The sequence below is a fragment of the Pipra filicauda genome, unplaced genomic scaffold, assembly GCF_003945595.2.
Source record: "Pipra filicauda isolate LSUMZ 115617 unplaced genomic scaffold, ASM394559v2 scaffold58_size5111680_pilon, whole genome shotgun sequence".
NCBI classification, from domain to species: domain Eukaryota; kingdom Metazoa; phylum Chordata; class Aves; order Passeriformes; family Pipridae; genus Pipra; species Pipra filicauda.
In genome coordinates this window covers 2,912,995-3,021,980 of record NW_024104742.1, presented here as the reverse complement: position 1 = coordinate 3,021,980, position 108,986 = coordinate 2,912,995, and the positions used below count along the sequence as shown (strand labels likewise).

The 108,986-nt window shown below is 40.8% G+C and overlaps 1 protein-coding gene across 3 annotated transcripts; it reads right to left on the bottom strand.

Annotated features, from left to right (window-relative positions):
- Window positions 1–34,218: 34,218 nt before the first annotated feature.
- Window positions 34,219–108,130, bottom strand: STAG2 (stromal antigen 2). 3 transcript variants are annotated; one of them, XM_027716413.2, is made up of 34 exons: window positions 107,973–108,130; window positions 72,355–72,499; window positions 70,656–70,734; window positions 69,371–69,532; window positions 67,594–67,690; window positions 66,201–66,277; window positions 64,506–64,710; window positions 62,227–62,378; window positions 60,894–60,967; window positions 60,656–60,779; window positions 59,447–59,545; window positions 59,270–59,349; window positions 58,635–58,742; window positions 57,679–57,790; window positions 56,957–57,074; window positions 56,154–56,257; window positions 55,177–55,269; window positions 54,901–54,990; window positions 53,647–53,850; window positions 52,078–52,148; window positions 51,712–51,799; window positions 51,526–51,606; window positions 48,446–48,538; window positions 46,336–46,510; window positions 45,798–45,937; window positions 44,668–44,769; window positions 43,749–43,897; window positions 43,094–43,222; window positions 42,577–42,782; window positions 41,952–42,141; window positions 41,753–41,866; window positions 40,152–40,278; window positions 39,832–39,909; window positions 34,219–37,325 (listed from the first exon to the last, which is right to left on the bottom strand). In XM_027716413.2, exons 2-34 carry the CDS (start codon window positions 72,396–72,398, stop codon window positions 37,302–37,304), a joined length of 3,789 nt encoding a protein of 1,262 aa, XP_027572214.1. In that variant the 5' UTR covers window positions 72,399–72,499; window positions 107,973–108,130; the 3' UTR covers window positions 34,219–37,301. The 3 variants fall into 3 exon arrangements, with proteins under 3 accessions (XP_027572214.1, XP_039243716.1, XP_039243715.1); XM_039387782.1 differs by having other exon boundaries at window positions 41,753–41,836; XM_039387781.1 differs by lacking the exon at window positions 34,219–37,325 and adding an exon at window positions 38,962–39,226.
- Window positions 108,131–108,986: the final 856 nt, after the last annotated feature.

Below are 108,986 nucleotides of genomic sequence, written 5' to 3'. Positions count from 1 at the left end.
AGGCTGCAGTGACCTGCCCTCAGAGAGGTCCCAGCCCCCCGGAGACCCCAGCCCTCCAGAGAGACCCCAGCCCACTGGCTTGGAGCAATGCAGTGCCAACAGGACAGTCAGGGACCACACTGGTGCCAGGTAAGGAAACGGTGCCAGCCCTTTGCCACTTGGGCCATGGCAGGCACATCATTCTGTTGCTGCTAAATGTAGGTGTTTGACTTCAATTTCCTGCTCTTGTTCTATGGCTAAAACAGGCAGAAAATCTCTGACCTTTCCCAGCTCAGAGAGCTCATCACCAAATACGAAGGGGTTTTCCCCCCGCCAAGGTTTTGTAGGGCAAACTTTAAAGCAAGATACAGTTCTGATTTTAGTTTAATTTAATTAGTTTTTACACAAATATTTCATTAAATACTTGCCTTCTTGTATTGTTGAAACACCCTTTTTACTGTTCTCCCTGCAGTATTTTCACCTAACATTTCTAATAGACAGTAGAATAATCCTGGCAGGCTTCAGGGCATCATCTTTTTTTTTTTAGAACTTTTCCAAAATTTCCTCAGTTTTTACAAAAATTTTAGAGAAGTAAACCTAACTTCCATTCTCTAAGATAACACATACACACTTTAGCTGAAAAACAACAGAGAAATTACAGAGTGAAAAAAAAAAGAAGAAACAAATAAAAGCTCAAGAAATCAGAGAATTCTAGACAGTATATTGCATTTCACAGAAAAAGGGGACAGTCACTGCAAAAGAAAAGAAAACAAACCAAATGTGCTTTTTCCTTGACTAAGCCATGTCAGACTACAAGCCAGTGGAAATATTTCTCTTAACTTCCTGGCCTTTGATATCAGATAATTTCATGGAATATCACATTTTTAGCCCATTCCTTTTTTATCAGTTTTACCCCCTGGAACAAGTCCTGTCTTTCTTTATTAAGAGCCTAGAAATGCCCCCAATTTGACTAAGGTCCCAGTAGTAACAATATAATCATAGGTGTGTAATCCTGTCCAATTCAGCATCTGTAACACACTCATCTGCCTTTATCTTCAAGAATAAAGGACCAATGCTTTTAAAAAAGTCCCCATGTTCCTAATTTGTCACAGGAAGTTGAAACTTCTATGGAGATATTAGTATGTGCTTTCTTTACATGTGTTTAAAGGTCATGCTTCACTTCCAATGGGAAAGCTAGGTAGGGACAAAGTATTTATAGTAACACCATTAAAAAAAGAAAAATAATCACAATCCATTTGTTCTACCTAGTTGGTGCTCCATTAATGCAGTATATTCACTGCTGCCTTGATTGAGGGAAATCTAATAACATGAAACTAGACCACTAATTTTTCGCCTTCTACTTCTCAGTTTCCTTCAAGGGGTAAGGAGCTGTTTTACTGAAACATTTTTAAATTATATTCACTGAAAATGATACAGTAAAACTAGTTCAGCAGATTATTTCTTCATAGAGAAAGTGTGAAATTACCTAAGCCTGGAGCAGCATCAGGAACAATGCAATGAGTCTTTAGCACTGCAGCCTGCTCACCTGCTAGTAGAGATCACCATTTCTCCAGAAAATAGCACCCACTAGTCTATAATGTGCATCTACCTTTTTATCACCCACAGGCAAGATTTGTTTCCTTCCCTTCAGTGCATTTTCCCTGTTAGTGCAAACTGCTTTTCCTCTGTCTCTCTTCCCCACGCTGAACATTACCTCCCACACCTTCACTGTGCTCTCCTCAGCTTCAAAGGAACAGAAACCTCCCAATAGCTATAAAATAAAGTCAGTCCTCCAGTAATAGCTCCTGGTCTGGCTGAACTGGTGACATTACTGTATTTCCTCACTGTATTTATCTTCCCTGACGCTTCCCCCCTTGACAGGCCACATGTCCCCTTCCACTGTGATAGATGCAGTCAGGCTGAGCAGCCACAGATGCAGGAGAGGTGAGCAGAGCTCAGGCACTGTTATTTTCTCTAGTCCTACCTATTTATCAAAGGACTTTTATGGTTCCTCTCCAAGCTCTGTTTAAGTATTACAGGCAATTAAAGGCTTGGCTACATGGGAGAGGATTTAATTTTGCGAGAGAACAAGTAGAACGGTGATATCTCATAGATTAAAACAACCAACCAAACCAGTGCTGGGCACATGTCCCTCATCTTCCTCAGTATCCTTTGTCCATTTAGACAAAACAGAGTTCAAAATTGCATCCAGGGCAATGGATAAAGATCACTGTGTCACCATGGAGTGCAGAAGGAACACATTTTGGGTAAAACAATTCTGAGAAATTTCGTGTTTGCGAAATAGTTTCAGATCCCTCCATGTAAGATGTGACACATAATCTCGTACATATAGTTCTATATAACTTCTATCTCATGTACAGATTTCAGTCATCACACAGCACTTGTTTCCAGCACGTATTAGTGTACCTGAGCCTATGGCATGTTCAGTTTGCAATAGGTACTCCAGAGTCACAAGGTCAGCCTGAATTTACAGCCTGATCTCTAATGATCACCCTGCAAACCATGTCACTTTATAGGAAGACCAAGAAATCATTTTCACTATCGAACAAATTTATAACCTTGTTTAATCCATTCTTTTGGTTTGTTTCTTCCTCTTTGCCTCAGATAGTCTTTTGTTACTTTTTTTTGGTGCAGGTCTTTTATAAAGATGAAATGAAACACAATGCTGGGGCTCAGTGCTGGGGCTCAAATACTTAATATTCATCTGCCCTGGCTCCTGAGAGGTGTTCATCTACAACATCTTCTTGATTGCTTGGGAAGGATATGGAAGAAGAAAGGACCTCAGGTTCCAGATCAACTACCAAAAAATTAATAGTGGCCCAAGTATTACCCAAAAATTGGAAAGGTCAACAGTCCCACCCTAAATTTTTTCTTGAAGCAGCAGTTTAGGACATAATTTTCTGACTATCATAACCATAATGTTATTTAAATTGAATTCCTTCTGAATGTAATTTACTGCCAAAGTTTATTGAGCTTATTTTAACACCATAGTGGGAGATTAAAAATTAAATTATGATTTTAACTATTTTTATAAAGGTTACATTAGTACTTTTCATTTCTTTACTACCCTACTGAATGTCAGGGTGCAGAGCACTCAGCGAAGCCTGACAGTGGCTAAGAGACATAAAGGTCATGCCATGTACATCTGCTTCAAAAGTTCAACCTTTGCTTTGCCTAGAAAACTATTCACAAAATTACTGCCTACAACAAAAATGAATAAAAGAGGAGGTCATCCACACCCAGAGCACCAGAGACACTACAGGAAACTCTGACCTGGGGAAAGACACCAGCCCTCAGAACTGTCTTTCCATTTTAGTTTCAGCGGTGTTTTAAATTCAGACGCACAGCTCACCTCTGCCTACGTGGAGTGATACGGCCACACAGCACAGAGCTCTGCTGTCACTGTCTCAGTGCCTTCCAGTTGCAGCTGGAGCATGAGAAGTTGCCAGAGCTTCTTTTGATGTCCTGGAATCCTTCTGGGGGCCAGAGTAATAATAAATATTAATATTATGCAAATTGACTAATAACAACAATAAAACACATGACAGGTGATTACATAATAGGTGATTACAGAAACTAATTCACATTGAAGAGTGTGTCTGCCCTAGTGTTGCCCCAAGCACCCACACACTTTTTTTCATTGTCTGTAGCGTATCTTAAGATAATCATTTAAAAATGAATTTAAAATATCCATCATCAGTTGAAAACATTTTTTGTCCACTTAAAAGAGGAAATTTTAGTAGGGTTTAAATTCAATGAAGACATGAAGTATTTGGTTAGCAGGGTACTTGATTTTTATTACAGATTAGTGTAGCACTCTTACTGTTCTTGCAGTGTTCATCTTAGGGTTTTTATTCAGGAGCAGCTCTAAAGCCATTACTACCTGAAGATGCTTATAAATTCAGGATGTGAGCAGAGGCAGGGCAGGGGGGTCATTTCTGATGGAACAGGGAAAGAAGAGTTATGGGGTAAACCCATTCTCCAAGCCCCAAGAGCAGAGAGGCCATCGCCACCACCCAGCCACCCTTGGCACAGGGCACCAAGAGCTTGGGGCAGCACCATGAGCACCTTCAGCAACTGCAGCAATAACCTGCCAACAGAGTCCAGCAACAAACCACCCATGCAGAGCTTCCCAGACCCTGGTTTTAAAAAAAAATAAATAAAAAAGGCATTAGTGATAGTGTTCATGCTGTGGAAGGTGTACAGGGGTGAGATGCTGGGGCTCCTGGCTGGATGAGCTTTTCGGTCACTTCTCTTACACCATCAGCACAGACGTAATGGAGAGCAGAAGTCAGAAATGAAGGATGTTCTGCACAACTGCCTGAGCACACAACACAGCAAGATGTAAAACCCACCCAACCACAGGGCCAGGCAGCATTTCAGCTGTGCAGCCCTCCTGCGCACTGCGGCTGCCTGTCCATCTCCGCCGCATGCACTGGGCAGACCTACACCTTCCTCTGTACATGGTAGAGTTTACGTTAGTTTATTTTTAATTCTGTTTCCATGAGGTTTGACACAAACACAAAGGTGATCAACAGAAGAGCAAAGTGTCGCACAGCCCTGCGAAAACCAGGGCACCGCAGCCCTTAGCACGTTCTGCGGAGGCAGCTCAGGAGCTGCACCACGTCGAGCCTCAGCTAAACCAAACTGGTCTGCTCTTGTCACTTCAAACAGGGTTTTTCTCCCTTGGGGAAGGAGTATAATGTTCAATATTTACTATGATGACCTTTTTTGGCTGTTTTCCTTCTATATCTGGCTTGTCTATTTTTCCTGCCTAGTCTTCCACAGGAGCTTTCTAAGACCTTGGACATCTCTGTACACTGCCAGTTACAGTGGCCTGCGGGTCTTGGATGTGTTTAAACTCAAAAAGTTTATTCTTGATTTGACATCCCAAATAAATCAAGACATCCTTTAGACCAAGAAGTCTTTCTTTTTGAATTTCCAATATATAAAAGTCCTATCAATGAAATGCCTGGGCCTGGTAGAAATGCACAAGTCAAAAAGCTACAGTTTTGTAGGTGCTTTATCTCCTGTGCTGTTTGTTCTTCATTACAACAGTGCAAAACACTGGAAATAAAAATGAAGAAGACAAATTAGAGTCTGGTTAGCAAGGGAGATATAACCTAATATCAGTCACTGTTATACTTCCGTATGCTGCTTAATGAATCAAGGCTGGCAGGAAAAAAGATTGCTGGAGCCGGAGGCACTTAGTTACAGCGTGTAACACAACATGAATATCCCTTTAGGTGTCACTCTAAAAAGTTGGTATGGACAATTTCTAGTTCTAATGTAATGAGAGCGGAGGGTGATGCTATCAAGATGAGAAATAATGACAGCACTGCGTGAAGCTGCACACAGGCAGCCAATTCATTGTGCAGCCGGGCAAGATGTGGGGGCAGGATGGGCCCCCCAAGGCTGTGTGCCTGGGATGAGGGTGGGCATGTCTTCCCCATGGTGGAGACCACTGCAGACCCGCCAACACCACCAGCTCCAGAGATGTCGGGCAGGTTTAGAAATGAGCACGTGAGCTGCCCATGCAGGAGGTAACTGAAAGCATGCAAGTGTCAACTGCTCCTCTCAGAGCCTGCACAGCTGGAAACAAAATCAGAATGAACATGAATAAAATTCAGTGCATATAAGTGCCTCCCATTAGCAGAGATGCTGCAGGGGCTGCAATGCACAGCTCACAATTGATAGCATCCACCTGAAAAAAACCTTAATATTTGGTCCCATCTTCATGCCATATCACTTCTCACATATTCCTCCCACCATAGGACTTCAGACTTTTCTTTGGCCTCCACCTGCAGCTTCCCCTTTACAAATTCAGGACACTGTGGGTACTGTGATCACCTCTGAGATGCCATCATTCCTACTCATCTGTGGCTGCTTCCTATATATCCAGGTATGCTCTCCAAAGCATCCTCATTGGTATGTACAACCTGTAATCAGCAGTGAAATATTTTAGGATTCATTTCAGTGAAGGATGTAAGGCTTGAATTGTATTATATTGTCTGATAATTAATACTAAGAAGAGATCCCGCACAGTGTAACAATAGCTATAAAATTGCTTCAACTGCATGGGATGCTGAGAGAAGAAATGGCACAATATGATCATTATTATTATTACTGGCTTTTTCTTTTCTTTTTTTCTTCTTTTTTTTTTTCTTCTGCTAGATCTTATAACATCCTTCCTGAACTTGTTTCCTTTCAAAATAACTTCTTGGCATAAAATGGAATTAAAACTCTAAATGGGACATCACGTCATTTCAAAATGAGTCAAGGTCAGCTAGTTCATTTTTTAAGTTCAAAACTCCACATTGCTCCCTGCCAGCTGGGGAGAGGTTGCCTGCACTGCTTGTCTGCCACATGCCATGCCTGGGCAGCGAGGGAAAACAAACAAGAATGAATGGGAGGGTGTAGCGTGGTACCAGAAATGCCAAGTGACCTAGTGTTGCAGGGGATCAGGGTTAAAGACTAATTCTTATGAGTTGCAGTGAGAGAACCTTAATCATATTGGGATGGCAAAGGAGCATTGCCCTGCCACAAATCACTAGTGCTCTCTCAAATATCAGTTCCACAGTGACAGAAACTGCAGCCACTGGTTTGTGTGCTCTGACTTGAGCCAGTTTATACAATTAATAATGCATCCCTGCCCAATCAACAGAACGATCCGTCCTTGCCCCTAGGTACTAATCATGTGTCAAGACAATTAATTGCAGAGATGTACTATGTGAGGAAGGTTGCCCTCAATGTAAAATGTGGCAATTTTTCTGAAGGGCCCAAGGCAAGGATCATCTGAATATCCTCCCTTACAGTTACACTGCTCTCTCGAAATGAGAGAGGAAAACTTAGTCAACATGAGACCTAAAAACGAACCTCCCTCTGGGTTCAAGCCCACAAGATCCGGAGCACCCAGCCACCTACCACTGAGCAGAATCACGCTCTTCAGCAAAGGTTACAATTTTCCACTCAGATTGGATCAAAAGTCCCTGGATGGCTAAATTTAAAAGCTCATCACAGCAAAGGATTCTGAAGAAGGTAATTTTTTTCATTCCAACAACTTTACTAGTTGACAAGAAGCATTTTCCTCGCAGAGGTCTGATCTGGCATCAGGGAAGGTATGCCATTGATTGTTACAGAAATATGATCAGATCTCCGATCAGTCACTGTCTCTCTGGGCATGTAATTGGGTGCAGATGAGGGGAGCCAGCAGGGAGCCTTAGGACACGGGCTTTGGGCATAGAAATGAGTCAATATGTCAAGGTACTCTTTGCTTCACTTTGTCTACTCTTCCTCTTCTTTCTCAGAGGAAAAGGGGAAAATCAGACCCGGTCTGCACAAGGAGGGCAGAGTAGCCCCCAGTGACCCCCTCCCTGCCTCAGCCTCCTGACATCTGCTCTGGCCCTTCTCCACACTGCACACCTGATGGGGGACAGCCTTCTCAGGAGAGGGGGACAGTTTATATCATGATTAGACAAGGAGCACCCACAACCCCTTTGCCCCATCTGCAACCTGGTTGTTGTCAGGATCCCTGGCAGGAAGAACCATGGTAGAGCCTCGGTGACTGGGAGTCGCTATCTCCCCACTGCCTCACCTTGTCTTCTGATTTTTCACTTTGACTCATTGCTCCCGGTCATCATTGTCATCAATCATAAGATGTGCTGAGGCACATTTTACAAATACGTGTGCTTAATCATCTTGATATCTGAGAGGACGCTTGTAGATAAGAAGGGCTGTTATCTCCATCTCACCGTGGCAATGTGAACACTCCAGGGCTGCACAGGATGACTGCAGCCACACAAGGCTCCAGAAGCAGCATGCAGACATCCCACTGTGCAAAACTGAGGGGAGAAAAGCCCTTCCAGTGCTGCAAGGGGTGGATTTAACCTCAGGCACTGCTTTGGGACCTGGTGAGTCCCACTGAGCCCTTCCACTACTGTAGACCCAAGATAACCTTTTGCCATTTTGACATACCTCTCCTTGGCTCATCCTCAGCAGCAAAGGACACAGCCAGCCTTCCTGGTACTTTGGAACACGCCACTGCAAGTCCACCCTGGAACGTGTGGCTCTCCTCGTCCAGCTGTGAAAGGCCCCATCCCCTACTCATCGTTTTCTTTCATGTACAACAAATTGTACTCAGAACAAGAAAGCCCAGGCAGAATTCCCCTGAGAGTCTGAAATGACATTTTTCAGGATCTGACAATAAAACACCACTTGTGCTCTGCCTCTCATCTGTTCACCCTTTCAGTTAAGCTTTCACCCTGCGCATTAGAGAAATGAGTCATCTTCACCATCTCTCATACACTCACATTCATAGTACCTTGCCTTAATCTTCAGTTTTTCCCCTATCACCTGAAATGTATGCTCCTTAATCTCTAATATTACTTTATGGGGAAAAACCACTAAAAAATAAATCATAATTATAATGAGATGCTTCCAAAGACTCTAATCCTAAAACGCACTCTTATAATAGCACAAGGGAATCTCCATGCTCAGTATTAAAAGGATAATTTTTCAGTGCATCCCCAGTTTCCCAAATACACATGGCTCTTCATTTTCATCTGCAAATGACTCCATAGATTAGCAGAGAGACAGAACTCAATCAAGCATGTCTGTCATTGCGATTATGGCCTGGCTGTAAAGCAATTTCACAGAATGGGAGAGGACCATGATATACCTATCACAACTTAAAAGCCTTCTTCATTGCACCAGATTTACATAACTTTATTCAGTGTTGTAGATTAAAGATTCAGAAAAAAAACTGTATTTGCCCATAGGGATGGGAAATGAGTGACACTGGAGGCAGTTCATCATTTGAATTGGGTTTTGCACCTGCAGAATTCCCCTCTTGCTATTTGGCAACACCTTGTGGCTTGCACAGACCCAATAATTGTGAGGGACTGTTTGTGTATTTGTATCTCCTATCAAATAAGAAATAAAAGTAAGTTGGAAAGGTCCAATGTGTCTTGGTTTTGACTCATGCTCTGTTCAGTGAGGAAAATGAAGCCCTTATCTCTCTTACAAAAATAGATCAAGATCCACGTGCTTTTCTTCACCTGAATATCTTCCAGATTGGCTTTAGCACGCCTGCAAAAAATCCACCCCCAGTGGCAGTTTTAGAGCCATATCTATCAGTGCAGGTTGCCATGTACAGCCACTTGCAAATTCTGACATGCCATCAAATCCTAAATCAGACTTAAAATTTCTTCAAGCAGTTTCTGACAGTTTAAGTAAGAAATGGGGACTTTTTAAATAAAAACTGAAATTCTCATTCTTATGAAAACATTAAGTGAGATGAAAGTTGACACCTCAGTTGTCCTGGCTCTGGAATGAGCGTTCATGCTTATTTTACTAGGAAATGAGCAGGTATGCAAAAGCTCCTGTAAGCACTGCAGAGCCCACACAGCTGCAGGAAGCAAAACTCTCCAGCAGTCACAAGAACCTGCCCCAGTTCTGCTGCAGAGCTGCTGGGTTCAAGCTGCTCTGGCCCAGGCAGAGCACAGTTGGGTGATGCTGCACCATGCTCCTGAAAGAAAAGGGGCACAAATCACAGAGTCATAGAATCATTTAGGCTGGAAAAGACTCAAGGAACATCAAGTCCAACCATTAACCCAGCACTGCCAAGTCCACAGCCAAACCATGTCCCTAAGTCACAGCAGGAGTCTCTCCACACTAGCAAACTGAATGTTCTTCAAAAACTCAAAATAGCCAGCCCTGATTTGGTCAAATCAATGCAACCAAAGGTAGTGTGGAGAATTCCAAAAAGCTGACCACATTTGATATGGAATGGCTAAATCATGCCACTTTCAGAGCGAAAGCCACAATGATTCTTGGCAGTGTACAGCTTGTTCCCATGAGGGCAGGAGGAAAACCCAGGGGTGCATCTTCAGTGTAGCTGCTTAGGGGTGCTGCTTTTTGTTCCTTGTTATGAAAACTCTTTTTTTCCCCGTCTTCAGTACAAGGTAGAAGCCTGATGTCATTCCATTTCACCTTTTTCCCAGGATCCTGATTCTGAAAAGCTAAAACTGAGCTCCCTGGAATGACTCTGATACTGAAACATATACCTAAGTACTTGGCTGAATGAGGCCCTCTTGAAGAATAAGGAGGAAGATATTCAAGCTTTCTAATCCAGCAGCACAGCAGGGAAACTGCTTGTCTCTGTGTGATTGTGTAATTGCTTTTCGAAGAGAGAAGCGAGTTTCTCTATCTGTGTTGCACTGAGAAACCTCAGAAGTCACTTTGGTCTCCCAGTGTAACTTTCAGGATTATTTGTTACGGATAAAAGGAAAGACACTTCTATTTCCATAGCTGACAAGCTTTGCTTCAGGGCATGCATTTATTTTCCATGCTGTTGATCTCTTCCTCCCTGTATCAGGCTAATTCATCAGATTAATAAAGGACGATTTAGCTTCCTGCAGGGTGTTATTGATCTCTTGGGGAACATGGCAGTTGTTTGCTATGCCACCTTTCCCCTGAGCAAAGGGGATGATTTTTAAATATTTCTAATGCTTGAAGGCTACAGCTGGCTCTCACCAAGCAGCAACAGAGGAGCAAAAGGCAGCAGCAAAGGGGAAATGCAAAATTTATCACTTGGATCCCTCTTTTCCTGCCTCTGTACTCATCGGTGTGTCCACAGCATACCCACCTTCAGCTGTCTGTGACAGGATCATCTTCTGACTCCAGCAGTATTTACCAAGCAAAGCTGTGTTTCCATACACCTCTCCCAGAGCACCTCTGGAAGGCACTGGGGGGGTTTCGGCACTAGGAGCCCCATCACAGTCAGGTGGGCTGAGCAAGGGGGGCTGGAACTGGTTGATTTTTAAGGTCCCTTCCAACCCAAACTATTCTAGAATTCATTCTAGGATTGTGTGACCTCCTCTAGGGGCCTTCCACAGCAGCAGTGGTTTTCTTAAGAGACTAGAAGTGCACACGTTTCAGAAATCTTCCAAACACAGAAACAACAGTGTCTCCTTACCAGGAGAAATTCCCCTCTCTATCCCACCAAAATTATTCCTATACCTTCAAGCTACAGTGCTGGACAAAGAGTTTTAATTCTTCATAATCTCTCTGTTGTTCCCTGGCTCCCTGCTTCTCTGGGAAGCAATTCCTGCCCTGCAAACACAGCTTGGCTTCCAGGATGCAGGGCCTGATGCTTGACCTTACTGAAAAACAAACACTGTTTATTTGTGCCAAGCTACAAAGCCCAAATGCTCAGCCTCAGTGACTTACTAACACATTCCTCACCTTCCTTCTGATTTAACGGTGTCTATGGCTGTTCCATTTTCTCCCCAAAACCACTGACAGAAGTGCTAAACTGTGACAGAGCAAGACCTGAGCCCCATCAGAGCTGTGCAGACACAAGTTCTCTTGCTCCCCCATTTGCAGCTCTGTTGTGAGCTTGTAAATCCTTTGCCTTAAAATCCACTCAGTATGTACTATATTAATTTTATATAATTCTAATTCCTTAATCGATAGCTTTGAAGAACAAAACATCTGTGTAAATTACTACAACGTTATTACCTTTACCAGCCTAATTTGCAATCTCATTAAAAAGATATGAGGTTCTTTTCTGCAACCCTACCGTGATGGAATAACTCCTCATCCTTCATTAGTCATCCCCTTGCGTGCGCTGTTCCGTGTTTGTCTAGGACTGGTGTCAAGCTGGGCTCTCCCTCATCTGGTTTCCAAGTTTGCTTTCATTGCTGCCCATCTGTGATGACTCGAGCACCACCAAAAATCAGTACGACAGCTCTGAGAGCTGTGGGGCCAGTACCACGATCGATCCCCTGGACCCACTGGTGCAGAGCATGCAGTGGTGGCCCGTGCTGTGCCTCACGTGCAGGGTCACGGTGGGACACTCCATCCTGCAGTAGGACCACAGCTGAAACTTGTTTACCCCAAACATGGCACATTTATTGAATGGTTTCCGCATGGATTGAGCACCTTTTCTGCATTATCAAAATGTATTTTCTGAGGGGTTCAGCTGGTACCTGACCAAATAAATGCCTTTGCTTCTCAGTATCTTCTGAAGATTGCTGAGCTCTGCTTGTATTGTTTTCCTTCCCATACAAAAGGAAGTCCCATTTTCTCAAATACAGAAAAGTTTTGGAGCCAGAATTAGACAAGGCAATGTCTGAAGATAAGGGGGCAGGGATTGGTTTCTCCCAGTGGTGGTGGCTCTGTGCCATTAAGCCAGGTGATTAAAGACTGTTCCCACCCCAGGAAGCTGCCAGTGTATGACCACTGCCTGCATCTCCCATTCAGGCACATTTCTCATCATTATCCCTTAACCCCCCAGTTTCCAGTACCGCTTAATAAGGTTGTGTTTATTTACCTGTTTTTTGGCATGACAGATAAAACAAAGCTATCCCAAATTTCAGTCCTTAAATCCCAGTAAGTAGATTGGATTGGCCTAGATCATAAAGGAAAATAACCGCAGAGAATTTACTTTGGAAAAAAAAAATGAAGGGTCTTAAAACTGATTTGCTGACATGTCATTTGCTTGATGTCATCCCTCTACAAGTGGGTTATGATTGTTCTCACAAATGCAAAATAATATGCAAATGTATCCATCACGTCCTACTGTTTCCAGTTTTATCTGCCTGTTTCCTAGTCTTTTCTCTGCCTTCCCCTAGAGTCTCCCAGAAGCTGATGAGAAGCATTTGTCCCGCTCGCAAGGACAGGAATAAAGTGAGTGGAAAAGGGAAAAAAACCAGCACTACACCCCTTCTGACAGGTACGTGCTTCGTGGTGGTTTATGTCCCTATCACACGACGTACAGTTTCATTTCTGCCCTTGAAAAACAGCCGTAAGACCATTGCCAGTATACATTCTTCCTTGACAATTTTTCTCTGGTTTGGGAAAACATGGAAAGTTTATAGTCAGCCAATATCCCTCCTACACTGACAACTCTGCTGTCCCAGGTGCTTTGGAGCAAGCAGGACTCACCAGGACTGTCAGAAAGTCGTCCTTAAACACAGAGCAATTTGTAGCACAAAAACAAGCAGTGCTTTCCTGCAGGAAGGGAAATAAGAGTGGGGGGTTTATCTCTTACTCTACTCAGAGCTATATGTGATCTTTAGGGTCCCCAGAACAAGACTGCTCTCAAGCTGAACCCCAGCTCAAACCCCAAGGAGTTTGTGGGTTCCTATGGCAAATGTGTAGCTGGGAGCCCAGGTGAGGGCTGGGAGCCCAGTCCCGGCTGCTCTCTCCACCCAGAGGGGTTCCCTTAACGTGGGTGGCTGTGAGGTGGGGGCCAGGACTGGTCATGCCCTATGGGGTGGCTGGAGCTTGGGCTGCCTCCAGGCCCTGTGCTGGCAGCTCTGTAGGAAATGGCTGCTGCTCCTAATTAAACAGCACAGATCCATTCCCGCTCATCAGTCTGGTGGCCGTAAGCCCTTCTCCTGCCTCGGGGGCTGGAATTAATGCTGCTGCGAGACAACATAAATTGCAGCTTGAAAATGGCAGATCAGGTGTACACTTACTGCCATTAAAAAGCTTTAAAGTGCTTTTGAATTGAAAAAGAAAAAAAAAAAGTCTCCCACAAAAGGGCCAGATACAGCTGAATGCAAGGGCTGAATGCAAATTACAAGGCGAAGTTGATCTCGTCATGAAGTTGCTTTAGGACTTTGCAATGCACACCCAAAATGCTGGTCCTTAGTAAGGGACACAGAGGCTGGCTCTGCTTAGTGGCCAAATTTTAAAGTACTCTCAGACTAAGAAACCTGGCTTTGAAATACTGGATGTCTCTTGAATAACTTTAGGCCTGCTTTTATAATGTAGGATCAAAAGATTTGAAGCCTTAAGACAGAACTGAATTGCAGAAATTCTGGACATTCTCCACTCAGATCTAAGATCTGTGCTGTTAGGAATTATTAATACATGAATAATCTCTTACATGACAGCAAAGTGAATGTACTACATCCATATTTTAATATATAAAAATGTATAAATGTATATATAGAGATATATATATTAGGTCTGTGAGCTACACTCTCATTTTGTAAAGGAGTGACCCAGGAGTGACCTACTTTTCTGCAGTTCCTAAAGTTCACTTCACTGAGAATATTTACATTTCAAACCCACCAAACAGTCATTGGGTAAAAATCTATCAATAATTTTGTCACAGAAGTCAAAACCCAGACTGCCATTCTTCCAGGATATCCTTAGCCCACCAGCCATGGTCCTTCCCTCTCAGCCCAGCAAACGTCCTTCTGCAGTTGCCAGTGGGGGCTGAGATGGGAGAGGGCAAGTGCTTGTGCCCAGGGGAGCCCAGAGCCTGACAGCAAGGGACACCTCCAAAGATGGGAGATGGGAAACCAAATCATCTCAGGCAGGAATAAATAGTCAACTCTGGGTGTCTCCCATCTGTTACAAACAGTGACTCATCATGCAAAGCAGTGATGGACCAGTCCCTTTCCTCAGGCTCTCAGGAGGGCTGTATCCTTCACTGTGTTTTTCCCCTGTCTGCCTGGGAGATCAAAGCTTTTTGACTATTATGTACTTTGTGAACCCTTAACATCTTCCAGCTGAAGAACAGACCCACTCACAGAGAACACAACCAAATGTCCATCGATTTGCTCTCCTACCTACCTTTCATGGAAGGGTGGGAAGAGAAGGCAGTGCAGGGAGCTCACAGCAGGAGGATCAGGGAAGTCTGGAACAAGACGCTGAAGTCACTGACTCTTTCTGCTGTCATGGAGAATCAGGAGAAGGAACTCACAGCCCCTCAGTATTTCAGGTCAGTGCTGGGGACCCACTCAGTGGTAGCCATGGAACACCAGGAAACAAGAATGTTACAGTTCCAGTTCAGCACCACTAGCTGGACACTGGTGTCACAGGGACTGAATGATTCTCACATAAAATTTTCTTCTGAAACATTAGCCACAGACAAATATCTTTCTCTGTATGAATTATGAAGCGTAATTTTGTGTTTAATTGCACTGATTTACACTGAAAGCTTTAAACATCAGCCTAATAATTATCTTAAACCAATTTGTCATCAGGAATACAATAAACCATTATCTGTGCTAGTGCTTACAAGGAGCTGATTCTCCTGCGTCAGAGGAACTGGAAGAAAATATGAAGCAACACTTAAAATGCCAAAGTATCATCCAGGTTGCTGCATTTAGGGGAAAAAATTATGAGAATGATTGTCAGTAAAAGTGGTGGTAGAAAAAAAACTTCAGAGCCAGCAGTGGTGCTTATTTATGGAGAAATGTCCGGATGGTGGTCGGGGGCTGGCACCCACCATCACTGAGCTGCCCTGGTTGGAGTCACAAGTCACCCTGCTGCCCTCACACCTTCCACAGGGCTCTCCTGCAAGACAACCAAAGGGGACTTGTGTCCCAAATGCCCCTCCCCAGAGCTGAAACCGGCCCTGGGAATGGTGATGATGGTTTGTTTTGTCACTGGTGCCTTTCTTCTTTGTCACTCCCTCTTCCCTTGCCCAGCGACCAAGATGACGTTTCTGCTCACAGAGAAAACATCAGCAAACAGCTTTTACAAGGAAACTTCACACCACTCCAACCTCTGCCCTTAGAGAAGGTCTAACTATTTAAAAGCAACACCAAAAAAAACTGGCTAGAGGCATGGAAAATTTTAGACAAAGCAATTACAGCCTCAGCCAGCTCCGAGACACCATGACAAGGAGAGAGCAACGTGAGACACGTTCTAGAGAGAACTGCTGGGCCAGGGCTCCTGAGCAGGGCTCCCCTCCCACTGGGGACAGGTTGTGGATCCCCAGTGAAAATGATGTGTGCTCTGAGCCCCCCGAATTCCTGTGGGAGTGAGAAGGATGCAGCAAAGGAGAGCTGTAACAGGGCTTGAATATTTTGAACTCCTCTGACAGCCAGGTGCTGTAGTGCACTTTATCTGTGTGAGATTTTGCAGCAGTGGAGCACTTCACAGCCCTGTCCTGGAGCAGACATCACACACTGCTCTGCTTGCAGCATCACCCCAAATTTTACTACTGCTGCAAAATTTCAGCCCCGAGACCAGTTTCAGCAGAACGGTCTTTATTTTACAGAGTGATCTTGAAACGTACACAGTGGTTTGTCAGGGCACAAGGAAAGCCTGATGTAAAGGTGATCTCAGGGATGTTCCCTCCCCAGCAGGGAAGGGCATGTCACAGGGCTGCCAGCTGGAGGGGCACCCCATGCCTCCTGCCCCAGGAGCTGCCAGCTCTGCCCACCAGAGGCACAGGGGAGCTCAGTGGGGGCAAGGGGCACGCCGAGGGTGACAGTCCCTGTCCTGGGTGCTGGCATCATTGCCCTGTGCTGCAGGGCTGAGATCTCAGGTGGCGTTCCTTCTCCAGCAGGGAAACCCTTGCATTCCACAAATCCACTGATGCCTCAGGATTTCCATTTGCTTTCCTTGATCCATGCACCTGCCCCAGGTAGCCCAGCAGAAGGCTCCACTCACTGAGTGGTAGCTGGGGACGGGTTGTGATGTGACTTGAGCCGGGTGGAAGCTGCAGCACAGGAACATCTTCCACAGGGTTGGGGCCTCCTGCTTTCACCACAACAGCCATTTCTGCCTCCAGCCCTTTGTATAAAGCATCATCAAATAATTTACAGTAGGTGTCAGCTGCAGGCTAGAGCCAAAAGGAAGGTTTATTTAAGATACCATGTGGATTGTTATACAAGATCCTGATGGATTATTCCTATCTGAGAATTTACAGATACTGCAGGAGCATGGCCAACAATTTGGATTAGTTTAGATTAAACTCAGACTGGGCTGGTTTTCCTCCCTTAGGAAATCTCAGCCCTAGGTCTACAGATTTTTTTTGAAGGCAAGATGTAGATAGAAACAACTTTTACGCTTTTCCAGCAGGCACCTGAAGTACTTTTCCATCAATCACCTTTGATATACAGAGGCAGAAGTGTGAGCTACTTCATTAAGAGCCCTCACACATAACTGGGTACATTTACATATTAATCAGACAGCTGAGCTGCTAATCTTTCTATCTTATGTGCTTCTGTAACCATTAGTCAGAGCTGGGTGCAGTTAAATACTCCAGGTAGCACCAAGAGCTCTAAAATCAAGACGAGTGCAGATGACAGGGAAAGGCTCATATTTACAACTCTCCCGTAGAGGTGAGCACTGTTAGCTCTGCCACGGTAACATAAATACATATATCTAACACCTGGAGCTTGAATCCAGTGGGAGCACTAAGCGAGGCAAGGCACTCCCACTGCCGATCAGTTCAGTGATTCCCGGGATCAAAAAGGCTGGTTCCAGTTCAGCCTTCTCCAGGCTCTTTGCTGGTGTGTGAGTGGCACAGGGCACCAGGCAGTGGGCACCCTGACACAAGACCCTGGGAGATGCTGCACTGGAGGGTCACCAGGGGTGCAAAGAAGTAGCTGATAGGGATTTCAACCAAACACTTGCAGGCACACACGGACTTACCATCGATAAGAAGGTGCCAGTTTAGGTGTGTGTTTCTCTGTTCCCTCCTCCCCTGGCTTTCTGAAATACTGTTCACACTCATTTGTATGTAGTGATGATGAAAGTCACTGCACACCAGGGCTCACTGTCTTCTTCGTCCTCTTTTTTGTTTCTCTTTAATTTTATAAGAGAAAAGTTTTCAGAAAAAAAAAAAGGCAACAAATCAAAAACAAACAAACAAACAAAAGCCACAAAAAAACCCCAAACCTCTAAATCTCTCTGCAAGTAGCTTTAATGCATCAGCTTTAATGAAATTAACATTTCTTTGTCCTGAAAAACAGGAGGCAAGGGAGCCATTCCCCACCAGTGTGAGTCAGAGGGCCAAGCTACCTGGACACTGCACTCCTCTGCCTTTCCTGGGGCCACACAAGATGTTGCACAGCCCCAAGGGACAAGGAGGAAGCAGGGTGAACTTGTGTTTGTTCTACCAAAGTGAATAAAAGAAGACAGAGAAGCCACCTCTCTCCACCTCTGATAGCTCACAGCCCAGCCCTGCCTGTCCTCCAAGGGCAGCAGCTGCCCCACACCTGGGCTCAGTGGGGTAGGAGAGCTCAGCCCCTGTTCTTATCAAAGAATCACAGAATGGTTTGGGTTGGAGAGGACCTTAGAGATCATCTTGTTCCAACCCCCCTGCTGTGGGCAGGGACACCTTCCACCAGGTTACTCAAAGCCCCATCTATCCTGGCCCTTGAACACTTCCAGGGATGGGGCAGCCACAGCTCCTCTAAAAAACCTGTGCCAGGGCCTCACCACTCTCACAGGGAAAAATTAATCTTTTGCAAATTCCAACTGGTTTTCTGGACAAGATTCGGTCCCTGGGTAAATCAGCTGCAGCAAAAGGGGTTGAAGCAATGAGGGATGCGTGGAAACTGCTCCAGAGTCACTGAGGTGAACAACTGACACGGAAGGAGAGAGAGGATACAGTCACTGGATCTACAACTGAGCTGCTGCTTACTGTGGTGCACCCAGCACCTGTCTCAGATACAGCACAGTAGTTGCTTGGTTTTTTGTTTAACCTGTTCATTTGCCATTCCAGGATCTGCAAATTCACATCCTCAGCTCCCCATCTCCCTCCCTCCACCACCTCACACACAGGTCTCCACCTGGCTCCTGCAGTACCAGGCTTTGAGCTGCGGAATTAAATTCTCTCCACCCTCCAAGAGCAGACAACATCACAGGGTTTAACCCTTGGGAGAGAGGGCCCTGCCTGTTCTTGGCAGCACACACTCATTGCTGCCTTCACCCTGAGGTGGGTGCCAGGGTGAGCAGGGCATGGGGCAGCCAGTGCCCAGCAGTCACACACTGACAGCTGCAACCACCACAAAAAATACAGACATGTAATAATCTCCTTTGCCGAGGAAGTGATCTGTGGTACCCACTTCCTCCTTGAAGAACTGTCACAGTTTACATTTCCTGGGCTTTAATTAAATGAAAGAAAAATAACGTGTGTGGCTTCAGCAATCACACAGGCTTTGCAGAGCACACTGATCTTCCCTGCTTTGGGCCTCCAAGGTTTTGTTTGCCACTTCCACCAGATTAAAAGGATGGAAAGGCCAGCCAGACCCCGAGGAACAGCTTTATGCTTTTGCCATGGGACATCATATGGGTTACCTACAGCGCTCAATATGGCATCAGGCTGGCCCTGCTGCCCAGCCCCAGCACAGTAACCCAGCTGCACTGGCACCCCAGTGCCTCTCCCTCATGTCCAAGCAGCCCCTCAGGTCCCCACCAGCTCTGCACTGCCCTACCACCCCCAGCCCACGGCAGCAGGAGGGTGCTCAGGTGCACAGGAATGCTTTGGAGACCACAAGCCTCTGCACAAGCTCTGCCATCATTCTAGACCCACAACCAAGAGGTTTTACCAGTGGATTTAGTTCTCAGAGGAGAGCCTGGATGCCCCACTGATGATATTACAGCCCTACATACCCCATCCCAGCAGCTGAAGATGTTCAACCCTCCTATTCCTCACCCCATGGGAAAGATGGATTTTGGAAACCACCAGCAATTCATGCTCCTTGTCTGGAGAGGCTGCACACAGCAGTGGCATTTTACAACCAATGGATCTCTCCTCCATCTTTCACTGCTTTTTATAACATTTTATTGATTGGTTTTGTCAAACTATTTTATTGATTGGAAGTATTTCCAACCTCTGCAGTCTGGACATAAATATTAAAGAGGAGATGAGGGGGGACAGACTTTATGATGGAGCCCTGGTTCAGCCTTGAGTCTGGCTGAACACCCAGCCCTGGCCCAGTGTCCTTGCTTAACCCGGGCCAAACCTGGGAGAAAGGAGCTGGGACACACTAACATCCATCTCCATATTTCTGCCTTCCAGACAGAGGCACAAGTACAACCCTGTCTGACCGGGCTGAAATAAAGCCTTGGCCATAACTGACCCTGGGTGGGGGTGCTCGAGGGAGAAGGGGGGTCACAGCCACCACAGGTGGAGCACTGGAGCCTGGGACACTCCCAGCGAGGTGGCAGGACGGAGGTGGAGACAGGGTGAGGTTGCTGTCTGAAACACCACCCTGACACATTACTGTCACTGCATATCTCACCCACCACCTCCTGTCTCACCATGAGCCCCTCACACAGCTGCTGCCTCACCACTCCCCTCTCACTTGTCTTGCTGGAGCCTCCCCGTGAGTGCCGAGAGGGACTCGGTGCTCGGTCAGACACAGAGGGTTCAGGTTGGCCCCTCCCTGGGATGCAGCCCAGTAATGCCAGGTTTGCCTGGCTCAAAACCAAGAGGGATGTTCCCAGGGTGAGATGGCACGTAGCTCGCTTTTGGGTCAGGATTATTTATTCATTGTTGTTTATTCATAATTCTTAAATGAGCTTTGCAGTTTGGTTTTGATTTCTGGCACTTGCCTCTCCTACGAGCATGTGAAAGAGAAACACCACAATGAATGCAATGGGGCAAAACCTCCAGCCCCCAAAACACCAAACCACTGAACCATGGTCACATTGACCACATTAACACAAGGCAGAGCATCTCTGCTCCTTCCAGAGCACAGCAGGCATTACCCTGAGGAAGAGCTGGTTAGACCAAATAGGAGCATGCATGATGTGGGGACTCCCATCTCACACACAAACCATCAACAAATAAATAAAACCATAGAAAGCATGACTGCCCCGCTTTCTCATGCAAACCCCCAGTTAGAAGGTTTTACCTTTGCTGTGGTTTACTTGTTTGGTTTAAGCAGTGGAAAGAATATGTCTTAAAATGAGCTGTGCCTTCAGCTGGTGCTTCTTGCTAAGAGCACATATTGGTATTTTCCTATAAAAACCCAAAGTCACACGAGCAAGCCACTGAGGGTTTGCCATAGGGTAAGCTAAGCACAGGCAACCACAGGCAACAGCTGGTCCTTGGTCCTGCTCTCTCATGGGAAAACAATGTTCCACTCAGATCCTACAGTGGGGATTTGGTGGCCTTTTCTACCCCCAGGATCAGATCCGCCTTTCCTGCAGGAAGGCAAAGCTCAGTCCCCACTCTTAATTGAGGAAACTCCAATTTCCATTTATTTTCCTCATCTCTTTGCAGCTGCAGAGAGCAGCAGCGCCCTCCTCCACCTACCTGCGAGCCCCAGCAGTGCTCTGGTGGGAAGAAAATGTCCAACACTCACCTGTGGGAAGGAAACACAGTTATTTTTTTAATCACTGTTGAACACAGTTATTTAACAGCTTCCAAAATCTCTACTGCCCCCCAGTCCTCAAATTACACACATCACATGAAATTTGCACCAGCCACTGCTGGGAAGGGTGGATGAAGCTCTTTTTTTTCCTTCTTATCAGGAAAGAATATACAACCAGAAAACACAGTGGCAAAGCCAGCTGTCCTTAAGACAGTGGATTTCACAGGTAAGTTCCTCCCCAGCTGCGTGCAGCACAGATCTGATCGTGGTCTTGCTCCTACACAGAGCGGTGCCAGTACAGGACAAATCAATGCAATGTTACAGTGAACAAAACTCACCTTAACACTCACGTTTTTCAGTCTCAGTTGAGCCTCTTGAGATCAGGAACCACTTCCTTTGCCATGGGTGTCTGCATCACGCTGATCCATGGGCTTGTGAGGCAGTGCTCCAGTCTCCCCTTAGAGCCCCCCCCAGTATTTAGCAGCACCCAGGGTGGGTCCAAAAGACCCAGTGCTGGGTGTTGCCTCCAGGGGCAGCAGCAGAGCTGCTTTCTTGTCCAGTCCCTCTCTTGCACCTTTTCCATTTATTTATAAATGCTGACAAGTCTCCTGCAGTTCCACCAAGCCACAACCTCATCCATGAGGAAAGCAGACAGTGCTCCTCTTTCCCCTCCAGCACCTGTCAGCATCCACGAGTGACCCAACGCACAGCAGAAGTAGCCCTGTATATGTTCCTGGTGGCTGGAAGGGCCCTGGGACAGGCAGGAGCCTGGGGGTCTGGCAGGTAAATCACAGAATCACAGGATAGTTTGGGTTGGATGGGACCTTAAGGATCACCTAGTTTCAATCCTCTGCCATGGGCAGGGACACCTTCCACTAGACCAGGTTGCTCCAAGCCCCATCCAACATGGCCTTGAACACTTCCAGGGATGGGGCATCCACACCATCTCTGGGCAACCTGTGCCAGGGCCTCACCACCTTCACAGGGAAGAATTTCTTCCTAATATCTCATCAAAACCCACCCTCTGTCAATTTAAAGCCATTCCCCCCTAGTCCTATCACTGCATACCCTTGCCAAAAGTCCCTCTCCAGCTTTCTTGTAGCCCCTTTAGGTACTGGAAGGTACTCTTAGGTCTCCCCAGAGCCTTCTCTTCTCCAGGCTGAACAGCCCCAACTCTCAGCACGTCTCCATAGGTGGTAAGGGGGATTAAGAAGAGTTGAAATGTTTTACTCTCCATCATAGTTGCACTCCAAAAATAAATACGGTAAAGATGCTAATATTAGACTTCAGTGTTTGCAAACACCTTCAGAAAGCAAATGGTTTGGGGGGACAGCACGGCTGGTGTGGGGTTCTGGGCAGAGGGCTCAGGGCTGCTGCTGCTGCTGCTGCCACCGTGCCCAGGCAATTCTTGCTCCTCTGTGCAAGCTCTGATGGTAGCTGATCTTGCTCTGTACCTAAAATATTTCAAATGGTCAAGCCACCCCAAATGTCTTGGCAGGGAACAAGGGTCTTGCAGCACCACAGATGGATCATGCTGCTATTTCTGGACTGTTCTATAAATAACTTTTCTCTGGAAACAGCCCTCAGCTGCGCTGAGGCCAAACCTCTGCCCAGCACTTGACCTCTCCTTTTTGAAGCTGGTCCCTTTTCTTCCCTAGAAAATCCCCTCCTGGATTAAAAGCTGGTTCTCCACAAATGCAGCTCTCGAGGGAGCTGGGATGGCAGGGGCAGGAGCCCAGCCTTGCACCCAGTGAGGTTGTTTGCCCCGTGCCTGCCACAGTCACACGGCGTGAGCTGCAGCGAGGTTTGGGTGTATTTCCCAGGCAGAGGGGCCCATATCACAGGGCTCCTTGGGGTGATTTCAGCACCTTCCCCAGTGCCAGCAAATGAAGTCATTTTAGGGGACTACAAGACCATCCCAGCACCACTGCCTCCACCCCTTCCTTTGGGATTGGTGCTCCCAGGCTCTATACAGGCTCCACTCATTAATCCCTGACATGCTGAAACCTCCCTCTCCACGTGCCAAGAGGACAAGGCACAGCTGGGGAACAGGCAGCATGTCCTGAAGCACCCCAGCAGTGGGATCACCACGGGCTCAGCCACAGTGCAGCAGAAGCCCCCCAGGTGCCAAGTGCTGAAGGTCTCACCTGGGGTGGGGGGTTTGTGTGTTCACTGCTTCCTTCCTCACCCATCAGCTCTGTTCTGCCACAGCCCAGTCAGGCTCCTGCCACCTCCTCCCTCTGGGACACAGGGATTTACCACCAAGCAGCACCTAGTGCAGAGCAGATTTACACAGCCTGAACCCTTATTTACACTTCAATTCTGTCACTGCTCATGCACAAACACAAATCACATGTCTTTCTCAAGGCATTCTTGCCAGCAAAGCTGCACAGGCTTTCCCCCTGGTATTGAAGGGTGGAGTGCAGCCATTCCAGCAGTTAGATATTAAAAATAAATAAATTGGGAAAAAAAACCCAGAAGCCAGCAGCTCTGACTGAAGATGAACAGGTATTTGGATTTTCAAAGAGACAGTGCTTTGACTCAAGCACATCAGTGACCGATCACATTTATGAGATTGTTCATCTGCTTTGTACTTGAATTAGATGATGCACGTTTAAAAACCCATCCCCAGGTGAGTTCTGGGCCTTTCTGGAGGTCGGGCATCAAAGCAGCAGACAGACGGGAGGCACAGGGCAGGCGATGAAACGCCGCAATCGCTCACCGAGTGCCATCGCTCGCGCCTGCTGCTTTGAGCACAGTCTGGAACAGAAATGCAAATATCTATTTTTTATTAGTGACCCAGCTCAAACCACTTCAGTCTGACCACAGAGATGCAGCGTGAGCAGTTCATCAGAACAAACATTTGCTCAGGTGCCTGCAAGGCTGCAGAACTCCAGAGTAAAAAGGAAACCTTTAAAATAAAAAAAACCTTTTTTTCCCCCTCCCCGAACCATCGGAAAAAGCCATGAAACCTTTACAGACTTCTCTAACAAACCCAGAGAACAGGAGGTTTCCTTTCCAGCCAGCAGTGCCCTGTGCCAAGATGGTGGGAGTATTCACATCCAGGCTCTGGGGCACGAAAAGCAGGACAGATGTCTGTGAAGGACCACATGGGATGAACAGACACCCACAGGATGGAGCTCAGCCTGACAAAGTCAGAGTGTCAGATGATACATGGTGGGGACTGATCTGCCTATCCCCACCAAATACCACACCCTGGGGACAGCACCCTCCAGCTGTCCCCACTTGAAGACTTTCTTCCAAAACCTGCAGTCGTTCCTTGGGACAGACCTAAATCCTTTATCCTGCCTCCCACGGGGTGGGTGGGAAATGGAGCACTGCAGCTCAGTGGTGTTCCCCACGTGTCCAGAGAAGGGCCATGGAGCTGGGGAAGTGTCTGAAGCCCAAGTCTTATGGGGAGTCCTGAGGGAGCAGTGAGTGTTTAGTCTGGAGAAAATGAGGCTCAGGGAGGACCTTGTTCTCTACAACTCCCTGAAAGGAGGTTGTAAGTCAGGTGGGGGTTGGCCTCTTCTCCCAGGTAACAAGTGACAGAATGAAGGGAAATGGCCTCAAGTTCTGCCAGGGGAGGTTTAGATTGGATATTAAGGAACATTTCTTCACCTAAAGGATTGCCAAGCACTGGCACAGGCTGCCCAGGGCAGTCATGGAATCACCATTCCTGTAGGGATTTAAAAGATGTGTAGATGTGGCACCTGGGGAAGTGGGTTAGTGGTGGCCTTGGCAGTGCTCTGCTAATGGTTGGATTTGATGATCTTAGAAGTCTTTCCCAACCTAAATGATTCTACTGTTCTATGTTCCCCAGGCACACAGCCCTGGGTCAGCTGCAAGAGCACTCACGGCCCCTCACCCAGCAGAGCAGCCCCTGGGTGCTTCAGGGAACACAGCAAGTTGCTGTCAGGGAGAGAAAACACTATTCTCCCCAAATGAGAGAGACCTAAGATCTGGGCTGCAGGTGTTTGACTAAATCAGTTTTTAGATTATGTCACTTCTTTAAAGAAAAAAGGAAAAAAGAAAGGAGGAAGCAGCAGCAGAGTGGAGTCAAATCCCTCCCCTGCTCCCAGGACAGGGATGAGGAGGGGGCTGAGATGCCTGTATTCTGCAGAACCAACCTGAACTTTGGCTTAGTGCCCCGTGGTACCCAGGAATGTTCTGATTAACCTGTAGGCAGGTATTACATCATGTGCTGGATTACACTTAATCAAGTAGAACAAAACACAAAGGATTTTGTGATGAGAGAGAGACAAAAAGCTGCAAGAGCACAGCCATGAGGAGCATTAGAGCCCCACTGCTGGAGGAAGCTGTCCCACCAAAGGGGCCCATCCTTGTGCAGGCAGGAGCTGCTTTTCCTGCCCTCACCTACCTGAGCAGGGCTCCAGCCAGCTCAGCACCGCTGAGCTTTTCGCCTTCTGTGGCTCCCCGACTTCCTCTTCCTTTCCATTTTAGTGACTTCAGATTTTCCACCCAGCACTAAAGTTTCCTTCAAAGCCCAGGTTCTTAGAGCAGCACCAGCAGTTTCCTCCTCAGTTACATCTCTCTCCACTTGCTGGCAGGTCCATTTTCCTTAATGGCTTCTTCTCCCAGGACATGCACAGGTCCACCTCATGGACAGATAACCACCTTGACTGGTAGTAAGAAATTTCCCTGGTTTTCCCTTTCTTATGGTATTTTTTCATTTCCTAACCTATATTTCATTTGATTCCTATGCCTCCTCTTATCCACTTTCAGTCTGTCCCCCCAAACACAACCACAAGCAGACTCCAGCTCACTGCCACCACACAGGCCAGCCCACAGCTCACCCCAATGACACCACACCTCCTACCACGCTGTTTGTTTAGGTGAATGTCCTTTACAACCTGTAGTGCTCCTCAGCCTCTTTTACAGATGTAAGATGAACACAGAGCTCTGCTGTGTGGCAGACAAACAGCAAAGACTCCACAGCTCACCAGCCACTCCCAGTCCATCTCCAGGAAAACACTGGCTCTCCTCCCCGGCTCCCCAGCTCTGACCCCCTCCTCAGTGCTACCTGGGAGCACAGGGATGCTGAGCCCCCAGCTCAGCTCCCACGGCCTCAGTGCTCCACACAGGGACACTGAGGAGCTGCTGTGAAATGGACCCAGTTACATGAAGTGCAAAATGGAGGCAAAGAAAATCAAGTCATCCAAGGTTCTGTGGTCATTCCTCAGGAAAGAAGAGGGTTTTGCTCCCATTTCCTCTAACATTTATTTTATCACTCTAACAATGCGCCTCACTGATGGGACGAGGAGCCAGCAAAGTTTCAGCCTAGCTTAAAACAAATCCATCTACAGCACCAAGGACACTTCAACTACCACAGAGAGGGCGGAGACAGAAACATTCGTTATTTAATGGAAAGCATATCAAGTTTCATAGATCCTAAATTCCTTCCTAAATGACAGTGATTAGTCCTAATTGGTGCAGGAGTTGGCATTACCTCAGCCCTGACATCAGCTCAGGAGCTGAATGCAAAGTCAAATTCCAGTTTAAAACTATTCAGATTTTAAATAAAAATTGTGCAGGTTTTTTCCCTTTTCTTTCCCTACACCAAGAGCATATTTGACAATTAATTATGCAAATGTCTAATGAGTCAGGAAATTGCAGCAATTTGAGAAGGAAGGTGTAAAGAAGGCAGTAAAAAGTCGAGGACAGCGCTTTGAACAGGCTGCAGATTTCAAACCCAAGGCTGAAAAGAACGGATGAAGGTAACTGCTATTAACGAAATTATATACAGCTATATCTTATAACTATATGGCAGCAGCCACGTCCTTTCTCATGTTACTGCTTTAATGCTTTCCTGGTGTCCACTTCACAGGGTCTGCTGCTCCAAGGGCCAAGGCCAGGGTGGGCACTCCCCAAACCACTGCAAGGCATCTGTCCAACTGCTAGGTCAGGCAGCCACAAAAGGAGGGAAAAATCATCAGTATTTTCCAGGCTGAAAAGCTTTGAAGCCATGACAAATCCATTCACAAGACAGACCTAAAGAAAAAGGAAATCTGGGGAAAACATGTGAAGTTGAATGACTGACTTCCGTGGAACTGCCATCCCAAATTCCTGCTGAACACTCAGACTTCTGATTTTTTCTTTTTAGCCAGACAGCCACTGACAGGATACATCAGTAGAGAAAACACAGTCCAGGAGAGGTTGAGACACATCTTTTTTGATGATGATTCAGAGAGAATCTCCCTCCAAAGCCCTAACTAAAGACCACTCTACATAGTGAGGATCTCTTATTATCTTGAGAGGGGCCCTACAGGAGAAATGGGGAGGAGCGGTCCTTGTGACAGAAATGGAATAACCAGCTTAGACAGCATTTGTCCCCACTGATCCATAATAAAGGGTGTGATAAGGACCCAAAACAAGGCCAGATGCTTCCCCAGAGGCATTAGGGTGAGAATATGGAATTTGTACCAAGTTTTAGGCTCTTAAGGAAGCCCTTTTGGTGGCCATCTACCCTTGAACACCAGCAAGGTGACCACCCCTGCACAGATCACTTTATGCTGTGGAAGCACAGGCGCCTATCAGGCTACTGGAGGATCCACAAGGGGAAGATAAAGAGTATTTGTACAGCATAAGGCACCACAACACAGACTTCTGGGCTATTTTGTGTCCTAGAATAAATTTAGCCACATTTATGTTGCACTCAAGCCCAAACAAAAAGTATTCTCTTCCCCAAACCTCTGGTCAAGAACAATGAAGCCCTTTCCCCAGGAGCCCAACATCACTCACCTGACCCTTCTCCAGCGGGCAGCACAGCCGTCTTCACCACAGCGACGCTCCAGCACTTAAAACCTACTTTCCATTACACATCTAAACCAGAACATCTGTAAATCACATCCCGACAGTGCTGAAAAGTACAATCTGCCCTGAAATTTCTAAGCCACTAAAACCAGGCAAACATCTCTCCCGGTTCACCTTTCTACTATGCCACCTCCTTAATTTTTATCAGAGGCTCCTGTTATTTAATATTTTCCTTACCTATTAATATTTTCATAAGGCACAGAGCTCAGCCCATTTTAATCAATTAATTCCTTTTGATTCCAGAAGTAATTCCATGTTGTTCATTAACACAGAGGTAATCCTCCACCTGCTGAAAGGTCAGAGCCTCTGCCAAGCTGCTCTTGGACAAGAAGAGCCTTCACCACCTCCAACTGGAGAGAGGCTCTGGGGACCAGTCAGGCACCTACACACACACACCCCTTCCCAGTGCTCTGTGACAACCTCTGGGACCCAAGTGACACAGGGGAAGAGATAAAGTCCCCACAGACAGTTTGTAAGACACAGTGGAGACGCCTCAGCCCCGCTCTCACCACAAAACCCCTAAAGTATCCTTTAAGTTAAAGGTTGTTCTCTTCACCACTACTATGAAACATGTTATTAACCAATTTTACCTTTACTCCACAGTGGGTCACCATGACTTTCCCTCCTCTGAAAAAAAGGATTTTTTAGTTTTTGTTACAGCAAAGCAACAAGAGCAATTCTGCTTATTTGTATGTTCTTGTAGAGATTTAGTTTGTGAAGATCTGCAGGGACAAAGTGATAGAGGCAAAAAAAAGAGAAGGGGGAAAACACCCCAAACCCCAAGAGACCTTACCCCAGGGGGGACAGCTGTGAGCCCAGAAGGGCAGTAAGATTGGCATCAAGACATCAGATCAACGCCAGCCCCAAAGAACACCCAGGCTGTGCCCACACCAACCGAAGAAAGGGAGGGAAGGGCCACTCCACACCTTTTGCACTCCGCTACTGTACGGCACTGAATGTGCAATTTAAACACAAATATCAAGAGTTAACTGGAAATAATTAGGAAAAGATATAATTTTAATGTATTCAAGACCACCTGTACTCCTGACAGAATGCCAGCTGCCTGCCAGCAGGGCCAGGGAGGTTCCACACCTCTCCAGAGCAGCTCTGCTTGTTCCAGTGCAGTAAAATCTCTGCTCATGCAGGTCGAGCAACTAAACAGGCATACATGGAATATTTAATACTGTATCCAATAATGATTTTTTAATACAATGCACAGTAAAATATATTTGCCTCATAATTCTGGAAGTGCTTGCTGAGAATCAGCTGAATCTAAAAATGGCTTGATCCTGGCCTGAGTGGATTAGAGAGGATCTTCCCTTTCTCAGGGCAGCCAGGCTGGCAGCACACAGAGGTCTGACAGTCTGTGCTCCAGCAAGGCCATGCCTGGAGCACCACCTTGACTGCAGGGCCCCCAGTCCAAGAGGAGTGTGAGGAATTGGGAAAGCCCCACGAAGGCTTTGCAGGGTTACAGTAAAGGGCACAGGCCCTTCTTGGAGAGGGCAGGGACCAGGATGTGCTGGCTGCCAGACAGGGCAGCCCCCAGCACTGGGGGATCAGCCTCCTCCTGGCTGGGGCAAGCGATGGAGACAGGGAAAGACTTGTGGTGCAGGGTGCTCAGCTGGGACCTGCACAGAACCCCTTCCCCATTCTGTGACTCTACAGTCTTACTACAAATTACATCCAGTTTGGATACAGTAACAAAAATCTTGTTGCTTTAACAACATTTTGGATGTCATAAAAAATTACTTGCAACTTTTCCTCAATCTCATTGGAGACTAGGAGCTGTCATAGAAGTCTCAAGTTGTCTGCCAATATGAAGGTTATCTTCACTCAGTAATGTGTTAGGTGTCAAGAACTATACTGAAATAGCATTAAAAAGCCTCAGTTGTCCAAAAATGATATATATTAAAAACAGACAACAGGGACCAAAGATAACTAGAAAAACTCCCTATATTTTGGAAGAGTGACAGAAAAAAATACCTGAATCTCCACCAGGGATAGTACCATCAGAAATAGGAATAACTGCAAAAACACTCAGTGTTTGAACAAATCTAAGAGGCCAAATTCATTGAATAAGTTACCACAAATTATCTATGCAGAGTTGTCTCTCATACAAAGTCAGGGAAATCTCACCCTTAAATGCTATGGCACTAGAATGAAAACAGAATTAATGCTCTGACTTTGCAAAAGCTACAAGGCCTCACTTTTAAAATCTCATACTGATCTGAGCTGCCTAGTACTAGTAACCTGAGCTTTACTTTGCCAGTAGCAGAACTCCAAATAAGAATTCTTTGGAAGCAGAATTCTCTGTAATCATATGAACCACAAACATCAGTTTATCTAACGATATGTATCTGCCTTGAAAGACAAGGTTCATTCATTCCAAACTCCTATAACACACACCCTCCTTTACACTGAAATTTTACAGTATAAGTCTCTCATTACTAGAAAGAGCCACTGTTCTGAAATTCAGAAAATAATCATCCCGTTCAATGTACACAGGTGAAGGAGGGTCCCCACCCCTCTTCCCCACTAAATCCTATAGGGATAAGAGGCATACTTAATGCTGATTAAGCAGATCTTTTTATTCCTAAAATACAATGCCTTGAAAGCTTTGGCTCAAAATCAAGCTGGTCTATTTCTCTTAATATTTTTCTGAAAAAAAGCAATTCTCTCACTCTCCAAGCAGGCGAGACATGACCACATTAGCCTGGCTCGAGCTGACCACACTAAGCAATTTAAAATGAACTTGCCAGAAAAAGTAACATTTTTGGTATTCTTTCTGGTGAGTCAGAATGTGGCTGACCCAAGGTTACAGGACTGGCAAGGCCACTGGCAGCTTGGTAATATTAGGAATGGTAATTAATAATGATTAATTGCTCTTTGAGAGAAGATGGGCACCCCACACATCCGACACCACGTGGAAGGCAGAGCCTAAGGAGGTAACACATGGTGACCAAGCTGCGGTGACTGGTCAGAGCACCCTGTCCTCCAGATGTGAGTGATGCTGTGCAAACCAGGTCTGGTGCCGTGACCTGTTTGAGTTTTGTTGAACACGAGTCGTTACCACCCACAAGACTCATCCTGCCAAGTTACCACGGTTTTCATTACACTTCACTGAGTGCTGTGGTTTGGCTCTATGGGCCACTCCACACGTGACTCACTTCTGGTAAATGAATGAGAGATGAACAGCAAATCAAACTTAAAAGAAAAAATCTGACTTTCCTTGCGGGAGAGGGATTTAAGAAAAATCTACAAGACATGTCTTTTGAACTTTACTAACGGATCAAGTGACCTAAATCTGTTAACTACAGAAACAGCATGTGATGAGATGATGCTTCTAAACTGTCTAAATCCACAAAATCCGCAGCTCTGTCACAATCTGTGACAAATCAGTAGTGTGCCAGAACAAACACAAACAGCCTATTCTCTCTGGTTAACTCAACACAAATCCCAGGAAAAGGAAACGCAAACAGCTGAAATTGCATCCTTGGCAGTCTCTCTGTTCTACAGGGCACCCTTTCTTTCTGTCAGATCTACAAATCCAACCCAGGAGAGGTGGAGAACTATGCAGCTAAAAGTCAGTCTGAAGCAGACGAAGCATTGCAAGGTTAAAAAAAATAAATAAGAGAATTTGTAACGAAAGCAACTTTAAATAGAACATCTGTTCCTTTTACTTCATAGCACTTCAACAAGCTGCTTTCACCACATACAAGCTATTGATACGAGCAAGAAAAAAAAACAAGGAAAATGACTGATAGTCTGAATCTGTAAGCTTCTCTGATTACAAGCATTTACACAATAAGCCCATAAATTGTAACACCATCAGTCTCTCAAACAGGACAGAACTGACAAGACAGTGTTTTCACTGACAAAGCCACTTCCCTAATCCACACTAGGTTTCACAGAGCACTTTGATTGTTGTCTGTAATGGAAGCCTTCAGTTAAAAAAACACAAAAAAAGAAAAGAAAATCTGCTTTTCAAGATTCAAAAGATTATAAACTGCCAACAGAAATAATGGAAAGACAGGTTTTGTCAGTTGATACGTAGAGAACAGTTGTGTAAAAGACAGTTCACTGCTTTAAGATGAACAATACAAAGAGCAGGCTAAATATAAGATGTGCCACATCTTTAAGTGCTTTTGTGCACGATATGAAAAACAAGTGGATGTGGTTTGCTTTTCTGCTTTTGGTGGAGTTCAGCAGAAGAAAACAGAATACAAGACTGTGAAAAGAGTGTGTTAAAATAATAAGAGATGGGCACGTGCATCGCTCAAGGACTGTGGTTTAACTGCTATTCAAGAAAAAGCAGTAAATCGTGAGGCTTCCTGGCATGGCCACAAGGTGGTAAATCAGAGGCTTCCCGTGGAGCTGCCAGCACAGGACTCAGCAGCACTCCAGAACACAAATACAGCACGGGATCAGGGGCAGAGAGGACACCCTGTCACAGACGCCACAGCTCTGAGCCAACCCAACCCCACCACTGACCCCGCTGACCAGGGCACTGCGCTCACACCAAGGCACGAGGAACTGGGGCCTCACTACTGACAGATGTTACAGGTGATCTGGAGAGAAAGGTACACAGAAAAAAGTTTAAGGTCAAAGGTACTGAATGAGCAGTTTAGAGAAGGGCTAAAGGAGCACAAGGATGTCATCTCTGCTAAATTTCTGAGAAATAAACAATGTACGTACTCTGAAGGAAAAAAAAGGGTGTAGCGGTGTGTGAAAAGAATAAAAATCAAAAGCTTTCTCAAAGGCACTCAAATAATGGAAGTGAAGGGGACACTGGTCACTTATCCAAGAGATCATTCTGGCTATGCCCAAGGCCCACCAGATTTGGAACAACCTGCTGCTGTTTTCACTGATCTCGCCTGTCACTACCCGCCTCAACAAGAACCTGCCTTCAAACTAATTAATCCATTTTTCCAAGCCTTGTTGTATTACTTCAATGCTTTCACAAAGTAACTACCAACTACTACCTTCCTAATTTGAGATGTTCTAGGCCCCCAGAGGTTTTATTATTTTTACATTTTATTGTATTAGGTGCTTTTAAACAGCTTTTCTGAAAGTGCAGAATTCAAGCTGTTATCGGTCGAACACAAATTTCACTTCTACACTGGTAATTGCAGTTTTTTCCTCAGAAAAAAAACAGTTAATATAGACAAAGTATAACGACCTTTCCTCTTAGTTTCCAATCAAAAAAATGCTCAGAAAAGCTCAGCAGAAATTACGCAATCAGGTTTGGGAAGCACGATGACATTAAAGAACTGTTCATATTCTCTGGAAGGATGGGGAAGTTTTTTGTCAGCCTGTCATCCAACCACTTTAACATGCTTTGGATCATTTTTCTGGGCACAGTTATAGCTTCTCACCACTGTACTGCCACTATGATTTACATCCATAAAATCTGGCAGGAGCTACAAAAAAAACCACAACAAAAACCAGCAACTGAATCTCTAGCTGGAGGGCACTCATTTACAAAATCTGTAACGACTCGAAGTCTAGCTGTTAAAACTTTAAAGAAAAATGAAAATTAAGATTTAATCAAAGAAACAGATTCAAGAAAGCTCAGCAACATGAAGAAAGGATATAGGAGAGAAGGACAGCTGAAGAAAGTGACAGGTACAATTCACACCGAATTGTTACCTTTAGAATAGAATTATTATTACAGAAGAGTATTGTCCTACATTACCTTGATTTCTGACCATGTGTCATCATCCACCTCCATCAAAATATGATCCCTTTTGGATGCCAACAAATACACATGAAATTAAACAATCTCAGTACCAGAAATTACTTAGGATTATGAAAAATGAGGCCATGGCATAATTGCCAAACAATTCATTAAAGGGTATTAAAGCACTTAAGTAGGAATGAATATATTTTTAAAGAACCAATCTGTGTTTTTATCAGAAGAATGCTGAAGCACAAACTGACAACTGTGACAAATGTTTCAAAGAATGAACACGCTCTTGATATTCTTTAGGCTATAAAAAAATTAATACATCTACGGGTTAAAAAGCAGCAAAATGTTGTTGTGAATCAAAGCAGTTCAAAAAACTGCTGGGTAGGAAATTAATTGAACTGGTACCCTGAAATCCTGTGGCAGGACAAGTGTATGTGTAAACTATGGGGAAACCAGAGAGGGGCAGATTTTAAAGAGGCACTTTTTCAGTTATACAGAGATGAGAAGAGATGGGGATTTACGAGCTCTAAGAAGCTACAGGAATCAGCAGCACACCAACCAAAGGAGAAAACCCCCAAACAAACAAACAACAGCAATCACTAACTTCTTACATATTGTCTTTGGTTGTTTAATATCAAGAAATACTTTTTACAGAATATGTGAAGACTATTCCTTTGAAATTCATTCTGTGTCAATACCTTCTCTGTGGCCTCTCTGCTAAACCAGAGGAGAGGCTTTACTTTCTCTGAATTGCTTGCTGTTTTCTACATTTTATCACATCTCTCTTCAAACCCCAAATTTCTTTCATTTACAGGCTTTTGTACCAAAATGGTATGACTAGAACAGACTTTACATTGTATAGTGAAGGTACTTTTCTTGCATTATAAACTTAGACCTACTAAAACAATTTTCCACAAGATACTATTGAACTTACAGCAAGATTTAGAGACAAGAATGAACATTTGCAATAATAATAACTTAAAAAAAAAAAGAAAAAAAAAAGCAACCCAAACCATCCAAAGTTACATTAGCAAGGATTAGAAGTATTATCTCGAAGATTTTAAAATTACTGCTTTAAAAAGTCTTGTATCAGAAAGGAGTTTTCAACACCCAGCCAGAGGTGCTCAGTAGTTGAAGAGAAGGGAATGGGGAAGAAGATGTTTAGGGTTTTCCCCTCATTTCCTTGCTGTCTTGCCAATTAAGCTCAGAATGTTTCCCAGGTGTTTGATAAATTTAAGGGATGGGAAGTCACATACACGTTTAGTGGTATTTCAACTGGACTCTGTACAGCATCTCCAGTGTCTGAATCAAAAGCATTCTGAGTAATGTCAGATAAAAGTTAAGAGGAAAAAGAAACCAACAGAAAGGCTATTGATACACCTTTAAAAAATGTAACACAAAAATAATTAACCACTGACTTCTTGGCATGTAAAAGTTCTATACAAATTTTAAAAATTTTATTTGCAGGTACTAACCTCTTGAAAAGCTCACTCTGTATTTACACTAATTCTTTTAACAAGTTTATCTCAAATTAAAGCATATTTAAAACAATCATGATTGCATTAACTTTTCTGCTTTAAATTATTACCCAATTAGTGCTTTATTCACATTTTAAAAACTTGTACAATTTATTACAAATATAAAACAGTGCAGTTTTTCATACATTATCCCAACTCTGAGACAAACACTTAAAAGACATGGAAAAAGATTTTGATTTCTATAAACATAACATTTGCATTACTCATACCCCTTTCTTCACTGTCCTCCCATAACCCCGATTTAAAAAGATCAAACATACAACATACTGTAGGTTTATTTTTATTCAAAAAGTTACTGTCTCAAGACATAAATACAAATCAGAAAACAGTACAATTAGGACAATAGAATGTGGAGGACAACAGGTTAAGGTAAATATATAAAACATTTTTAGCTGGTTGAAAACAAAGCTGTAAGAACTGCTTTCACAAAGAAACACTCCTTCAAGAGTAAGAAAAATCAACTTAGGTTTAAAATCATATATACAGTCCTCTCAGCAGTTCTATTAAATGCAGTGGTGTGAAAAACAATATAGGCAGTACTTTTAGACATGAGAATATTTATTTATGTAAAATGAGTTAGGCAGATCTAGTTTTGAGTTTGTTGTTACCCCATGACTTAGTAAAATAATTATATTTTATCATGATCCTTTAGATAATCTATGGTTTTTGGCTACCACAGCCGAATGTTTAATTTCTGAGTCTAAAAACAGGAAGCCTTTTTGTGTTCACCCATTTGGGGAGATTCTTGTATTGCAAGCGTATTAAGGCATGGAATGATTAAAATAATATACCTCAAGAACTGAGAGACAACTGACAAAAAATATACATATGTAATATAAGTTAATATTTCCTTTAAAATGATGTCTAGCTGCCTAAGCCTTGCAAAATGAGTCGATGTCAAAATGGCATAAATCCACTTTCTGTTTTAGACCAAATTTAATTTATTTGTGAATGGACACAAAACGAAGTTTAAAGCTTAGCTTTCAAAGAATATTATGGGTTGTTTATGAATTTCTATTATCCAATCTAATTTACATACAGAGGAAATGTACTGTAACCTGTTAGAAGTATCTTTAACCTGAAGACTGCTTGCAAAGACAGATAGATAAAACAATATAAAATACAAATTTAAAAATCATTTTTAAAGCATGAATTCTCATGCTCTTCTATTTTTAAACATTGTTAAACTTTCAATATATTTCTGAAACCTCATAATTTTAAGTTGGAATTTAAAAGTAAGAAAAAACTAAACAAACTGCGCAATTATAAAATCAGCACCAATTTATATATATATATAATTTTATTTAAAATTTAGATCCCTATTCCCACACTCTAATAAGCTGTATAATTTTTGTTTAGAATTTTTCTGCAAACATACTACAATAAGCTTCTTTTATTTGGAGACAAAATACAGTGGCACTACTGGAAGGAATTTCACAACATTACATTTTTCTTAAAGGACAAGCAAACTTTCAGGGTTGGTAATGGGCAAGCATGAGTGAGATCTGTTACGTTCTGGTAGCTCATAGTTTATGGACCTTTCTGAGAAGGCTAACATGAAGCTTTTGGAATAAAAGTGTGTTTTAGATTAAAAAGCTGTTAAAGTTCTGCTTTATGTACTTTTTTCCATGATTAATTAATACAAACCTTCTGTTGCTGAAGTTTGCATTTAATTGAAAATACTGACAACTCTTCTGGTTCTATCACTGTAAGAAAACCAATCCATCTACTATTTCAGTTCATGGATGTGAACAGCAATCCAGCAGAGCTTATGATTATTTAGTACAGCCAGCAAATGTATAGAGAGGGGCTCAAATCTGTACCAAACACCTCTCAGACTGTTAGAATAAAACTCAGAGGGAATACTTCTTATGATCCGGAAATAAACTGATAGCACATAAATAAAATATTGATTTGTTTTCCCAACAAAAAGTGTAGCTTATCCTCAAATTGTTTACTTGTCCTTTACATTTCTTTTTTTTTTTTTTTCAGGCAAACAAAACTGCCCCTTCAATGCACTTGATCTTGAAAGCATGTCATTCTCCTTAGAGAAAAATCTGTTCAGAATTTCACTGTATCTACCACAATTTTGTATTGAAAAACTTCCTCTTCCACTTAGAAAATGACTTCACCACTGATTTATTTGCTGTTCTGGTATTAAAACATTGACACCCCAAGAACCTAAAAAAAAAGTTAGAAATGGTGTCAATTTTTAGTCTACTACACATTTAACAAAAAACAAAGAAATTAGTATATGTTTTAAGATTAAGACACTTCAAGATATGTTAAGGCATTATAAGTTTATTTTTCTTCCAAACCAGATTCACCACACTTCTGATTTAGGTAATGATACGAAAAGGGCTCCTCATTAGTTAGAAATATTTTTCTCACACTTCAAATTCATTAGATTCAGTAGGAATATGACAAAGCCTGTGTTTTAATTACTTTAGGTAATAATTGTGAAAGAATTTTTAGTTAGTTGCCTAACTCAGACTTCTCTGACAATGACATTCTGTTGGTCTGAAGCTGAAATCAAGTGTGTCATTTCCAGCAACTAAACCTGGGACAAAAAACACCCCATACCCCAGTTGCTGCTGCATCTGTGACCATGGAAACCACAGGTCACCTCACAGCAGCCAACCAGGAAACAAACTGAACACTCCCTATGAAATGTAGCCACTCTGTCAGGAAGACAGTGGGGAAAAAAAAAAAAAAAAAATCAAGCAATCATCAGGTAAAAATCAAACAACTGTCCTTTGGGACTGTGTGACTAAGGTAAGAAAAAGCTTTCCTGAAACAAAGAATCAGTTTCCACTTCCTTCGTGAAAGCAAGCAGGTATCACCACTGATATGCCAAAAAAAAAAAAGAAACCCAAAAAAAAAAACAACCAGAGGATCCAGATTTTGTGACTGTCCTAGCTTTTACAGGACTTTATAAAATCAGAAAGAGCCACTAGGGACTTAATTTTCCTGAATCTTAACACTGCTGTTCACTTTTATCTGTTTACAAACCAATTTTTACTGGTTTTTTTTCAGTTAAATTCACTTTAGATGCATCATACAATGTAGCACACAGACAGAGCTGCCTCTGGTGCCGGCAATAACCGGGCACATCAAAACATGAGCAGACAGGCTAAAATTTTCATCATATACCACATGCATCTCAACAAATTAAACTGCTTTATTACGCCTGGGTCTATTAAAAACAAGCGCAGCAACTCTGAGAACAGCAGACTTCTGAAATAAGGTATGAGAATAAAGCAAATTAACTTTATTCTGAGAAGATTTTCTATATTTTTTTCCTGCATTTCCGAAATTGGCTCTTTCCCGTCGAGCACGGAGGGGCTCCGGGCGCTGCGCTGCCCTCGGCTGCCCTCGCGCGGCCGCGCCCGGGAAACGCAGCCAGGGACGGGAACCTCGCGGGCACTGAACCTGTTAGAGCGGCTCTTAAGGAACTGAGAAGCTAAAAGGTTTCTGAAAGCAACGAAATGTACCTGTAGAAGGCCAAATATTCAGCACTGTCGGGCTAAAAAACGACTGGCAATTATTTCACAGATCAATCCAGGAAAAAAATGGAGAAGGGGAAGGGAAGAACTATTTTAAATCAGAACAAGTGAGATACTTTCTTGGTGTTACTTGAGGAACAGAACACACGACAGCCAGACGCACGACCTAACTGATTCATTATTACTGAAGCAAAGGCCTACTGGTACAAAATATATGGATTTGCATTTAAAACAGTATTTAGGACTTCTTTCTCCCATAAACAAGAACATGTTCACGCTGCAACAATACTGTAAAAAAATACATAACCGTCTTCCAAATTCCACCAAGCTGTCCAAGATTCCCAGGAAGCATTGTTGTACTGTCCTCTGCTGGCTTGCTGCAGCTTGTTATTTCCAGTGTAATTTTGTACCAGCTACACAAGGTCAAAAATGGCTGCATACATTACAAGTGGTTCAAGACAGAAGGAATCCCTCATGCAGATTTTTAAAAGAGAATAGAGACTGCAGATTTATCAAGTCGGATAAAAGGGCAACTGCAAGCAGAAACTACAGACTTCGGATGTTTTGGACCTAAAACTTTATATGGAAAGAAAAAATACCTCTCATCTCTATAAACAGGAATCTCTATTATCTCCATTTTCTTCATTATCTTACTTATGCACAAAAGTAAATATGCCAATTAAAAAAAATGGAAGAGAAAAAAAAAAAAGAAAAAAACCCAACCGAAAAACCCACAAAACTCAAACCATCCAATGCTGACAATTGGTAATGACAACAGAGTCACTGAACTAAGCTCAGCACAACAGGAAATTTGCCTTTTATATTGTGTGTGCACGATTTTTTATTTTTATTTTTTTAACGCTCTTTGCTATCAACCTCTGCAAGGGTCTTTTCCATACCAGATTTGTTTTCTTCTCAGACTCAAAGGTTTTTAATTTTTACATAGCTACATATAAATATTAAGAACAAAAATCCTATAAACTTGCAAAGAACACTGACTATCTTAGAATTTATGAAGCTGAATTACAGCATAAAATATTTCTCTGACTGTACCAATCTGCCAAAATAAGCTAATAAAGACAACTTGAAGATTAAATTCTTTCCACTTAAAATCTGAAGTAAGAGAGTATGGTAACCTTAAGACTGAGTTTACATTATTTCCCTTACGTAAGTTAACCTACCGATTCATCCATGATTGAAGCGGGGTCAAAGAAATCTGGTTTTAGTTCCGTTCTTTCTCTCCTGTTCTTTGATGGTGGCTTTAGAAAGCAAACAAATAAACAGGTTAACTATAATTTCACAAGAAAACCAGAGGTTTTACAGTGTAGTAAGAATTACTGACAGCGGCACAGAGCTCTTTAGCACAGCCCTCTTTAACAATGCAGAGAGCAACAAGAAGGATTTTTCTGCTTCCCCAGAAGGAAAATCTGATTCAAATATCTTACTTTAAAAGCAGAAATACAAATCCCAAGTCCACTAAAAACATAACTAAATCTCTTACTAGGTCTATGTCCATGGTGTCGAAATCCATGCCTTCATTAAGATCTTCGATCCGCCCTTCTGATGACATCATCACATCTTCAACAATTGGCTCCTCATCATCTTCCATTAGACTTGTGCCACGTCGACTGAAATGAAAAGAAAAACATTCTGTGTAGCACCAAATCAAGTTAAGTTTTATCTGAATATTTAAAAGGTTAATGCTCAATAAGGAACTGTCAACAAATGATCATTTCTGTTTTATCTAATGGAATTAAGTAATTAAAATAATGCACAACTACTATTAAAGAAAGCTGGCATTTAACCAGCTAGAAGACAGTAATTAGAGTGTGGGAGAATGGCTAACAAAGATAACTGAAGTGTGGTACATTGCTAAGTGGGGATTCTGCAAGAATTGTTTCTGTGAGAACTGATAAGCAGATCTAAACCACACCTAATTTTGCACTTAATGCTCAAATGAAAAAGAACCTAAGTTTTACCACTTAAAGTAAAATTTTTTCTGCCTTATGATAAGGCAAGGAAAAATGTCTTTGCAACAAAGTAGATGTGTAAAACCATTACAATATTCCCACACAGTCCTTCATCCTCCTTCCTCACAACTTCTACACACAACATCAAACCTTATGAGAAAAGTAAGGAGTCATTCTAATTTCACTAACTGGTGTCACTGTATTAAAAAAGCCACCATTGAAACTATGTTACATGAATTACTGATAACAGAACAATTAAAAGTTATTAGGGGAAAGATGTAAAGCTCCCCAACATATATGCCCATGGTTTTAGTTTTTTTTCCTGTAGATCCACACAGTCCTTGGGAAAGCAGACAACTTCTAAACCTAGTCTTCCCACCTCAGCTAAACGAGTTCTGGAACATACTTTTATTAACATGCTTGTCAAAATGCACATGTGATGACTCATAATGAAGTAAGTGACACTCCAGTAAAAATGTATGACCTATGAAGGACAACACTTGTTTAAAAACATTAGATTGTGTTCATCTTCATCCACAATACAGAGGACTTCTGGAAGTGTTTTGTGTGTTTGGGTTGGCAAGTTCTACAAAAACTGATACTACAGGTCTCCTCTCAACTTTGGTTCAGTTTAGGTGAGACAAAGTCTGTACCAATCACAGAAATGCTGAAGACAGCAGCTTCTTTTAAAGGCATACTTGTACATTAAAAAGCAACAGAAATAGTAGATTTAAGCTGATCAGAAACTTTCTACTCCACACACTGAACACCTATTTAAAAACTTGTTTGCAGTGTTCTATTTCTAAAAACGATTCTGGAGTTAGGAATACATAAAGATGATGTTTCACATGTATTAATTGCATCTATCTGCTACAGATAACACTGCTCAACAACCAGTTCCCTTTATTACATGGCTCCCTACTATTCAATTTTTCTGGAATCTCAGTTCAAAAATAAGCAAGAAATGCCACGTTCATTTACCACCGCTTTTCTAAGGCAACTTTACATTTCAGGACACAGAAAAAAACAAGGTAAGAACTAGAACATGGATCCCTCTTAAAAGACACAGGTGTAACACTGCATTTAATAAACCCTCCCCAAACCACTGAAGGAACATTTCACTCTCACTCACATGGCGTGTTGCAAGTTGCTTCTCAGCTTGACGTAGTTCATCGCTGCCCTCTCCTGTTGTTGTCGCGCGGCTTCTTCCTGTTGCCTTTGAGCCAACATCCACGTTACTTGCGTGCTTAAAAAGACCATTATTCTATTTTAAACATGTACTGGTTTTGTGTATGAACACTAACACAAAGCAGACCTACTCATCTACGTACTTGTAATCGAGGGGAGCTTGGTGGTGCTCGGGCTGCATAGGATAGACACCCATGTAATTCTCGTCAGGTCGCAATCTCTTGGGCTCCCTCATTATTGTGGAAGTCAGCTGAGGTGTCTGCATCATGACTGGTGTGTGCATCGACTGCTCCCTGTTCAGCCACATACTGTCACTACTGCTGCTTTCTTCAGCTGGAAGGAAACGCAGTAAGAACATCAGTAAAGTTTTTTTCAAGCTACTCTAAAACTGAATGTTTAAACACAAGTTACATGCGTGTCCTTTCTGCTTACTGAGAATAGACTGCTTTACTTTTTACCACAAAGTTTTACATGTGCCTCAGAAGGCCTGGATTTATAATCACTGGCTGTATATTAAATATACTTTTCTATTATGCGACTTAACACAGTGTAGTGCCTTTATTTCCTCTCGTGAATCAAGTGTAATTTTATTCAGAATCTTCAAATGAACAGCTTTTCCACTAAGACACAGACATGTACACAAGTTATCCTGTTTTAAAAAAAATACATTAAAGTATTTCAATACACTTCTGCTAACAAATAGAGAACAACATGTATACTTTATATGAATATCTACACAAGTAAATTTTAAGATGAGCAAAGTTCTACCTTCAGGTACTTTCCGCTTGCCTGTCGCTGGCTTTGTCTTCTTATTTCTTACTGTAGATCCTCGACTACTAATACCACTAATCACTGACATAGTATCATCATCCCCACCAGCTAGTAAAGAGTTTCTGTAGGACATGAGAGGAAGCCACACATCTTCTCTTCGTAGAGACATCTGAAAGGTCATGAACTTCTCCAAGTAAACATACCTTTAAAAGGAAAACATAATTACCAAGATGCAAAATATCTGTAACAAGATGTTAACACATCAAGATCATTAACTACTAAAATTAACACCCAATGCTCCTCATCTAGTTAACAAAAAGGCCTGACAACAGCAAATCCACAATGTGATTTCTGTTCATCCACTATAAAATGAAAACAAGGACAAAAACAATTTACCCTCTGTTATTATATTTGATTCCACCTGAGGTGAATACAATACACATAAATATTTATTCTGATGCATGCCTTTTATGGTTATGATCATAAATATCAAGAATACTTTAAAAATACTTACACTGTTCTTTTGTCTTGTCTGAGAAGCTTGGAGGAGAACTCACTCAGGATATCAAGAAATGCCAAATTTAATGGCGGGTGGCTCTCACCTTGTGGATTAGGCTCCTTAAAAGCAAATTCTATGCCATCCCTAAGAAAAAGTTAAAAATTAAGTCACAAAAAGCACAAACAATAGAAAAAGTTCTAAGCACAGTGAGCTATAAGAACTGAACCCCTCTCCTTTATGTTGAGAAAGCAATAATTTGTTGTTTCCATATTCTGTCAAAAAAAGTGAACAGTGAATCTGGACACACTCTTTCTGTCATGCCACTTCTACTCTGCATTGCAAGTTTTCTGCATGAGACCAATACAACCACCACTGACAGTGAAGTGGATCTGTTCTTACTGTTATAGGTAAGACATTAAAAATACTTTTTCATTATACCATCAACACTGCTATGATTTAGAGGCTTAAACAATGATGCTGGAGAACACCAACAACATTTAACATTTGGGTTTTACTCAGACACAAAACTACAGTCATCTCAATTCATAAACTGGCTGTATCATCTCTAGAGCTGATGCATTTTGTACAACCAAACTCACTTTGAAAGACTGAAAAGATAATTTTCTGTTAGTGTTTACAAAAATGGAAGTAATACAAAGCCCACAATTACTTGTGTAACATAGCAATAGCTTCTCTTGTTTTCAACTGATCCAATCCAAACGTTAAAGCAAAACGTCGAGCAAGTTCCTTTATGCCACTGAATGTCGGTGAAGATCTGTCGAAATTATAACCATTTTCTTGAATCATTTCATTGAAAAGCTGTATGAAATGAGAAGGGAAATTCATGTATTTAAAGACTATGTCAAACTTTGGACCAATACACACAGAGTTAAGCTGTAGTAAAAAACTATGTTTTACAGCTTCCCCCCCCTTAATTTCACAACACCAAGAGACAAACAGGGAAGTTTAGGACAACTAAATCAAGGCTATGCTTAAGAAGTTTGCACTTCAGAGCTAAACTCTGAAATGCACACTGTCCAAGCACAGAGGTCTCCACACAAGGAAGCTCATTTACTGAAGAAAGCATTTAAATCATGTTTTAATATCGAGTATGTGTGAAGCCCCTACCAAACATTGATACTGAATTACTAACACTTTCCATTAACTCTCAGGTTAAAAAAAACAAACCCAAAATCAGAAAAACACACCAAAGCAAAGTAAAATAAAACAAACCCCCCACAAAAAAACCCACAATCCCCCACCATGCACGCAGGAAGTGTTTTCCCTTGGTTATCTGTTCACAAGTAAGTAAACTCTCAGTTAAACTATTGTTTTAGACTTATGAAGGTGTCACAGTTATTGATTTTGTATTTATTGGCCTCTCACATACACTTTTCATAGCACAATATTTGCTAAGCATAAGAAGACTTCTGCAGTCTTTCAAAGAGTTGTAAGAAAATGTGTTTCAGTTTAGACCTATTTATTGCCACCTCCTATAAGAATTCCTTCATCAATACCTCACACCAGTTATTAAACAGGACATGATCTACAGTGTGGAATTAATTCATAAAAATACTGTAAATTCTTACCTGTTGCAAACTAAGAATAAGTGTCTTAGCACACTGGATTTTGTCTATCTGTCTTGTTTTGCTCATCGTTTCTTTAATAATATCACCATAGTCATTGTAATACTACAAAAAAACAACAAAAGAAAAACATTAGCTTTCAATATCAGCTGAAAACATTACAACTACTGAATTCTTCTGAAAATAAAATCTAGGATCTGCTATTAAAAACATTGAAAATTTCTTTTCATTCTTGTTGTTCGTATTACTTTAGAGGCAGAATGACCTATTTATCTTCAAGGCCATGACACATTTGTTAATGACACGTGTTCACCCCTTTAGGGTACAAGATTAAATTCTAATCTTTTTAGTAACTCCTGTAACTCTGGTGGGGAGTTTTCTATTTTCTCTGCTGAAAAGAGGCACCTACAGACAGCATCACAGCTGAAATTTTTCCAATGAAGACAGTTGCCTGTTCAGTTCTTTAAGTATTTCAGGTTTAATAAAGACCCAATTAGTTATTTAGAGATTCAAAATATATGTAGGGCACTCAGACAGATAAGAGCAGGCTGCCCAAATTTTACATTTTTTAAGGTAATCACCAAGGAGCAAAGCTTTATCATGTTCACAGAATGAGAACTCATACTATTGCACAGTTGTGAATCCCAGGAGCCAAAAGGGGTTTTTATATTTAAGAAAGATTGAAACAGATATAAAGGTAACATGGGGAGAGTGGGACTCAAAACTTGTTTCTCTTCTACAAAGTTTAAACTGAAATTATTTGATGAGGCTAGACATTAGAGAGGATCTTTGGGAGAAGATTCTCAAAAGGCCTGCTAAACTAATAACTGGTTTAAAAATATACCATCAATCAGGATAAGAAAATAAATCTATCAAAAACAACACAAAAAATTAATGAGCAAGTTTCTTTCCTCCCTCCCTACCACCCACACACTGGAACTGTGAAACTTATCTCAGTCATTTTTACCCCTGCATACAGAAAAAGAACTTTTAAAGGCCTACAACTCCGGAGTTTTGAATTCTTCACATTTTGAATCAGTTATCTTGTAAGGTAAAAATTAAATAATAGTTTTAAAATCCACAGCTACCATATTCTAGTAGTTTTACTAATGATCACTAAGCTTCAGATTTACCTTCATATATTGCTTGAAAATGTCTGCAGCTGTGTTCATTTCCACCACAGTATATACAATGAGCTTACAGAAAGCTGCAAGTAGATTTCTTCTTTTGTGCAATGCTTCAATTTTGCTTGCTTCATCATCCTGCTGTCCATCTGGAAGAGTTCAGAACATGACAACTGTCAGGTTTAAAGGCTTTATATTTAAGCATTTATAGATAAAAGTGATATGGCTAGTGGTCAGGATTCAGAAAAATCAGATCTCAATTCTGGTGGCATTGTCCACTGTCAAGTCTCTTCCCCGATATCACTGTGCCTATTAAACCAAACCTTTACTGTGATTATCCTACATGTTCCCAAACCAGCAAATGCTTTGATCAGCTGCCGACATTTAAAAGCCAAACCTACCCCTGTGCCCATGCACAACCCTCAGTGACAAAAAGAACACCACAACAAAACACCACAAAATCCCACCCAAAACCCAGAAATGCACAGGCAAATACATATTAATTAGAAGGTCAATAATGTAAAGGGAACATAAGTTTTGTACAAACCTGCACTATTATTATCGTCATCCTGATCAATGAAGACATGATCTAAAATAAAACTGAGTAGTTCAGACTGCAGTGAAGAATCAGGAGTGTAAACAAGTGGCTCCAACATGTCACGTCCTCCTGTCATAATCTGATGACTGAAGATCATCAACACATCACACAGAATTGTGAAAGCCTGTTAAAAAGAAACCTTAGTAAATACTTGCTTAGAAAGTTGATTTTATTTAGAATAATGTATTTGCACTTGACAAAATACTTAGAGCCCAGCAGTGTACATAGGCCAGTGACGTTCTGAACAACTACAGAGGCCTCCTGGAAGTCAAAATGTGCACAGCTTCTTGCAGCAGGTTCCTGTGTCAAGTCTGGGTCTCCAAATAAAAATACTGCACAGATGAAGCCAACTAAATATGAAAACATTGTGAGATTAAAACATGAGGAGCCTGAAACTCCAGAATTCTGCCTCATGGATACTACATTAGGTCACTAGGGACACCAACCATAACAGTCTCCTTTTTGCTTTCTTTTTTTAAAATTGTTTTGATCACATTTGTAGAACATCTAATAGCTGAGGTCATTCAACCCCTTTAAATCATAATGTCTTACTTCCGGAAGTCCAACCACCTCTTTGTTTTGCTGGCTAACTTGTGTATCTGATGTCAGACTTAAATATCTGTACTCCACCTTCCTGGAAAGTTCAAATGTCTCAGTACCTGACACAGACTGACACTCTTCAAACTAAACAGACCAAGGCAACTCTAATCTCTCAAGTACTTCCATGAACAGATCTGTTCTCTAACTCCTCAAAGTGAATATTACTAATTTCCTGGTCACAATTTCCTGCTCCTCTGAAGTCCCTTCTGCCCCTTCATGACATTAGAGAAGAAAAGTGGAACCAAGGCTACTGTACCCTATGTGACAGGTACCCTGTATAACTGGGTAGTTCTAGTTTCTAGAGCATTCACCAGACTGAGAGTTATACAGCTTTTTAAAGAGACCTACTCATAGCCTCAGTAATTTTTGTTACTTGCACTTTCACACCCTACACCTTGTGACTATTATACCAGATAGCTCTTTCACACAGAACACATCTATTAAGTTTCAGGGATATTCTTGTTCTAGCAAGAGTTTCAAAAGCTGCAATTGTGCGACTCAGTGGACCAGATTTTCAACTTCAACCAGGTTATTATTATCTTTAGAAGCAAAGAGGCTCCTGGCTTTCCATTTGTTTAATTAAACAATCTACCTAGCAGATAATTTGGTCTTTCCCTATAGAGAGATACTGCCCTTCTTTTTTTTTCATCTTAGCATTCTCAAGATTGTTAAAGGCATTTACTTAGAATTAACCCTGCTATCAGTAACCTGTTCTCTTCACTGGGACTTCAAACTCCTATGAGTGAAATGACCAAAGAACTATTTGACCACAGACTGGAAGAGACTCAGTCCCTTAAAGTATTTAACCTTTTCCTTTGACCCTGTTATCCTCAGAACAAGTGTTTCCCAATATGATGTCTCAATTCTTTTTGAAACAGGACAAAAAAAATACAGAACAACCCCCAAAAACTTCATGCCAGAATTTCTGAGAGAGAGAGAGAGAGAGAGAGAGAGAGAGAGAGAGTGTATTAATGGTTCTCCAGTGGATAAGCACACAAATATAATTGTATATAATTGACAGAACTAAAAAAATAACTTCTCTCAAATTGCTGTCCTTAGCTCTTCCAGTTTTGAGCCTATGAACCCACAGTCAGCTCCACAGGAGATGTGTGGGCATGAGCACACGGTAAGCAAGAGATTTGAAATGGAACTCTCTCACTTGAACTTAGAAACCAGGTTTCTACAGTGCACCTGCAAAGTCATTATTTAAAGAAACAAAAAGCCCTTTGGAATAAAAGTTTTTGCTGCCTAAAATTACTAGAAAGAATCCAGTTTAAATTGATTCTCAAATCCTACCTACATTACCTGAGGAGGGCAAGCATACAAGTACAGTGTGTATTCACACTCCAAGAGCGTTCAGCCTGAACATGCAGGACATACCACATTCCCACATAAGTACCAAAAATTGCTTTAGAAGCATAATATTAGAAGACTACCAGTATAAACAACAGTCACTAACCTGTTCCTTAACAGCAGTGTTTACATTGGTCAGGTAGTGTTGACAGATTTGACAGAACACTCTCATCTGCTTCTTCAGACGTAGAAGATCCTCCTTCAAAGAGAATGATTTCATGTAACAGTTTAACTTTTTGATTTTATAGTCACATTCAGTACATGAATTTTCACAGAATATTCCACCACAGACCTCCTGTGTAGTGGTAACATTCAAGTCCAGTGCATTATTAAAAAATCACTATTACAAAAAAAAAAAAAAATGGCAAGCAGCAATTTCCTCACTTTGGTCATCCTGTGTGGTGCAAAACAAAATGGCAGTTGGGATGAAAACCACAAAGTTATTTATTAAAAAAGTAGTAACAAAACCCCCTCAAAATCAAACCTAAAAAAACCAAACACCTGCCCCCACCCAAAAAACATTCCAGAGCATAAAGCATTTTCTCTTTAAAATATCTGTATTTTCAACCTAGAGGATAGATTTTAGGCAGCTGCTTATAACTAAAAAAGACCAGGTTACATGGTATTATTTTATTTTTTTAACTCACTCCTTGGGGATAAAGTAGAATATCAGATGAGAGTTGGTGTTTTCTTCCCCCATTCATTGGAAAACAAAACTTCCCAAAAAGCACATTTCTGAGCAAATAAAGTATCAGATTGGTTGAAGTCCCACCCACACTTGGTGTTACTCAATCACCTGAAGATTGTAGGCCCTGTAGAACTGGGGAAGTGATAATACAAAACACCAGCTGTGTAACCAGCAGCAGCCCAAACAAAGATGAACTACTCCTGAAAGAAGTTTAAGAACTCTCCCTGCAATCTAAACTGAAACAAGGCTCTTCCTTCAAGAAAGCAGGTACAACATATGATTTAATCTCAACAGGAATCACAAAAGCAACAGCTGCTTCTTGACAGGAATCTAAGTATAAAATTATTTTAGAACACCTTTCCCACATAAAAACTTTTGTCTCAGATTACTACGCTGTTGTTAAGAGAATTACACATGGGACTATTTTCTTTCTTTCATACAAAATTATTTATTTACATTTTTATTAAAATTGAACTATCTATGTAGTCTTTAATTTAGCAGCCTGTATTATGAAGCTAATTCCTATACTTAGTCAACCTGTTCACAACAGCACACAGTTAACACCCAATATTGTCAGAGAACAAAACACCCCAAACCAACCAACCAAAAAAACAAATAAACCAATCAACCAAGCAAATCTTTAGGCACAGCACATTTCTGTCACTTCTGGTTTTCTGTCTATTTTTTGCTGTTATATTCCACTGTCAGAAGTCAATGAAACTTCTGTAGGTACCTGATATATTTGGCAGCAGTCAAGCAGTTAAATAAAACAAAATAATTGTAGTTCAGAAGTTAAACCTAAAAGCTTTAATTCACAAAAATTTATTATGTAGAAGCAGAAAAAAGTCTTAATAAAGGACAAGTTCTCAAATAAATTATTTTCATTCCTGGTGAAAGTACTGAAAATTACATTTTACTGCAAAACAGCTAAGTTAATCTTTATTTCTAAACTGTACTGTCAGTATTTCACTCAGCTTCTGCCATCAGGCTTGTGATAAAGCTTTACTCACTATTACAAAAACCTCAAGACTGTTTACCCTGTAAAGAATAAGCTAACAAAGCCTCCAAATCTTTCACACAGGTAAACGCTTCACAACAATCTGTCTCCACTTCATATCTGATATTTGGGGTTGGAAATGTGTAAAGCCATTAAAACACAGATGGGTAAACTAGCCAGCCAGTGTTCAAGTTCACAAGTAGTTAACACACCTTCAGACTGTAATAACTCACTGGACTAATGAAGTCTCAACATGATAGGGGAAAACCACCATAATCTGGCACAGGTGTTCTGTTATAAAATCATTAGTTACAGAGCATGATTTTCCACTCCTGCATCTACCAGGAGCTCCAACTACCACACCCTAAAATGAAAATAATTTTAAAAGAAAAAATGTATACATCCTCACATTAAAATGGATTATTAATTAATCTTATATTATTAATGCCATGAGTTCTCTTTGTTATCTCCCTGGTAAACTGTGGCAGTCATGTACATTAATTACAAGTATGGCAAACAAAGTGTTTAAAAAACTTGAATTCACTTATCTCCTCTCTGACATAAAGAAAGATGGGTTAACAGTAACTCTAATAACAAAGTGCAACTCAGCATAAATTTCCAGTAAAAGAGCACTCTTCTTTCAGGACTGTGGAGAGCTTCCAGTATGTTTGATTATAGTGGGTTTTTTTCAAATTTAAAGAAATCATCAAAATGTTTCAGCACTTACAAACTCCACCCTAAACAATCTCGCCTTTCAAAAAACTTTTTTTTCCATGAGGCAGTTCACACAACCTGATCACCCCCTTCAAGCAATGCTGCCCAGTGGATACAGGAAACCTTAATCCTTCCTCCAAGATTTTTCAAGAAGTGAAATTAGAAAGATGACATTTGCAAGAGCTTTGCCCTTCAAGATTACTATACATAGAACCAGAACAGGCCTTCTCATCACTCCCTCAGAAAATCTCAAATTTAACTTCATCTTCTTGTGCCTTTATTTAACAACATATTTAAAAGACTGATGAAGAGCAAAGTGGAATTGCAGCGTAGTGACCAATAAGAATACTGTGACAGTGTGCAAATTCTTAGATCTCACTGACTTGTCACAGGTAGTTCAGTTTGTAAACAAATTCAAACTCACTACTTGAGAGTAGTAAAACTGACCACACTGTGTTTTATAATTTGCAGTCTACCCCTCCTTAGCATTGTTATTATGCCTGATATCACATTTATTTACAATTACTTTAAAATTCTGTCAAATTAAACATAATGCTGTCATTCAAATAATATAAACGTAACAACTGAGGTAAACACCAGGTTTGTAAGTCAAGCATTTAACTGCTAAAACTATGAATTTGAATGAACTTATCAGAAAAGCAGAATTAGGCAGATACCACTATAAAGAAAATTCTTAGTCTCAATTAATTCCATCACAGCTCTCACTTGATGACACTGCAGCTATGTACAAATGTTTATTTACTAATACAACAGGAACAAGGCATACCTTTGTGGAACTGCTTTCAGTAACTTTTGCTAGCTGCCAAAGGATTACATAATGAGTACACTGCAGTGCATGAATAACAATCTGAAATCAAAAGGGGAAAATGCATTAGATGACAAAGGCCAAAAAAAAAGACAGCAACAAAAGCTATTTGTTGTTGTGCCTGAAGAACACATTTTAACTACAGACCTGTTCTGGCATGTCTCCATTTTCAATGCCAGTTTTCAATAACTTGTAGTTGCAGCCAAACAAGTCCCATCTTGATAGGTCATGAGCACTGGAAGCATCAGAAATGAAGTAAAATGTAATTTAACTAATACCATTTCTGCAATTAGAGGTTAACAACTACTAAAAGCTTAACTGGCCTAAAAAAAATAAATTAGTGGAATAAAGACCCCAACCATAAATACCTCCCTCCCAACCACCACCAACACACACAAAAAAAAGTAAAGCAAAAAATGCCCATGAAGTTGCATTGAAAAGAGATATCAAATTAAAAACAAACAAAAATAATGCCCTACACCACAAACCCCAACAGGTGTGTGCAGAACTTACTTGTGAAAAGCAGTGATTCTCTTCAGTGTTGACAAGACTTGATATGCATCATCTTCATCAGGTTCCTCCCCCTATTTAATAATCACACAGTGAGGTATCTCAAACATTCTAAGCAAACTGGGGAGCTTACTAAAACCAAACACAAACTGGAGGGTGTGATGGGGTGGGGACCTGATTCTAAATTATTTATTAATGTCATATTTGCTTTCAGAAGAGTTAGAAAGATAAGGCATCAGTTCAGGTCTAGAGATGGACTCAATGACCATAAAAGGTCTTTTCCTACCTAAACGGTTCTGTGATTCTATAAAATAGAAGCAGAAGGAGAAAGAGAGGAGGGGGAAGGGAGAAGGGGGGGGGAAAGGGAAGTCTAGGATAGCAGAATACAATGTATAATGTAGGTGCTTCTATTTTCTCTGAAGAATCCAGCAGAGGCCACTGTCAGACAAAAGACACTGGACTAGATGGGCCACAGGTCAGTACTTCAATCTTACTTTAATCACAGAAAAAGGTCTTTGACAGAGGTAAGAGAAGTAGTTTGTTCTAATCTTCCCACAAGTTCTGACAAACTTGCATTTAGTGAAAGAAAAGGAGTAAAAAGGAAAGGGTCCAAAAAGTATCTATTCATACATAGGATAAACTATCTGAGGTCAAGAAACTCCTCCTCAGTCGAGCAGAGATAATGCAAGTTTTACTGTTCTGTAGTTGCACAACCCTGTCAAAGAACTATGGATTTCAACACTTCCACCAGAGTATTTGCCATTTTCCTTCAAGCCAACTGACATCTCATTTCCTTGCTTTACACTCATTCTTTCTTTTCCTCACAAAGGGAAACAAAAGGATAACAATTCTTGTCTAGGGTTTCTAGACTGGAGTCCTAGTTCAGGACAAAGAGCAAGAGAAGAAAAGAAGCAGAGCCTGATAAACTACGTGCACTTAAGAAGTGTGGAGAATGAAGTTGTCAAAAAGACACTTCCTATGCTCCTTACCACCAATGAGGAGGAGAAACAAGTTTTGTCTGAATGTCAGAGATGCCATATAGTGAAGTTAAATACTCCAACAGAAAATTCTCACTTTTCAGATCAGTACAGTGTGGGAACAGTTATTTTTAAGCTACTAAACTGCATCTGCTTGCATTCAGGAAGGGAGGGGGAGTGTTTTCTAGAGATTTTGATATTTAACAACAGCAACATGCAATCACAGGCAAGACTAGCAACAGTAGTACATCTGAGGAGAATCCTAGTGGAATTACAATACTACAACTCTAAAAAACATAAACCTAAGAATAAAAAGTTTATGTAATTTCATTGTTCATCTGAAACTTATCTCAAATTTCCAAAAGACATTTGTCAAAAGGAGATCAAACATAAGACTACTGCTCTAATATACAAGAATAGCCTGTGTTTACATAATCACAGCAATGATACAGTTGTGTTATTGCACTTGACTTAACAGTTCTGAAAGTCAGAGGGAAGCTCCCATCCCTTACTCATTGACTCACAGAGGAAGGCAGAAAAACATACTGGAAACATTTACAAGGGCAGGAAAAGTTGATCTTGCACATTAAAATACCTCTTGCAGGAAGTCCTCAAGAAGTCGATTAAACTTGTCTGCCAATTCATCTATTAACTGACTTCTTGCAATGTCAACCCTGTTAAAGATTGTGAATTCTTCATTACAGAGAGCGTGGTAGGTTTTGGAACAGGCTTCCAAAACATCTATATCTGTGTGTTTCTCCACAATATCCCGGATTTGTCGCAGTAAGGCATCCAAATGCTACAAGGAAGATGAGCCATAGGAAAAAAATATGTAGTCATATATATACACACACAAGACTTTTAATAAACCTTAAGTAATTTTAAAAGGTAAATTCAATTTATTACTTTTGTAACTATGATACAGAACACAAAACACAGAAAGCCAGTGAAGCTTCTGAGAAATTAAAAGTCTACTTATCAAAAAATAAGTAGGAGTTTGTCAAAGACCTAAGATTCACAGCATTTTAAAAAGTCATTAAAAATTTGCAAGTGTCTGCATGGTTTTATCTAATTTGAATTTCCACTGACAACTGAACAATACAGAAGAATTTACCTCCTACTCACACAAACATTTATACATGGTCTTAAAAGCTGTATAACTGAAGATTTAGTTTCACAGCATTCTAGTGTTGGCACTGGAGCCAACTTCAGTCGTTCTTTATGGGCCTTCCCTCAACCTGAGCTGCTCTCTAGTGCTCCATCACTGCTGGCTATGCTGTCAACTACACAGTTTATCACTTTTTGACTCTAATGATTTCCAATTGCTTCACAATGCAATAGCACATCTGAGGAGGAGAAAAGAGAGATGAGAAGAGCTTCACCAACTTCATCATCACAGCACTTACAATGAAAGCAGTAACTACATAATTTGGGATATGGTAGTTTTCCCCTTTTTCACGCAATGAAGATGGTGGTTTACTAGTTTCAGTGATCAGAAAAAGAAATAACTTATAAGCTATTTCTACAAACTTTTATCTGCCAGGTAGCATACCTCAAACATGATCATAACCCAACAATACATGTTCTCAAATAAAGTTCATCTAAGTGGCAAGATTTTCTGTTAAAACCTGCCAGACAGGCCTTAGAAAACTCAAACTTTCAGTATCTCTGACAACAGCAGCCAGTCACAGCTCTGAAGTCCAAGTCTCATTCTCAATAAAGGTTACAATAAATAAAAGTCTCGTTTACACAAAAAAACACATCTAGAATGGTGACAGAAATTCCAGTGACTAAGTCTAAATTCTGGGATTTTTCCTTTTGTCTTAAGTGTTACTGAATGTTACCTTACCTTTTCTAATCGTCCTGTTGTATAAATTTCCAAATCAAAGTACTGTGGCAACTGCAGTAAGTTGGTGACTTTTTCTGCATCTACAGAATACTGTAAAATTGGCAGGGAAATGAATTTAGTTGAAAAAGTCTTGGACAAAATAATTCATTACAGAACGAGCAAAAGACTAGTAAGAAAAAAAATAATACTTGTGGCAAGCCATACCATTAATTACAGAAACTATACTTGTAAACATTTCAGCAACAGTCCATCAGCAAGAAATGGAATTAAACCCACCTTTGCTAGCAACTGAGGGAGTGCCACTGCAAAAAGTTCAGTAATTTTTGTCCTGTCATCCAGTTGGGTTTTCTTTTCCTTTGCTGTCAGCACCTAAAATATTGGTATTGTGAGGATTTTACAGCTAAAAGTTCTGGAGCAAAGTTTCATTATCATCAATGAAATGATGATTAGGTACACAGACCTCTAATATCACTGTAAAATACCAATGAAAAGCAAGAGAGGGGGGCATGCAAATTAAAAAAAAAAAAAGAAAAAAAAATTCAGCATTCAAAAACGCAATTCAAAGTTAGACTTCATGCTATGATTAAGATTATAGTGAAAACAGAAGTGATAATCTAGAATGATTTTTTAAAGGTATTTTCCTGCAACAAAATACCATGACTGGAATGATAATGAAAGAACAGCAAACCCTTCTTTTTAACGGTATTTACCCAATTCATATGCCAATCTAATCTTCATACAAGGTTTCAATCTGTACCTAAATGGGTTCCTTACCAAAAAAAGCACCAGTCTTGAGAGCAGTTCTCTTCCCTGTTTAATGCCTCAGTAAAAGAGGGCTGCCTAAACTCTACAAAGTCATAAAAAAGCCAGTTGGTGGACTGTCCTCCTTCCAAGACACTGTGGAGTGTATTTTTCTTTCCCTCATTTTGCTCTTGCTCACTGAAAATAGTTTTAACTTTTTCCAAACATTGATTTTTGTCTTCCTTTCCAAGCAATACTGCTTTGAAAATCAATTTTATATTACCTTTAATAGTACAAACAAATGCAGTAGTTCAAACAGCATTAAGCAAATGCCAAAGTCCAGAAAAAGTGAACTAGCCAGGGCAGTTGGATACTGGAGGCTGTGGAGACCAAAGCTGAACTTCCAAACTCACTCCCTTCAGCAGAAACAGCCTACAATCTTTTCCTTCTTCCTGCAGTGTCCCCACAGAGCCATTCCCACATCTCTAGATGAGTAGTTTTTTGCTTCCTACCCTTTTTCCTGTTCCTCTTCCCACAGGAGGATGACATTCAGCCGCTTGCCGAATTGTACAAAGCATTATTTCAATCAGTGCACTTTCCTGTCTATCCGTTAAAGCTGAAATTTAAGAAACAGATGTTAACACACAGCTTGATTTTTCATCTTCCACAAGGATCAAAATATGTTTGGGTTTTTTAAAGGAAGACAGACAAGACATTTAGGCCAACAGCTCATTTCCAGAGGTGGGGATGGCAGAGGGGATAGAGAAAGTAAGCACCTTATAAAACAACAGCAGGAAATATTTAAAATTGAGAGAATATCCCTGGATGAGTCACAGGACAGGATGAAACAGATACCAAGTTTTATAATCATTTAGTTTCTTTTCATTTTTTCAGAGGTCCATTTACTGGGACCTATGAATTACAAAATTATGCCAGGGGTTTTGTTTGGGTTTACTGTCATTAAAGAAATTACAGTATTTCTCTATGGTAGTTGTAACACTCAATAAATGAACCAGTTCCACAAGCAACTTAGTTTCTCTGATGTCGAAAGTGCAGCCTGAACTTGTGGAACAACAACGCTTATTCCTTCTCTTTTCTTCCCACCATTATTCTTTTGTCTCACTCCCATACCAGAAGTGATCTCTTTCTACTCTTCCCTACATTTTACAATTGGTATTACTGATTGATTTCTCATAGTCATGGAAACACAGAGAATATATGGAGACTCATAAATGTGAACATCTTATTTCCCTATACATCAAGAGTAACAGAAACTGCACAGGAACATAAACAAAGATCTAGAAAAATCTCTTACGTTCTTCTCCATTGAGAGGCTCCTCCAGCAGAAGACTGTTCATACATTCCCAGTCCTTCAAGAGGTCTGTTGCACAGTCCCACATGCTGTCCACAAGATAAGCAGCATGTTCATGCAACTAAAATCAGAACAGATTAAGTATTTGATCAGCAATAAAGTTCATTACAGAGCTATAATACAGGGTATTTCTCGCACTTGGCTCCTGCCTGTGGCAAAAACACAAAGCAAGTTTTGTGAGCTCTCTGGTTAAACAAAGACTTTCTTCCCCAATTAAGTTTAAAAGATGAATCCAGACCAACTGCTACAAAGAGCAGGGCTACAACATCTGTCAGAACCTGTGAGATAGGTGGGTAAGGATTGTGGTTGTGGGGTTTTTTTGTTCTGTTTCACCACCCCCCCCTTTTAAATCTCCTAAATCACAATTTCTTTACATCTATACATCAGTATGTAGAATGACGGAATATTTGTCAGAGTAGAACTCACAACCTGTCTCAACACTGTACTGACAGATCCTTCAAATAAAAACAGCCACGCAAAACAGTCTTTTAACTCCCAGGTTGCTCAAATAACAGGAAAACCCGGAGAGATTCATGGTTATTAATCAATGAGTGGGGAAGAGAAAAACAAGAAAATGAAATTTAAAAAAATTAAAATGAACCACAACAACAATACAAAAACCACACACACCACAAAAACAAGGATATCCCTGGAGCACAACTTACTTCACTTTCCAAAAAGAAAAACACTAATGTCTTCACGAGATTAGCATTCGGACTTTGTCTTCCCCTCCTTTTAAGTATTCCATCATCTTCAGCATCTCTGCGGCTGAAAAGCCTAAAAGAAAAATTATTTTTTGACAAGTTTCTTCTTCATTGCCTTTGCCACAGTCAATTCACATCAAGATACTATTTTTTACACACTTAATACCTCGTTGCTCAGCTCCACGTTCTATTTTGAAAGGAATTAATTTGGGACAAGTATCATTTGAACAATTTCATATATGCTGAGTGGATATTTCGCTGACTGTTTCCGGTGGAATGTATAATTATAACAACATGCTTTACAAACATCAGTGATAATTGCAGGTGCTTGAGGTCCTATGCTCCTCTTTAGCAAACTATGTTTTCTCAATCTCCCCACATGAGACTTTAAAGCAGCAAAGAAATACTGGAAGAAGGTCTGAAAAGTATTAGATGAAAAGTCTATTTTGTTCTCCTACACACCTGAAATATGCTGGAATTTTTTATTTTTTTTTTAAACAGGAAAATATTTTCTGAAATGGTCAAATGAGTCAATGGGGAGAGGGGGGTGCAAGGGAGGAACCACAAATGGGAGAACACTCGTTATGATGCAAGCCCAAGTTTAGGCACCAAACCACATGAGCATTTTAAGATGCTTCACAGGAAGAATGGGAAAGGAAAAGACAGACGAACATTTTTATTACATTCCCTGAAGGTACAAGCTTTTCAAGTGCAGCCTTCAAAACTGCTCTCTATTTCCATTCAGAAAAACTACAACAGTTCAGAAACTACAGTAATGTTACAGTCTCTCTTCTCTCTTAAAGCCACTTCATGATTCAGTTTTTTCCTTTTCCTAATTAAAACTAACGAGAATCATAGTGTTAACACACACGGAATTCTACAGGAAGAAGTTGTTAACTATAATTTCTCCATCTTACTTTTTGTAAAGAAATTCCCCTGCAGCAACTGCTACTGGCCGGTGAGCTGAATAAACCAGGTGGTAGACATTTTCACAGTCTTCTGCAGTCAGAACTTCTTCACTACTCCTGGGGTAGGGATGGGACGAAAGAAAGAAGAAAAAGAGGCTGAGTTAACAGATTATGAACTCTAATGAGAAAGATGAAAATGAAGGAGAATCGAAACGTTTTCCTTCAATTTGTCATGCTAAAACCCAAAGTCTTGGTTCCAAAGTCTTCCTGAACAAAATATACTGATCAAGTATAAGCTTTTGCTAGAAGGTTATGCTCCACAGTTCAACTACTGCATAATGTTCAGTAGATTCCATGTTCTTCATTTCAAACATTCTGTGATCACTTCAAACTAGGGAGGCTGAATCCCAAATTCCATACACCTACTTAACTGTGGGACATAAGTAACAGCACTGTTCTAGTCAGATTACTACTACTTTTGAAATTCCCATTTGTCTGAGTGTAAGATGCACAGATATTTCTATAGACTTCAAATGATCTGAAGTGTCATGCTGCTGGCCTAACCCACAGGGTTAGGGATTAGAAACATTTTTTAAGTTTCAATATCTGTTGTAAGTCAGATAAGAAAATATACATGTACTTACTGTAAAACAAGAGTGAGTAATTTTATTGCTTGGACTGCAACATCATATTCTTTGTCAAGAGTCATAGACACAATTCTATCCTAAGAACACAAAAGAAAATATTTTTCAAGAGGAAAGAAGTGTAATCCAACTTTAAAAATAATAATACAGTACCTAAAAATAAGAAGTTACACTAACCTTGAACCGACTGGTGAAGAGTTCCAATTTGGAATTAAGCTCTTTATTATAGTAAAGCCCTTGCAAAGCAGTTAGGCATTTGAGTCTTACTTCCCCTTGCTAAAATAAAAAAAAAAGAACTGAATTAAAAGTCAACTATAGGATACAGATCTTCACATCATACAAGATAAGTTTCTTTTACAGTCTGAATTAATTCAAATATTAAATGCTGCCCCAATATACTACCAACGATCATTGTTTGTAACAAGCTAATGAAAGAAAAAAGCCAAACAAAACCCCAATATCTTACTGCAGTTAGCATCTCTAAGTCAAAATACACTAGTTTCATTCTTTCTAAATGCTCAAGATATTTCTAAGTAGAACTCTATATGTTTCATTTCTATTAAATTAAAACTGACAACGTCTGTATTTCTATCACCAACTACCATCTCTTGTTTGATCAGAATTAGTAAGTAGATAATGAGAGAAATACTCCTGAAATACAAGATGTACTTAAAGCAGAGGACATGTTTTAAGGTACAGACACAGAATGACTTTTCCAAAGTCTAGGACAACTGACTCCACGCAGTTCCTATCACCCCACTGCCAGAGGTTCTTGGTTTTTTATATCAAACCCACAAAGAGCACAGCACGAGTGAGCATCCCTTCATTTGTGCCACTTCACAGTCAACAGCTTGAAGTCTCCAATGCAAGGACTGGGACAATGTGCTGACTCAATAAAATCAGGAGTATTTGTAAACTCTGTCTATTGACCCCTCCAAGCAGAGAATAAGCTCTAGGTGGTAGTTATGAAGTAACAGCTGGAGGCACCCGCCAGCACAAAAGGGGACTTCATGCTTTTTTACAGCTGGAGGAGAATGCTAGAAAGTTTCTTAACTTGGCAAAACAGGCTACAGGACTGCATTATTCCATATGACATGCACTGATTTTAAATAAGTATTCTAAAGTAGAAGTTTGGATCAGTAATAAATACAAAAGACTATTTCTTTACAAATAACAGTTCCTTAAAAAAAATCTATATATACACTCTCTAAAAACAAGATTCAAGTCTAGTTTATATATATGTTGAAATGCCAGTGCTTTTGAGTGGTAAGAAAAGCAGTGACAGATTCAAATAGTCAGGAGATCTGAACCCAGTCCGACAAGATAACAACCAAAAGCCTGGAGTTATGCTTCCTGGCTCTGCTCCTTTTCCCCAGTGCAGTTTACCTTATCATGCATAGTCCACCCCACATATTTTAAGTAGCTGTCATTGAGAAAGGCATCACTGTACATCTTCATCCATATTCCAATCTCTTCAATGCAGATGGCTCTGATTTCAGCAATTGCATCTCTGTGGAGAGAAGTGGGGCAGAAAGTTCAAACAGATCAATAATTAGAAATAACCTGTCACCGGCTTCCAAAATAAATTAATGAAGCTACAAATTACTTACTACGAGAAACTTACCGGTATCTGTGCACAAAAACACCTTTAAATATTGCATTCATCATGTTTTCTATTTCATCCTGATTTTCTTGAAGCTGAAAGAGTGTACAGAGTACATAAACAGTGAGGAGCACTTTTACAGACAGATGAGACAGTGCTGATGCTACACAAACTAAATTAATGTTTGAAGTATGACCAACAAATCCTTTCCTGAAATATTCACAAATCTGTTTCACAGTACAAGATACTATTATTTAAGGAATTGTATCTATCACAGCATACAAACTTTAGTTAATTGTGACACTGCAAAACTGTTCTTCAAGTGTAACAAAGACATCTTAGGTTTCTGAAAGGTCCTTCTAAGCTTATTTATAAGAAAATTTGATTTCATTTTCTTGTAACATCCCTGCCTTTCTCATTTATCTATGTATTAATCATATGAGGACTGGTCCTGTACACACATCTAGCACAACTATACTGAATGGGTGTTTAAGGGATCAGTCTCAAACTGCAAGATCTTTGCAAGACAAACAGAAGACAAAGTTGTTAAGTTTGTCTAAACTGTCAAGAAAACAAAAACCTTAACAGGTAACAGCACAAACATTGAAGAGTAGAGGTCAGATGTTTCCTTTGATCATGAGAAGATTATTTCTAATGTCTAAAAAAAACCAAAAAAAAAACCCCAAAAAACCCCAACCACAAAACAAAACCAAAAAAACAATCCAAAACAAAACTAACCCCTCAAGAAGCCCCTACATAAAACAAACCACCAATTCCCCCCCAAAAAATACTGAAACCTGAATGAATTAGGGCTTTCAACAAGACAGCACTGTCAGCAGTGAATCAGCAAGTCGCTTTTACACAAAAGAAAATAGAAGTAGGCTGCATTTTCAGTTTTGACAGTGCTTTCTGTAGATCAAAAAAGCCTTATCTAAAGCCTTTAAACACACTTTCTGCTGAGATCGATATTGACATTATAAAAGCAGTACTTTGCTCCAAGAACCCAGAGATCATCTCTAGAAGCCAAAAATCAGTCAATGTATAGCAAATTTTGTTATGTATTCCAGCTTGGTTTAGGAAACTAGTCAAGAAATACAACAAAAAAATTAGCTTTTACTAATTGCCATCTCTCTTACTAACTTTCCTATGACACTACTATTTTTAAGTCTACATTTATCTCAGAAAATCAGACAGTAAGAAGCACCTTTTGAAGTTTTTTAAACATTAAACGTGAACAACTTTGAAGAATTAAACAGAGACTAACAACTACCAAAACATATTACAGACCAAGATTAATTATGAGTTGTCAGCTATGAACACTCATCACGTGCACACCAGTTAGAGCTGCACCAACCTCCTTTCTTTTCTGTAGTAAGAGTTCCAGCCTATCATTAGCTCGTTTCCCAATTATTTTATTTCGTTCTGCTTCATACTGTCGCTGTGTGTTGTCCATGTTAATACTAAGATTTAATGCCACATTCACTAAAGCAGTCATCAGCTTCATGGCTACAAAAAAAAAAAAGTGACAAGAATAAGGATTATTTAAAAGGTTCTGATCTAAGAAAATTTATAAACAAAAATCTTGACACCTCCTCCTGCCAACTCTTTCCGTATTTATGAAAATATATTCACTATAAATTTCTTGGTATACAAACTCTAGAAGTGTTTTATCAAGTACTGCATAATGACTAATCATCACAATAGATAATACTTATTCTGTTCTTTTCTGTCAATTTTACAATGTTATAAGCATTATTCTTGACTGAGATATAGGATATGCTTCCTCCCCATAATGAAGGTAAAATGTAAGATTTACAAACAGCCCAGGAAATATTAAAAGGATTCCATTATCAGAGTCTGTAAGACTGACACCATTCAACCTTAAATACACAACAAGTTTCTTTCTTCAAAAGGAAATGTCTCAGAAAACCAACACCACCATATCACACCAGTCTTTTCTCCTCAATTTAATTTTAACAAGGGGCAGGTTTTTTTAAAGATTCTTTTATTAGCAGAGAAAGCACATTAGCCAGAGAACTGACCAAAATATGAAACACATTTGCATGGGCTTTTTGCTGTCTTTTTATTTGTAAATAAAAAGAAACTTGCACATAAAGCAACCCTTTTTAAAAGGGTGCAGACAAATATCCTTCTCAGAGAAATGAGGAGGAGGTCAATAGTGTACTTGCCTTTCTTGTGAACTTCTGTAACAAGGCATGAAAAGGCTTGCACTGGCAGAGCACACATGGAACATTCTTGTGAGTGTATCACCAGCATAAAGCTGATGAGCAAGACTTAAAGACAAGCAGTTATACTGAAATATCATCTCACACTGTGATCTCCAAGGAAATCAAGATTAAAGAACAAGTCTGAGCTCATCACAGAAGCCAAAATTACCACAAATAACAGTAAATATGGATACAGGGATTTTGTTGGCTTTCTATTCCATATAAAACACAACCTTCAAGAATACAAACTGTAAACTCAGATCAAACACACAAGCAATTACACAAAATCAACAGAATTGACTACTGATGTGAACAAATGCAAACAGAACTGCTGAAAAAAACATTCTGTATGACATAAATTAACATGCAACAGGGCAACTTCTGCAGCTTTTACTGAGGCACAACTCAAATAAATATTAAAAAAGGGGGTAAAAACTTGCTTTTTAAGACCTAAAATTTGTATTAGTCATATGTTACAATAGTCAGAATTGATGATACAGCAGCATCTGTAAATGTGTTCCTCTCTCCATAAGACATGCCCAGGCTGGTGGGAGTCTCACAGCATGTGCAGTGTGCTAATGTAAACTCAAGAGAGTTATCAACGATACAGAACAGCTGATAGGACAGTCAGCACTGAAGCAGCAGTAAACCAGACAGGTCCAGGGAAGGTAACAAGAACTATTTCCAGTGTGGCAAAAACTCAGTTCCACATACAGCTTAAATTCACCTTGTTCAAAGTAAAATTGCTACAATAACCTCACATAAGCTGAGGCTACACAATGCCATTCACAACCCTTCTTCAGGAATCAGTGCACATTTAGGACTTCCTTATCCAAGAAGCTTATCCTTGTCCATATAAAGACATATTTCTTTAAAACACTCTATACTTAATTCATAAGGGATTTCTTCATAATTTAACAGATTGGAAAAAAAAAAATCACATGAAAAGGTCAATTACTTAAAACCATAACAGTACTTAGTAATGTATCACTGATGAAACATGCTTTAAAATTATTTTTAATGCAAAGACTGGAAATGCTACTTTACATGGTACCACAGCCTCAATATGCAGCACAATTTAATGTGTAGGAAAAATTGCATCCAACATAAACAACAACTTTAGACTTAAAGTCTCCTTCTATTTACTTTTTCTACCAGACTTAAAGGTAATAAAAATTAAGTACCAGACAGCTGGTGAAGAATGCTTTAAAATAATGCTGTGCTTTTCAGTAACAAAAAACCAATGAAAAGCTGTCCCAAACCAAGTTGCATTAGATGAAAACTGTATCACGCAATGAAACTCTGTTGAATGTCGCGTATCAAGAAGTCTATCCAGAAGAATCCTTCCCTGTGCAGCACAAAACATGAGATGTAGGCAATACACAAATAAATCCAATCCACTGACCTGCCAGTGTGCTCGTGTGCCGAAATGCTCTGACTTGGGAGTCTGACAGCCCCGTGAGCAGTGAAATGACAGTGTCCATCATATACTCATCATATATGATGCTATATTGACATTGTCGGACGAGTACTCCAATGAACTCGCAAAAACTGGATTTGAACTTCTTCCACTGGGGGCCAGCCATAGTTAGTGGATAATCTCCACTATCCTATTAAAAAACAGAAAAGGAAACTCTTTCAAATGTCTTAAAAATTATTTCATGAAATAAAGATTAAAAAGAGATGGGTACAACTTTAAAGTCAAAACCTCCAAGGCGCTAAAAATGATACATCAGAAGAATGTGATTCCATAAATATGCATCCACTTTGCAGCTCAGGCTTGTTGTAGCACAAAGACAACATTTTAACTACTAATTTCTTTCTTGTTCTGACTCCCAGAAAAGAAGAAAAAAAAATAAAAATCATATGCCTTACAAATCTGCTTCAGGTTCCACCAGAACCATCACACGAACAGCTGGGTGGCTGGCTTAGGAACAGTCAATCCAGGACCATAATAAAGTTTAGAGGGAGATGTTTACACATCAGACTGAAATTTCCTGATGTCACAAAATGACCAACTACAACACCTTGAATACAACTAACGTGTGTTCCTCTCCTGATCTGGGAGCCTTTACAAATCATGGTAAAATGACAAGGAGAAAAAAAAAAATTATTTGTGTCAGTGCTTCTGTGAAGAGTTTCTTTAAGAGGCTGAACAACAATACAGGCTGAAAAATTAAAAAAGGACCCATGAAAAGGGATCAGAAATCAGAGTTGTTCGTTAGAATTCTATTACAAGAAAAAGTGAGCTTGACAATGATTAAAAAAAAACATGAGCAAACAGTCCCAGCTGTGGTTTTATAAATTTCATACAATATTGCCTTAGAGTAATCAAATCTATTTATGCATTCAGATATTTCTAAGGAACACTAAAATCCTTTTTTAAAAAAGGGTACTACATTTTCCCCTCAGTTAAAGTTCAGGATTTTTTTTAATGTGGGGGCAGGGGGATTATTTCTGTACTGGACAAATGTGGGGAGGAGGTTTTAAAGCTACCTTTATGCTCTTTGGTACACAGGGTGAAATGAATATCACTCAAACCCACCAAAAAAAAAAAAAAAAAAAACCAACCAAAAAAACCTCACCATCAAAAAATCCCCAACATATCTCATTTACCCCAATGCTCAGTGGACAGAAAGGGACAATTTAAAGGAAAAACAGTTATAATCCCCATGAAAGGAAAAGCATTAGTCTTTAACTGGAGAATAATCAAACTCAAAACCCCACAATTTATAGATTAATGAATGCATAGAAATAAATTTAGCAGCCATTTTAAGAGAGAATTTAAGGTCTTACATACACAGCAAGAATGGGAAGTCATCCCACACAGACCCACAGTAGTAGGAGTTCCCACTACTTAAAAACTCAGTTGATACTGATTTTTTAAACCATTAATAAAACAAGTTACACACATGCAGAGCTTTACTTCCTTGTCTTACAAATTCAGTGAAATAAGGCAATTTAATATTTTCATTCATAAACGTCATTTCTGTAGATGAACTCATCCTTGAAACAAACTTCTAACAGCATGATCCAGCAACATTAGGACAGGTAAAAATAAAACTAATATCAATATGTAATCAATACTTCATTAAATTACCTCATCAAATTCTTCGGTCATTTTTCGGATTATTTCAGAATTCTGCATATGTCGGAACATCTCTGCTGTAACAACTCCTACAATTTAGATATTTGACCGTTAGCACTTTTAATATGAAAGTGGGTAGGTGGTAGATGACATGACTCCTGCTACAATGCAAAAATGATCGATTTTCAGCTAACCTACAGTTTACACATGTATTTTTTAAATAATTTCCACATTTTTTCTTTTAGCATCCATGTATAACAAGCACTTGACACCATACATTTATATGTATATATAGGGTTTTATTATTCTATTTAAGAAGTGTGTTTATGTGCATGTACACACATATCTAGAATTTACTCATTCACTCATATTCAGAAGTCAAAGATACTTGTGCCAGAGCTCTTTATCAACAAGAGATTACACCATCTGAAGTGACCTTTTAGGACTCAAGATTCTAGATGGTGTAAGACAATTTTGAAGAGCTGTATGGCTACTTATTATCTTCTGCACTCCAATAAACAGAGTGATTTCATGCAATTTCTATTTGCCTTGGCCTCAAATTGTTAGAGTGTAAATAGTGATATAAAAACCAAATAGATCTCCCGAAGTTTACTGCAAAATTCATGACAAGGATCACCACAGAAAGCATTAAGAGATTCTGCAGCTTTATCTTGTAACAATAATCAAAAGGTCACTGCTCCTGAAAGCACGGATAACCTCTGAGGAACGCTGCTGGCTTTCTGGAGATTTACGCATGTTAAAAGTTTATCAGGACAGAGAAACGCTTGAGCAGAACAAATTACATCCAGTCCTACGCTATCAAGCTCAGTGACGCTGCAGGATAAGTTACCTCCTCTTCAAAAAGAAGTGAAAGACGAAAAAGAATGAAGGATGTGGAAATGAGGAAAGAAAAATCAGAAAAAAGAGAAGAAAATAAAATATAGAAATACCACCTTACTGTAGACAGGCTACCATGAAGTTGTCCATTGCATCTTTTAAATCGAGCACGTCTACAAAAGCTATGAAGCAATCTTAAAACACTCAATGATAAGAACAGATAAATCCAATCTAGAATGCCAAGACTGAACAAGCTAAACTATCAGTGTTAAGAGAGATGGTTTCTGAAATAATAGCAGGAACAGAGGAAGATGAAGCAAGTGTTAAGTACCAGTACTGCAATCTATCTGCTGTAAATACAAAAGGCTTAATCTACGTTTTAAACTGCAGTATAATATCTCTAAACCTCCTGCTCACACCTTCAGAAATCCTAGTTTAACTCCAAGAACCTGATAATGTAAACTAGCTGCAGGGATGGAGCATTTCTACAGCATCTGCAGTATAAAAGCAAAATGTTATCATACTATAATATTACTTAAATGGATGAGTAAACATTTCAGTATCTTACCTTTGCAGCCTGAACACTGAATAAAGAAGTTAATGAGATCAAGAAGTGCTATATCTCTGTCATGTTTGTATGACTCTATCCAGTCATCCACTACAGACTGAAAGGAAACAAATAAAAAAGGCACTGTTCAGTTTTCATAAATTGAAGACAGAGTTATTTAACTGCTTTCCATAAATGATTCTTCTTCATTCCTTCAGTAACTTGAACTCTGTCTTTTTTGATTACAGAATTAAATGTCTGAATAATCCTCTACTGCCATATTAGTCCTCAAAATAAAGAACTCATTCTATAAACATACATACACAAGTATAAAACCAACACCTTAACATAAAGCACAAGAATACCACATCCTCCTACTGTAACTTTTTTGGAGGAAGAATGCAAAAATAGTTGGTATATTTTACAGAATCGGGTATTTTATTTACAATCACCCCACCTCACCAAGCTAGTGACACTTCTCTAAATCTACTCTTTGGGTGTTCAGTTCCAACAGCTACAGCTCCCTGTATTCTTTCAAAAACGTGCTCCTTTGATGAAATGTGTCCCATGCACATTTGCCAAAACAGGATGAACAGCACTGCCCTACACTGCATGGACAGTAATTACTCTGTAGTCACTAACCTAAAGAGGAACAAGAGCATTTTATTAACAAACCTTAATGTGGAGCAAATTAATAGGAAACCTGTGATAATGGTTTTGAGAAAACAGAATTTACATGCAATTATGTTGCAACCATCCACGTGTATGGTACCGTCTACTGCCGAGGTCATAAAAACATCAAATCCCACAATTTTATTAACTGATTCTTCTTCCCAGCCCCAGTGCAGGAGCCTGCAAACCTCGAGAGCCCTGCAGAGCGACCCAGCCTTCTGCGTGCGTCCCACAGAAGCTGTGAACTCTACGTTTCCAGTCCCAAAGATAGACTTTCTTCCAGGCAGCCGAGGAGTCACATGAGTGAGTCAGCAGGAAGGCTTCATGGCTGACAGGCTCACGCTTTAACCCTCTCTCCACTGGAAGACTCACAGTCAAGTAAACACTTTAGAGAGTTAATTGAATTAAAAAAAAAAAATGCTGCATTTCTTACTAGTGTGACTTCAGCCCCGCTAGTAAATGCAGCGGGGAGAGTGCCTAATGCACAGCTTAAACTTCCTCTAAGCTGACTTGGCTAATGTATGTTGTTACACTGGAATTGGCTAGAATTTGGGTCAGGAAATTTTAAAGAGGAGCTCTGAAATTGTAGCTTGGGATTTTACTTTGGGTGAGAGAAGAGAAGCAACTATTTATTTTCAGATAATCTAAGCTCTGGAAGCATCTACAAACTACAGGCTTCTTGTTAAGTTCTATGACAGCTGTAGGTCTAAACCACAGTTACAGTCACAAAAAAAGGACTTTAAAGTCATGTAATCTAAAATAAACTTTCTTCATTCAGGATACTGAAAATTTACTTTGAATCACAGTATGAATTTCTTCATTATATATGTGATTATTCATAGAATCATAGAATCAGCTGGGTTGGAAAGGACCTCCAAGATCATCAAGTCCAACCCTTGATCCACTACCATTCATGCCTAACATTTAGAAATGAAAAATTAGTTCATTCAAATTCAAACCTTGACAATGAAAAACCACTTTATTTTGATCCTTGTCTGCAACTAAAACCAACAAATTTAAGAAAAATATTATTTTAGGCTTCATTTGATTACATTGCATGTAGAGGACAGTATTGTTCTATTTAAACTATATATAATTCAAGTCACAGAGATAACCCAGATCTTACCTGCATAGCACTCTTGCCCATTTTAACTACCTCAAACAGCATCATGTTTTCCACACCATTCTGTTGGTGATGTCCATTCATCCGATTTGGACCACCAGGTTTCCCTCCTCCGTTTCCACTTTTCCCCTTCTCTGTTGGTCCTTTTTTTCCTTTTTTACAGGTCTGCAATCACACACACACCCCCCAAGTATTAACTGGGTTTTATGTAATATTAGAAAACAAAAAGCCAAACAAATCACTATCTATACCATGACAAATATACACAAGGCCTTTGATTTTCAGCAACCAGATTTTAATTCTATATATAAAAAACATTCAGAATAACAGCAGATCTTGACTGATATGAAGACCAGCGAGAATTCTACAGGTTCCACTTTCTCCTTCCCTCATTTAAAATCTTGTAGCAAATAAAAATGTGATTAGTGACTGTGTATTACACATAGATTTTTCTCATGTTTAAACTGTAAAACACATTACACATATTTTCTTGAAAACAGCTAAGGCAATTCCCTAAACACATCACAAAGTCTCCTCTGCAATTCACTAACCTTTTGGTTTTTTAATTTGAACACATATTAGCAAGTGGGGGTAAGGAAAAGCAGACTGGTGTCTTTGTATTTGATTTCCCAAATCAAGTATGACTTACAGAAAGAAGAAAAAATTACTTTAAACACAAATTAAACCACCATTTTATAAAACTTATCACCAATTCTCAATAGCTGGGCCCTCTCCCCAGGTGCAGGCACAGGGGGTGGCCACTGAGGTGGTCACAGCCCAGCACAGCCTCGTCAGGGAAGGAGCCACATGTAGTGGGTGCAAGGCCAGTGAGAGGCAGGTGGGGAGGAGAGGAGAGAAGGGCTGGTAACTGAGTTTAGACCTCCCCACTCCAGCAGTGTAGCCTCCTGCCTGTGACCTATTTAAAAAACCCTTTTAACTGAGTTACTGGTTTCTGTTCACTTTTCAAATTAAAAGAGACAGTATTCATGACACCAACCAGAAGAGACTGTATTGCCCAAATTTATGTATAGGATGAAACACATGTAGAGGGACTAATCAAATCAAAGATTATCCTCTTCTCCCCTACCTCCCTTATGCCTTCATAGCACTAAGAAAATATCATGGAAACAGTCAAGATGAAGCATTTCCATGCAAGCACAAATATGAACTCTCTTCACAAAACGCTTGTGTTTTCAGAAAATATTTCTAGCTCAACTTCAAAGCAAGTATTACACTCTTCATTTCTTAACAGTGGAAATGTTTCAGTATCCCTAAAGATAGAACATACTTTGCCTTTGCCTTGTTTTTGGTTTTTTCCTTCAATATCCTCAAAGTCTGTATCAGAAGAGAAGTGTGTTTCAGACTCCCTGCAAGGATAAAAAGACAAACCATTTACGCATTTCATCAGAAATGGTCTTAAATATACTACGTAAGATGACAGTATGCTCTCAGCCCAGTAAGTCAACACCAACAGTGAAACTGCTTTTGTTTTCAAGTCTACTGTTGAGGAACAGAGCACATCCCCACGCTCACACCCTATCCAGCCTCCTCCAAACAATGTACCAGTGAAGAAAGCCATACAGTAAGATTAAAAGATGTGAAGGCAGGGAGAAAATAGCAACAGGCTGGGAACCTTGCTCTTGGCACGTGACAAGCGTTACAGCATCTCAAAAAGCAAAGAGCACAATAAATTCTGTGCCACAAGCATTTAAACAAAATGAGAAGGGGAGAAATCCCAAAATCCCAACAGCAAAAAAAACCCTCTGACACTTTCCCAGACAATCAAAGCGTCTCAACAGATTCCTTCCTGCTGTTAGAAACCTAGGAAATAGTTTAGAGGTTTGCACTTATGTTGAAAGGTACAAAATAAAAGTTTAGGTGAGATTTCTTCAAAAAGATTACCTGTAGTCCTGTTTAGACTTATAAGGTAAAAACACACTAAATATACAGTCATTTGTTTCATTTCCTGCACATTAAAATATGCTGCATCAATATACAAATCCTTTAATGCCAATATTGATGAGGGGATGGTGTCTGAAATCAACTGAATTATTAACAGAGAATGTTTGGCTTATATATTCTCTACTTCTACATTTCCTGTAGAATTTAACTGAAATGATGCTACTAGATCTCCTTTTAACACATTTCTGTGCACACTTCCTGATTCAATTAACAACACAATCAGAAAGATAACTAGGGGGCACAGAAGACTCATTCCTATGGATTTCTTTGTAACATTCTAAAACACTCCAGAAACTTATGGTCTCTCACTAGTTCAAGTATCTGATAAGAGGTTTCTGCCTTTTAACATGCATCTTGCCATTTCTGGTTTTGCTGGCTGGGTACACTCAGACAGACTGGAAAAGCCTCCAACGGGGGGTTAAGGGGAAGACTGAAAGAAAGAAAAAGGTAGGAAAAAAAAAAATCTCTTCTTCAACGACTCCTAGATGCTTCTAATTTTCACAGGAAAGAACTAAATACAACTTCCAAACATTTCACCACACAATGAACTCTACCAATGGAGTACAAACCCATTATAAGCAGTTGTAGAAACACTACTTCATATTAAACCATCTTCCAGTTTATTTCCAATTTTTATTTCTCATTGGAAAAGAAAAAACACCCAAGCAAATAACCTCACTGACACAAAACTACATCTTGGCATCTTTTTAGATTTCATAACCAAGTTAATCCATTTCAACAGTGCACAGAAATATATTTATGTCAATCCCTTTACCATAAAAAGGTAAATCTTGGAAATTCAAATGTCCATTTCTTAAAAAATGATTTTAAAACACTTATTTTTATTTCTGCTGAAATAATACTCAAGAAAAAAATTAAAACAATGCTTTATCAACATCTCAATAGAAAAAAATCTCGAACTCTATCTGTCATTTTGTTTCCTTGTTTCCAAAAGAAAGCAAACAATAACATTAAAAAGACACAGTAGATTTACAAAAGAAACCGCAAATTCTTAAAACACTTACTGAAGGAGAGTAAAATCAGTTGGTATTTCTGGAGCTGCTATCATTTCTTTATCATCTTCTGGAACACCACTGTATTAGAAAGATATTCAAAAAGCAGTCTGAAGTGCAAGCTTACTTTTCTTTCTTCCTTTGTAGTGGGCAACTTCTAGAATAAAATTCAAAAAAATACAGTGAAAATTACTCCAAATATGAAGGCATAAAAAAGCTGGAAACACAGAAAATGTAGATCACACCATCCTCTGTTTCCAACCAAGCTTCTTCCCGTTTACAGATTTTTTGACTCCTCCCATGATCCCACTACAAAGTACCCCCACAAATGGTAAAAGCATCACAGTAAAAACAGAAACATTTGTAAAATGAACAAACCCAACAACAACAACTATTTTCTGAATAGGATGAGCAAACTAGAATGGGTTTCACTAACACCTTTCAAGTAACAGCTCTACTTTCTAAATCTATACTAGACTTAAGTTTGACCTGTAACACCATGCACAGCAGAGCCCAGATTTCAGAACACTATGGTATTTCTGGCTGACCAAACCAAAACCAGTGTGTGTACATTTAAGGACACTATAGGTACCAACTTCGTATCTCCAATTTGCAAACTTCTATGTCACTTTCCATAAATATAAGCTCATAAAACAAGTTCTTATAAACAGATGTTTCACAACTCCATGCCTTTCAAAGCTGATAAACCAGCCTTAACAACAGTTTTAACAATTAAAGCAATTTGCCAAGATTTTAGAACATCAAGGAAGATAATACTATTCACATGGTATAAAGGAAAACATCTGAAACACCCATGGTGTTTTAACTAAAGATTGTGAAATACTTGCTTTAAACTTAATAATAGTATTGTCACCTATTCACAAATTTTGTTATTTCTATTATTTCCCTATTTTTTAAAGGGGAAAAAAGCTCCCTAGATACTTTAAATGCAACAATCCAGGCTGAAGTTTTCTGTGTCACTTGGCTACCCCAGGCTAACTTTAACACAGTGAAATTAAGAAAACATGATGTTCAGGTATTTTAAAGACAGAATACTAAGGAGGAAAACCCTCAGAGTCAGTCTGCTGACTCTACAGCTTGCTGGAGTGATTAGGTATTTGAGGGAATGATTTAATTTTGGCATGCTAAGCACATGTTGCTCAATGTCTGGTAGCTGTGCTTCAGAGGCTGCATTTCAATCGTGTGTACACAGAGGCCGGATGGCTTCTTCCTGCAAGTGCTGATTCCGAATGCTAGGGGCCACTGTAGCTTCCAGAATTTAGAGCTGAGAGAAACCATAACCCTGAACTTAGCAGGTTGTCTTTCTTCACATTTCCCACAATTACATAAAAGCAGAGAACCAGAGTGGAAATAAATAGTGGCAAAAAGAGGGAAGGTTCAAGAAAGGCTGATGAATCTCAAGGTAGTCTGCAACTACCAAAGTATGTTCCATCCAAAACATCACTATTGCTGAAGGGCAGCAACCCTTGCCATTCCATTCCTCCCTTCCCTAAAACCACATGGGCATATGACCAGTGCATTCCATTTACACTCCCTGTAGCAAACCATCAGTCCCAGGCAGGGTGACAGCCCTGCCCAGCCATTACCTCTGCCATTGGGTATCACCCAATTCAATCCCCACTAAAATGGGCAAAATACACCTCAAGTATTTTTCCCCTTGATTCTCAAGTTAAACTGGTTCAACAGCAGATATCCAGAGCCAAGGCACAGGAAACACCAGACTGCATAGCCACAAGCAAGGGAGGGAAGGGTAAAACTCCCTTCTTTGGTGGCGAGGAGCTATATTGTACCATCCAGGCTGCCTGTGAAACTATACACTCAGACAGTAACATATCAAAATGCTCTAAACCTTGGAGTTATAAAATTTATTTTTAATATTTTTTTTTAATATTTACTTTGATTCCAGTCAGCAACTCAAACTTGGAAAAAAGGCACACTTTAGTGCCTTGGTTACCAGGGTGGCATCTGCTCAGGTGTATAGGGAGGGGGAAACAAAAAAGAAAAATGAAAAAAAAAAGGATACAGCCACACAACCACACCAGTCCTTTTTGAAGCAAGCTTGTGATTCAGTCCCAGTGCAAAGCAAGGATGCAAACTTCAAAAACCACACTGCCCAGTTTCAAGTTCAACCTATCAATGTGTTGTTGTTTGATTTTTTTCTGGTTTACGTTCTTCAATGTTGAGAAGCAACACATCTACCAAAGCGACAATCAGGATGCTTACATGCAAATTGGCTCCCTTTATGAAAGTCAAACCTCCTATTTTACCAAATTTTGCAAACATCTCAATATTCTTACAACCACAGAAAGACCTTAAAGAAAAAAAATGAAACAAAACTATGAAAAAGAATGAGTACACAATTAAAGTACATATTCTCTACATCAAACAAGCCAAATAAATCCCTTAACAAAACAAGCTGGCTGCCCTTCACACCAACTTGAACTTCTTGTAAGAACTGTTCTTCTAAGTACAGACCACAAAACATGGGAGAAAACGTGGCAGTTTGGTCAGAATCACCTCATAAAACTGAAAAGAAATAGGAAGTTCTTGCTAGATGCTGAAGTGTTAAACTACTGAGATTCACATTTCAAGAACTGTTTTTCTTGAAGAAGAAACTTGGCCCTGGTGAGTGCAACTATATAGTGTGGTATTATGGAAAACAGCTACAGATGAACACCTGCAACTGTGTATGAGGTAAGACTGAAAGGGATCTCCAGCGTCCAGCTCAAGCTCCAGCAATGATTAAAAAAAAAAAAAACAACAACTTGCATTTGTCCTAGAAAAGGATAATTTTACAAGATTTACACACATCCAGAATGAGACATGGATTTTCAGTGCTCAACCAGCAGTGCCCTCAGGAGCAGTGGCCAAAAGAAGCTGCCCAAGGAAGAACACATTTGCTTTGTTCGTATCAGCAAAGTTTCCCTCAATACTTCCTGGCATCCAGAAATAACTCAGGGATTTTTTCAGCCACAGTGTTTGTCCCTATACTTCATAACACCTTCTTTTTTTCCATTATTATTTCCAATTACTTTTTGAGCTCAATATTCAGCAGGGATCATCTTCCACACAAGAACTCCCACAGCCAAACTCCATACTATGAGAAGAGTCATGTTCTTTGCCTTGAATTTATCACTTTCCAATTTTATTTCATGGTCTCCTGGTATGAGAAAAGAGTGACATTGGTCATTCTCCATTATCCTTCATGCCGCTATCATTCATTCATTCATTCCAGCCTTCTGGAAATCCAAGATTACTGCCAGCCATGTCTTCCTCATGCACACACTGGATGACTCATTCCAAGCACCTGGTGGTTCCGGAAGCCAGTAAGAAAGGAAAACAGTCCATGCAACCATCCTATCAGAACTTTTAAAATATATCAAGTTCATCACAGTGAAGTCTGAAAAAGTGAGATTCTTGCAGATGCCGTTTCATACCGTGGAAGTCTGCATTATCCATTAAATACGCTCTAATAAGCAGATTACTTTAAGAACTTAAATCTAAACTGAAGTGCATCGTAAAAATCAGCTCTTCAGTTTCTTTTCTTTTTTGGCACGTTCACAGAATTCCAACTTTAATTTTCCCAAGGAGATACTCTCAAGCCTGCGAAAACTTTCTGAAGTCACTCAACTTTGTGAAATCATAATTAAATTATTAACTATAAAAAGAAAATGTATCCTGCTGAAGGATCACAAGGTGGAGCTCTAGCCTAAAGCTAACTGAAGAAACTCAAAAAGACAGGTCATCCAGAGGTTGACCTAGTTATTTCTCTGCAATAAACTTTATAACATATTGCTAAAACTGCAATAATATTGTAGCATATTTGCTTTACCTTTATATTTAGATTACATTAAGACACCGGATGATTCCTGCATGTTTTCTGAAATAAAGGCATATACATGTTTGATTCCAGTTACTCTTCCAAAGATGGAAATACACACACAGCTGCTGTAGTATGACTAGTCTCAGTATTTAGCTTTCAAAACAAGTAGAACAATTATAATAGCAGAAATAGTGTCTCCCTTTATTATACCTTGATATTTAAAACTGCTAACAAAACATTAATGAACTCAAAAAACAACTAGAAAAACAGGAGTAGTCCAGTCACACTAATCATACACAATGCTTCCAACTGTAAATGTAGGAGGGGTTTCTATTTAAAATAATTTGACTGTTAAAAGCAAGAGCTAAGCATGACACAATATCAAGGCCCTAAATGTATCTTCACTGAAAAAAGATTTACACCTTAAAGGTTATTAATCCCTATCACATGAATAATTAATTTAGGTATGGTTGTGATTAACTGAAATGCACTGGCCAAATGTTGAGTCTGCCAAAAGCTGACAGAATTCACCAGCACAATTCACACAACAACACATGTGCTGTGATCAGCAGTTGCTGAGGGCTACCTGTCCTCTCACAATTCCTGCTACATGCACAGACAGCCTAAACATATATTAATATAGTTCATTGAGCAGCCTTTTTTAAAAGAATATACCTAAATACATTTATACACACATACAAAAAATATAAAGAATCACAGGATCAGTCCCAGATGCCTGTGTTTCATCCACTTGTGTAAATGCAGGACCTCCAGTGTTATTTAACAAGCTCACAGTGAGGTTTCACGTAGGTGGGGTTTGATTTGGGGGCGTTCCCTACACAGGAATTTTTTTTTTGTTGCTGTTGCTTGGCATCTGTTATCTGGAAGTTTTATAAGAAAAATCAGTAAAGCAGTTACCATTTTTTGTGAGGGCAGAAATGCAAAGCTAAAAAGAATGGCTACATGGCCAGAACAAAGATTTTGGTAATGCAGGATTGGCTGTTCAGAGATGTATTGATTTTTTCCCTGTAACTCAATTAATCACCTGTAAAATCAAGGACCTCACTTGATTCAGAATATTAGAACTTCTAAAACTATGATGCTGAAGCGTGTGGCTAAAGTTCACCTCTGAATTATTTATCTATCCATGAATGAGAGATGCTGATGCTTCAGGACCAACTATGCAGCAGCAACAGTTAAAATGCAAGTCTAATAAAATAAAGGATCAGAAATATGTCCAATATTTTCCCTTAACTATTTTAGAAGAGAAAGCTATTATGAGCTACATCATGCCCCTCACTCCTTTTCTGAGAGACCAGAATATTTGGTTGATAAAATAAAGTTCGGTTGTCTGGGGTTTTTTCCCCAAAACAAGTCTGCTTCTTCATTTGCCTTTTGCATCCATCTTTATAAATGGATTTTTAAGCGAGATTTTGAGCAACTGCATGACATGCAAATTTCCATGCAGGCCTGAGAGAGTGTGTTATTTCTACTAGTATTACACAACCTAATATTTCAGCTGCTAACCAGCTTTAAAGCAATTTGCAATTTGAGAAAAAATACAGAAACCATACTTCAAGCAGAAATCTAATGTAACTCTACTTTAACCATATCAGCAGTTCTGATCACATTAAGATAGTGTAATCAAGACTAAACTGAACAATAATGCAATTAATACCTTTAGGTCTGACTATTTTTGTACTGTTTGCTTAACAAATGAGACTTGTAATTCCTTTACAGGAAGACCTGAACTAGACACCATCAATCTACATTCTTCCCTGCCTACCAACACAGACATGGTTGATACACACAATAACAGCCCATGGTGCCAAAGCCGCTGAACAGTTAACATGCCAAAGAACCTACATGACCAAATTCATACAGCTCTTAATATTTTCAGTCTCTTTCTTCACTTTTTTTCCTTTAAATTTCCAGCTCCTACACTCCCTCCACACCACCATCTCTCCATCCTTCAAAAAAATAAAAAAAGCCATGTTATGGTGGTTGTTTACTTTATGCCATCACTACCATTTTTCCCTTGGCTGCTCTTTATTCATTTTTTTATAATGTTTGTTCTTTAGTTCCTGCAACAAGTCTGCTGAATAACTGGGAAAAAACCATCTCAGAACATGCTTTTCCAACACTGTGGGCTGTTACTGAAAGCATTAGTCCTCCTTCCCACTCCCTAAACACACAGGAAAGTTCCTGCTTCTTGGAGCACTCAAACGAACCAGCAGCAAGCAAATCATAAAAACAAAACCATTTCCTACCCCCATGGCTCTCCACTGATCAGCCAACTGAGCCAACTCCACAAGTGGCTGCATGTGGGATCAGGGGCAGCTGAACTCTACCCCTTCACAGCAAAGCCAATGAGGAGCTTTGCCAAGGTCAGGCATCACCAACAGTGGCACCACACACACCCAAGACAAGGGGCAAACTGGAGTCCTTGCATGGCTCCTGCTGGTATTCCCTTGAGAGGAGCCACTGCCAAGAGCCTGCTGTTCTGTGGGGCCAAGCAGGCAGTAAGACCCCAATGACCCACCTGATCCCCTGCTGCACTTGCCACCTGTGGAGGGCAGAGGTGGCCCTGCAGACCAGCACCTCGCCTGGGACCCACGCAGTGCAGAGACAGCACATTCTGCCTCTAAATTCAGCAGGCACCTGCCCAGTCTTAGCTGTCTCCTCAAAGCACTCCTTTTTCACATCATTTCCTACATGTTCATTATGCAGCAGACAGCACATGTACCTCCATCACCACTCCCTTCTCTCCAGCCTCGAGCCCAAAGCCCGGCTGACAGCGATGGGGACCACAACCGAGACAGCCCGGAACAGCCACACACATGGAACACAGGTCCCAGAGGTAACACACACACCAGCCAACACAAAGTAAAATTTGTTTTCACAGGTTAATGCTGTGAAAGCAGAATCTTAAACAGGCTTTATTGCAGGGAGACTGAAACAAAAAAAAAAAAAATTAATGGCGTATAAAAAAAAAATCAGTCTAAAGCCTAAAGCGAACATCAAGACTTTACCCCAAGTTTAGAGACTCAGAAAGTGAACAATATACAAGAACCTTTGTACCACCCTAATAACTCTGCCAACCTCAACTTCACCACCAAATAATCCCCCTCTCATTAAAAATACTTTTTAACTTTTGTTGGTTTTATTAAATACATGGAACAACTACTACAGAAGGAAAAGAGATTCCTACCATGCTTCAGAGTCATAGAATTATTCACTAAAGTACCATTAATAACAGCAGTATCTTTAATGAAGTAAGTTAAACACTATTTTGAAATATAAGTACACTGTTACTGCTTGAGTCCTATGAGGTTTCTATACTGGTATCTAGCAATTTACACTGTCCAGTAAAATGTGAGTTTAAAACACCTGAAACAAGCATTACAAAATACTTAAAGATTATTAAACTGTAATTAAACCATACAATAAATGCAATCATTACTCTTATTAAAGGGGGAAATGCCTATATTACTCTCTAACAATCCTGCCCAACAGTATTCCTGAGCTTTGCTAAAATGCACCTGAAATTCCCACACATCTTTAAAGTGGTTTGGTTTTAGATGTTTTAAAAAGCAGAAAGGTAAGGTAACAAAAGTAGAAGTTACACCTCATTGTGTCTGTCACATCTTTCCTTGCCAAAGCAAAGATTGCTTCCAGATGTTGTAGTCTGACTGCGTGGAAAATGAGGCTCTTAGGAAGAATAAAAGCCAAGTCAGATGACAACCAAGACTTTAAAAAAATAAATAAATGGGGCAAAAAGGTGGGGGGCAAAAAGCCACATAGCCACTTATGTCTACTTAAACAAGTTGAAAAAGGAGTAGTACTACATTTATGATACAAGACAAGCATACCTTGCAGCTGCCTAAATGCCCTAAATTTCCAAACTACAGTAGAGATCAATATGCCCCTTTGCATACTGATTTTTCAAAAACGTACTTTGCACACACCTCAAAATCTTGGCTCTTGAACAGCCAGGAATGAAGACATCCACACTGTCCACAGCAAGCAGGTGACCTGCTACACAGTAAATCCTCAAGCAGAATTACCATTGTAATGTGCAGCCAACAGCGATGAATTACTTCAGGACACACAGCAGAGGCAGAGTTTTCCAACCAACAAGGCATCCCCCACCCAGTCCTATTTTTTGTTCTTCCACTGATAAACGTGAGTCTGCAAGTTGCCTCACTTTAGAGGAGTCTCACAGCTTCCCCTCCTACCACACGGATTTTCTCCTTAGGAAAGTCCAGGTCACCAGGGATTTGTGCAGAAAACTTTGGGCATTTCTAAGATCAACTGCATTTGATTATAAATTCTGGAAGAGGGACTACAGAGTACGTACTGCAATAGCTTCAGCTGCTGCTCTAAGATACAGTCAGTATTAGATGGCTGAAATAAAGGAAAACCCCATAAAATAAAACTAATGAAGAGTGGGAAGCCAAATGTCTCAAGCACATCTCCCAGTCAGGCTGTACCAGCCCAGGTCAGTGCACTTTGGATAGTCCTTGGAAGAGCCCCCTGTACTCCCCTGCACGGTGATCTGATCCGAAGCCCTCCAAGATCAGAGGGCAAAAAGAGACCAGCTCAGTTCTATGTTTTGTCTGCTGAGATTCACTGAGATTTATTAACTTAAGGTTCACACTACATAAAAATGGTTGAACTGGTTCCAGACAATAACCAAAAGAGACTAAACCCACCACAGCAACAAACAGAAAAGATTATGAGTCAAACTGTGTTAAGTCTTACCAACCTCCAAAATAACTTAAAAAATTAAAAAAAAAAAAAAGAGGGGTGGTGGTCATGGTAAGAATGCTTCACTCAATTCCATCCTGCTTTCTCCTGCCACTCCACTCCAGCTTTTTTCCTAACAGGCCTGGACTACAGCAAGGGCATCACTCCTGGTATTCCCTTGGGCCACCTGCAGGAATGCAGCTGCTCTGCACCCAGCGCAGGGTGCTCTCATCCCTCCCGGTAGGATCACTGCTGCACTGACAGCACAGCAGCAGCACTGTCAACTCCCAGCTACAGGGAGGCCCAAAGACTGCCATTACCGTGGTGTAAACAGTCAAGACATCCCTCCTTCCCAGGCCCAGCTGAAATCTATGCCATCCAAAAGGAAAAGGAGTATTTAAGAAAAGAGGAATAAATACTGTGCCGCATCCAAACCAAGCAGTGTGACAGCTAAGACCTAAGCCTTTCATAAGTGGATTATGGCTCTTTCAACAATCAATCTAAATAATCATCCTTAAAAATAAAATTCAAGCAAACTACTCATGTATGCAAAAGTTGGCTTCGCTTCTAAAACAGAATAAAGATAACTTTTTAATGAAAGATAACAAGGTTTTTATCTCTGCAATTCTGCCAACCTCAGAACATCTGTGCTCCATACATCCTCAGTCATAGCTTAAACATTTTTTAATACCCAACATTTTGTTCTTGTTCTCCCTCATAACATTTGGGCTAAAATCCCAATTGGTTTGTTCAGAGATTTGCAGCACTGAATACTAATTTCATATGAACCAGCAGTTGTGATGTGCATGGATGGCTTTCCCACACACAATTCAGAAAACTGAATATATCCACAATGAAGAATGCTAATAATCCATTAATGAATTCATTAATGGATGAAGAAAAATACATATTGTCATCACCAAGTCTAAAAATGACCCTCTCCTTTTTCTTTATTCATCCTAAAACAGCATCCTCTTAAAATAGTTTTGTGGGAGAGATGACTGGTGCTGAAGCTTCATGTATGGAGACCTACAGTTAACTACTGACATTCATTAAACATGCAGAGGAAAGCAGCCTGGCCATTTGCATACGTCCTAAGAACATTGCAAAAGATACTGGCAGTATTCAAATCAATATTTTTTTTCAACTCTGTTATTGCTTACTTGTGGCAGGTAATAAATTATGCCAGCTGGGAGAGCTGCAACAAACCAGGCCTGTTTCATGAAAGCTAACATGAAGAAAACTTATAAAACCAAGGTTTTTTAGAGACCAATCTCATTCTACTAAGTAAGCTGACAAATACCGAGCAAGTCTTGATGTGTGTAAAATACTCTGAAGCAAAGGTTAGTGAGACTTGTCCTTTTGAAGTTATCCTCCTTTGTAAGTGCCTCAAATACTGTACTTTAGGCACCACAGGGACACAAGAGCATCCACTCCACACAGATCTAAAATGCACAAGTACAGCTGGTTAAATAAACCAAAATTAAACCCTATTTTTTTCATTTAATCCAAAAAGAAAAAAAAAATCAAAATCCTGTCCCCTTACATGTTTGCTCTTGAGTAAATTCATCATGTAAATAAATCTAGTAGCTCCCTCCTCTTTCAAAAGACAGTTATAGCCTATAGGTAAATTTAAATTCTGCTGAAAATTTACTGGTAACATGATGCAAGTATCACAATTTGTAGTAAATATTTTATTTGAGCAATGTTCAATACACCGAAAATATCAAAACTACAACTATCAAACTTACAAGTTCAGCAACAGAGTAGAAGCTGTTGAGATAAGGTAGTTACTTTCAGCCTCTTTTTCCTGTATTTTCTTTTTAAAAGAAAAAAAAAAAAAAAAACCAGGAGCAGTAGTGCCAGATGTCTCTTAAACAAGCTACATGTGCTACGATTTCTCTCCCTTCCCCCACTCCAAGTGAGGCATTCTGGAATGGGGGGTACCCTATAGCCCAGGGAGCTGAATTCCCAACTGCTCCACACTCTTGGAGGCACATGGAACTCACAGCATTTTTCCAGCACTAGGAGGTACCAGTCCCCTCCCAATGCCCTCACCTCCAGCACATGGAACAAGTCTCGCATGCTAAATATTGTGTTTGAGTTTTTCCTTTTTCTTCCTCCCAGCTGAAACAAAAATGCCATCTTGGGCATAAGGTAAGTAATCAAGCTCTTGTTTTTACCCACAAACAAAAAACCCACCATTTTTTAGCCATCATAGTTTACTCACTCCTTTAATACAAGGAATACCAAGAAACACTTTTGTCTGCTGAAGTTAGTTGGCAAGTAGGTACAAAATGTAAAACATCATCACACAGCAGTGTTGACTGTATTTACAGCAGCTACATTTTAATTCATACAGCAGTTTAACACTCATGATTTTGTGTATCAAACTCAGATACATTTAGTGCTGGACAACCATTTTCCAGCATTCTTAAGAGGATGTTATCCAGGGTGGGAACTTAACTCAGTTGAATACTACCATTCCACTGGAAAAGGAAAAAAAAAAGGAAAAAAGAAAAAAAGGAAGAAAATCCCCACCCTCTAAAAAGAAAAACAAACAAACAAAAACAAACACCCAAAAAAAACCCAAAAGCACCCCCACACCCCCCAACAACAAAGACAACAAGATTTCCTATTTCATATGCTCTGTCTCACAGTCAGATCTATTAATGGCACTCATCTGCAGTGACAATTAAAGCTAATATTCTGCACTTGCAAACAGGGAGCATCGATGGGCTGACAAACCCCATTTTGCTGACTTTCGTGGCATGGGTGGTAACCTCTGACAGAGGGATGGAAGAGTCGACTGCCACGGCGGAAATCACCAAAGGACAATTAACAAACCCCAGAGCTGTCCCACAATTGCATGGGAAAATGCTTTAGTCACTACAGTTTTGGCTTCTAGTTTATTATCAGAACTGGATCATCTTCTTGTGGTTTTCAGTCCATGATCATATTTGCCTTATCAGTCTGCAATTACCTTTAATTATTAAAACAAGAACTGCTAGAATGCAAGTGCTGTATCTGTCACCATGTCTTCCCCAACAACTGCTGTGTTTTTTTAATTAACTACATCCTTACTCTTAGCACAGGTTTCTCTTCTGTACCAACTACTTATCTCCCACCTTCCCAACACTCATATCAGAAATGGGTAACTCAGCAGGTGAGAACACAACATACATGTAGAGAGTTTTTCAGTCCTACTTTAGTTTCTCTGACATCTCTCATTAAATAATAATTCCAAGTATTTTGAAGGGTTGGACAGAAGAGGGATTATTTAAAACAGGCAATACCTCTTTCAGATTGCTTTGATCTTTCCACTCCATTTTACGTTGTGCAATGATGCAATGCTAAAATAAGTCAATAGACTTTCTCTAAACACACATTTAATTTTCTGAAATGGATATTCAATCTTGTTGACTCCCCCATAGTAGGTTATTCAGTTCTTCCAGATACTCACTCAAGAGTAGTGTTTCTTTGACTTAATTAGTCAGCCATCAATTACATAATTATTTATTACTCCTGTGTTGAACTCTGCAGACTCTGCTCTTACGCCTAACAGATTCTGTTCTCAAATTACTTTTATCAGTAGTTTGTAATGACCATTCAGGATTCTAACATCAAATCATAACACCTAATGACAAATAAAAACTTTTTAACCTGGTATGATACTGCAAAATCATTTACTGTTTTACTTACAGCAAGTTCACAGCTCCCGAAACCATGATTTATTTTTCAAAAAATTCAATTACATGCAGTTCGTAATCACGGGGTTGGCTATACATTATGGGAAAAGGGAAGAGGCTTAAAATTAGGTAACTGGATTAGGATTCATGCATGTTTAAGATAACCTTACACAAAAAAATAACCCAGTATGTCTAAGTATCATCAAGTAGCAGATTTTTCCGAGTCCTCATTTTAATGCCCCAGGCACCAATTTCATAAGAACACTGGATGAACAACAAGCTACGTTACAGTAATCTCTCTGCATTACTAATGCAAACTGCCAACTTTGTGTTTTTACTCAAAAAGTCACATAATGTTTAGAATTGCTCTGGCCATAAATCAGCAGTATAGAACTCTCACGCTGTTGTACCACTAATCAGGATTACAAGTATAATACCTGGAGTTGTTCCAACTCAAATGGAATTCCTATACAGGCATGCCACTGGAAGTTACCATCACCTGACAAAACAGCTACACATGATGTTTAGTTACAATAACACAATGCTTCAACTGAAATATATTTGCCATCTTTCCTTTAGTTTGCCCACATATAACGAAGTGTAATTACTTTTAATGTTTCAGAGTACAGTTTAATTGCTCACCTAACATATATTAAAACACTCACTGTTTTGGTCACGATCTATTACACAACTCTCAAAACATCAGTTACTAGTCAATCAATTGATCTGAAGAAGTAATGACACCAATCCTCCTGAAACAACTTGGCACTCTCAAACGCCAATAATCGAAGGGGTTACATCTTTCCAAGATTTCTTTTTCTTCCTATTTCACCATCATTGACTGTTGCTTTCACATGAACATCATATTAAGGAGAGCTTCTCCATTAATAAAATATTCTATTTTGAGTGAGTCTCCTATCCCTCACAATACAGGTGCCAAGGCCATTGATACATTTACCTGATTCTCTGCCACTTCACAAACTCAAAAGGTGAAATTAATATTCCATTCAGAGGATGCTTTTTTGGCATCAGACTGCCTTGGTCTTGAAACAATATAAAACAATTTTCAGCACAAGTTAGGGAAAGAGGTAATAACATTCAATCCAATTGTTAGACAAGAACATTTTTATCGGAGTGTAAATCAGGTCTGGCGGTTGTTCAGCTTGACCTCCACTTACTATAATCTTGCCCTAGGGTATGAAAATCCTAGATCATTAAATGCTACAAATTTAGTCTTGCAAGCAACCTAAAATGAACCTGCAATCAGAGCCACAGTTTTCAACTGCTGTTAAGAGTTGTAGACAATAGTGATAACAGATAACACAATGTTGAATTGGGATTTTTGTTCCTCTGTGTTTGGGGGTTTTTTGTGTATTTTTAAGAAAAACAACTAGTATCTCTATCCTTAGCATGTGATTTTTTATTTTAGGGTCTTTTTGAGATTAAGGGAAAGTAACTACCCTTCCAATTCAGAGGTCAAGAGAAAAACAATTCACTGGGTTTTTAAATTTTTAGAGAGAGATTTCAGTCAGAAGTTTTTCTGAGGAAAGATGGGTTAATATAAAGCTGCCCACTTCTTTCAGTTATGAAAAAGATTTTTAAATGCCAGCTTTCCTACAACTCTCTAGACAGTCAACAGACATTTTAGGAACTGCTACCAATTCATTACTGAGAAACAGATGCCTGCCAAAAAAATTAATTACAGAACATAAATTTTATTACTATGTGAATTAACTTAAGACTTTATATGCTAAGTGTAAAAACTACTCCAGAACCGCAGACCCTGGTATTAAACACAGTCCACTAAGAAAACAAGGCAGAAGAGAACAACAACCAGAAAGGTGTGTGAGCACTTCTTGCAGCTGATCAGAGCATGATGCACTTGCTAAGCCACAAACTAGTAAAATTCCTCTTCTGCAGGGAAGGAACAAAGGTAAAAGAACTGCAGCCCAGCAGAGAGGGAGCCAGACAGCAGCACCGAACCTTTCCAAAGGTCAGCGAAGACTGATGAGGGCCCACGGAACAGGCAGTAATGAGCTACTCCTGAACTTCACTTAGGTGGTAAGGAAAGGTCCAAGAACACAGCTGGAGCATTCCAAGGACTAAAGCAAAGAATAGCAAAGTCACAGCTGTTCAACAGCAAAATAAAATCACAGCACAGGAACACCATCTGAAAAATGAAAAAACCTGTAGCAAGAAATAGAGATATCACTCAATTTACAGAGCTCTGATCAGGTCTCCAAGGCAATTAACTCCAATTAACATCCATGTATATTAATAAAAATAAGAAAGCGTAGTAAGCGTTAAAAATTATTTATCAAGTCTTAGTACTGAATTCACACGCAGTAAACATACCACCAGTGACAAGCTCTAAATAAGCCTTTTCACCCTCTGAAGTGATACAGAAAAATAGTACTCCATCAAAATTGTTGTTCACACAGCTTTCTTACAAGTAAATGCATAAAGCTTTAAACACCTAGGATATAATTAAGGAAATAATTCTGGCATTTTATGAGGACTACCAAAAAAGCCAATCCACAAAGGACATCTTACCCGTTGAGGCCTAACAGAATATCCTCAGGTTTCTCTGTGGCATACACAAATACACATCTCTCCTTCCCAAGCAAAGTAACCGAATGCCATTCTCTCTCAGACCATATAATGATGTTATTAACTGTATGGTGATTACAGACAACCAAGATACATTCTGCAGCAATGAAGGTTTAATTATTCTTTACATTACAGTGTTTCTATATTTGATTCTGTATTACAGCCCAACCTGAATACACAATTTTAGAATTGCAATAACATTTCCCTCAACTCCCCTCAAAAGAACATTTAATGGAGAAAATTAAAGTTGTTTCAACTGATACATGAAACACTGTGCAGTATAAATTGAAAATTTTAACGATATCAACATATCTTCACCTGACTTGCCAAGAATCAATTGCCTCAATTTAAATAGGAGCAAAAACATCAAATTTGCAGAGAAAACGACAACTGCCCAGCACTATTTCCAGAAGCAGATACCAAAATATTTTCACTTCCTCTAATAACCCTGAAGAAAATGAAGTGCTCATCAAGCAATTCACTTTACGGACAAGGCAAAACCTTGAACACACGCAGCAATTTCCAGCTCAAGAAATCTCCCAAGTATTTGCTGGACTGCAATATTTACAACCCTCAAGCACTAGCATAAAATGATGCTATTAAATGTTTCTCCTTCACTAAAACAATCTTCTTGTTCAAAATGGCAACCAATATTTGCAAGGGAGAGAAGACAAAGAAGTGCCTTGGCTGCCAATTTAGACCACAAATCTCACCAATTAACACATCAAGTTTCACACACTAGGTTGATTCCCCATTCTGAAATTAAAAGAACAGATTTAAGTTTTAATACTTACCATTCCCAAAATTTACATTGAAATAACAGGCTAAATATTATTTTATTATTTATTAATAAATCACATGGTCTAAAACATGTCCATCTCCAGCACAGCACTATAATGTAAACAAAATATGACCATACCCATGTGTGCTGGAACAAACAAAACCAAACAAGTAAAAAATACTTAAATTGTCCAGGCTGAAAGACTATTTCATGTTTTCTATATCATACAGTCTTTAATGTGCACTATGACACGCTGCTTGTTAACAGTTTTCACCTGGGCAGCATGATGGGAGAACCTAAAAATTCAGATGTGATTTTTCAGTTTTCTGGAGCACACAAGGCCAAATGGGTGAGAAAACAATATAAAACACCTAGAGACTGACTGAATCCTAGGAAAAAGGAAGGAACTTTTATCTTCCCTAGGAAAATGAAGAAAATACATTTTGCACAAAAATTTATTTTGTAAAAATCTATCCACATTTCTGTCAGCAAGACTAAGAACCAGACAGAACTCACACTGTAACAATGAGCACAGGAAAAATGTCACAGCGCATGGAAGAAGTTCACAAAAACTAAACACACTGGAGAGAGATCCTTAACGGAGAACAGAAATCCAAATTGAGGAGGAAAACATTATGTAGTGACCATGTTTAAATATTCAGTCCTAATGGCTGATAATCATATTCAGCAAGCAGCAGGATCAGAGGTGTGATGTTGCAAATGCAATAAATCCCCAAGGAGACAATATGTCTCCAAGATGTGCTCTAGAAACTGCTTATGGTCAATTAAAGCAGCATCAATAACACCCATGCACAGGCAGGTAACAATCCCCCCACACTGCCAAGGAGAGGGGAAAAGTGAAAGGCCACACAACTTGCTTAACCTTAGCAGTTCAAAGCCACAAATATCAAGCACTACCACAGTATTCCAGTCCCCTCCATCCCATGAAAGGAAGGTTACATGTGCATTTTGTCAGGAGTGAAGAGAACATACTACTAAATACCTTTGTTAAGCCACAACTGGCAAAACTCTCTTGCACAGGAAATACTGATATTTCAGTATTTTCAATATAGACACAAAATCACTTGTGAAGAATAGTATTTTAAGAAAGACTGAAAAAATAATTTATTAATTTCCAGTCATTTAAAACAAGCCCTTCCACAAACTTTCATACACAACAAGTGACCTGTTTTCCAGTTAAACAGTTTGAAACCAGAAATAATGATAAACATACAAAGCCCAAAGAAAACTGCAAACCTGGAATAGAAAGTATTCATCTTCCTAGTCTTCCCTCAGTCATTTTATAGAAGACAAATTTTCTGTTACAGTTGCTTCAGTGCTGCCTGTACCGTCATGTGGGGAGCAAGAAAAGGATATTCTAACAGATGATACCTAGTTCTTCAAAACCTTCTTGAGTATTCACATGCAGAAAGCACTCACACTTGGATCTCTATCTACCCACCCCTGCAGCACAGGCTCCTACATCCTTCCTGATCCCTTACTGACCAGAAGGAAATCATGAACTACACATTTTCACAGATTTTTTTAAAATCTCACTTTAACCTGTGACAAGTACTACAAACTTCTTGAAGGCTTTTGCAGTTCCCAAACTGAAAACTCTACAAGTACATGGAGTACAGGAAAATACAAACTCGGGCAGTAACTCATCAGCTCATTCATCAATGGTCCTAACACTACAAGGATGATGTTCAGAGAAATCCATTTGCAGAATGTGTATATATCTTAAAATGTTGTCCGCCACAAATATTTGCAAATATGTAACCACAAATTTTTCTTTAAAAGGCAGTCTTTTAACTATATAAACCTAGTCCTTAAAACAGACTATTAACCTAACATTTATTCAAGAGTACAATACTGTACTTCTCACTCCAAGCTAATTAATAATTTCAATTAATGTTGACTGATCTAGTGCGGAAACCTTTCCTGAGATAGTGAAAAAATGTTTGGTTTTTATCCTGTTCATCAATACATACAAGAGTAAAATGAAATTTTAGTTCAAGAACTGCTTTATGAACTTGAATTTATGACTAAGCAGATTGTGGGACTTCAGAATCAAACAGGTAGGCAAAGCTGTAGAAGCCTAACAAAGTGTTTTTAAAAACATAATTAAAAAGCACCTTTGTGATATTGCACAGCAAACAGCACACCTAGCTAAATAACAGTGAGTGGAAAACAGGGAAAATATTGTATTTCTCTCTTTCTAATCTTTTGCCCTAACTGGTACTGACTGATCAAGTCTACTTCCATAGCTGCACACAGGTCCCTAAACCCCAGGGTGTCCCTTAGGCTTTCTTCAGTTTAAGCACTTTTCTTTAAAAGGTCCTGATGGAGCTTCCTATGCCCTGACAGTGGTGGCTGTTGATGTGGACCCATCTGCATTACTGAAAACTCCCCTGCTCCTACTTGCTATGCCAAAGACCATTTACCTCACAAGATGAATTAGCAAACATCAATGTAAGAAAAATATTCTTTTTTTAATGCAATTAAATAGGGAAGCACTGGCGTGTCTTTCAGAGAATTCCAAAAGATGGGAGTTAACGGTGTTAGAAGACATGGTATTCGTAAATCTAAATATCTGGGGGCAGGAATGGGGGAGCAGGAGGAAACAAATGAAAATGGCATGGTTTAAGAATTACTTCAGGAAGGCAACTGCTACCAAATTACAATCAGAAGATTAATACTCAGCCATTATGAAATGGACAGTATTTACACACCATATAATTTAGTCTTTATTAACCAAAATTAGTGGTACTGACTTTTCTGCAATAACTTGTGCCTTTATTTTAATTAAGCTCTCAATGAAGAGAAGTTCAGGATTCCAGTAATACTTCACAGTTATTAGAAACTTCAGCAATAATATAACTTATGAATTTCATTTTGTAACCCATAAAGCAACACAGGCAGGTAACACACACCAGCAGGCACAGCCACCTGAAGTGTCAACATACAGTCCACAAGGAACCAAGGAGCTGCACAGCATTTTCAGAACAAATAATCATCTTATTCCAAAATTAAAGCTACCAGAGAAAGAGTCTAAGCACAGCAAGATGTAATTTCGGGACCGTCAAAAACAGCAGCGTGATACTTAAATCACACCATCATCCAGGTTTCTGCATAAACATCTGCTCTCTGTGCCAACGAGACACAGAAGCACACCCAGGAGTCCTTTGACAGTGATACCCCGAGTGTTAATACTCACACAAAGCAGTACCAGATCACACAGTCATGGAACCTTGACATACCTTAGACTGAGGCCCACAACTACATTTCTGATAATTTTGCATTAACACATAATGCCAGAGTTGTCCTGGACAGAAGATACTTCACTCATCATTAAATCTGCTTGAGAATTACAGGTTGACTGTACAAATAGGCAAATTCAGCACCTTCTTAACATGTAGCTGTGGCACTTAGAGTGCTGCCAGGCCTTATTTACAAAAGATGGGCAAAAATATGACTGTTTATCATTATACTATATCACTAAAATAGTCTAAGGAAGTATTTTCTTGCCATTTTTGGCAATTCTATTTCTTGGTAATTTGTATTTCTCTCAAAGTAAACAACTAATTTTCCTTTCCTTCTGAACTCATTATATGTATATCCATAGAAAGACATTCCTTAGTGCTGTGTTCTCAGGATTTGAGGATCTAGTAACAATAATGCTGAAATATATTTTTCAAGTAACTTTCTTTGTATGCAAATAACATTTTTTGCTTATTGTTTATTACCATAAAATATTAACTTATGATTTGCTACAAGATATTGTTTCAGAATGTGACCATTGCAATAATTGTTTGTATGATGCCCAAAACAGCAGTGTTTGTATAGCAATACACAAATTATACTGTTTGACTTTGTCTAAGTGATTTATTCAGTCATTTATGTGTTCCCTGAAACACGTGACGAATCTTCCTCCATTTTATTTGGAGAATAATCTTTTCCCAGATTAGTGGATCCAGAGAACCACTTAAACAGAAGTAACAATGGCAAAATTTTAGCAGTCTGAGAGCACAGATATCCCACCTTTCTAAGACTCTCGAGTATGTTCTACAATACCATGATACACAAGTCCCAACGTATGACCTGCAACACTTACCCTTTAATTCCAAATGTCATTAAGTCCTTTGTGCAGAAACTACCAAATCCTAAAAACTGCATATACATTTAAAACCATCTGTTCTTCACTTCAAAGTTTTACACCATTATTGGATATTTAGAATATAAAACACGTTACATATAAATTACAGAAAATCCTTTCTAAAGCTTAAGCAGTTCCACCATTTCCACTCACTTCCCTATTTCATAATCTTTGCCTTTTCTACACCTTCTCAAGTTGTCATTTAGCTGTAGAAAAGGAAGCTGTTCAACAGCAACAACATGTCCATGTTCTAGTAATTTCAAATTTTATTCCATTGTTCCTTTCAATTATCAACTAAGCACATTTATACCAATTTTTGAACAGATTGCATTAACCGTATCTATCCTCTTTTTTGCTAAATAATGAATGAAACTACAAACAATAACCATAGTAGTTTAATAATACAATAGATAGGTTGCTACCAGAGAAAGAACAGTCCTACTTCTTTCTCCTTGCTTTTACTTCTGGCCATGTCTCTTAGTCAAGGGCACTTGTCAGACCCTTTGTTGAGCAACAGTCTATTAATTTCTCTGTGAATGAATTAGCTTTCCAACAGTTTAGTAAGCTGAGCTGGCTCGACAAAAGAGTCCTGTGGCTGGTGCAAAACAGCTCCTTTCAAAATCAGTGAGACAGTATGGCAGACATGATCAACTGTCAAATTATGTCAAAAGAAAGAGAGATGTCCATACTGTTCTGATAGGCTACAACTGCTTTCGGGGTTGCCATACACTGCTACCCTCTCTGGCCATGGCACTGGGAGCCACACTTCGTACAGCACCCAAACACCAGTACCAAGTGTTATCCAGCCAGCTAGGAAATGTAAAAGTCTGGCCTCACATGCTGCTTTTCCAACAGTAATGAAAATTCATAACTCACTCTGGTTTGTGATGTCTGAATAAATGTTCTGACAAGCCAATAGTTGATCACCTTTGCCTGAAGCCTACATGAAATGGCAATGAAAGCAGCAGAGATGTGACAGAAATAGAAAGATGTTACATCCCTGCAGAAAAGCAAACCACCAGTTCGTTTTACCAAGTACAGCCAAGAGTGGTCTCATTTGGGTTCTGTAACCCATTACTATTACAATGTTTCTCCAGCACATCCGACATGATCAGAATCTACGATTATTCCACAGAAAGCCAGGACTGGGTTTATTCAGTCCCAGAGAGAACTCACCACTGAGTAGTTTAATAATCCAAGAGTACATAATGAAAACTAGTTCTGTTTCTAATTATTTTCTTCATTGATCTGTGTAGATGCCACAAATCATGTTATTACCAGAAAATAAACTAAAAAAAATTGGTTTTGTGTTCATACCAAAGTTGTTGAGACTAAGGTTTTGACAGATAATAATCGAATAGAAATACAGTTTTTGTCCATTTTAGCTAAGATCCGAAGCATTCTTAGAGCAATACTAGGCCTGTATTTGGGATACCTATTTACACTTTTTATTTTTGTACAATGCTATTTTTCTTTAAAAGCTACATTTTAGACACTTAGTGAAGGTCAAAAGTCCCACAGCCATTTAACTTCTAAAGCTACTCAACTTTACAACAAACAGTAAAAATCTTCATTAACTAAAAGTCAAAAACAAATTAATACATAACAAAATTGGTAAACTGGTTGGTCAAAGACAAAATGCAGCAAAGTAAAAGATCAGACCTTCTTCTACAGACTTTTTCTCTCTGAAATTAACAGTCAACTTTTAAGGTATCACAATTTACAATTCAAACTTACAGACTCAACAGAATTTTCTTGTCAAAATTCTGAAAACTGAACAGAGACTATACATGACCATCGGAACAATATTTTTTTCTGCTGCAAAATACTTCTGTACAACACACTAGTTATTTACAGTTGATCAACTGCAGTGGCAAAACCCAACATAACAGTAGTATTCAAAATAGAGCATGGGATCCTAATAAAAACATACACAGCTACTTGGAGTTTGGTGTTGCAAGAACCTTACCAGACCTAAAACAACTAACAGCTTAATGAATTTGTCATGCCAGCTGCTAAAACCAGGCATTTATAATGCCAAAATACAAGTAGGGCAAAGCTCAGTAACTTTTTAGTGCAGGTATACTGTAAGTAATTTTAAGAATTTTCAACTTAAGACTGTTTTAAGCTGAATGACAGTTCTTAAGAAGCAAGCTCACAATGAACATTATTCTCACAGTATTACTTGTTACGAATACGCTGTGGCTCCCCAGGCTGGAAAGAAATAACCCTTAATATTGCAGAAACAAAAACCAGCACAGAAAAGCTTGAAATACCACACACAAAATGAATGCAATGCCATTCCTTCCAGCACTCAGCATCCTACAGCACACAGACCTCCTGAAGAGTACTACTACGCTCTATTCATAACTTTTTTCTACACCACACGAAGCCAGAAGTGTAGAGTGACAAAAACTGGTACTTTAATAAGATGATAAAGATTATTCTTACTATACTAGTTACAGCAGTTTGTTCTTTTGACATCAAAAAAAGTAGAGGTCATAACTGGCTGTTACTGATTTATACTGACAGAAATTGGGCACAAATGCTAAATAAAGATTAGTTAATATTTGCAGAAGACTTTGAACATACAAAATGCTATGTAAGTAGCAAGTATTAAGTCTTCCCACACATTCATTCTGGCACGCTTCCAAGCAGGGAAGTCCCACTGAAACATTTCAACAGCAGTAAGGAGAAACAGAGCTCAGGCAATTGCAGCTAAATTCACAACAGTCCTTCTAAGGAGCACCTGCAAAACTGGGGGAACCAATGCCTACTGCCTTCTACAAATTCAACACCAAAAAAGAAACTCCTGTTCCAACATGGCTTATATAAATGCATGCTGAACAACCCACATTCCATACCCCTCTGTACAACCTAAAATGATCTACAGTACTCCAAAAATCTTGTAAATATGACTTTCCTGTTGTCTAGTATTTCTGACTACAACTTCACAAAGCAAAATCACAGCATACAGCTGTCAGTTTGACTTTGACACAGAAGTTTATTTTCAACAAATCCCAGTTCTGCCTAGAGCTGACCAGCTCCCCCAGATCTAAACTGTAAAATGGCAAGGAATTAGGCAATGAATCCCAATGTAATAATTTCTGATCAATCAACAGTGAAGCTCTTCCCAAACACCTCAAGGAAGCCAGTACCTTGTTACCTAGAATTCCACACTGTAAAAAATACTCTGCAAGCTTTCTTCCAAGAGTAGAAGAAAAAATGGTCTGAGAACTGAGGTTTAAGTGAGGTAAAGAGGAGAGGCATGCAACGTGTTCAGGCATTTCTCAGTATCTCTGAAGGACAATATTAATATTTTATGAGATTAAAAAAGGTTATGTCTGATTTAATTATCAGGTACTCCCAGAGGTGAGACCCATAGCCTCAGCATGCCCCAAAAATCTCAGAAGCCAGGAAGGCTGGGACTTTGGATCATTGCATAGGATAGTCTGTATTCTGTGAACAGGCCGAAGTCAGACCATGTATAGAACTGGCACTGCAGCTTCCATAAACCACAGAAAACTCCAGAGTGCAAAGGCTCATAATAAGATCTAACCACAACAGGCTGGGAAGCATCTAGCTGAAGGAGGAGGTCTAGCAGGGTTTTGACAACAGCAGCTGATTAACCATGCCAAGGCTGGAAGAAAATCTTGAGGGGAGAAAAATCTTCTATAATTGTTCCTAAAATCTTCTCCTACTCCTTCCATCTTATTCCCAGTAACACCTGCACAACTTCTAACCAGCACACAGACCAAAACCAAAGAAAAATGTACATGATCTTCCTGCCTGCATAAATTAATGCACAGTCCTGTATTTCCTTGCAGAACTCTAACTGATCTATGACAGACTTTGTAACATTTTGGGGAGGAAAGAAAAAAAAAGATAAAACAGAGATCACTACAGAGATTAGAGGACTGCTTTTGGAACTGGCATATCGCCCTAGTGGTTTTTGAGTTTGACCACGTAGAAAAGTAGTCGATGACTGCAGGAATAAAAAGTTTTCTTTTCCTGGTCCTACAGTCACAGAAAACATTGCCACTACAACACTTCAACTACGGAAACACTGAATACTTTGTATTCTCACTGGCTGAAAGCTCCCTTATCTTCTTCCATGCAGAAGCAGCACCCATTTGACTCCACAGGGATTTAACACACAGACACTCTTCAGTTCAGCTCCTTAAACCAGTACACCTGTGAGGTTCAAATGGGAAGAAAACACAGGCACAAGACAAATGATAAAACATGCAGTCAGGAGAGACAAAACCACCCTACCAGCAGCAGCTACCCATGGAACTGGCCCTGTGACATGGGAAGACTCATCTGCAGCAGCCTGAACAAATATGGAAGGAAGAACCCAATGAATGAGGGAGGAAACTCTGCACGTGGAGTCACATTCAGAAATTATTTCCAGTTACATAACTGCCCAATTCTGTTCTTTCACATCAGTAAGTAACAAGTCTCTCCACCAACTATCCTCACTGAAAAAACCAACTTTTACCTTTTCAATTGATTGCTAGCTTGATTTCTCTCCTCCAGATCCCACTGCAATAGCCTTTAATGGTTGATAAAGTTAGGAACTAAAAAATTAAACATTCAACAAAAACATTTGCAGCTTTCACATCCGACAGAACAACCTATTCCAAGATTAGGTTTTTACATCAAAGCAGTTACTTATGGATACTTATGTATCTAATAGCTCAAAGCCAACAAATTCCACAACAGAAATAAAAAAGTGAAGGTGATACAAATGGACACACAACATATTTCAAAATGGCTCCAGTAACCATCAACATATTCTCACACTTTCCTACCTCACCCATCTTCCTGGCTACGTTCTCCTTCCTCCTGGTAATCCTATTTCATCTCATGGGATGCTTCATTCCTTATATACTAACAAATAGTGCTTATTGTAAAGGAATTGAAAAACTTCAGTAAGTTTCTTAAATCCCCAAGCTACCAAGAACATTGACTCAATCTTGCATCCAAAAGAATTTTTCCATGCTTCTCTTCACTGGAGATAGAGGAAGACTAAGCCCATTTGTAGGATTATGAAAGAATATATAAATCCTCTCTTGTAAACAAAACTTCACTAACCAGTTTTGAATGCAAGGTATTCTTTGCATAGTTTATAGCCCCTTGGTACTGAAAGGAAAACCCTTGAGAATTCAATTTTATAGAGACTGTTACTCCGCCTGGGGGTGAATACAAAGAATCTTAATGAGTGACCTACTGTATAGGAAGAGGGTAGCTCTTCATTTCTTTATTTTATTCTACCCAGTGCTATTGAAACTAAAAGTCTCTAAAAATGTTTTTGATATTTTTACATCATACTGATGCATACAATCTGTCTTGCCACCATAGAAAATTTTTGCTTAGCACCAACTACTGCTCTGAGGTACAAACATACTCTGAATACACAAGTTTATTAACTTTCATAAAACCACTGCATTGCTGAATAGAAATTGGGCAGTATAACTGAGACGATGCAATGCAGCAAGAGAAATAAAATGCCTAAAGGCTGATTTTTCTGATTATGTTTGAACTGTCAAGCCACAGGTTGTCTGTGTACAGAATCCATGCTGTTTCCCAGCAGAGTAGTAATGCAGCATACACACATCAGCAATACTTCTTACTTGATGAACATTTATAAAATTAAATACTAATATATACCAGTGTTGAAAATACAGCTTATCAAAGCAATTAGAATGAAGTACACAATAAAACAGAGCAGCTTAAAAAGAATATTGAAGACCAAAATGTAACTCAGTGGGGAAAAAAACCCCAAACGTTTTCCATAGTCATTCAAATATTTGCCTTAATAAACCATTTCTGTGTTTGGTAAATCAACATGCAAACATGTTGATGCTTCACCTTTTCTTTAGCCAAATGTTTATTAGGCAAGTAACAGCAGGCCTATACCACAGATCGAAGAGAGATACTTGTGTAGCTTTCCCTTCTGGTTACCATAGTTTCAAATGAACTGTAGATTTCTAGAAAAAATACTTATGAGAAGGAATAAAAATATCACTGCTTAAACATGAAAACTGCAAAAAAGAATCATTCTGATTAGTGTATGAATGACACTTAAGTGAACAGGTAAATGCTTAAGAAGGGAAGTTTTATTTGCAAGACTTGTCAGAGGCGCAGTAGTGAAGCTTGAGCATGGACAGCGGGAGAAGGATAAAGGCAGCAAATGCAACTAGAGGGAAGAGAAATGTAAGCCCCAAAAAGTCACTCAGCAGCTATTCACCTCTCTCTCTTTTTCAAAAATTCCTAATTAAAAACCCAGCACCAGCTCTGAGCCAGGGCATTAAGTTCCCAAGCCTCCATCATCAAGGAATACTTTCCAAACATATACCGGGGGGTGGAAAGGCATGAATCTTCATAAGAATTTAAGGTGACTTTAAGACATGAAATAAAAAAGGCCCTTCCAATAAGAACAGCACAATAGGTTGCCTGAGAGATTGCAGAAACTCCACCCTGAGACATTTCAAACTTCACTGGACAAATTCTTGGTGCTACAGGACAAGATTTAAGGAGAAGGTTGGACCAGACCTGCAGGGGGGCTTTCCCACCTATACAGTTCTGTGACCAAGAACACAAATAGTTTTTTCATTGGGGCATCACTTCTAGGAAGTACCTGCACATTCATAATGCAAAGCTTTATTTTATGTGGTGTTAAAAAGAAAGTATTTTGGATATAGTTGTTCAAACAGGTACATAAGAAACAATTACAAAAACAGTCTATGGCTGCACACCAAGCTGGAACTTTCTTGTAAGAACAGTTCCCATCTCAAAATAGTACAAAATAACAAAATTTTATAAATTCTTATGTTATTAATCTTAAATTATTAATACAATAGTCTTTCTTTTTCAAATCCATTTAAATTGTATTCTTTACCCTAAATCAAGATACAACAGTCCATATCAATTCTCTCTCCTGTTTCTCTGTTGCAAGCACAGTTCTGCCATATGATATGTAGACTGAAGCCACTAATTATTCTTGTTTTGAAAAAAAGGTCTTGATCAAGTCTTCCCTGTTTCCTCCCTTGGAAAAAACATCATAATTCATCAGTTCTCTGTTTCTAAAGACATCTGCAGTGAAATAGCCAGTGGTCAGGATGTACCACCATATTATACAAATTAAGTTATTAGGCCACTATATCCATAATTACAAAAAACATCTTATTCCAAGACTCGTGTCAAATAAAGTAACCTGCAAATTAAAAATTAGACACCTCAAAATCACATATGAACTACAAAGCCATGTTCTTGATATTTAGTATTTTTGGGGGGGGGGGGGGGTTGTAACTTTAGTATATATATTTCCAATTGCTCACAGCAAAATAATAAAAATAACACACAAAAAAATACAGATCTTAATTACTCACACCCCTACTCCCTACAAATCTTCCTTATAATGAACTCTCCCTGCTGGAAGATTACACTCTGAAAAAAAATCAGCCAATTATATTACTCACTTATTATCTGCTTACTAAGACTCAATATGGTCCAAATTTCCAGAGCTGACCTTTCTTAAGGGATGAACTGGAAGTTTTACCTAAAGCAATAACAGGTGAAAAACTAAAAAAGCCTTAGATTGAACACCTTATTTTTATTTGTAAACAAGTCGATTTTTTCCCAGACATGATGCTGCAGGGAAGGTCTTATAACTTAGGCTGAAATCCTATATTAAGTAAAAAACTGCAATTCAGTCATAATGAAGAACTGCAAAATTACCTCCAAATCAAAAATATCCATCTCTTTCCAGGCAGATCACATGCATTAAGCAACAGGAAAATAACTGCATTGAGTCCTCTGTGCTATGTGCCCACATGTGCTACAGCACACACCTTCCCAGGGAGCACCAGAGCAGCATGTCCAGCACAGGGTGCCTGTCCCTGTGTCCAGCACAGGGTGCCTGTCCCTGTGTCCAGCACAGGGTGCCTGTCCCTGTGTCCAGCACACGGTGCCTGTCCCTGTGTCCAGCACACGGTGCCTGTCCCTGTGTCCAGCACAGGGTGCCTGTCCCTGTGTCCAGCACACGGTGTCTGTCCCTGTGTCCAGCACACGGTGCCTGTCCCTGTGTCCAGCACACGGTGCCTGTCCCTGTGTCCAGCACACGGTGCCTGTCCCTGTGTCCAGCACACGGTGCCTGTCCCTGTGTCCAGCACACGGTGCCTGTCCCTGTGTCCAGCACACGGTGCCTGTCCCTGTGTCCAGCACACGGTGCCTGTCCCTGTGTCCAGCACACGGTGCCTGTCCCTGTGTCCAGCACAGGGTGTCTGTCCCTGTGTCCAGCACAGGGTGCCTGTCCCTGTGTCCAGCACAGGGTGCCTGTCCCTGCCGGGACTGGGGCACCACTGCAGAAGGGGGAAGCTTGCAGGTCCGGGCAGGTGTGTCCTGCACATCACCCAAAGCTCTCTCACTCACAGGCCAGAAGCTGAGCAGCATTTCACCAAACCTTGGCAGCAACTCGAAGCCAATTTTGGAATGCAATCCCAGCTAAATAAAACATGCATACCTAAGGTTTGTTGTTACTTTTTAAAGTGATCAGTAGTTTCGGAAATGTTTTGTGTTCTATGAAATGTCAGTATATTCGATTTCATTATTTTGCTAATAGAAAACAACCCTGAGATTTGGAATCCAGCTACAATTCTTACCAGTCTGGAGCACTGCAGAGATACCCATTACATGGCAACAGGCACCTTTTTTAAAATACAAGCAGAGGTCATCAGCTTGCTCTAGCAACGCCTGAACAATGGAAACAGATGGAAAAATACTCTCCTCTTTAGAGCTTCACAGAAGTGCTACCAAAAAACTACTGCAAAAAGCAAACTGACTTCTAATGTCACACATATTCCCTTGCACCAATCCAATGACAAACCTTCACTGAAAAAAAAAAATGCATAAAGTCAATGCATAAAGTCAAATGCATAAAAGGTTGTGTAAGGGCAGGACTAATAAGTCATCATATTCAGAGCCATAAAAAAATAAACCATTCACCTACCTCCAAAAAAAAAAAAAAATAGAAAAAACCAAAGAAACCAACCAACACATGTGCTCAGATACTTTTTTTGGGTAGGTATTGTGATTAACTTCTCAATCACAGATCACAATCTACCCTGCCATATATGCCAGTCTTCTTACATCTACTCACTCTTCTGATCATATTCTTTTGCAAAAGTAAGTCCTCTAAAGGGGGAAATCATAGCCAGCTACACAACCCAAAAATGTACAATATAGACAAAAATAAAGTAAATACCTGGACAGAGTAGCTATCTGACAGCTAACTTCATCTCCCTCTGAAGCCACAATAAGACAAGAAGTAGCTGCATACAAATCTAGTCCTACATATCCTTCATTTCTGAGTCAAATTGGCATAAAGAAGTTTAAAAACAGACTGTGCCTGTGTTCCTCCATGCAAGTTTGTAGCCAGTAAAGGCTAAAAAACTAACTGCCACATAAAAGCTAAGGGGGTAACATGGGGGATCAAATTTTCCCACATTCCTATCTCCAAAACTGGGTGCCAGATCTCAGAAAATGTTTGAGAGATGAAACATCTCACCCTCTCTTCTTCTCTACCCAAGATCTCATATGAGATTGTAACAGTGCAACACTTGGAAATACAAAGATACTAAAAACTGATAAAGTATTCTGTGAAATAATCCAATGGCATAATCCACCATATTTAGGATTCTGGTCTAGTCTTAGTGATCCCACTCACCAAACTGAGAGGATGAAGAAAAAAGAACACATATTATGTGCTGATACCTGAGCAGTGAAACATCTCGAGACAGAAGCCAGTCAGGTAACAGCCCCTCAAGCTTCCCAACTTCAACAAGTCAGCACTAGCCCTACTGTGATGAGCTAAATGAGGGTCCCCTTCAGAGGGTTCCCTTACTTTGTACTTATACTCAAAAAACAAAGAAAAAAATCCAACTTTACCAGATTTTTATAAACTGCAAGATGAGAATACCCAAAGAAAATAAATTCTAGTTAAAACAACATACAATTAAAACTGCACTTTTAATCTCCAACTCTCAGAACATAAGTTTCCACTGTAACACTCTTAAATAAATACCTGACCTTGTCAAAAGTTACATCAGATTTCAAAGCTTGCCCTTAAACCACAAAGATACAGAACTATTTGAAGGCAGACTTTTTTTCTAATATAAAAAGCCAACTGAAGTCACTGGACCGATCTTCAACCATGAAACCTGTTCAGTGAACGGTGGAAGTTTTTAACTGGCTTACTCCCCGCAGCAGTGCTGGAGAGGGCCCGGATGCCAGCACAGGAGCTGCAGTGCCGCAGCTGTGCCCCCGCAGCTGTGCCCCCGCAGCTGTGCCCCCGCAGCTGTGCCCCCGCAGCTGTGCCCCCGCAGCTGTGCCCCCGCAGACGCTCCCGCGGGGCTCCCCCGGCCCCGCTCCCCCCGCTCCGCGGCCCCGCCGCCGGGGCGCCCCCTGGGGACCGGGGGCGGCCGCTGCACCCGCACCCTGTCCCTGCCCGCGCCCGTCCTGCGGGAACGGCTCCAGCGCCTTCACCCGGACCTTGAACCGGCCGCGGCCCCGTTCGGCTCCACCTCTGCGCGAACTCAACAGGACAGAAGGGGCAGGAGGCAGAAGGAGGCCCAGAGCAGCCCACACCGCAGGACTGCCTGTGCCAGTGACAGCAGAGTACTGAGACCATGAAGAATTCCCATTTTTACTTACCCTTGGAGTTCAAAAGGGGAGTTTATCTAAAATACTGGATGGCATTCAATCTAATCCAGGGCAATACGCTTGTATGTCACCATTTAAGCTTTTGTGATGCTGTGTACAAGCTTTGTATTTTCCAACCTAAAACTCCAGTTCCCTGCTCACCTCAGTTTCCCAAGGACTAAGTTAGCACTTCATTCTCTCTTCCTCTTTGTCAGTAATTCTCATATAAGAAAGATGAGGTTTTCAGAATGTGAATGTATTAAGTGATAGTGAGAAAGTGAGCAGACCTTCAAGAGTATTAAACTGGTATGTTGATGGCTGCCATCAATCACTTCTTTCCATGACAAAACAAGTACTGAAGCAGATGAAGCTCTTGGAAATTCTCGCATCGGTGACACAATCGACAACACACTCCTCTTTCCAGTATGTTTTCTTAATTACACACATTAAAAAAAAAAAAAAAAAAAAAAAGGCAAACAAACAACACCCACCACCAAAACCGAACTGAACCATTTTGGAAATTCACACCTACAATATTCTTCTAAGTTTTCAAACTAATTAGAGATGAAATGGCCACACTGTAGGCAGAGTTCTGTGACAAAACACAGCATTCCAGTAACACAACCAACAAGCACAATAACCAGTAGAAATATTTGCTTACTTTTGGGGATTCATCCAGTGAAAATAAGCAACAAAGTATTTCAGGTTTCTGTAAAACATCCAACCTGTTTCTGCTGGCTCACAAGTTTCAGAAAACCTAATCTCTCCTATACTATTTGCCTGCAGCAAAACAACTGAGACAGTAACACAACAAATGAACATGACAAACAAGGACTCTTGAATCATTCTAAATCTGAACCAAAAGTGACAAAGAGCAATCTAATTTTAAAAAGTTCATAAAGCTCTGATGTGCCAACATCATTTCATGACTGAACCAAGTCTAACACAGTTGCTCCCACCACCAAGAGCATGAACTTTCAAGTGGTTTGTTGCCTGCAGCTATTTTGTACAGGAGACTGTAATAGCATGTAATATTCAAGAGAAGCTGTCTACATTACTTTTTTTAAAGAATTCAGTTGTTGATAAGTTACACTGAAACAAAATAAAACTAGAGTGTTTAACTGAGAATTCTATTTACAATCCTTCCAAGTGGATATTATTCCATTCTGCACATTTAGAGACTTGAACACATAAAGCTGGAATGTGATATATTTATGGAATTTGAGTTAGATTAACAGCCAGCTAATTGAATACTCCTATTCTAAAAATGGAGTGCTATTCAAGTAATATAATGCATTTTTAAAATAAGTATTTTAATAATCTATGAACCTACCAATTTCTTGTCATTTCACAGAAGCCAATTTTTTAAAATATCACAGACTCCTTGATTTGAACCAACTCACTCAAACCAACTTCAGCTTTCAGTTGCAAAACATCAAGACAATATTTAAAAGAGGAGCACTGGACATGAATTTTAATTGAACTTCTAAAATAAAAATTCAACAAATCCTTATACTGCTTATTGACTTTATTCAGTAGTATCTTCCTGAAAGGGTAAATACATGAAAAAGCTCCAAAACCGTAACTCTGACCCAAGTACATATCGTGGGAGTTATGCAAGTGCTAGGAAGTATCACAGGAAAATTAAAGTCTCTCTAAGTTCCATGGCTAGTTTTGTATATTTGTTTATTTGAATTAAATTAATAAAATAGCCAACCTTAAGTTTACCACAGCTAACTTAATACAAACAACAGCAACAGAAATTCAGGTGTTTGTCTCAGGTTGCACAAAGGCCACCTGTAGAAAACACTGTAAAATGTCACTGGTTTTGCCAAGAAGGACCAACATGAGCCTCATCAGTTAATGGAAAAAAGATCTATCTGGTAGAGATGGGATTCAATTGATATTTTTCTCCTTTGTACAACTTAGAAGCTTTCTTAGTCTTTGTTTAATTAATCATAACAGCATGGGGATTCCACCTCATTCAGCTCCAACTCTTTCAGCAGCCAAAAGACGCAGGTTTATGCTAAGAGCACGGCAGCTGCCTTCCCACACCATGTTTTATTTAGTAATGAAACTGTTATCATGGCTATAAGGAAAAGAATCTGTGTTACCCACTAAAGGAGCCCCCATAGCAAATCTGTGGTACTGTGAGTCTGTGACTGATCACCACCAAGATTTATCCACAAAATTATGAGTTGGGGATAATTAGCAAGTGATACCAAGATGGCAGAGATTAATGACTGTCAATTGCACAATCACTCGTGGTATTTATTTACCTGCACATAACCAGCCGGCCTGCACACGGGTATTTAGCAAGTCTTAGGAGGGTTCAATACCAGATAAACACTCTGGGAATCATAGAATCAACTGGGTTGGAAAAGACCTCCAAGCTCATCAAGTCCAACCCTTGATCCAACACCGCTGTGGTTACTTGACCATGGCTCTAAGTGCCACATCCAGTCTCATCTTAAAAACCTCCAGGGACGGTGAATCCACCACCTCCCTGGGCAGCCCATATATATATATATATATATATATATATATATATATATATATGTATATGTAACACAGATAACCGTTTTAACGAAAAGAGAATAAGAGGGGAAAGTTGCTTGAAATGGCCACGACTACAAACGAGAAAGAAGCGATCAATCACAAATCGAGACTGAACCGCCAAGAGTTAACAGCGAGACCTATGCCTGGAGAACACCTCGCTACAGGAAACCCTAGGAACTCTCGTTCCTGGCCATTTAAAACAGGATTCAACAAAACTCCCGGAGAGCACGAAAGCGGCCGTACAACGTCTTCGAGGGAAGCGATCCAAAAGGCGTTTTCCTGCCGTTCCCTTCCAGCAGCCCCGGGACGCGGCCACGCGGGACGCGGAGCGGGGGCAGCGGCGGCGGGAGCGGCGGGGGGGGGGCCCGGCCCGGAGGAAGCGGCCCCTCCCGGCCGGCCGCGGCCAATGGGCGGCGGGCGCGGCCCGAGGGCGGCGGGCACAGCGCGCACAGCGGAGCGGAGCAGGCCCGGCGGGGCCGCCGTGACGCACTTCGGCAGCCGCCCGCCCGCCCGCCCCGGCCCCGCCGCGCCCGCCCGGGCGGCGGCCCCGCGGGCACGGGCAAAACGCGGGGTCACCCCGCCGGGTGAGGCGCCTCGGGAGACCGGACACGCCGGGGTGTGGCCCCGGGGAGCGCACGGGAAGGGGCAGCCAAAAAGTAATTAAAAAAAACCAAAAAAAAAAAACAAAAAAAAAAACCAAAACAAAACCCAACCAAAAAAAAAACCACCACCAGCCCAGTAACCAGAGCACCGGACTCGCCGGTGAGGGAAACTTTGTATTAGCTCCGAACGCCGCATCCTGTGGGAGGATAACAGCAGCGAGAGCCGAGCCGGGGCAGTACAATAAATAAATAAAAGGAGCGAAAGAGGGGCCCGAGCGCCTCCGCGCCAGCTCTCCGGGGGGAGGAATAAAAAAATAATAAAAAATGAGGTCGGTGGGTCCCGGATTTCCACGGGACGGACGGATTATACAACGCTACCAGGACAGAGGAAGGCATGGAGGCAGAGCGGTGCGGGCCCCCAAAGCCAGCACGCCCAGCGCCAGGGATGCGCCGGGGCAGGGAGAGGAATTCCCGAAAAACAAGGCCTCCCAGCCCAGGCATCTGCGGCCGCTCGCTCCCCTGTCCCTCCGTCCCTAGCCGCAGAAACAACTACATATCTATTTTTAATCAATGTAGAGAAAATAAGCGCCCAGAAAAGAAAAATACCAGGAAAGCTCTCGCCTCCTACCTGGGCAGGGTTCAGCTCAGTTCAGTGCGTGCCGAGGAGGAGGGGGCAGAGGAACACTATCTAAAACAAAAGTGGCGCCAAAACCCCCCAGTAAGAAGCATTCTCTCCTTCCTCCTCCTCCTCCTCCCCCCCCTCCCCCTTCGGGGCCGGCGAGAGCCCAGCGGGGTTCCAGCAACACGCGGCTCCCGGCATCGGGCGTCCCCGGCACAAGTTGGCAAGCGCCCTTTCTTTACAAAAAAAAAAAAAAAAAATAAAGGAAGCCGAACGGAAACTGCCACAACTCTTCCTCTTCGCGGGCAGCCGCCGAGGAGCTCGGCCAAAGTCACTCGGAGGGGAAAACTCGCCCCACAAAGGCCTTCCCCGAGCTGGGCGCCGGGGCGGGAAGGGGGGGAAGCGAAGGGAGGCGGGGGGGGGAAGGCAGGTCAGTCCCCATGTCCTCACTCGGGCCGAGGGAGCCCAGGTCCCGCCAGCCCAGGCACGGGGAAGGGCGGCCGGAGTTGCCCCAGCTCGGGGGAGAGAGATGGAACAGAGAAACCCCCATCTCTCGGCACTTCCCTACGCGGGGAAGCCGGCGGGAGCGGGCTGGCAGGAAGAACTCGAGTGCTGGGCAGCGGGGAACCGGGCGAAGGGAGCCGGGCGAGCGCTGTCAGGGGTGCGAGCCCCCTCTCCGCGGCCTCCCCGGGCCCCGGGGCCCCGCGGCCCCCGGGGCAGCGGCAGCCGCCCCACCATTTTCTGAGCGCGGCCCAGCGCTCTCCCCCGAGCGCGGCCGCCCCGACCCCCGTCCCCTCGCTGCCCCCCCGGTCGGCCCGGCCCGGCTCGGCTCTCCCACACACACACCCCACGCACACAATGCCCGAGTCCTCCATCTTGCCGGCAGCCCCTGCTCGGCTCGGCAGAAGGGGGAGGAGGAGGAGGAGAAGGCGGTTCTCCATTTTAGCTCGCCAAGCGCCGGGCCCGGCCTGCCTGCGGCCGGCTCTGGGGAGCAGGAAGGGGGCCCCGGGCGGGCAGGGGGGGCCGCTTTCGGCGCCCTCTCGCTCTCCCGGCCGCGCTCCGCTCGCCTCCCCCCTCCCCGCCGCGGCGCGCCGGGAACGGGGGGTGGGGAAGCGGGGGGCTGGAGTGTTTTCGCGGCTCGGCCCCGCCGTCCTCCATCTTGGCTGCGCGCAGTCCCCGCGGCCAGCCGGCCTGGCGCCCCGCACGGGCCCGGGCGCCGCGGGGCCCGGCCCGGCCTCTCCCCGCCGCCGCGCACCGCGATCCCGAGTGCCCCCGCCAAACTTCCAGAAGCTTCGCCGCCATTTTCTAACTTACCTTGCCCAGTGTCGGCGTAGGCAGCGAGGAAGGCCCCGGCTCGCGGCTCCGCTCCCGTGTGCCCGGCGCGGCTCGCCCGGCTGCGCGCCCGTGCCGGCCAGTGGCGGGCTATGGGCGCGGAGGGGCCGCGGGGCGCGGGCGGGTTGGGGTTATTTAATTTGGCGGCGGCGCTGGGGATTGTTTGGGGTGTTCGCTGCTCGGCGGCTCGCGGGCGAATGGAGGGCGCAGGCGCCACCTGGCGGCCGCGCGCCGTGGCCCGCTCTCCTGGGCCTGGGGTGACACCTGCCGGCCGCGCGCGGCGCCACCGCGCAGAGCCGGGTAAACAAGGTGCGGCGCATGCGCGGGGCCGCGCGCGGGGCGGGAGCCGCGGCCGCTCCGGGGCGGGATCGCCAGCGGGACCGGGATCGGGGTGGGATTTGATCGGATTGGATTGGGATCGGGACCCAAACACCGCACGGCCTAAAAAGGAGCGAGCGCTGGGGCGCGGGGGGAGCCGGCGGGACGCGGCCGGCCGCACGCAGGCCCGCGGCGCTCGCTGCACTGGAGCGATTGGAAATAATTGTGGGGCCGAGGCGAAGTTGGGCCGCTCCAAAGGGATCCATCGCCCCTCGCTCCCGGCCGAGCACAACGGCCCGCGCTGCGCCGGCCCCGCGGCTTCCCCCCAGGAAGCACGGTCGTGTGCGATGGAGCCCGTGGCTCGGGAGATAAATGCGAGGTTGCCCACAGGGATACAGTGTCCTTATCTCGGGAGCTGCAGGACACACAGCGGTGTCTGCCGGCACCGGGGGCAGCCTGTGTGTCTCCTGAAACGTGTCCTTTCTTTGCCCGTCACCAAGTGTGTTCCCGGTTTTTAAACGAGCATTTGCTCCTGGGCTCTGGCTGCGATTCCTTCTTTTCCCTGCATGAAGATTCGTAGGAACCTGAAGCAGTCCATATAAGCAGCACAGAATTCTTAAAGTAACCAGATATACAGTTTGTGACACACTTTATTTCACTGTATTGTGTAATGCTAAG

What these genes read in the sequence shown, in the direction of transcription:
- STAG2 (XM_027716413.2), bottom strand. Translation starts at nt 72,398, where the DNA reads ATGATAGCAGCTCCAGAAATACCAACTGATTTTACTCTCCTTCA. An exon ending in CAACAGGACGATTAGAAAAG is followed by an intron (nt 53,851 to 54,900) that starts GTAAGGTAACAT and finishes TCTTCCTTGTAG; the next exon opens with CATTTGGATGCCTTACTGCG. An exon ending in CAAGCGGAAAGTACCTGAAG is followed by an intron (nt 42,142 to 42,576) that starts GTAGAACTTTGC and finishes GTTTCCTTCCAG; the next exon opens with CTGAAGAAAGCAGCAGTAGT.